This window comes from Stenella coeruleoalba (assembly GCF_951394435.1).
Source record: "Stenella coeruleoalba genome assembly, chromosome: 2".
NCBI classification, from domain to species: Eukaryota; Metazoa; Chordata; class Mammalia; order Artiodactyla; family Delphinidae; genus Stenella; species Stenella coeruleoalba.
In genome coordinates, this window is record NC_137147.1 from 133,411,240 (window position 1) to 133,547,494 (window position 136,255).

Below are 136,255 nucleotides of genomic sequence, written 5' to 3' on the forward strand. Positions count from 1 at the left end.
ACTGGGGAGCTCAAATCATTAAGAAGTTTCTTTTTTTCTTAAACTCAGGTGAGGTAGAACACCTGCATTCAGGTATCTGTGATTGCTGCTTTCTAGCTGTGGTATATTGGGCCAGTTACTTAATCTCTCCGTGCTTCAGTTTCCACATCTGTCAAACAATGATAGAAAGGAAGATTTCAAAGGTTAAATCAGGGAATAGATGTGAGGGTACCTGGCCCAATGCTGGGCACTTGGTTGGTGCCTGATAAATCTGACCTCCCTCTGGCCCTCTCTAACTTTCTAGTTTCTGACTCCTTTGCATCCCCCCAAGCCCCTGCCTGGACAAGCTGGGACTAGGACCAGGAGTTTTAGGGGATCCCCATCCTCTTGCTGCCACTGGAGACAGAGGAGGAAGAGACCTGCCCTGCACCAGGGATCTTCTCCCAGTATTGGGGTGACAGGCGACTTGTCCACGAGAGGCGGGATGTACTGCTGGAAAGGTCCCGTTGCAGATCAGGGGCTGGTGCTGCATTGGCGAGGCTTGGACTCCAGCCTAGTCACCCCTCCACCTCCTTGGAGGGCGAAAGGAGTCTACTTTGCCACTCACTAGTCCCCAACATATTAGGAAAACTGTTATTTCCAAGGCTTTGCCCATTTCTTTTCCTTTTCACCAGGTTTCTTCCTCCCCCTCCCTTTTTAAATTTTTAAAATTTATTTTAATCACAAATAATGTATGAAAAATAACATTAGTCAACATTTCCTGAGAACTTACCAGCCAAGGTTCTAATACTGGTATGTGTCTCACAACCACTTTATGAGGCAGGTTCCTGTATTAGCCCCATTTTACAGCTAAGAAAACCAAGGCATAAGGATTAAGCAAATTGCCCAAGGTCACAAAAAGGCAAAAAGAAACTAATGAAGCTCAGGCTTCAAGATCAGGACCTCACTTACACAGACTGTTCTAAAACACTGGGTTTAATTTTGTATTCATATTTAGTAGTTCTTTCCTTAGAGAGGCCCACAAAATGTGGCTTCAGAGGTTAACAGATGCAGTGTGCTGTTTTTTTGCAGATATTTTAAAATTATTTGAAAAATACATTTACATCTATAAACATGCACACATGGAAACAGACTCCCTAACTTTAAAAAACCAATACTTGTGGTCCTACTGTGTGGATAGCTGCAACCCGACTTTTTTAACAGAAAGTCTTGACTGTCCACGTTTCTAACTGTCGCGGAGCGTGCGCCACAGATGCTCCCATTTATTTACCCACGTTCCCAGATTTGAGCCCTCTACTCCCCTCCCAACCTCTTCCGCCCTGTCCTCCCGGTTCCTCCCTGCCTCCCCCAGCGCATCCTGCCTTCGCCCCTCTCCTCATCCCGGTTTCTCTGTCACAGCGCCCCCTTCCCCAGCTATCCTCACTACCTCTCCTTCGCCTCCATTCCTAACTGCCTTGTGCATTTCTCCGCTCTCCCCGCCCTGCTCCCGCACGTCACCATCGAGCACACTGGCCCCTTTCCCGCCCTCGCGTCCTCTCTGCCAACCTCGCTCCCCTCATTCACAGTTCCTCCCCCACCTCAAATCTTTCCGCTCCCCTCCTCGAGTCCCCCGCCCCCGCTCCCATCCCTCACTCGTTCCCCACCGGGCCCTGCCACTCCGCGGCCCGGCAGGAGCGCACAGCCGGCTGGCTACGACGCGCGCTGACAGTGTAATGAATGGCTTCAGCGGTAATTAGCGACCCGGCGGCTAATCACGGAGTACATTTACATTTTAAGTGCTGCAGAGGGAGCTGGGAAGGGGAGGGGAGGGGAGGGGAGGGGAGGGACGGGAGGGGATGCGGGCCTTTTCCGCGGTCTCCCTTCACTGACTGGGGAGCGAAGTGAATCGAGACTTCCACAGCTGGCGGCAGTGGAGGGGGATGGCGGTGGGGCGCTTTCCAGGGCAGTGGAGGGGGATGGCGGTGGGGCGCTTCCAGGGCCAACTCCAGGGCCATCCAGGGCGGACGCATAACGGCCTCACTCTCACCCGACGTAAACTGGGAGCTCCCAGGCCCCTTCCTCCAAACTGCAGACCCCCGCGTAATCCCCTCCAAGTGAACGTTCAGCCTAGGCTTGCATACCCGCGTGAATGGAGAGCTCGCTTCTTCCCTAACCAACCCGTTCGAACATAGATTCCAGCTGTTCGGGGACTTTTTCTCAGGCCTAGAGAAACTGATGCCCTTTAAGTCCCACAACTGCCCGAGTCTTACAAAGCTTGAGGTTCCCTGCGCCCCGCCACGCGCTGCAGACTCTTGTGTCTTCTCCGGACTGCTGTGCCTCCAACCCCTACGGCTGCTCCTTGTGGGGCCCGCGGGAGCTGGCGAGACGGAAATACAGGTTCCGAGGGGAACGCGACCTCGAGGGCCCCTGATCCCAGAATGCGAGCAGAAGATCCGAGAGGCGGTTGGTCATTCGTAAGCTGGGGCTCAAAGGTCCACCTGCTCCAGTCACTCCCAAGGGGCGGTAATGGGGTCAGCCCCGGGTTCCAAACAGGAAGGCTGGGAGATATAAGATGGGAGCTGGGAGATATAAGATGCTGAGGAGGACGCGAGGGGAGGGAGGGGGACCCCGGCAGCCCCGTCTCAAGACTGGGGCCCAGCTCCCCCGGGCACTGTCATGTCCCCAGCACTTCAAGGGCTTCCCGCCCGCCGCAGCTCTCTGCGCTCCTCCCCGCCAAGCCCCGTCGTAGTCACTCCCGCCGGATCAGGTCTGGCCCACTCTCGGTTCTGTGCGTGCGCGAGGGGTTGGAAGGATGAAGAGCGAGACGCTAGGGCAGTTCTAGGGAGGGTCCAGCTCCTTCTCAAACCCCCTCCCTCTCATCAGCAGTCCATCAGCAGCCCCAACTTCACCTCTCCCTTCACTGTTCATCTCTCCTGGCAGGAGATCCGGGGCCACTCCCTCAGTCCTGCGGAGTTCACGGGGAGGGGCACCCAGTAGCTGTGTAATGCCCCCGGGGCTTCAACTTCCCACCTACCTCCCTTCTCTCTCAAAACCTGCCCTCACCCAGTCTCCTTTCTGAAAAAGGACCATGCTGGGTCTCAGCGAGCCAGGCTAACAACAAATTCCACTTGAGAAAAAGGGGGACCCACTTTAGCAGGGAACAATGCCTGGCTTACCCTAAAGCATGCAGCCCTAATACTCGACTTTCAGGCATGGATGGAGGGAGCTTAATTCCCTTTGAGAAAAGGTCTCCTTGCTCTCTTCCCATTCATCTCAGGGAACAGCCTGGCCCAGAGCCTCAGTCCCCACACCCTAGGGGTGTGCGGGCGTCCAGGAGCCTCCAGCCCCAGTCAGGCACGGCGAGGCTGAGACCTCAGTCTCCGGCTGCCCTGCGAGGACCCCGCCGCGACGTAGTCCTCGAAGGCAGGCGCGGAGCGGAGCCGGAGACAGCGCCTCCCGCACTCTGCTGACGGTGCACAGGGCTGTCCTTGAGTGGAGAACAGCGGCTCGGGAGCCGAAGGGACGAAGGTGGGGGTGGGGGGTTCCACTGAGGAGTGGGAGAAAGAGGTGCAGCCCCCAGTAGGCCGCTTTGAAATCTCTCCTTGGGAGGGGACAAGGGGTGGCCTTCAACTGAAACGCGGAAGGGCTCGGGGACCCGGGTCGAAGCGCCGTTTGCCCTGCAGATGCAGTTTTTATTTAGGTTGCCCGTTTATCAGGGCTGGCTCTGGGAGGGCTGATGGCGATTACAGGGAAACTTCACCTGACAGGTCACCCCCTAGCGCTGCCACGGCGCACCACGGTGCGCGCAGCTCTCACGCCCGGGTAGCTGACGACCGGACTGGATCCGAGAGGCTGGTGAGGCTGGGGCCCCAGCTGGGCTGGCTGAGTTAGGGGCGGGGCCTGGCGGTAGGGGCGGGGCTCCTAGGCTCTCAGGCGGGGCCTCAGCCAAAGGCGCGGAGAGCGCGGAGTAGAGCAGCGCCCAGTGGAGAGAAGTGGAAGACGAGGATCGCACCGTCCTAGCCCTAGCCCGGCAGCGTCCACGCAGCTCCCTCACCCTTACCCCGGCCGGCCCTTGCCAGACGCGACCGGCCGCCATGCAGCCCCGGGGCTGAGGCGGCCCAATGGCGAAGCCTGCGTCCCCGCGGTCCCGGCAACGACGGCGCATGGAGAACTTCCGTAAGGTGCACTCAGAGGAGGCGCCGGTGGGGAGCGGGGACGAGGGAGGCGGCCCGGGCTCGGGCCCCTTCGCAGACCTGGCGCCGGGCGCCGTGCACATGCGGGTCAAGGAGGGCAGTAAGATCCGGAACCTGCTGGCCTTCGCCACCGCCAGCATGGCGCAGCCAGCCACGCGCACCATCGTCTTCAGCGGCTGCGGTCGGGCCACCACCAAGACCGTCACGTGCGCCGAGATCCTCAAGCGCCGCCTGGCGGGTCTGCATCAGGTCACGCGGCTGCGCTACCGGAGCGTGCGCGAAGTGTGGCAGAGCCTCCCTCCGGAGCCCACGCCTGGTCAGAAGCCTGGCGAGCCAGCCGCCAGTCTCAGTGTACTTAAGAACGTGCCCAGCCTCGCCATCCTACTTTCCAAGGATTCACTGGATCCGCGCCAACCCGGCTACCAGCCCCCGAACCCCCATCCTGGCCCCTCGTCCCAGCCAGCTGCATCGACGTCCAAGAGGAGTCTAGGGGAACCCGCAGCTGGAGAAGGCTCCGCGAAGCGGTCACAACCTGAGCCAGGTGCTGCTGAAGAGGACCAGACCGCCTGAGAGCTCCGGCCTCTGGGCCATCTAGGTGGGCTGGATCTTACCCCCAGAGCTTCGACCTTGAGATGTACCTCCAGCCTTTCATGCTTTGGTGCTCTGGAACCCACGACCTGGCAGCATGGACCCCAAGGCGACAAGAAGGGGACCCCAGGGAAGCTTCGTGGTGGGGTTGCTCCTTCACCTATGTGGACTGACGACACAGAACTGCACCTTCAGCTTTTCTGAACCATATGGGGACCTTCCTCAGGGGGGGAATGGTGGGCAGTGGGACTCTTGAGCCTTGCTCAGGACCCCCAAGGGTTAAAGGCACCTAGGATTCTTGAAGTGGGCCTGGAGGGTGGAAGCTGAGGAAGGCTCTTGGTATCACCCCACCACTGTCAGCAGAGGGCAAGGGGTTGGAAACCACGCCTGAGGGCAGCGGATTATGAGTTGTGGGGGTGCCCTGTTGTGCCCCTCACCTAGGACACAGTTTCCTTTCTAGTTTCCCTTCCCCTGCTTTTAAGGAGCATCCTGAGATCATGCTGGCAGGGGCATCTCCATAGGTTCTAGCTCTTTTAACATCCCCCTTTCCCAATGCTGGCCCAGAGGGAGAGACCCAGGACAGAACTTCCCATGCTTCCTCCCCTGAGCCCCACAGCTGGAGTCTTGCTTCCAATAAAACAAACACAAAAATGGCTCTGTCCCTGGGTTTTTTCCTAACCAGTTGTCTGTGCAGAGACTGCTCTGGTCTGCCCCCTTGTGTCTCAGTCCCCTCCAGCCTGGATCCTTAGCCTTTGGAGTCTTAGGGGTCAGGCACAGAAACTGGACAGCTTCAAAATGGTTCAGGGGGCACATTACCCAGTCCCCGGCTTCTCCCTCTTTCTCAGCCCTCCCTGGCTGGCTCTAGCTTAAGGGCTTGTGGCCAGAAGGGGACCATTTTCACCTTACACATTGCTACTAAGGGAAAGGGAGCAGCACATTGCTTTTCTGGATGGGGAAGGAAGGTGAGCATCGATGAACTCTCCTGTCACTGCCAAGGGTGGCAGATCCAACTGGGGTCCCTAAACCTGCAGCCTCCTGCCAATAGACAGCCTTATCCAGAAAGCTGGCACAGAGCCCCCCCATCCCCATGGATAGGGTCTACCCTTCACTGCTTTCTCTCTCTGAGAAAGGACAGCACACCCTTGGGAGAGGGGGAGGAGAGACGGAGCGCAAATCCACTGCTGGAAATTACTATTCAGCAGAGAAACTGGGACTTGGGTTGTGAATCACTGCAGGCTCCCTGATAAGCTGCTGCCTCCAGCCCTGCACAGCTGTCTGTTGAGAGATAATGGCCTTATAAGCCTTTCTGCCCAACTCCAAGTAAGGTGGGAGGGTGGAGAGAGTGCTGTGTGTACTGGAAGCACTCTAGCAGGTAGGGCGGCAGCGGCGGGGGGCACATAGCCCTGGGATCTCAGGGGACCTGCCCCCTTGCAACTTAACAGCATCCTTGCAAAGGAGGAGATGGGGAAGTATGTAAGTCACTTGGTAGGCAGAAACCTGAAATAAATCCTGCTGGTAACAAGAGGTAGGTTTCTGCAGTTGACAGAAGGGGCTCTTTGGGGAGTCAACCCCAGCCCCCTATCTCGCCTTCAGCTTTGGATCAGAGAGCCCTGCCATACAGATTCTGACACTGGTTGCCCTCCCCAATTTCTTGTTCTTGATAAGTCCCTAGGAGGGCCAAGGGGTTTGTGTGTGCTTGTCTGACTCTCAGTGGTGGCCCAAGAAGTGTGGAGAGAACGTAAACTATCCTGACAACTAAGGTGCCCTGGGCTGGCACTGGGCGTCTGCATCTAAAGTACATGATAAAACTTGGAAGAGGTCCTGCATGGTAGGATCTTAAGAGAGACTGGTCTTGGTTCTGGAAAATGGCCAACTTTCCAAGACCACCAGTGTCTGAAGTCCTGATTGCCGGGTCACCAGGACTATGCAAGAAGAGACTTTCTCTTTTGATGCCTTGGGTCAGGTAAGTCCCCTTCATGTTGTTTCCCAACCTTCAGAGCGTTAACCTGTTCACATGTGGGCTGTTTCTGCCCCCATGCTAGAAAGCAGGTTATGGAACTGGCTTTCTTTTGTGCACCTCTACTCTACCCCAGCAGCTTCAGTTCCCAGGATTTTGATAGGTGCTCATGGGTGCCAATGGAACCCAGCACCTGTGAGCTCCCCACCCCTGCTTTACTGGACCCTCTGGCCCTGCTGACCCGGGAGCAGGCTCCAAAGGAAGGTGACAGATATCCCTATACATCCCCACGCCCAAGGCTAAGGTGGGAACCTGAGAAGTGCTGGAGTAAGGCAAGGAGTGGCAAGGGGAGCATCTCAAGAGACGCTCACTTTGAGAACTGACTAGTGGCAGAATGGGAGGGAGTGGGAAACCCCACTACCACCACCACAACCGTGAGACCTCATCTTTCCAATAGTGCCTCTAACCAAGAGCTTCCTGGGCCCTGCCTTGGGGCACTTCCAGGCTAGGGGTGTCAGTGAAAACTCACACCCACAAAACTGTCCCGACACACAATCAAAATCCATTTGGGAACATAAATGTGTATCATCCAAGGCCAGAGCGTGTGGTCAGATGGGCCGTGGACCACCAGCTGGACCTCGGGGGACTTCATTATTATGCCAAGTCTCAGTCTAGGCCCAGGGTGGGACTGGGGTGGAAGAATCCGAATAATCCGACATTGTTTCTGCCGCAACGATGTCCCAGTCTAGGAGAGAGAAAAAAGAAAGTTACAGCACAATGCAGTGATAGTGGGAGAAGGGAGCTCTGAGAAGAGGCATTTAATTCGCCCAGAGGTGTTGATGGAGCCGGTTCCCCAATGATCAGAAGGAATTAGCCAGCTGGACAGGACTGGACAGGGAATTCCAGGCAGAAGACAGAGAGGTGATGCTTGTCTGGTGTTGAGGCAGCCACAAGTGTCTGAAGGAAGCATGGCAAGAGGCAGGTGGGACTGGAATACCAGGTGGGAGCTAGGTCACAAGGAGCCTCCCTGAATGAAGGGGAGGGGGCAGGGAGTGGAAGCCAGGGAGTGCCCTGGTCTGATTGATGTTTGAGAAGGATCCCTCTGGCACCTGTGTAGGTGGGGGGTGGATTGGAAGGGGCCTGACTGCATTCCATATACTGCAGGGAGGTAGGAGATGGGACAGTGGAAGTGGGGACAGAGATGGGGACAGATATGAGAGCTACCCAGGCTAGGTAGGATTTCACTGCCATTACAGCCAGGATAGAGAAGGGTTTCTCCTTGTGGCTTTAACCCCAGCTTGGCCAGGACTTAGCCTGCCTTCCTGGCATCAAACAATAGATGGATTTTGGTGGGGAAGGGGAGTGAGGTAGGGGGGTCCACAGCTTTAAATTGGTAAAAGCTTTAGAAGCTCTTGTCCACTGCCCATGAATGTGCCAGGGCATGTTCACTGTACAGTTGGGGGAAGACCTGGGTCAGACACTCCCACCCTGCCACACCCATCTCCCCTACCAGCTCCCTTCATGTCCCTGCCCCTACTCCATAGTTCTGCAGTTTGGATCATTGCTATACCCATACTAGCCACTAGGGACTCTCTAGTCCCCTCTATTTCACTGAGATGTTGAAATACCTACAGGTCTCCCAGAGAGAAGGGCAATTGAAGAAAAAGAAGGAGGAAATATAGTCACAGGAAGGTCTCCTTGGTGACACCAGGTTTCTTCCTGTCAGAGCACAGATCTTAGTTTATAACTGTGCCCTCATTATTGTGAACCTCTGGTTGTCAGTCACCCCAGTAAACCATAAGCCATGATTGAATGGATCCTGCCTGCCTTGCTCCCTACCCAGATCTTGGAACACAGGAAGCCCACAGAGAGCTGTTGACTGAGTGAGTAAAGACTGGCTGAACCAGATTTCTGAACTGTTCGGATGCCACATCAAAGTCCTTAACTGTCCAGCCCCATAAACAGTGACCCAATGTTCCCCTTTTCCCCACCACTGCTTATCCCCTGTCCCCACCGTCTGGGCCCTTGGGTTTTACCTTCTCTTTGAAGAAGCTAAGGGTCACCATGGTGATATCAAACTTGTGGATTCTGACATCTGCTGACTATTATAGATACTGTGAGTTGAACTGTGTCCTTCCGAAAGGTATTTTGAAGGCTTAACCCCTGATACCTGTTAATGTGACCTTATTTGGAAATAGGGTCTTTGCAGATGTAATTAGTATGTAAGGTGAGGTCATTCTGAAGTAGGACAAGTCCTTAATCCAATATATCCTTATAAGAAGAGGAGAAGAGGGGGCTTCCCTGGTGGCTCAGTGGTTGGGAGTCCGCCTGCCGACGCAGGGGACGCAGGTTCGTGCCCCGGTCCGGCAGGATTCCACATGCCGTGGAGTGGCTGGGCCCACGAGCCATGGCCGCTGAACCTGCGCGTCCAGAGCCTGTGCTCCGCAACGGGAGAGGCCACAGCAGTGAGAGGCCCGCGTACGGCAAAAAAAAAAAAAAAGAGGAGAAGAAACAGAGACAGACACGTAGAGGGAAGAATGGCATGTGAAGATGGAGGCAGAGATTGGAGTTTATGCAGCTGCAAAACAAGGAATGCCAAAGGTCGCCAGCGAACAACAGAAGGTAAGAAAAAGGTACAGAATGGAGTCTTCCCTAGAGCCTTCAGAGAGAGCATGGTCCCGCAGACATCTTGATTTTGGACTTCTAGCTTCCAGAACTATGAGAGAATACATTTCTGTTGTTTTAAGTCACCCAGCCTGTGTTACTTTGCTAAAGCAGCCCTAAGAAACGAATACGATAGGTATTCCCACCACCTTCAGTGGGAATAGGGAAAAGGAATATGGGGTGTTTGCCAAGGTCCAGTCTTGCATGGACAGAGGGTCTCTGCAGGTTTCTGCTAGCAAATATGAAGCCTGGTGTCATATTGAACAGGCTTTGCAGGAAATGAGGCTGACTCTGATCTGGAGCAAGTTAATTTTTCTCTCATCTACAAAATGGGACAGATCGCTGTGGGGACAATACCAGGCTTCCCAATCATTCATCATCAGAATCACCTAGGGCACTTGTTTAAAATATAGATTGCATGTTATATGTTAATTATACCTCAATTTTTAAAAAATACAGATTGCCGGGGTTGAACTCCAAAGCAACGGGATCAGAATATCCCAGGAAGGACCTGGAAATGGGCAGTTCAATTAGATCCTCAGGTGATTTTGATGATTAATCAAGGTTGCCTAGTCCCTGAGATAATATATAGAAGGAGCGGCACTCCCACTGGTAAGAGACCCAAAGCTAAATCCCCTTCTCTTTCCCTTCCCATTCAGCCGCGGAGAGAAACTCAACTGTTGAAGAACTGTTGAGAGCTGCCCCCTACAGCTGGTGCTGGAAAAGAGAGTCTCTTGGCTCAAGGAGCTGGAGGACACAGGAAGAAACCTTTAGGAGAGCAGCTAATGAACTCAGAACACAAAGTACCCCTGCCCTGGGCTCTGTTTCCTGATTGGAAACTGGGGGTGTGGGGCTCAGTTCAGACAGCTACAAAAACTCAGCTTTCTTTGTTTAAAAAAAAAAAATTATAAGGATGTGGAAAACATGGAACCTGCCTACATTGCTGGCAGGAATGTAAAATGATGCAGGCTGCTTTGGAGCAGCTTGGCAGTTCCTCAAAAAGTTAAACATAGACTTACCTTATAACCCATATCATACTCCTAGATATATATCCAAAATAATGGAACACGTGTCCACACAAAAACATGTCCGCAAATGTTCGCAGCAGCCTTATTCATAATAGCCAAAAAGTGGAAAGAGCTCAAATGTCCATAAACTGATGAATAGGCAAACAAAATGTGGACTATCCATATGATGGAGTATAATTCTGCCATAAAAAGGAATGAAGTACTGATTACAACATGGAGGAACCCTGAAAACATTACGCCGAGTGAAAGAAGCCAGACGAAATAACATTCATATTTATATGAAATGTACAGCATAGGCAAATCCATAGAGACAGAAAGTAGATTAGTGGTTGCCTAGGGCTGGTGGGGTAGGGGGAATGGGGAGTGACTGCCACCGGGTATGGAGTTTCTCTTTGGCGTGATGCAAATGTCCTGGAATTAGATAATGATAATGCTTATACAACATAGTGAGTATACAAAAAAACACTGAATTATACACTTTAAAAGGATGAATTTTATGGTATGTGAGTTATATCTCAATCAAAAATGATATCCTTTAATGATGTTCTGATCAGAAAAGAAATAGTTTAGGAAATTACATAAGTATTAATTAATTATGAAAAAGTACCATTAGAGCTCTCCTACCCATACTGTATGGTGGCCCCCCACAGGATCACCTTTGAAGGCTCCTGCCACCCTTTCTCCCTGATTCCCAGGTAATCTATATGGTGTGTTTGTCCCCCCCCCACCTCCATGCCTTGTCCCTCGTCTCACAACCTGCCATGCCTTGGGAAAAGAACTTTCTATAATTTACAACAGAAGAATACAACACTCATCATTTATTGAGCTCCATTTATTGAGCTATGTCCAGCCAGGACATAGTATTTTATATGCATTATCTTATATAATCTTCCCAATAACCTATTAAGTAGGTTCTATCGTGATTCTTTTTTTTAATATAAATTTATAAATTTATTGGGACTTCCCTGGTGACACAGCGGTTAAGAATCCGCCTGTCAAAGCAGGGGACACGGGTTTGAGCCCTGGTCCGGGAAGATCCCACATGCCTCAGAGCAACTAAGCCCGTGTGCCACAACTACTGAGCCTGAGCTCTAGAGCCCGTGAGCCACAACTACTGAGTCTGCATGCCACAACTACTGAAGCCCGCGCGCCTAGAGCCCGTGCTCCACAACGAGAGAAGCCACCGCAATGAGAAGCCCCCTCACAGCAACGAAGAGTAGCCCCCGCTTGCCGCAACTAGAGAAAGCACAGGCTCTAGGAACACAGGCTTCAGTAGTTGTAGCTCACGGGCTCTAGGTGCACAGGCTTCAGTAGTTGCGGCACACGGACCCAGTAATCCATTTACTTTGAATTAATCAAAAGAGAGATAATGCTGGATGTGCCTGACCTGATTAGATGAGGTCTTTAAAGGAGGGTGAAGTGTCAGAGACACTCTCCTGCTGGTTTGAAGAAATAAGTGGTGGTATTGTGAGAGGGTCTATGGAGGGTCCATGTGGTAAGGCCCTGAGGGTGGACTCTAGGAGCTGAGAGTGATCCTTGGCTGACAGCAAGAAAAAAATGGGGACTCAGTCCAACCACTGTAAGGAACTGAATTCTGCCAACAACCTAAACAAGCTTGGAAGAGGACTCTGAGCTCCAGACGAGACTACAGTCCTGGCTGACATCTTGATTTCAGTCTTGTCAGAAGACCCTGAGTAGAAAACCAGTTATGCTATGAAGGCATAACTGACCTATAGAAACTGGGAAATAATAAATGGATATTGTTTTAAGCTGCTTAGTTTGTGGTAAATTGGTATGCAGCAACAAAAAAAAACCTAAAACAGGTGATGAGGGCTTAGAACTGCCCTCAAAGTAGCAGGGGATTCAGAATTTGCTGGGAAGCCAGCAAAGCCTACCTTTATGGGTGGTGGGGAAAGAAAATTTCTGGAGTCAGACAAAACTGGCCTCAAATCTAACTAAGCACTACTGTTTATCAGCTGTGTGATTCTTGGGCAATGTCCTCTGAGTCTATTTCTTCATCCATAAAATAGGGATAAATACTTATCTCACAACAATGTTATAAGGCTTAGATGGGATAATAGTTTGTAGCATGCAGTGGCACATAATAAATTATGGTCATAATTGTTTCTGAAAACAACAACAACAAAAACACGCAACACTCCTGTAGCCAATCTAAGGTCCTGTAGGCCAAGTGGAGAGACTGACAGCAGAGACCAGTTGGGACTCAGTTGCCATATACCCCAGTGGGTTTTTGTTTTGTTTTGTTTTTTCGGCTGCGCAAGGCTTCAGGGATCTTAGTTCCCCCACCAGGGACTGAACCCAGGCCATGGCAGTGAAAGCGCCGGGTCCTAACCACTGGACTGCTACGGAACTCCCAGCCCAGTGCTTTCTTTTTTTCTTTTTCAAGTTTTTATAGTTTTTTGTTTTGTTTTTTTAATTCTTATTGGAGTACAGTTGATTTACAGTGTTGTGTTAGCTTCTGCTGCACAGCAAAGTGAATCAGTTACACATATACATATACCCAGTTCTTTCTAGATTCTTTTCCCAGTGCTTTCTTAATTATGGGAGTCCTGACCTCATCCTGAGCTTCCAGCTCTTGGAGATTTGATGAATATTAATTGAAATCAAAGAGGCAAAACCTTCCCCAGGTGTCCTTTCGTTAGGTTGGTGGGCGAAGTTGAGGACAGGTGCTTTGAAAAAAAGCTTTTTTATCATTTTCCCAGCCAGGTTCATACCCCCTAAAGCACTGCTAGGTAGGAAACAGAGAAGGGCCAATACTGACACCCTGGAGACAGGGCCTAGAGTCAGGAAGTGGAGAGTGAATGTCCGTCTTTTCTTTCCTCAGATCCAGGGATAGAGAATGAGGGATAACAAGAGATAATGAGACTTCTCATTAACTCCTTGTGGCACCGAGATAATTCAGGCCTGGAGAATGTGGTCTCACTGCCCAGGAGCTCAAGGTCAGAAGGCAGTTAGTGAAGCCAGATTAGACGTTAAGAGTCTTGGAATTTAATCAACCGCCTCCTGTAGGGACTGGGGGAGGGCCTTTCACCAGAAATATCCAGGTGAGTCCTGGGACTGGGGATTAGGTGAAAAGAGCCTCGATTGCCAGCAAGGAATCTAATTTCTGAGCCCGTTTCTTTCTCTGTAACGTCAAGTGGTTGGACTCATTTTTTGAATGCTTGCGGGTTTGTGGTATAAGAATAGTTACTAATAGGGTCCCTTATAGGTAAGCAGTCGTTCTGTCCCACTCGTTCTCTTATTTTAGGCTCAAACAGGGGGGTAAAGCAAAGAAGGTATTTTTATAATAATTTGTCGTTGTTATTGTTATTGCTCCCATGTTGAGGTGCTAGAGTCGTCTCCCGAGCCAGACTTGAACCACGCTACGGTCCACTGACGGCTCTTCGCCTTCTTCCTTCCATCCTAGCTCCACGATCGCCGCTGCAGTCCACGGGACCAGCGAGTCGGAGGAGAGCGGGGCCGAAATAAATTGTCCTGAGCGCGCCGCCGTAGCCCGCCCGAGGCCGCGTGGTGCCCCCTTCCGCCAAGGCGCGAACGCCGCAGTGGGCGGGCCCTCACGCTCCGCCCGCCGTGCGTCGGTGCGTGAGTCCGGCCCCCACGAGCTCGCGAGCGGTCTTGAGCTCACACCCGGCTTCTCCTCAGCCTTATCCTGCGCGCCGCCATCACCGTCATGCTAGGCGCCGCTGTCCGCCGCTGCTCGGTAGCAGCAGCCGCAGTCGCCCGGACCAGCCCTCGAGGCCTCCTGCACCCCACTCCGGCCCCCGGCCCCGCCGCCGGTAAGGCCCCCGCCTGCCACTGTCCGCGCCCGCGTGTCCTTGCGGTGACCTGGGCCCCCGCTGCCACGCGAGGGCAGGCTCGCCCAGAGGCCTAGCTCCTGCCCTGCGGGCCGGCGGCCGAACCTGGTGACCGCTGGCCGTTCTCTCCGCCGCCTCGAGTTTTGGAGGACTCGAGGGCGCGCCCCTGGGGCCTCCCTCGGCGTGACTTCCTGGTGCGGGCACCGCGGACGGGTCAAGTGTGGACCTGCTGTGGGCGCCAAGGAGGGGGCACAGCGCACCTCCAGCGCCCACCGAACCCCTTCGGTCCCCGGGCCGTGACCTTGCCCCGGCGCTGACCCCGCGGCCACCTGACTGGGAGTGGCCACCGCCGGCCTGCAGCGCTTCGGCGAAGGTGACATTGAGCTCAGGGTAGGGGCGGGGGGGGGTGGTCCCTCCGGGGACCCCGGCACCGCCGCCCCCAGCGTCTTCCGAGAATGCGTTATACTTCCGTGTGGAACGCAGTTTAGCCGTTTTTTCCGACATTTCTCGGTTAGCGTTTTGTGTGTCACTTTCTCAGACCATTCTGTTCTTTTTAGAGACTGCTGTGCCACGTTCTGATTCTTCCATTTTTACGATAGATCGACGTGTGTGGTTGTTTCCTGAGGTCTGGAAGAAAGCCTGACTGTTGATAGGTCTTATGATAAGAATATTACTCTTTCGAAAATTGGGTACCACAGACCCAGGAATACTGGCTTCTGCAAACATGGGGAAGCGTTATTTTTGGCTTCCGGTTAGAAGCCTGATTGTTGGAGTATGAAATGGTCTGCTGATTGCTGTCTCTTATTTTGCCTTCCCCTTATATGTGTTCCGGGAAACTTTGTGTCCAGCACGGAACTTTTAATTATTGTAACTGCACTTTGATTTTGGTCCATGATGGTAGTATATGCGACATTATGAAATTTGGCCCCTAAGCATGCATATTTAAACATGTGAACTCAAACTCTTAGTAAGTTTGGACATAGTGATTTATCTTCTAGGCACTCTAGTCACCCTCTTTAGTATAATTCATAAAAAGCTTTATTTTAGGTGTTGTCCTGTAAACCTAAATATTTGCCACAAGGAGGCAGTCTTGGTTACATTTGTGTCAGCTACTTTCTAGCTGTGTGACCAAGGACTTACTAATTAAACCTTAAGACTCAGTTGTCTCATCTGAAAATTGGGATAATATTTAGTAGTTGTGAGGTTTAACTGAGATAATGTAACTCTTAGCACCTTTCCTGGCACAAATGCTTAATACATATTTGCTTTTTTATAGTGCATTTCATTTTTGCATATTATAGGTGAGGTTTGTTATCAATATGAGATGAAGAGGTTTTATGCAATTAAAAGTCAGAAAGGACTAAGATTCTTGGATGAGGCTATCCAAGGTCAAGTGAAAGAGCTCTGGAGGGGTTACCTGAGGGGCCTCAAGTTTGCTGTAGGTAAGTAGCAACCCAAATTCCATATTTGGTCCCAGGAGAAGTCTCCAACTTGTAACAGAATTGTTTTCCAATAACTGCTGAGTTACATAATTAAATGTTTTGAATAATGGTTAGATTCTCTAGTCAACCGTTAAAAGTTACACAATCCTGGCACCTGTCCTTACCCTGATAGTTCTGAAAAGGTGGGAGGAGTTTCCGCTTTTCCTTTCTTGGTGCAGAGCTAAATTTAAGTAGCACTTTTTATTACCTTCCAACCTTTTCTGCACCACTCCCACATTTATAGATTTCCAGCCTTTGGACCCCAAGGTTCATGACTGCTCTTAAGCCTTACACCTCTGCAACCTTGCCTTTGAGCTTGTTCATGTACCCTCTACATTATTCACTTCTTTCCATTATTCCTAGAATCACCACCACCAAAATGTCCATTCTCTGAGCCTTGTCTGAGCTGATTAGTTATTGAAGGGGATTAATGAGCCCCTTAATTTTTCTAAATATATTGTTAACCCTTTTTTAAAAAAAGATTGCTTAACTGAATGCCAGAAAGCAGTGTTAGAAATAGATTTTTAGATTGTAGCCCTAGAAATGTCCCAAATTTTTACAGTTGCTTCCTTTTCCCTACTCTGGAATCTTTAGTTTATATGAAAGCACTGAGTAATTGTTTTCCAAAATAATTTACCATACAAGCCTCAAAACTAGGTGGAAATGCTGTACTTAAGTAGGGGTGGTGTGGGGGAGGGAAAAGATGCCTATATAGTTTACCTAAAAATCAAAATGTTAAGCATGTTCATAATAACTACAAGAATAGATCCTGCTCTGCCCATTACTAGAATTAAGAATATAATTTAAACCATGTGGGAGAGTATGTTTTTCCCAACCTGGAAGCTATGTGTGTTCCCAGTGCTTGCTTGGTATTTTAAATACTTGTCTCATACAGGGTTTTTGTTTTTTGTTTTTGAATACAACCAGTTTGTAATTTGGGACTCTCAGAAGGAAAGTGAACAAATTGTCGAAGGTGATGCATTGATCTCCCTGTCTAGGATTTGTAGTTGCTAGCCATCTTTTTCATAGTTAGAAAACAAAACAAAGCCACGGTCATCCAGTGAAATCCATGCCCATGCGCAGCAGTGAGCAAAAGACATTTGTTATCATGAAATGCTTTTCTGGGTGGTTGGAGAGAATTATATGCTTCATTTTTCTTGGGTAAATACTTAGAAGTGGAATTACTGGGTATGGTAGGTGTGTATTTAACTTGATAAGGAACTGGTAAACAGTTTATACTTCGATTATATATTTACACTTCATTCTGCTAGGAATAAGTTTAGTTTTTAAAAAAAGTAGTTTACAAATTTTGGTAACAGTGGGCTAAAGCGTTATTTTTGGTATGTTAAGCCTTTAAAAATAACTAGAAATTATACCAAGCTTGTCTAATTCGTATAACAAGAAATGCAATTTGAAGAATGTTTTATTTCTATAAATTAGAATTTCCATAAATAGAAGATCAATTAAGACATTTCTAGATAAGGATTAATTTAAAGCTACCATTCATTGAGTACCTACATACAAAGTACTAAACCCTGGGCAAAGTGTTAGCTTGCTTTCATTTTTAATCATCATACTCTGCTAAGGTAGTAGTATCCTCATTTTATACATAAGGAATATAAAACTTGAGTTAATTTTACCAGGGCCAAACAGTGGGAGAGTGAAGAGCCTAGAAGCATCTGACCACTAGGCTCGGCTGCCTCCTAAAACCCAAAGGTAAAAATGCCTTTTCCCACCTCCTGCTCCATTCAGAGGCTGTTTAGATAGAATTCAGATTTCTTAACTCCCAATTCACTGTCCATTTGATAGGCAGAAACTAAAAATGGGAAGGCTTTTCATATGGTACTAGAAAGGGTATATTGATTGAGAGCAGAATACTAAGTGTTTCCTATTTTCTTGATAGTGTTATATTAATAAATCTCACTTCTTAGAAATCTAGTAAAACTTTTTTCCATTGGGTGTAAGTCACTTTTTTAATTAGAATTTTCAAGGAAGGGGCTGTAGTTTGATAAAACAATTTTTAAATTACCATTGCTTTGTCAGGATGTATAATTTATTTTGGGATATAATTTAATGGAGAGCATAAGTTTTTTTTTTAATTTATCAAGAAAGTGTATCTTATAAATTTGCTTAAGAACTAGAATGGACATTGTTTTATTTTATTTTTGGCCACACCGAGTGGCTTGTGGGATCTTCGTTCCCCGACCAGGGATTGAACCCGGGCCCTCGACAGTGAAAGCGCAGAGTCCTAAGCACTGGACCGCCAGGGAATTCCCAAGAATGGACATTATTTTAAATTAAGAATTAATAATTGCTTATCATAAAACTAAGTGTATAAAGAAATAAAGTTTTTCCTTTCAAAGATAACCGCTGTTAACAATTACATGCCAGCATTACACATTAGTGGGATAAAAGCATGAACGTACACACATAGTACTTTTTGTTCTACTTGCTTTAATGTGCTTAATTTTTAAGATTTTTTTCAAATCAGTACATAAGATTTGTGTCATTTGACCTGCTGAGTGATTTTCCTACCATGACATACATAGCTGAGTCAAAACTTCATGCATTGAGTGTATTTAATACCACTGAACTGTACATTTAGAAATGGTTAAGATGGTAAATTTTATGTTATGTGTATTTTAAGACACACCAAAAAAAGAAAAAAACAAAAAAACTTTATGTATTGGCAAGATATGTCAAGTACTACTTCTATATATTGAAGTTTTTGCTCTCTCTCCCCTATAGCTATCCAGTCCATTCGCTGCTACTCCCATGGGTCACATGAGACAGATGAGGAGTTTGATGCTCGCTGGGTGACATACTTCAATAGGCCAGATATTGATGCTTGGGAATTGCGTAAAGGTAATTGGAACATAGACATATGTGTCTATTTTCGTATAGAGTTATGAACTGCTATGTAGTCTTCCACTACTTTGTTGAAAGTAACTACAGTTAACCCTTGAAAAACTTGGGGGGTTAGGGACACCAACACACACCCCCACATAGAAAATCCACATATAACTTTGCACTTGGTCCTCTTTATCCACAGTTCTGTGTCCAAGGTTCTCCATCTATGGATTCAGCCAACTTCGGATCATGTAGCACTGTAGTATTTATTGAAAAAAATCCACGTGTAAGTGGACCTGTACAGTTCAAACCCATGTTGTTCAAGGGTCAACTGTATCATGCAAACTGGGGATTGTCATGCATCTTGCAATTAGGAAAGTTTATAGTTTCCAGAGTAAGTATTTCCTGTAAAGCAGGGTTTTAAAGGAGGCACAGTTGACATTTTGGGCCAGACAGTTCTTTGTTGCAAGGGCTGTCCTTTGCATTGTAGGATATTTAGCAGCATCCTTGGTTTCTACACACTAGGTGCCAACACCCTCACACACCCCCAGTTGTGACAACTAAAAATGTCTCCTGGGGGACAAAATCATCATCACTGCTATAATGATAGGCCGGGGTGAGCAAGATTTAACAGTTGTGTAATTTTTAGATAATTTACGCAAGTAGTCATTTGGTTCTCTTCCCCTCTTGGTAATAGTTTGGGATTTTTGTTATTTTTATTCTCAGTTATGATTTGTCTTGCCCTGAATAAGAGTCCGATCTGAATAAGCTAGAACTTGTTTATCCTAAATTTGTAAGTACACATTTAACATAAGTAAGTAGCATTAATAATAACCAGGCTAGTAGACTGGTAGGTAACTAATTCTAAGTGTAAGAAGTTTATCTCAGACCAAGAGTTCATTCTCTATGACTATATTCTAGCATTGCAGTCACTGGTGTCCTTTGTTTAAATATTTTTAAAGAAATAAAAGCAAGAAACCTAAGTGCTTCATACTTTTCTGCAGGAATGTAATGACACCATTTTGCTGCAGCTGGGGAAATTCTTATTGGATAATCTTGAGTAGAAGTAATAAAAAGAACAGCAGTTCTGCATTCCCATTAAGAGAATCTTAAATTTTATGATGTATCATTTTGTGCTGAGCCAAAAGGAATCATGCCCAGTCATTTTCTGGTTGAATGTTTTTGATTGTGTGCTAATGGCTCTCTGTATCTCCTTAATGTCCTCATTTGGGCTTCATTACCTCTCCTTAAGCATTTCTGTGGTGGTTTTTAGATTATTTTCCAATCAGATCTATTTTAAAGCAATCAAAGTACATACATCATACTAAGAGTTAAAGATATAAGTTGAAAATGGCCCTCTTGTTTGAAAAGAAACCAGCTACTTTTGAAAACAGGGTTTGCATTTAAGAAAACTCTTGAGGTTTTTTTCCTTCTGTCTGCATGCTACTGCGTAGTTCTTTTCACTAACTCACTGTGGAAGATCCACTGTGATCTCATTATCTAGAATATATTTTATCTTTGGCTGCACCATGCAGCTTACAGGATCTTAGTTCCCTGACCAGGGATCGAACCCAGGACCCTGGCAGTGGACCCGCCGAGTCCTAACCAGTCCTCCCTAGCCTGGGAATTCCCAGTTATCTCATTTTAGAGATAAGAGAATAGAGGCTCAAACAGACAAGATCCCATGTCTATGGTTCAATAAAAATACAGATAACTAACTCATAGTTTAAGTGAGGATATACCAGGTTGATATGACCCCTCTTTTTAATTTGACAGGGATGAACACCCTTGTTGGCTATGATCTGGTTCCAGAACCCAAAATCATTGATGCTGCTTTGCGGGCATGCAGACGCTTAAATGATTTTGCTAGTGCAGTCCGCATCCTAGAGGTTGTTAAGGTCAGTAAAATAACAATGTTTTGGAAGTAGGTGGACTGTTGATTAGGTATTAGCATATTCTGTGTTTCTGAGTTTGTTAAAATACCTAAAATTAGTTCTTATATAGCTAGAGGGAATGTACATTGCGGTTACAGTCTTTTTGGAGGGTGGTTTGGTAGAATTTATTCAGAGACTTAAAAATTATGCTTGATACCCATTTGTTCAGCAATCCCATATGAGAATTTACCTTAAGGAAATAATTAAGAGTGTACAGTTTATCTTTGTGCTGTTTGTGATATGAAATTCAATGTTGCTAGTGGCTTCTTAAGGTGGGACTTCCCAGAAGAGGTTATTATTCATGTTGTAGAAATGTGTTTAACACTAAAGATATTCATAGTATATTAACTGAGGGAAATTATGAAATAATTTTTGCAGTGTATGACCCCATTTTATTAAAAAGTATAGAGAGAATGATCAAAATGTAAGAGGATATATACTTATTCTCCTCCCTCTTACTTGATTATAGTTTCTAATTTTTCTGTAATGAACAAGTTAATGCATGGAATTTTAAATAAGAATTTTATAATTTAGCAAACAGCTAAGGAACCTAGAGTTTGTTAAAGACAGAAGAGTAATAGCTTGGCATTGTCTTAGTTCATTTGACTTTTTTAATATTTGTCCCTGAGGAACAAATATTATGACAATATAGGTGTGATTATATGTTATGGCGAGTATTCATCAAAACTCTGTTGCCTTGGAAATAAGTATCCTCTAAGTGTGGCTCTCCGTGAAAAGACATTGTGTTCTATAAGAAAGAAATTCAAGGTCTGTAAGAGGGAAAGTATGATATTACTTTATCTAAAATGGGTAAGATAATTAAGGGTTCTGTAGGCTATCAATCCATTCAGCACCAGTAGTTAATTCAGTTAGGATCTCAAATTGAGGCAAATCAAAAAACTTTTTTCTGTGATAATTTAATTATTACTGTTGCCTGCTAGGCATGTTTAATTGCCTTCACGAAATTCTGTCATCACCACCTTCTTTTCCAGTAACTCAAGGCTTTAAAATGTTTTTTTCCCTTGGGTTTAGACCAGTTGTCTTAGTTAGTCTCCAGGTGTCTTAAAAACCTACCTTTGTTTTGTTTTTTATTTTTGGCTGCGTCGGGTCTTCGTTGCTGCACGCGGGCTTTCTCTAGTTGCAGCGAGTGGGGGCTACTCTTCATCGAGGTGCGCGGGCTTCTCGTTGCAGTGGCTTCTATTGTTGCAGAGCACAGGCTCTAGGCGCGCGGGCTTCAGTAGTTGTGGCGCGTGGGCTCAGTAGTTGTGACTCGCGGGCTCTAGAGTGCAGGCTCAGTAGTTGTGGCACACGGGCTTAGTTGCTCCGTGGCATGTGGGATCTTCCTGGACCAGGGCTCAAACCCATGTGTCCCCTGCATTAGCAGGCGGATTCTTAACCACTGCACCACCAGGGAAGTCCCAGTTGCTGTCTTTTTTGAACAGATATGTTAACTTAAAAGTAGGTGACTTGTATTCTCTGCTACCAGCCTCTGCATATGTGATTAAAAGCATTTTCAAGTTCATTTTGTTAATAGAGACAGCTTTTCAGAGCTAAATGTGACTATTTTCTTTGCCATCAGGACAAAGCAGGACCTCATAAGGAAATCTACCCCTATGTCATCCAGGAACTTAGACCAACTTTAAATGAACTGGGAATCTCCACTCCAGAGGAACTGGGCCTTGACAAAGTATAAACCCCATGGGTAAGCTACATACCTGAAAAAGGCAGGAAAGAATCCAGGGAGGGGTGAGTGAGTGGCATTTCAGTATTCTCAGAGTAAGACCTTTTCGTGGCCTTTTTAGAGGCTATGAGCTTAGAGATTGAGAGAGTACCTATGATGATTAATTTAAGGAGCTAGAATTGTTGTTTCTAGTTGTCATAATTATTCTTTTACTGGCGTAAAGGCAAGTAAAAGCCTTATTTTAAAATCTATATAAAATATTTCAAGCATAATGAATAGCATAGGGAATAAGTGTAACCACACCCAGATTTTGAGGTATTATTTTTGCCATGTGTGCTTTAGTTTTCCCCCTCCCCCAAGAAATGACATGTTTCACATAGAGTTGAAGCCCTCTCTGTACCTCTTCCCTAATTCCAGCCCTTTAACCTCCCCCAGCTAAAGGTAATCTACATAGGTGTTCATCATGCATGCTTTTATACATCTGTTTATTTTTAATAGGGTTTTATTGATTTGATGATTCTGTTTTTTGTGTGCCCATGTTGGAATATGATAGTTAAGTAATATTCATTGATAATAAAAGCTTATTTGATACCTTGTCCTCTATGGAAAGACAGATTAGGTAATAAAACGAGCCACAGGATTGCCTGGGTGGTGAGCAGTACGCAGAAAATCCTTTGTAAAACAGAAAATATATAAGTAAAAAGTCATATATTTATTTTATTTAACAAACACACATAGTGTATATAACTCTTACTATGTGTCAGGTACTGTTTTTTGAGCTTTATAAGTATTAACTCATTTAATCCTCAAACAGTTCTGTGAGGTACTTACTATTATTATAATTATTCCCATTTTACTATTTTACTGATGAGGAAACTGAGGCACATTGTCCAAGGTCATACAACTAGTAGAGGAACCCACATTTAAACCCAGGCAGTCTGGCTCCAGAGTCCATTGCTTTTACTGTGCCACACATCCTTTGCATTGCAGTGCTGAGGCATTTACTAAGGCCATACTCTTACTTCTCAGAGGTAAATGATGAGGCTTAAGTAGAGGATTTGCTTCCTAAGAGTAAGAAGAAGCTTATTTTTAAAAGATGGAACTAAACTATCTTATAAAAGTTTTAATAAAAGTGGACCCCAAATTATTTAAAGAGCTAGTATCAGACTCCTCACAAGATAAAGAGCCAGGTTAGGATACCATTAGTCAACATCTAATTTCACACCTAATAAACATTTAAAAATCAGGGCTTCCCTGGTGGCGCACTGATTAAGAATCCACCTGCCAATGCAGGGGACATGGGTTTGAGCCCTGGTTCGGGAAGATCCCACATGCCGTGGAGCAACTAAGCCCGTGCACCACAACTAATGAACCTGCGCTCTAGAGCCCGTGAGCCACAACTACTGAAGCCCGCTCACCTACAGCCCATGCTCTGCAACAAGGGAAGCCACCGCAGAGAGAAGTCTGCACCATAATGAAGAGTGGCCCCTGCTCGCTGCAGCTAGAGAAAGCCCATGCACAGCAACAAAGACCCAACGCAAATGGATGAAGATGTGGCACCTGTATACAATGAAGTATTACTCAGCCATAAAAAGAAACGAAATTGAGTTACTTGTAGTGAGGTGGATGGACCGAGAGTCTGTCATACAGAGTGAAGTAAGTCAGAAGGAGAAAAACAAATACCGTATGCTAACACACATATATGGAATCTAACAAAAAAAAACAAAGGCCCAACGCAGCCAATAAATAAATAAATTAAATTAAATTAAATTTTTAAAAAATCTTAGAACTCAAAAAGAATCCCTATATTCAATCTTCCTGCTGACAAAGTGAGCAGAAAATGCCTGAGGTTTTGTTTTTGTTTTTTTAAAGGAGCTTTTTTTTTTTTTAATTAATTAATTTTTGGCTGTGTTGGGTCTTCGTTTCTGTGCGAGGGCTTTCTCTAGCTGTAGCAAGCGGGGTCCACTCTTCATCGCGGTGCGCGGGCCTCTATCGCGGCCTCTCTTGTTGCGGAGCACAGGCTCCAGACGCGCAGGCTCAGTAGTTGTGGCTCACGGACTTAGTTGCTCCGCGGCATGTGGGATCTTCCCAGACCAGGGCTCGAACCCATGTCCCCTGCATCGGTAGGCAGACTCAACCACAGCGCCACCAGGGAAGCCCTGCCTGAGGTTTTGTAATCCAATTTTGAGGTCTCTTTTCACAGCTTGCTTTGGAGCAAGAGTCTTAATTTTATCTTTGTCCACCCCTATGCCACTACCACCTCCTCCTCCTCCCTGAAGCCAGATAGCACATCTTTGTAAAACGTGGAAAGGCTTTCATTTATCAAGTATTATTCCAAGGAGTCCAGAAGATCTTTGTTATGTAGGATATTTTGTAGCAGCAGTAACACTGTACTCTTTTACTCAAAATTTTTTTAAGAGGGCAACTCCCCAACACTCTTCTGATTGGAAAAGACTACCCCAATAATTACCAGGTGTATGACAACAAAAAACTAAGCAGTACCTGGTGTGTTGATTGCAGGCAGGATTAAGTAAGAGCAGAAGAGACTACACAGAGACAGTGATTTTCTTGGGCTGTTGCTCTAAAGGTTATTTTTAGTAAGATTTCTACCTTTTCTTTATTTCCTAGCTAATTTTTCATGTTTTCTCTTACAGATGGGCTTCCTAAGGATTTATTGATAATGCTACTTGATTGTAAACAATCACCTGGAAATACTGATGAAAACATATTACCTTATTTGAACAAGTTTTCCTTTGTTGAGTACCAAACCATGTAATGTAACTTGGACTTTAATAAAAGGGAAATGAGTTTGAACTGAAATTAGGTATTGTTTCATGTGTTTGCATTAAAAAGCAAAAAAAACGAACTATTATAGGGTCGTTGGTTTCATTGGTTTCTGTGTTATATGCTGAGAGAACTGCTTCAATTCTCTGGAAACCGCCCAACATGAAAGTCAGCTACATAAACATATTTGGGTGCACTGGCTGGTAAATTAGCTAAAAATTAAAAGTCATTTATATAGAATTTTCTTGCTGACAGGCCAGCAAGTACCCTGGACTTAGGGGATTGGATGTCCTTGGGGATAGATCAAATTGTGTACCTTCCCAAAAATGGGTGAAATAAAGTTTTAAAGTGGTCATTAAGATAGTCTTGAGGATGTGCTGATAATAGCCAGCCCCTTAGTGCCTCTTTTTTTCCCTACATGTTCTTCCCTCGCAGTACAGTATTAGCCTTGGACGTCGAAGACTTTGCTGGGGTAGATTTGGAGGCTTTCTGCTTAAAGAACTGAGTAAATGAGGTTTGTTTTTTTTTTTAAGTAATTTTATTTATTTATTTATTTTTTTGGCTGCATTGGGTCTTTGTTGCTGCGTGCAGGCTTTCTGTCTAGTTGCGGCCAGCCGGGACTACTCTTCATTGTGGTGCACAGGCTTCTTATTGCTGTGGAGCGCAGGCTCTAGGCACATGGGCTTCAGTAGTTGCAGCACGCAGGCTCAGTAGTTGTGGCTCGAGGGCTCTGGCGCACGGGCTTAGTTGCTCTGCAGCATGTGGGATCTTCCTGGACCAGGGCTCGAACCCGTGACCCCCGCGTTGGCAGGCGGATTCTTAACCACTGCGCCACCAGGGAAGTCCAAGTTTACTTGAGAGAATAAAATACACAAATCCTGTCTTACTTTAGAAGCCCCGTAATAGTAGAAACCAGCTGCTGGATAAAGAGGTTTTAGGTTTGAGTGACTTATAATACAGCCAGTTCAGACTGCAGCCTCAGGCGAATTGGATTAATAGTAGGTTGAAATTTAGATGTCTTCTCTCCTAAAGCCATGTAAGGAAATGTTAGTAAAATCAGTTATCGGGGACTTCCCTGGCGGTCCAGTGGTTTAGACTTCGTGCTTCCACTGCAGGGGGCATGGGTTCGATTCCTGGTCGGGGAAATAAGATCGTGCATGCCACGTGATGTGGCCAAAAAAAGGAAAAAAAAATCAGTTTTGGTAAGATTTAACACAAATGACCTTTTATAAAAGGCTGATTCCCTACCAAAACGTCCCCCTTTCCCCCTTTTTAAGAAGTAGAGATGTGAAACTAACAATATGGTCTACTTTTAGGTAGAGCTAGAACACAGTCATAGCTTGATGATGGGTAGGGCTTCTACCCTAACAGAATGGGGTCTCTAGCTTTTTCTTTCCCTACTCTGTTTTGAAAAATTTCAAACCGATTAATGATTTGCTACATTTGTTTCGTTCTAGTATATACACTTTTTTTCCTCAATCAGTTGAAAATGAGTTCCAGACGTGACACTTTACCCGTTAAATGCTTTTTTTTTTTTTTTTTTTGCGGTACGCGGGCCTCTCACTGTTGTGGCCTCTCTCGTTGTGGAGCACAGGCTCTGGACGCGCAGGCTCAGCGGCCATGGCTCACGGGCCCAGCCGCTCCGCGGCATGTGGGACCTCCCAGACCAGGGCACGAACCCGTGTCCCCTGCATCGGCAGGCGGACTCTCAGCCACTGTGCCACCAGGGAAGCCCCTTAAATACTTTTTTTTAAATAAATTTATTTTATTTATTTATTTTTGTCTGTGTCAGGTCTTCGTTGCTGCACTTGGGCTTTTCTGTAGTTGTGGCGAGCAGGGGCTACTCTTCGTTGGGGTGTGCAGGCTTCTCATTGTGGTGGCTTCTCTTGTTGCAGAGCACGGGCTCTAGGCATGTGGGCTTCAGTAGTTGTGGCATGTGGGCTCAGTAGTTGTGGCTCATGGGCCCTAGAGCACAGGCTCAGTAGTTGTGGCACACGAACTTAGTTGCTCCACAGCACGTGGGATCTTCCCGGACCAGGGCTCAAACCCGTGTCCCCTGCATTGGCAGGCGGATTCTTAACCATTGTGCCACCAGGGAAGCCCCTACCCCTAAATACTTAAGCAACGTTTAAGAGAGAGGCCTTTTCCTCCTAAATAACCACAGTACCATTAACATGCTTCAAGAAGTTTGGCATAAAATATATACAATTGATTTTTCTGAAGAGGCCAGGCCAGTGGTGTAGAATGTCCTACATCTGCATCTTCCTGATTGTTTCCTCATATTAAAATCCAGTTAAATGTTTCTGGCAAGGATATAGTAGTCCCTTCCCTTATCTGCAGTTTTGCTTTCTGCAATTTGTTACCCATAGTAAACTGAGGTACAAAAATATTAAATGGAAAATTCCAGAAATAAACATGTTTTAAATTGAGCACCGTTCTGAGTAGCATAATGAAATCTTTCGCTTTCCCTCTCCATCCCATCCATCCCATTAGTCACTTAGTAGCTGTCTTAGTTATCAGGTTGACTATCATGATATCACAGTGCTTGTGTTCAAATAACTTTACTTAATAATATCCCCAAAGTGCAAGAGTAGTAATGCTGGCAATTTGCATATGCTAAAGAGAACCTGGGAAGTGCTTCCTTTAAGTGAAAAGGTGAAAGTTCTTGACTTAATAAGGAAAGAAAAAAAAGTCCTATGCTGAGGGTGCTAAGGTCTAAGAACAACTCCAGTCTGTTTTATCGTGAAGAAGGAAAAATATTTGTGCTAGTTTTGCTGTTGAACCTTGAACTGCAAAAGTTATAGCCACAGTGAGATAAGCGCTTAGTTAAGATGGAAAGACATTAAATTCGTACAATAAGATATTCTGAGGGAGAGAGAGAGACCACATTCACATAACTTTTATTACACTACATTTTTATTAGTTATTGTTAATCTCTTACTGTGCCTAATTTATAAATTAAACTTTATCACAGGTATGTATAGGAAAAAACATAGTCTTTACAGGGTTCGTTCTGTACTATCCCCAGTTTCAGGCATCCACTGGGGGTCCTGGAATGTATCCTGCATGGGTAAGGGGGTACTACAGTACTACACAGATGATGTGAAATTCCAATTATATCACCTCAAGAGGGACATGATGTGAGTATGTCCAGCATTTTTTTTTTTTTTTTACATTTACCCATCAACCAACAGAAGGCAACACAATGTAGAAATAGGGTGAGAAAATGGTTTGTATTTAGACCTATGTTCAAATCCCATTCTATATAGCAGTTATATGACTATGGATAAGTTAGCCAACCTTCCTGTGCTTCTGTTTTATGATCTGAAAATGGGAGCTACTTTGCAGGCTTATAATGAGAATGAAAGATTAATAAGATTAGGTCTTATTCATTATAATCATTTTTATAATCATGGTGCTTAGGAAAATGGTTTAAGCCTAGCCATTCTTTCCTAAGCTTTGCTAGCTGCCGATGCAGTTTCTCCTGTTTGTACAGATGCCAGGGCGCTTGTCCTTAGCAGCACATGGAGTCCATCTTCCATGTTTTGCAAAGGCAAGTTCATTTGGCCCAATTTTGCATAATTTTCCTACGTTGGGGAGGTTTGTTCAAAACAAAGAAAAGTGGGAGGGAGGAGGGTAAGCTGGGACGAAATGAGAGAGTGGCATGGACTTATCTATACCAACAAATGTAAAATAGAGAGCTAGTGGGAAGCAGCCACATAGCACAGGGAGATCAGCTTGGTGCTTTGTGACCACCTAGAGGGGTGGGGTAGGGAGGGTGGGAGGGAGATGCAAGAGGGAGGAGATAATGGGGATATATGTATGTGTATAGCTGATTCACTTTGTTATACAGCAGAAACTAACACACCATTGTAAAGCAATTATACTCCAATAGAGATGTTAAAAAAAAAGTGATGTGATTCTGTAGTAGCCTTGGCTCACCACAGCTGTGGTCATGCTTTTATTTATGATTAGCTTTCTGCCCAGCATTTTAATTCTAAAAGTATCATGTTAGAGCAAGTATTAAGCTCTGGAAGTAAATTCTGAAAATTTGGAGAATGTCATTTATATTAGTGTACTAGGGCTGCCATAACAATACCACAGGCTTAAAGAACAGAAATTTAGGAGTTCCCTGATGGTCTAGTGGTTAGGATTTGGCACTTTCACTGCCGTGGCCCAGGTTCCATCCCTGGTTGGGAAACTGAGATCCCGCAAGCTGTGCGGCCAAAAAAAGAAATAAAAACACACAAAAAAATTTATTTCTCACAATTCTGGAGGCTGGAAGTCCAAGATCAAGGTGCCAGCAGGGTTGGTTTCTGATAAGACTGTCTGCTTTGCTTGCAGAGAGCTGCCTTCTCTGTGTCCTCACAAGGCCTTTTTCTCTGTGTGCACACATCTTTGGTGTCTCTTTTTTTTTTTTTTTGGCCACACTGCACGGCATGCAGGATCGTAGTTCCCCGACCAGGGATTGAACCGTGTCCCCTTCAGTGGAAGTGCAGAGTCCTAACCACTGGACTGCCAGGGAATTCCCTGGCGTCTCTTTTCTTAAAAGGACACCAATCCTATTGGATTACAGCTCCACCCTTATGACCTCATTTAACCTTAATCACCCCCTTAAAGGATTTAGCTCTGAATAAAGGCACATTGGGGATTAGGGCTTCAACATATGAATTTGGGTGGGTGGGGGCACAATTCAGTCCATAACATTAAAGACATACACCTGACTGGTATAAAAAGAGGTCAGGCCTTTGAGGCAGATAAGGATTCAACTCTTACCTATACAACTTTGTGGCCTTCGGCAAATCAATCCCTGTGACTGTCACTTTCCTTATATATATGTGAAGTAGGTATGACAGTACCATATGAGGATCGGGAAATATCTCTTCCCTAGAGGGAGATGACATGAATTAATGTGGGGATTAAGGTGGGGCTGGTGACCTGGAAACGCAGAAAGACCCGCAGATTCATAGGCTCCATTTGTCAGTTATCTGTGCTCTACCAGTAATAGGAAAAGTCAAAAGGTAAAATCTGAAACCTGGTGAGATGGGAAAAGAGAACCTCGGAAAGAAGTAGCAGGATAAAAAATTCACCCCTGATGAACACAGATGCAAAGATCCTCAACAAAATAGTAGGAAACAGAATTCAACAATATATTTAAAGTATCATACAACATTATCAAGTGGAATTTATTCCAGGAATGCAAGGATGGTTCAATATCCACAAATCAATCAACATGATACAGTAAGTCCCCTACATATGAACCTTCAAGTTGTGAACTTTCAAAGGTGCGAACGTGTGTTTGTATGTCCAATCACTTGAGTTAGTTCACGTGTCCAGCATACTTTTCAAGGTACTTACTTGTAAGATTTAAAATGTCTTCTTTATATTTGTGTTTGTTTTTTATGTATTATTTGCGTGAAAAATACTATAAACCTATTACAGTACAGTACTATATAGCCAATTGTGTTAGTTGGCTACCTAGGCTAACTTTGTTAGACTTATGAACAAATTGGACTTACAAACGCGTTCTCGGAACAGAACTTGGTTGTATGTAGGGGACTTAATGAACATCACATTAACAAAATAAAAGGATGAAAACTGTATGATCATCTCAATAGATGCAGATGTGATGAATTGGGAGATTGGGATTGACATATACACTAATATGTATAAAATGGATAATAAGAACCTGCTGTATAAAAAAAAAACATAATAAATAACAAATTCCAGGTTTACCACTTAACTGGTGAATTTGACCAAATCTAAGCCTCATTTGCTTAGTGGGAGTAACAGTGCTTCATTGGGAGGTCAGGAGGATTAAATATTAAGTTGAGCCACATGAAATTGCTGTCTGGAGGTCAAAAACAGCGGTGGAATCTACCCAAATAGTTAGCATTCCTTTGCGCTTCTGATTTTTCAAAAAATTTAGTCCTTTCCTCTTATCCTGTCTGCGGCATACTCCTGCTCAACTCTCTGGGTGGCCCTGGGGGTTCATAAGTTGCACACTGTTGACCTACCCTGTGGAAGCTAATAAATTCACCTTGGGACAGCCTTGTGAGATTTGGCAATTACTACAAGGATCTGGAGCTACTTTCCAGCCAGCCACAAGCACATCCCTTGGGGTTCAGAAACGTCAAGAGCCATGACAGCTCCATGCCCCGACGCACACAAACACAGCACACTTTCTTTCTTAATATTTAGTTATTATTTATTTGGCTGCGCCGGATCGTCGTTGCTGCCCGTGGGATCTTTAGTTGCCTGGCATGCATGGGGGATCTAGTTCCCTGACCAGGGATGGAACCCGGGTCCCTTGCATTGGGAGCGTGGAGTCTTAACCACTGCACCACTAGGGAAGTCCCAAACACAGCGCACTTTTGCTCTTCTTTCCAAGTACTATTTTGTCCTTGTTTATCACTGTACGACAGGTAGTGACGTTGGTTTCATTTTAAAATGTGGAAACTGAGTCCTAGAGAAGGTCAGGTCTCATCCAAGGTCTCGGGCACAGCGTGGTGTTGGAAATAACGAAGGTTTGGCGTTCCCAAGGCACTGCCTCTAGTTTGTGTGACCTCCACAAGGTCCTTGAACCTTTCTCTCTAGCCTGTTTCCTTTTGTAGAGACGGGAGTTAATACCTCCCTTTGTCATACCGCTCTTTTCGGTTCAATCCAGCCTCTCCCCGGTCCGCCCTTGGGGAGCTCCAGCTGTGGCGAGAGGACCTGTGCGGAAACACTGCGGGGAGCGCGTGCGCGCCACGGCCTAACGGGCTCTGAGTCTGAGGGCGCGCACCCGCAGCCCCCCGGAAATATCGATATTTAATTTCGACTAGAGACATAACTTGGCTTGACATCCCCAGGGTCAGGCCGATTACGAGCACCGCAGGGTGCTAGAAAGGAGGGACTGAAACAATCCAGCCCCCGGAAGGGCGGAACAGTTGAGCCAACCCTGCAGCAGGCGCGACCAGAAAGCTCGGGCGCTTACGGCCCACACCTGCGCGTCGCCATCTTGCTTGAGGAGGGACCGCCTCTCTCCCGGCTGACAGCTGGTTAGTCAGGAGGCGGGGCTCGGCGGGGCGGGGCCAGGCGATGGCGACCGCGGAGCCCAGCGAGCCTGCGGCGAGGGCGTCTCTCCCGGCACCCCGGCCCAGCGGGACCGGAGCTGCAGGGCCGCCCACCGAGCGAAGCGGCATTGGAGTCCCCTGGCTGGGGAAGCGGACCCCGGTGGCTGTGGAGAAGCGGGGGCCGTACATGGTGGCGCGCGCGCCTTCCAGTCAGGCCAAGCTGCGTGAGTGCGGCCCGCTGAGGGGTCTCTGCTTGGGCGGGCTGCCGCGTCCCGGGCGGGCTCCGGAGCGCCGCTGGGTCGACCCCGGAGGGGCTCCTACAGCCCGCTCCCGCACCCGGAAGTCTGTTCGGAGAGCGGGCTCCTGGCGTTTGGGAGGCACGGCGGAGTGGGGAACACTCCGCTGACCCGGTCCCTTTGACTTCCAGAGAAGCACCGGGACCTGGCTAAGGCAGTTCTGCGGAGAAAAGGCATGCTGGGGGCCGCGCCGAACCGCCCCGACTCTTCAGGGAAAAGGTCTCAGCAGGCGCCACCTCCTCTGTGCAAGCGTTTCCAGAGAAGGCCTTAGCGTAGTCTGGGAGACAGAGTACCCACGCTTAAGGCCCAGCTAGTGATGCCCCTAAGGCCAACCTGTCCGGTTCACTGTTTTAAAACGGGAAGAGGAACGACCTTGTCTTTCCCTTCCAGGATGTGATGACGTCAGGAAAGGAGCTTTGGAATAAGAGTTTTCGTCAGTGCCTAGGATCATTCACTGTCTAAATTAGGGGGGAGCATAGTGGCTGGGATCCCCAGAAGTGAGGATGGAGAGCAGTGTGGAAACAGCCAGGGCTGTATTTTCTTCTTAACAGACGGTAAACTCTGAGGGCTGGATGGGACCTTATCCAGGGCCTCTTTCACAAAGAAGAGCTAAAGCAGGTGAAGGAATTTGTCTAAGGACTTTGGATTTTATGTTCTCTGGTTAAATAAGGTGGGGAGATGGGGCTTTTCCTGATTCATGAAAGAGGTGTGCTTTTGCTCAGGAGCAGCAGGGGGAGTGGTGTGGGGAAGTGCACATTCTGAGGAGCTGTGCCCAGATACATGGCAGGCAGTGGTCGCTGTCCAGACAGAAGGCAAGTTAGGAGTAGTGCAGGTTTTTTTTTTTCCATAAGGGCGAGGACTCTGGCTTTCCCTGTGAAATGCTGGCGTTTCATCTATGCTTGGTCTGTCCCCCCATCTCCCCTCAGGTCAGTGAAGTTTAACAAGGGCTATACTGCTCTTAGTCAGAGTCCAGATGAAAACCTGGTGTCCCTCGACTCTGACAGGTGAGTGCCCTCCTTGAAAATACCCCTTGGGGAGTGACTTGGATAAAATTTCAGATCACTTGCTTCGCTTATTCCCTGTCTCTTCCAAGACCTTTTGTGCATGTTCCAGGGCTGCTGCTTCAGAGCACTATCTCTTCCCAGGATGGCTTGCTTAGAGGACTCATAGGTGATCTTGCTGCTCTTGGATTTGAAGCACCAACCTTGTCTGGGGGAATCATCCTGCCCTATTATGTCTGCACTGTTAGTGACAGTGACCCTGTCCCTGCTGGAGCCAATGGAAGGAGCCATTTATACTCATGGCAGATTATGGGTTTGAGTTCTATGGTGTGTGGTCTTTGCTTCACAAGTCCTCCAGACTCTTTTGCATGCTGTGCACCTTGCCATTTGTAGCTGTGCTCCACGGGCATCTCCCCGAACTGACTGTCTTCCTTTTCTCCTAGTGATGGGGAGCTGGAATCCAGATACTCCTCCGGGTATTCCTCTGCAGAGGCAAGTCCAGAGCACCTTTCTGTGGTGGGGCCAGGCTGCAGGCAGTGTCACTGCCGCTGCCAAATGCTTGTCTGGTTCCTGCTGTATGCATGGCACTGTGCTAGACTTCCAGTCTGTTCTCCAATCTTCTACTCTGCCCTCTTCTTCCAGCAGAAGTTTAGGTGTCTGAGGAGTGCTGTTGAAAGTCCAGGAGACCATAGACCCTTAGGGATGGAAATGACCTCACTAGTCTTCTAATCCAGGCCACCACTTAGAAAAGGAATCCTCTTGATAAATCCCAGCTAAGTGTTTACCATCCTCTGCTTGTTTGAATGCTTCTTGTAATTGGGTAGTGAGTAGTGAGTACTACCTTCAAGAAACCTTGCTGCCTGTCTTCCCCCACCGGCACACACAATTCAGGTAGCTCGTAGAGAAGTCTTCCTTGTTAATTGGAAGTGTCTCCTGCAGCCTGGACTTAGTGGTCCTAGTCCTGCCTCCAGCATCACACAGTAATTCTAGTCTCCCTTCTTTTGATTGTGTTTTATCTGAGATTAGCATTTCTGTCCCTCCCCTGGCCATCCTCCACCAAGCTTGCTTTCTTCCAGGCCGACTTCTGTTCCTTCAGTTGTTCCATCTATGGGAACTGAGACAGAGATAGATACTCCTGGGCTGGCCTTTTGGACAGTTTCCAGAGTGACTGGCCCAGACAGAAACACGGGGACGTAAAGTTCTGGCACGTGCGGCTTACTGCCTTTGACAGAGATGAAGTGCTGGGGACCTGACTGTATACCACTGGTATTTCTTCCTTATTCTCCTGGAAACCCTTGGCCGCCCCCTGAGTTTCTGCCACAGAATACAGGCAGTTTGAAAACTGTATCCTCCTTGAACCTCTGGCTGCCTAAGATTGTTAAAAAAAAAAGAAAAAAAAATTAGCCAAGAACCAGAGAAAGTCCTACACTCTGCAGTCTCATTTTCCTTCTGTTCAGTGGAATTGGTGAAGCCGGGCTGACAGATGCCACTTTGCAAGGAATGAGCTATGTTGGCATCAAAGGATGACATGGCTAACTGGCAGTGCAGAATAAGCTATTCCCCACCCCGTTCAACTCTAACCCATATTCCTCTACCCTTCTACCCGATTATTCTGTTATCATTGTTCCATATTCTTCAGCCTTCATAGGGACCAGTCTGGGTTCCCAGTGGGAATGGTCAGGTCTTGACTTTCAAACATAATCTGTAATCTGATATTTATATCAGCTTTCTCAGGATTCTTTAGTGAGGGCAGCTGCCCTGGCAGCTAGTGACAATGCAGCCTGGATAGTACTGGCTCAGGCCCCTGGATGTCCCTCCCTGCTGGGTGAGGCACTTCTTCCTGTAATCCCAGGTTGTGTGGGCTTGGCCTGAGGGTGGAGCATGCATAGTAAGGAAATGCGGGTCTGCCTTTTGGGCAGCAGTTATTTCTGCCTTGTAGCCTGGCTTATAGTTCTCTCCTCTCCTGCTCTTAGCAGGTGAACCAGGATGTGAGCCGGCAGCTGCTCCAGGATGGGTACCACCTGGATGAGATTCCAGATGATGAAGACTTGGACCTCATTCCCCCCAAGCCTATGACTTCCTCCACATGCTCCTGCTGCTGGTGCTGTCTTAGGGATGCTTCCTCCTGTACCCTCCAGTAGACATAACCCCCTAAGATGGGCCCTGCTCACCATGACTGCAGAGTCCTGTTGGCCCTTCATTGGTCACAGAGTGCAGTGGGAACTGCTGTCAACCCCCGAATCACTGGAGACACTGACCCTCTGGGAAAGTCAGTGACCGCAGTTACCCCATACCTGGTGCTTCTCAGGCCAGAGGCCCCCATCTGGGCCACAGGGGATAGGTGGGATTCTGCAGTTTTCCTCTGCTGTTGGAATGGTTGGAGAAACCACTTTAATAAGGGAAGGAACAGAGGAATTCTGGTTCTTATGGTGAGTGACAAAGTTGGCTAAGAGAAAAACTTGCAGACATCTTTGTCACCATGCCGTATGGAGGGGAAAGGAGAGCTCCTGCGCCCAGGTTGTGCTGGATATGTTGTGTGGAGGCAGAGAACAGCACTTTATGGCTTGCAGCTGGGAGTCTCTGAAAAAGAATTTAACTATTTGGGACCAATCCAGTTCAAGAAATTCCATATGCTCTCCTCCTCTTCCTAGCTCCAAGATGGGTTACCTATTTGACCTTCAAGAGAACATAAAGCAGGGCCCTTTGAAGGCCCTCTTCCAGTTGTTCCTGTTTGACTGTTCAGCAGGTTGCTTAATGGCACAACCTGATCAAGGCTTCCAGAATCCCTGGAAGCACAGCATTCCCATCTGGTCCAACTGTCTGGGTGAGCTTAGTAACTTGGTCCGTCCATCCTTAGAGAAAAACTGCTCTACTGTGTAGACAAAATTTGTCTTTCCTTGGTTGCCATTCTTCACCTTGGTCTTAGCTAGTATCTTCACCCAGTCCTTGAGCTAAGGTTGGGTGAAGGTTCTGGAGCTCGCCCCGGAAGCCTGCACTTTTTGCTTACCAGCAGAGGGAGCTGCAGGAGTAGTTAGGTGCCTTCCCATTTGTTTAACTGTATATTTTCCCCCACCCCCCCCGCACTGCGGCTTGTGTTGGTTCCCCGTCCAGGGAGGGATGAAACCCAGGCCCCTGCAGTGGAAGCGCGGAGTCCTAACCACTGGACCGCCAGGGAATTCCCCTATTTAACTTTTTACACTTGAGTAGCAGCAATGGGTGAAAAGTATACATGTGCAGATATGTGGGCTTTGACAGAGACAGAGACTCACAGACAGGATGAGGAGGAGGGACCTGGGAAAGCTCCCACGCCCCCCCCCCCCCCCCCGAGGAAATAATCTTGCCATTGCAGAGGGCCTCCCTTCACCCTAGGGAAAGCCATTCTGTTGCATCCAGATTCCTCTGACCACAGCATGGGCCTCACAGTGGATACTCAGGATTGGGCTTTACAGTAAACCTCTGGGTTCAATACAGCCTTTCAGTCCCCAGTATGAAAACACCAAAAGGCCGGCATCATCTCCTGTGACCCCCAGTAGATAGCATCTCTTGCTATACCAGACCTCTCTCTGGAATTTAATTTTTTAGTGGTTCTCTTTTTTTTTTTGGCCTTACCTACAACCAAATGGGACTGAATGGAAGTGGACAGGGTTCCCAGCCTAAGGGGTAGGGTAGTCAGGATTGAGGTGTGACCCCAACTTGGGAACTTGCCCAGTCTGTTGCTTCATTTGGTTAGGACAGAGTAGCCTGAGTGTTTGACAGCTGCTGGGGGTGAGGATGGCAGCAGGACCCCAAGAACCAGGCCCTCCGGTGGTTGCTGTCGTAAAGCCACACTGGTGTATTTGGCCACACCTCTCCCCCGGAATGTTTCAGAGCTGGTTGACCCTGTGTGGAAGGCATTACCTTCGTAGAAAAAGTTGCAAAAACATTGTACAGCAAGGAAGGGTAGAAATGGTCGATTGCTTGGGGCTAGAAGCCACGAATGTCACGAATAAAGGCACCAAGGTGTCTAGAACCAGACTGCCTTAATTAAAAGTGCTGGGTGTGTTGCAGGTGACAGCGCTCTGAGGAGACAGGGAGGTATTCAGGCTTACCTCACAGATGGGAGTGGTACTGTATGGTGTTTACTCTACAGAACTCTTGGCTTAGGCTTCTATAGCTCTGTAAGTTTGTAAGAATAAATACAATCATGCTAGTTGAGCCTGAGTCTCTGTGTTGCAATAGGATTTTTAACAAAGGCCTAGACCACAGTCATTGCCCCTTCTGAATTCTGAAATGAAGAAATAGCCTAATAGCCCCAACCGTTCTTCTGAGGACTGCCTCTCCTTTCTCCTGTTCCCAATAGGCGTAGTTTTCAGGCCTGCTCATTGGAGACCACGGATGGAATAGGCCTTTGCATATCACTTCTCATTAGAATGAATTCCCTTTGGCAGACCCTTTCTTCCCAGGTTTTGTTTTGTTTTTCAGGGTTTTTTTTTCAGCTGAAGAAAATTTACTGGAAGCCAGAAAAAGCCGAACAGATTGGCTAGAACTTTTTTGAAGGTAGTTTCCTGGAATTCCATTGTACAGGTCTAGTGTGGGCAGCAGCCCAGAAAGATTCTTTTGTGTGAGATTAATCCGTTACCTACAGGAAGGAGCTACTAGCCTGGGTCTCTGCTTAGTCTGGGGTGATAGCATCTAAGACTGCTAGTCAGAAACTTCAGTGGCAAAACACACAGCTGTGCAACCTCCTGGGTGTGTCCCACCTCTAGAGGGTAGGCACAGGGAGAGTAGATGCCCTCATAGATACTTCCTGCCATTGTAGGAAAAAAGTAGCTTGATTTCTCTTCACAACACTAATTAGATTGTCCTGTCCTTTAGTCCCTGTATCTACAGTGACTTAATGTGCTCTAGAGAAGTGATTGACAACCTTTGTGAAGGGCCAGTCAGTACATTTGGCTTTGCAGGCCATACAGTTCGGTGCACCTACTCAACTTTGCCATTGTAGCCTGAATGGAGCTGGACGGTATGTAAATGAAAGGGCGTGGCCAGATCCAGCCTGCTGGCCTTAGCCTGATGATCCCTGCCCTAAAGCCAACTAAAGCACTGGAGAGAACCTCTGCACTGACAATGCCTTTCTTTAGACCCATATTCCACTGTGTGCAGGGCTGGAGGGCCCAAGGTTTGCCTGCAAGCTCTGCAGCTGAAGCTACAGCAGGCTATCTCTCCCACACCTTCCTTTATAAGACCTCTGGAGTCTAGCCTGCCTACCTCAGGAAGCTGTCTGAAACAGGAATAAAGCAAAAACTGGACAACATCCAGGGAGGGCTCTTTCAGCCCGCTTCAGGGACTGGAATGGCAAAGGCTGAGTACTCTTTAGCCCACAGGCCTCAACACAGGTGATCTTTAATTGCTTTGACACAGCAACATTAGTCCACAGGCCTACCCTTTTCCCTCCTTCTCTGCACTGAGGAAATGGGCAGTCCTGGGGCCAGAACCCTGTTCTTCCAAATTAATTACCTATCTTGCCGTGACTGATATTGAGCTAATCATAGATTTCACCACCCTGCCTAATGCTATAGGCTGGAACAGCTGCAGCTTCGTGCATCGGGGAGAGCCTGGCTCAAGGGTGGCAAGAATACAAGGGGAGTATTAGCCCTCAGTTCTCACGTGGGCCCCTCCTACCAGGAAGAAGACGGTTCAGCCTAGGCCTGCTCAGGAGTCACTGACTTCAAGCTCTTCTACCCCAGCTCTTTCAGGGTATACCCAAAGAGCCCGGAACAGGGAAGGGATTTGGGCTGGGCCTGAGGAGGTGAGGCTGGCCAGGATGTAGGGTGACTGGCAGAGAAGAGCCAGGAAGGCTGTGGCCTCTACAGCAGGCAGCAGGCACGGAACATCAGCAGGTCCTTAGGCAGCGTGAGCTTCAGTGAGACACTCTCATTGGCCCCAATGAAGAGCACCCCGCCACGCTTCAGGGAGATTGTGGCCTGGGCTGTGCGGGTGCTGGCTGTCACTGTCCCCTGCACCATCAGGAGGATACTTGCAGAGTCCAGCGCCAAGACCCTATATTCAGTGACGGAGCCAGGCACCTGGGCAGAAAGAAACAGCAAGATGGAGCAGGGTTTGAGCTGCTGTTAGCTCACAGGGGTCCCAGGACAACCCCAAGGACAGGGAGAGGGAGAGCTCTGCCACCTTCTCCCCCACGGCTCGGGCTTTTGTCAGCACGGAGGCCCTTGTCTGGTCCCTGGTGCAGAGAGCCACAGACAGGCCCTGTGGCCATTCTCCCATCACGCGAGCTTGGCAGAAAGGAAACCCAGCCCCAGGTATACTCCACATTGTGGCCCTTGCCAGTGTTCTTCATGCCACACAAAAACACCCACCACAAAAAAAAAAAAAAAAAAAAACACCCACCACAGCCCTCACTCACCTCCATCTTCATAACGGTGAAGTCTGGCACAGGGGGATCATAGATAGAGAGGTAGGGGTCTTCCTGACTCCGTGCTGGAGGAAAAAGCCTGTCCTGGCTGGGGCTGGGGATATAGCTGAGCATTTCACACAAAGTTGGCACATCGATGAACTTGGGCGTCAGGCCAGCACGCACCGTGTTGTCCGAACATGCCATGCACTCCACGCAGTCTGGGGACAGACAGTTGTCATGTGGTAAGCTAATGAAGGATGCCTTGGAATTTGGCTCTCCAGGGCAGGGCCTTCTAACTTGAGTGCCATGAGCTCTCTGTAGAATTAGATAAAAATATGTGAATTGCGTCTTCTGTGAGAATGGGCTGAGATAACAGATACCAAAACAGGTGACACGTCACCCACCATTGTCAAGGGGAGTCATGTTTATCCCCTGGAGGAGCCCCAACCCTCTAGAGATTTTATAATTTCCCCTTCTACCACAGAATCCTGTCCACGAGTAGATAAATGGCCAACAGTCAAAATGTGACACCGTTCTGTGGCAATGTGTTTTTTTGGGTTTTTTGTTTTTTTGTTTTTTTTGCGGTACGCGGGCCTCTCCCTGTTGTGGCCTCTCCACAGGCTCTGGACGCGCAGGCTCAGCGGCCATGGCTCACGGGTTCAGCCGCTCCGCGGCATGTGGGATCTTCCCGGACCGGGGCACAAACCCGTGTCCCCTGCATCAGCAGGCGGACTCTCAACCACTGCGCCACCAGGGAAGCCCAGCAATGTGTTTTTTAACATAAAATCTCTGCAAAGACAGGACAGACATGTGAAGGCAGGGAAGAGAACAACGCCCTTGATCCAATATAGCCTGGATTCAAACTGTGGTTCCCACACATATTGACAGGTCTTAACATGAGAGCATCATGACCTCACAGGGGTGGTGTGAGGATCCAAGCAGTTGTCCAACTGAAGCTGGCATTCATCGTCCCTATTGGTCACTTCCCTGCTGACCCCAGGAACCTTGGGAGGTCAGAGCTGGATGGGACTTTAAAAGTGGTCTCCTCGACCACCCCCTCCTGTTTTGTCCAGATGGTGAAACAAGGCCTGAGGCGGATGGCAGTGGGGCTCACTGCTGAAATGCGGCTCACCTCCTTTCAGGTAGGCATGGGGCACGTTGGCCTCCAGAAACATGGCCTCCCCCGGCTTCAGGGTAAGCAGGTTCAGGAAGTAGATGGCAAAGCATCCGATATCACCTGGGTACTGCTGGTGCAGCTGCAGCAAGAGTTCCCCATAGATGTCCTCCATGTTGTTTCCAGCAGCCACTGAGGGTCACAGAGCAACCCAAGGCCACTTAGGAACCCTCAGTGGTGTTCACAGCCCCACCCTGGCCAAGGAGAGTCCTAGAGAAGATCCTACCCAAGGAATCAGAAACTGGTGGGCATATTCTCCTCGTCACATCCCCCACCCTTTGGGGGCCAGCCTTCCTTGATATTCCAGCCTACACAGATGGCCGTTTTCCCCATTTTGACTATCTATATAGTCATATGCCCACCACTCTACTAGGCACTAAAAGGGCTAGAGTGTAGTCCTTTTAGACAGTGTTTCTCAACCTCAGCATTATTGACATTTGGGGACAGGTAATTCTTTGTTGTGGGGACTGTCCTGTGCATTGCAGAATGTTCAGTAGCATCCCTGGCCTCCACCCACGAGATACCACTGGCACCCCAAACCTGGGTTTGACAACCAAAAATGTCTCCAGACTGTCAGTGTCCCCTGGTTGATAACCTCTGCTCTAGGAGTTTAAAATCTAGTTAGGAGATAACCCAAGGGTTCCATGTGGGGTGACCAACTGTCCCAGTTAGCCCAGGCCCTTCCCTTAACACTGAAAATCACTCAGTCCCAGGCAAACTGACATGGTTGGTCACCCCAGATAGCATGAGGCAGGATGCAACCAAGGGCTAAAATGTGTCCTGGAGGCTGAGCAGGGGAGATGAGCTCAGCCTGATCAAGAGTGGTGGCAGTGGGAACTGGGGGGAGGAGGGGAGGGTGGTGAGCTGGGCTTCCTTGACTGTGGAGAGAAGGGGGAGGGTGTCTCTAAGTAAAAGCAGAGTGTGTCAGTGCCACAATGAAGAGACCAGTTGGTCTGGATTGGAGGGTTGTTTCGAGTCTTCATACAGACACGTGCTGAATGCCTACTCTGTGCTAAGCACTGTGGGGACACACGAAGGTCAAGGAGACAGGTCCCTGGCCTAGAGAAAACTCCAGTTTTAACAGGTGTGCATGTGATGATATCTACACACAGGTGTTAAGGGCTATACCTGACGTATGAACAGGGTGCTATGGGAGCTCTGAGCAGAAGTAATCAGCTCTACTGTGAGTGCAAGAAGCCCTAAAGGGAGAGGCATGCAAGCAGAGAAGACAGCAAAAAACAAAACAAAACAAAACAAAACGTAGGATATGCTTGGGTAAAATAAATAGTTCCCTGTGGGTCAAAGGTAGTAGGGGAAATGGGGAGAAACAGAACCAGAAGAGCTCTGGGCTTGCCTGGAAAAGGAGCTGGGGCCTCAGCACATGTGCCATATATGCTCCCAGCAGAAGAGTCCATTCTGCCTTGTTTTTCACTGCTTGTATTGACTCTCCAACCCAAAGGTGACACAACCATACCCATCACAGTCATTTCCTGAACTCTCCTTAGTTAGCACAAGGTTGGGCACAGAGCAGGTATTTAAGGAAAGATCTACTGGTTGAGAGCTCTGGACTTTAGGCCTTTGGAGGAGAGAGAGGATCCCTTCATCTCCTTCCTGCTCTCTAGCCCCAAAGTATAAAACACTCCATGGAGAGCAGCTAGAAGCAGCACTCAACCTAGGGCCTTGTTCCACAAAGACTGCGAAAGAAATGCTAAGTCACTAACAGGCCATCTAAGTCAGGCCCGTTTTGGTGCTGTACTTGAACAAAGGGGTTGAGAACCCTATCCCCACAGCCTAGTGTCTGTGCCAGAGGCCCAGGACGGAGCGTTGCACCCAGGCCTGAGACACCTACCTTGCTGGGAGATCCGCTTCACCAACAGGTTGAGCTGCTCCACCACTACCTTCTTCTCGCTCTTCATCAGGTGGGAGAAACAGCTCTGCAGAGCAGAGGCCACAGTCTGGGAGTCACGGCTCAGGCTCTGCTTCAGCTGTGTTGCTGCATTATCTCCAATTAGAAATTGGAACTCGGGCACCTCTGCAGGAAGGTCAGGCCGGGGCCCATATCAGGAATGGTAAAGATGGAACGGGCAAAAGTGGGAAGCTGGAGGAGGCCTCCCCATCTCATCCCTAACCAAGGAGCCAGGCAATGCTATGCAAGCTTTGCAGTGAAAAGCGACTGCTCACCACCAACCCTCAGCAATCACACCTGAGCCTGGTCTCATGGGCCTGCCCTCGGAGTGTCAAGAATTCATGAGGCCAACCAGCCCCTCAGTTCCTGTGACATGCAGCCTCTGTTCTCTGCCACTGTTCCAGCTCTGCCCTGGGCTGCCCATGCATCCTAGGCCAATATGCATGCTCTCAGCATTTTGCCCAACCTTACTTGTCAGAAAGGTCACAATCTCCTCAACTGGCCGGAAGCCACATAAGCCCTGGAAGGGGGTGAGGGCAATGGCCATCTCTGGCTTATGGTTGGCATCGGGGTAGTGCTGTGGAGCCTGGAGGTGCAGCTTCTCTGCCAGCTCCTGTGGGATGGCCAGGGAAGAGGAGAATGGTTAAGGTGCAGCCATCATCTAGGAAGACACCAGTCTCACCCAGACCTTGCTCTCGACACTCCCCAGTCAGGTTCCTACCTCTGGCACTGAGCCCAGGCAAGGCATAATTCAGAAACTCAGGGCTCAGCCAACCCAAGGCAGGCATGTGGACCAAATGTGGGGGAGAGGTGGGGCAGGCTTTAAGAGGACTGCGAATCAGGAAACCCAAACACCAAGCCAAGCTCTGACACTAACAAGCTGTGTGACTTTGGGTAAATCCCTCTCTTCTCTGGGTCTTACTTTGCTCATCTAGAAATGAGGAGTTTGGACACACAAATGCTTAGGCTGTGACTCACAGGCTTGTGCAGAAAGACATGGGAGTGGAGCTGAGGCAATGACTAGGGTACTTGCCCTGCCTTGGAAGGTAAACTCTTTGAGAGAGCCAGGTGGAAAAATGGCAGATATGAATAGTCCTGGGTTAGCTGAGGGGAGCCCAGGAACAAGTGTGGAGAAGCTCTCCTGGCACAGGCTGGTCAGCTGTCCACTTAAACTTAGCTGCCACATGTGTCACCAGCAATTGGCTTGGCAGAGCTAAACTGGGAGTTGAAGGCTTGGATTTAATTTGGGGCTGGAGCCTGGCATGGGCAGGGTAAAAGCAGCAGTAAATGTTGTGGGAGGGCCTTGACATAAGTTCTTCTCTACCCTGACCTCTGTGCCCTACCCTGATCCTGTACCTTGTTAGGGTGTGCCTGGATAGACAGGGCCGTTTCGACTGAGAGCACTTTGAAGAGAAAGGGCAGCTTGCCGTTAAAGGTGTCCTTGACCTTCGAACCCAAGCAGTCCTGGTTCTCAGCAATCCACTGGCCTAGGGTCTTCTGCAAGATGCTGTTGTCAAGGATCTTGGCATCTCCCCGGGGGTGGGCCCCCATCCACAGCTGTAAAAACAGGAAACTTGGGAGGGAAAAAGGAAGAAGCTGGCACCACCCACTGGCCTGCCCCAATCCGTTACCCTGTGCTATCCACAGGGCAGCCAAGTTCTGAAATGGGACTCCCAAGACCGGGTATAAATGCTCATACCATCACAGACATACATGAGGGCAGCAGACCCAGAACACCAGGAGTCAGGAGACCCAAGCTCTAGTCCAGGCTCTGCCTCCAATCAGCTGTGGAGGCTTGGGCTAGTTATTTCCTGTCTCTGGGTATCAGTTTCTCCATCTGTCCAGTGAGGAGAATGAAACCTGCATTGTCAAGGTCACTGAAAAGCTCTGACTCTCGGGTGGCTCTGTGAGGGGTTAACATTCATTTATTCTAGTCTCAGAAGTAGAGGCTAAGCCTTCCTGTGCTTTGGCTTTTTCTCTACTAAATGGGCAGGAAAAAAATATATTTTAGGTTATTAAAAATGTCAAACTTGGGCTTCCCTGGTGGCACAGTGGTTGAGAGTCCGCCTGCCGATGCAGGGGACACGGGTTCGTGCCCAGGTCCCGGAAGATCCCACATGCCGGGGAGCGGCTGGGCCCGTGAGCCATGGCTGCTGAGCCTGCGCGTCCAGAGCCTGTGCTCTGCAACGGGAGAGGCCACAACAGTGAGAGGCCCGCGTACCACAAAAAAAAAAAAAAAAAGTCAAACTTAGTCAAAGTAAATTGTCAAGGAGGGCTGAATTAAAATTCAGTAAGTGCTGGGACTTCCCTGGTGGTGCAGTGGTTAAGAATCCGTCTCCATCCAGGGGATGTGGGTTCGATCCCTGGTCTGGGAAGATGCCACATGCCACGGAGCAACTAAGCCTGTGCGCCACAACTACTGAGCCTGTGCTCTAGAGCCCGCGAGCTACAACTACTGAAGCCCATGTGCCACAACTACTGAAGCCCGCGTGCCTAGAGCCCGTGCTCCGCAACAAGAGAAGCCACCGAAATGAGAAGCCCGTGCACCACAACGAAGAGTAGCCCCCACTCACTGCAACTAGAGAAAGCCCGCGCAGCAACGAAGACCCAATGTAGCCATAAATAAATAAATAAAATATAATAAAATAAAAGTCAGTAAGTGCTGACAGTTCTTGGGAAATTCCAGTCTATTATGACAAAACCTCACTTCTTCTAGTGCTACCATGTGGGTTCATCAACCCGCACAGATCTCAAAAGCCAAGGAGGCCTCCTCTCTCTTTCCTGTCTTCCCTTCCCAGCTGATTCACATGACTTGCCTGGGGCCCCTTGAGTGGAGGAGTACCTTGGTCCCACCTGCTGGTAAAGTAGGCTAAAATACAGCCCGGGTCTCACCTCTGCATATGGTTTGTCCTCTGAGATCTGGGCCAGTGGGTCACTGCTAGCCAGCAGCCGAGCCACTTCACTGTTGGAACCCATCTTCCCCCAGGCATACTGCTGCACCACACAGGAAAGTGGGAATACTGGGGGTACAGACAGAGCGTCAGTTTCCACTCCACTCCTGAGGCCTGACCCTCCTGTCGCGGGGAAACTACACCCTAGCTGAGGGATCTGTCTGGGGGATAGCGTCAAATGAGGGGTTTGTAGGTTGTTAGTTGAGACCCTTCTGCAGGCCTCGATGTTCCCATCTCCTAGACCGGCAGTAAAGATATTCTGCCGACGTGAGGCAGATAGTTGCGTTAAGGTGACGGGGAGAGGGTGGCAGGAATCTATTTCCACCGCACCGGGTCTCGAAGTAACCCACGCGCAGCCCCCTCCCCTCAAGACCCTCCTTCGAGGGCTGCAATTACGGCTCAATTCCCATCGCAGGTGCCCTCTCCTCTGCCCGGCGCCCATCCATCTTTCCGCAGAGCCCCGCGGGTGGGTTCTACCTGGTATATCAAGTCGGGAAGGGTCCGAGGACGCGACCCACCCCCACGCTCGCTGGCACCCCAGCCAACAGCCCACCTCTCTGAGCGGCCATCTTCGCGGCACCAGCCCTGGCTTCTAGCACGTATACTTTTCCCGGCAGCACCCTCGGCCCCTCTGCCCCCAGACCTTCATGGGAAATGTAGTTTCTCCAGAGCCTTTTCGGAGACACGTGCGCCCGTTGTGGCCACTCCCTGCACTCTGAATCCCTCTCCCACCCTCCAGCTCTCAGAACGAATACCCTCCACTCCAGAGGCTTCCAGCCCGCAATCTTAGGTCTCAGTATTCATTTATTCATTCATTCACCAGGCACACATTTATTGAGAACCTGGTAAATGCCACGGACTGTTCTGAGGGCTGGAGATACATCCGAGAACGAGATGACGATTACCTTGCCTTTGTAGAGCTTACATTCTTGTGAAGGAAAAACAAAGGCCCTAAGGTGGGAACGTGGAAATGTGCCTGTCATTTTACGGAGTAAATAGCAAAGAGGCCAGAGTGGCTGGAGCAGAGTGAGCAGGAAGGGTGGAAGTGAGGTGGTTAGAGAGGAAAGGCAATGGGCAGAACTTCGTAGGCTATTGTCACGACTTCAGGTTTTCATTAGCCGGTTTGAGCAAAGAATTGTTATGATCTAATCAGGAACTCACTAATGCTTGATGATGATGGCAAATGTCACATGCAAGGCCCTTAATCTGAGTTTCAGTTTCTTTCTCTGTAAAATAGGGATAATAATGCTGGACTGACAGGCTTGTTGGAGGGTGAGATGGGATGATGTGGGACTCCGGAAGGCAGTCAGTGCTTGGTGCTCCTCTGATTCTTCCTGCCCTAAGTACTGCAGGACTCAGAACCCTAGCTTCTCCTCCAAGCTGAGCTGTTCGCAAGTCACACAGAAGTCAAGGGAAGTCACCAGGAGTCCTGCATTGTGAAGGCTGGGCTTGGCCTTGGCTGTGGAGTAATCTTGCTATATTCTGGACAGAAAGGCTCTGACATACAGATCTCCTCAGTCAACAGCCCAGGAAGAGGGCAGCCAGCTGGAGGGGCCCAGGAGCATAGCAGCCAAAGCTCCAGGGAACCTGGAGTAAGGGCCTATAATCCTGACTCTGCCTCCTCTTTCCTCCCACACTGATTCCCATGGCCTCTACCACACATGTCCAGGGGAAAGAGGGGTACTGTTTTCTCTGCAATGTTCTGCCCAGCTATGGACATCGACCTCCCTAACGGTCCCCTGGCTCAGATAAATCAGCCTGCATTTCAAAGGAAGCTTCACCATACACTAAGGAATAAGAAAATGAACCATACAAACAGCACATCTCACATACCTCCTAACTTTGAATACCTCTCCTTCCTCTCATCCCCACTCCTCCAGCAATATGAACCTTCTGGGAGAAGAATGAGGGATCAGTCTAGGCATAGGGAGTTCTTAGAGCACCTCCCACTATCACCATCACTGAAGTCAAGTTAGAGTCCCTTCCTCACAGTACCTCTGCACAGGGAAGGAAGAACTTAGATTGTTGGGACAGAGCCCCCACCCCTTACCACCCTCCCTACACACAGAAAAATATATCTAGAAGGGAAACTAGGGTGTTTGGAGAACCTAGAACCTTTCACCCTTAACTCTTGCTTGTCTACCTCTAATAGAACTGATCACACTTTGTTATCTAGCGATGATCTGCTTTCCTCTCTCTCCTTCTAGACCATACGTCTAATTCAGCTTCTCATTTCTGCCAGTGCCCAGCTGATGCTCAAGCAATAATAGCAGCTAACATTTATTTGTTATGTACTAACGATTATGCTAGCCCTTTTCAAGAATTCTCAGGACAACCCTATGAGATAGGTACTGTCATTAGCCCCATTTTCGAGATGAGAAAAATGGGTCTTGGAGAGTTAACAGGTCCAAGAGCATAGAGTTCCAATCTGCTATACCTCCTCCCTTGTTAAACAAGTTAATGACTGAATAAATGTATGATGTCTCTCTCAGAGGGAAGTAGACAGATCCCAGGGGTCTTCAGAGATAGATGGGTGGACAAGCTTCATGTTGGTGATATCAAATTCCATTCTTTCTTCAACAGTCCAGCAATGTACGAGGCTGGGCAGACAAGGAGGAGGCAGGACAGCCTCATGTTGTGTGGACTGCTCTCCTCTCAGGCTGAAGACAGCAAAGATCTCTATGTGTTGCCTGTGATACTGTGATAGAATAACTGGCTCCTGGCGAGAGTTCCTAAAACCTTTATAATTTCCTAAGCAGTAAGAGTACTAGGGGCATCTTTTGTTCTAATACTTGGTCTTTGACCCTGGTTCCTGACACGGAGCTCCTAAATCCCTTTGAATTTCCTGGGTGATCAGAGCATCTTTTATCCTAATGAGACAACTGTTGGTGGCCTCCTGGATAGCATCAGGATGGGGGCTGGTCACTAGAAAGACTAAGCCACAATTAGAAGCTTGGAACTTTCAGCCACACCTCCCATCTTACAGAGAAGGGAGAGATCGAATTAACAGTTGATCACGCCTACATGATGATGCCTCCATAAAAATACCTGAGGGCTTCCCTGGTGGCGCAGTGGTTGAGAGTCCGCCTGCCGATGCAGGGGATATGCGTTCGTGCCCCGGTCTGAAAGATTCCACATGCCGTGGTGCGGCTAAGCCCATGAGCCATGGCCGCTGAGCCTGCGCGTCCGGAGCCTGTGCTCCACAACGAGAGAGGCCACAACAGTGAGAGGCCCGCGTACCGCAAAAAACCCCCCAAAACCCCAAAAAACCTGAACTACTGGTTTAGAGAGCTTCCCCGTTGAACACATCTCCTTACCAGAAGGGTGGCAAACCCCAGTTCTACAAGGACAGAAGCTCCTGCGCTCAGAGCCCAGACCTCACCCTATGTATCTCTTCAACTGGCCATTCATCTGAATTCTTTATCATCTCCTTTATTATATAATAAGCCAGTAAATGTGTTTCTCTGAGTTCTGGAAGCTATTCTAGCAAATTATTGAACCTAAGGAGGGGGTAGTGGGAACCCAGGTTTATAGAGGTACAGGTGATGACATGACACCCGGACTTGTAATTGGCCTCTGAAGTGGAGGCAATCTTGTGAGACTGAGTGCTTACTTAACTTGTGGGATCTGACCTTAACTCCAGGTAGATAGTGTCAGACTAAATTGAATGACACCCAGCTGGCATCAGAAAATTGATTAGTGTGGGGAAAAAAACTCTACATGTCTGGTTACAGAAATGTCCTGTGTGACCAGTAAAGGAGAAACATGAGAGGTTTTCCTTATACTGCCCTAAAAGGGGTAGCCATGGTGGGGGGGGGGGTTACGGGTAAGTAGTTTCTAAGGGGACACAAACATAGATCCCTACCATTCCCCCACTTCAGGACATTTCCTGAAAAAATCTTGAGCTGGACCCTAAGAAAAGTGGATGAGGGAAATAGTAAAATATTTACTAAATGCTTATCATCTGCTTGGTACTATGTTAGTGCCAGAAATACAACAGTGAGCAAAACAGATGCTGCTTCTGCGCTTGTGGAGATTACAATCTGGTGGGAGGGACAGACATAAATAACCACCTTTACAAGCATGTAATTACAACCTGCAATAGGTATTATGAGGGAAAAGCACGGGGTAATAGAAGAGCTTATGTTGTGGGGGAAGAGTGCTCTAATCTATGGTGGAGAGAGACCGCTCCTGAGCAAGGGGCCTGTATGCCTAGATTTGAAAGATAAGCAGGTGTTAACTAGGGGTTGAGGAGGGCATGGGCTAGGAGCATACCAGGAAGAGGGAAAGGCCAGTACAAAGGCCCTGAGGCAGGGAGGAACAAGGGAAGTTTGAGGAACTGAAAAGCCACTAGCAGAGCTAGAATGCACAGCAGTGTGGGATGTGGTGGTGGGGTAGGCACAAGAAGGAATGGGAAGGATTGATAGGTGGGGCACAGATCTTGCAAGTCCTAGAGGCCAAACGAGGAATTTGGGCCTTCATGGAAAATAACTGAAGGATTTTAAACAGAAAGTTCCGTAGTAATTTTGCCCCCTTTGAATGGATCTCTAGTTACAACATGAACAACAACAGACCAATTAGCAGCCCTGTACTTGTCCAGGGTAAGGGATGACAGTGGCTGGATTCAGAGGCAGCAGAAATATACAAAGATATGAATAAATAACATGGGTTTGCAGAGAGTGAATCAGCCCCCATGCTTGATGGTTCTACTGCTGAACTCCCTCATTCACTTAATAAATGCTTGATGCCCAGGTTAATCCCAGCTCAGGCCCTAAACCTGTCTGGGCTCAGGGATCCTCATCCCTAAAACGATAAAACTTGACATCCGGGGGCAAGGCCTAAGAGAGGCAGGGCTCAGCTAGTGTGGGGGACAGCTGCACGGTCGGTTCTTCCGAAAAGAACCTCTCTGCTCGGCCCCTACCACCAGAACCGTTTCCTAGCTTGGCGAAGTCCTCTCGAGTCAGGAACTCCATTCCCCGCTCCCGCCGTTGGCTCGAACTTCTGTCCCCTGCCTGAACCAGTGCGTGCTTCCCAAACTTGCCCTCCAAGAAAGCAAAGGGGTTAAGTTTCCAACTCCACTTAGGGAGTTCCCAATACCATGTTGGAACCTATCTGACCGAGAGGCAGTTGGGAACGGCTCCAGCCCCTCCTCAGTCTCCCAAATCCCTCGGGGCCTCCCCAACCCCTGAAGCACAGGCACAGCGAAAAAGCCGATGGAAGCGGAACGCCCTCCCGCAGCTCCACAGTGGGCTGAACAGGAGGGCGGAGCGGACTTCTGTGATGTCACATGACCACGCCCCTCTGAGAGGACGCTGCGCCTGCGCTAGAACGGCTGCCTCGCTCCCGGAAGTGGAGGGTCTACACGCAGAGCGCCGCTGGGTCTGGGTGCCCGGAGGCAGAAGTGCTCTCGGAGCTTCCCCGTCGGTCCCCGACCGCCATGTCGTCTTTCGACACCAACCCCTTCGCGGACCCAGTGGACGTAAACCCCTTCCAGGTAGAGCCCTCATCTTACAGCGCTGTCTAGTGCCGAAGGCCGCCGCCCGGGCCTCTTCGCCACAGCCGGGAGACGTGGCGTAGGAGGGACGGGCCATCTGCCCAATGGGAGAGCGGGCTTTGAGGGATGGCCTATCGTAGCATCTGGGGGGCGGGACTAGCAGCAGGTGGACTAGCGGAGGGGGCGGGGTGCTGTACTCGGGGAAGAGGTGGGACTGTCTAGCTCCCGGGACGTAGCCCCTCTAACTGGACACTGCTGGGGAAGGGGACTGGCGCAGACACGATCAGGGAGACCCCCAGCTTCAGGGAGAGAAGCGACTTCACCTGAGGGGGATGTGTGGCTACCATGTCCCGCAGTCTTGGAGAGACACCAGCCTTGAGTCACTTTAGGAGAGGGGGTGACAGCAACATAATGAGGAGGTGGAACCCTCTAGTGGGATGGAGAAATGTGAGAAAATCCCAAGAACATCACCCCCTGCAACATACACACAGCCAACTAGTCTATAAGGTATAGGAGAGCCCCTGAGATTTGTCAGGAAAGGAAGGCTGGTAACCCAAGCTGAAATACGGCCTTGATAACAATTTTACACCTTGGCCATGGATCTAGTTTGGACTGGGTTTTGGCTAGATGTGAGAGCCCAGGTTAGGGAGGGAGGAGAGGGTCTTGAAGTGCAATGAATGTTGGTCTGATGGCCCTCTGTATGGTGGCAGGGTAGTTGAGATGCACTGACCTATGAGCTGGCCTCACCTTTTGAACAATAGACCGAGGAAGAAAGAGACTTCCTATTTAAAGCCAAAACTCTTCCGCCTTTGAGCTAAGAGCACAAGGCTATTCTTCTCCATGATGAAGGATTGGGACTCCTGTTAGCTCCACAGTTCCTATGCCTCTTGTTTCATGTCTGCTCAAAACCAGTTCTCGGGAAGCTTGCTTGTGCTGACTGGTGATTTATGAGCCCTGAGCTTTCTGCTTTGTCAGGATGTCACCAGGCACATGAACTCATCCTGCTTGTACTTTATTTTGGTCACTGGCAACTGTAAGTTTCCTGCAGGTGTAGGGGAAGTTCTTGGAGGGGTCCTTCCTGCAACTCACAGCATGAGCTTTCCCACCTTGAATCCCTTCAGGAGTTAGAACAAACAAAGGAGACCAGAATGAATGTCTGAGAGTAAAAACTTTATGTCTCTTTCTTGGTCTCAAGGTGACTTAGACACTGGGAGCCCTCAAGGCAAATTTTGATAGCTTTGTAACCTCAGGGAATTCCTAACATTCCTCATGTAGCTTAATGCTTCTTTACAGAACTATTTGGAGGACTTTATCTCTTATGTAATGCAGTCATCTCTATTTCAGTAAAGAAAGAACATTTGCATTTTTTTTTCTTCTGCCAGTGTCTTCAGGTAACTGTTTTGCTTTAGTTATAAAACTGCTGTATGTTACTGGAGTTTGAGTTTTAGTAAGGATCTAGTAGCCTTTTGGTATGTGTGCTGTGTAATGATGTGCCTTTTTCTTTCTTCCTTTTTTTTTTTTTTGTCCTCTCAGAATCAGAAATAAAATGTCTGCTGCCATCTGACAGAGGCAGTCAGCTGTCCAAAGATGCAGAGAGCTTGTCTTCAGTGCTAGCAGTGAGACAAATAGTTGGCCTAAATTCTGCCCTGTATAAATAGCAGCTTGAAAGTCTTAAACCGTATCTCCAACCCCAGAAATGATTGTGCAAACTGTGGTAGAAGTAACTTCTGCATTCAAGCAAGACAGTCTGTCCATCAGGCAGCCCCAGGATATGGCAGGACAGGAAGCAGCTGTGGTCCTGTAAAGAGCAACATCTGGAGGGGAAGCCTGTGTGGGAAGAAGAGAGCTGGCTGGCTGCGATTCTGCTCCTCCTGCCCTGGGCTGGGTTTTCCCTCTTGGCGCACAGCTGTGTGGGGAGAAGGAGATTAGGGTGTGAGGCCCCAGATCTCCTTCTCCTGGAAAGCTGCCCTCCCTCTCCTTGTGATGGTAGTGTCTGCTTCCCTGACGGCCAGAGGAGGGTGTAGCCCTTGGGTGACTGGGTGTGAACCCAGCTTCATTTACCTAGGGTGTTGGCACAGAGCTCAGGAGAGAGCAGGTGGAGAGGAGATAGGCTCAGAAACTGTCACACCTAGCCGGCCCTCAGAGCAGAGCCTTTTTGTTTTCCTCCATGGTGGTTTACAAAAATGTACTTAGTGTTCGGAGTCCATGGTTGACTTTTAGAGCTGGGACATCCTCAGAAATCTCTTCTAACCCTTTAGTTTAGAGATGAGGAAACCAAGAACCCAGGGAGGATGGGACATACCAGAGTCACCAGCTAATTTGAAGCAGGAAGGGACTCAGATCCAGGTCTCATTCTCAGGACAGTGCTGTTTTAAAAGTTTTAAACTGCCTTGGTGTTACTTAGTCCAACAAATTAATATTAGGTAAGCTTTTTTGTTGTTGTTCAGTGGGTGGGGCTGGAATAATATGGATTGTATTGTGCTTTTTTAAGATGGTACTTTAATGCAGCATGTGTTCTGAGTAATACCAGTCCTGAAAGGTGCTCAGGGTTCTGTGGTCCAGTACGTTTAGGAATCATTTTTCTTGAAACTTGACCAGGCTTTTTAGTTTGTTAAAGGCTCCAAGAAATCCTACAATAAAGATATTTGCTCAACTTTGTTTGACCCAGCCTTTCTCAGAGTTATTCCGCCACGGAATCCTTTTTCTGCTAACTCTTGTAATATCCCCTGAAGCTCCTGGTGCGCCTTTAAGCTGACTTCCTTATAAATGTTCTTTAGGTATACCCTACTCTCATCCCCACCCCAAACTGTGGGCATGGGTTTTTATGATCCCCTCCTTGTGTATAGTTACAGTGGGATTATTAGAAAACTTCCTGCACAGTAACACTGTGAGTGGAAAATTGTCACAAGAGTGCAGAAGAGGTTTTACCAAACTCCTAGGAGGAAGCAGGAAACTGCAAGCCAAGTGTGGCTGATTTCCCAACCTCCACTGGCACTGCCTAATCCCTCTGTGAATTATGGCACATCTGCTTTGTACCATCTGGGTATGCAGGTCCTTCTTTCCAGCATGTCTGTTGCCAAAATTTTCTCAGAAAGTCTTGGGTGATGAAGAGGTTGAGGGCTACAGGTAGGCATTGTACTCCCCGTTTTCTTTTTCAGCAGTCCACTAACAAGCAGCTCACCCGGGCAAATGCCTGGGCTGCTTTCCTACTTGGCGTATCTGCCAGGTTACCCCAGGCAGTCGGCATTGATCTCAAGGAGGGGGAGTGGACTAGCTGGTGGTGCTGAACAGAGAAAGCCTTTCAGCGTTCATGAGTTGCCAAATCACACCATATCACTTTCACACGTTGCCTCCTTGCAGTTAAAAGATAATCTCAGTGGTGTGGCTGCTTCCAAGGATTTAAAACGTTTCTCTCCTGTGGGAGGAGAAAGTGGTGGCAGAAACGTGATTTGGGTGTGAACAGAGTTACATGAAGTTCCCTGCACAGACACTGAGGGCTTTGTCACTTCCCAGAGAGGGTGGGCTCCAGCTTGACTGTACCTTTGGGAATTCTCAAAACCACCAGTTGGACCTGGTAGAACTTTCCTGTGGAACAGGAGCGTTGTCTCGAGAAATTTGAAAATGGCAAGGTTCATATAGTTTAACTGTCCCCAGACAGCTGCCCAGATGGGGGTGGGGGGCTGAGGGCGGTGTCCCTGACTTTATGGTTGGCGCCTGGAGCCAGGCTGGGTGTTCGAAAGCACTTGGCCAGAGACACAGCTGAACTTTGACCCTACACTATTAAGTTTTCTTTGGAGCCACTTGGTGTAGGATGATGCTGGGTTCAGAGAAATGGTAATATTTAACCAGGACAGACAAGGGGTACCTGCTGCGTCTTCAAGAAAAGAGTGCCATGCACATTAATTAGCAAGGTGTGACCCGTCCAGCAGTGCTCCTTTGAGATGCTGACATGTTTTTGCACATCACTGAGCCACTGCTGCTCCAAGATCCTGTGCAGGTGACCAAGATAAATGGGCACATGGTCTGTCAGAGCTTGTAATCTGGCAGGAGAGCTAAGAAATGCTCGCTGTTCATGACAGCATGCCGTGGTGCGTAAAGGGCAGTCAAAACTTGCCAAAAGGATCTGTGAGGGATCTGAGGAGGAACGAGGCAGAGTCCCGTGGTAGGAAGGGCTTGAGCTGAGAGCAGAAAGCCTGGCATATGGCAAGAGAGGGTATCTCAGGTGAAGGAGCGCCAAGAACTTAAAGTCGCTTCCACGCACTGTCACCCCCGCAGTCCCAGGCGCCTCCTCACTCTTGGATCCTGTGGTCTCTCTGGGAGCCATGGGCCCACGATATGCCTGCTGCTTGTGATGCGCAAGCTCATTTGGCCAGTCTCTCTTGAAATTCTCTCTGTCCTTGGCCTCTTTACACTGGTAACTCTCACCTCCTTCCGCCTGTTTTCTCTTCCTGTCTTATACCTTTAAGGGTGTCCTGGAGTTCTGTCCTTGACTTTGTTCTCGCTGTATACCTTTCCAAGTAAGTCTTTCCACTTTTATGGCTTCAGAATAGCATCTGCATACCAGTGGTCCCAGATCTAGAACTCTAGCCCTCACCATTCTCCTGAGCTTCAAACCAGTACTTCCAACTCTCACCTGGACATTTTTACCCATTCCACCCAGATGCATTTTTAAAAATTAATTTATTAATTTATTTATTTTATTTATTTTTTGTCTGTGTTGGGTCTTTGTTTTTGCGTGTTGGCTTTCTCTAGTTGCGGTGAGCAGGGACTACTCTTCATTGCAGTGCGTGGGCTTCTCGTTGCGGCGGCTTCTAGGTGCGCGGGCTTCAGTATTTGTGGCACGTGGGCTCAGTAGTTGTGGCGCATGGGCTTAGTTGCTCCGCAGCATGTGGGATCTTCCTGGACCAGGGCTCAAACCCGTGTCCCCTGCATTGGCAGGTGGATTCTTAACCACTGCGCCACCAGGGAAATCCCGAGATACATTTTATACGTCTCTCCAGTGTGACACAGTACCTTCTCAGATCCTCTCCCCACTCCCACACACCTGCTCCTGAAAATCCTGTTCCTCTTCTCCCATGACCGCCTTGTTCAGTGGCCCCCTCCCCTCCCCTCCCCTCCCCTCCCCTCCCCCTCCCCTCCCCCTCCCCTCCCCCTCCCCTCCCCTCCCCTCCCCTCCCCATCTTGTCTTGTCCTGCAGTAACTCCATACCTCGACCATCCTGGGGAGTGGCCGAGCCTGTGCCACCTACCTGAGAAGGGTCTCTGGAGCCCATACCCTCTTCTCCATCTCCAGAGTCATCCCTTAGTTCAGGCCTTATTATCACCCACGTGGATTCTTGTGTCCCAGCCAGTCTTCCCACCATCCTCCTTCCCTACACATCACACTCTCCTCACTGCTGGCAGAGGTGATCACTGCTCACAATCTCTGGTTGTCCACGTTGCCCACAGGGTGAAGTCTGAACTCCTGCAGTATGGCCTGACCTCTTCTGCAGGCTGGGTCCCTGGTGCTCCTCTCTGTATATACGCACTTCGCCCCACTGCCTCCAGAACCTTCTCCCTGAACACACGCAAGCTCTTTTTAAAGATGCTGTGTCTTTGCAAATGCTGTTCTTCTCTTCCTCTTTAGTGCTTGCTAAATTTCTTTCCTCTTTCAAGATCCAGTTCAGATGCCACCTCAGTGAAGCCTTCCCTGAGTCTCCAGACAGCTTCCTCACTCCCTCCTCTGCGAGCCTATTGCACTTGCCTGCACCTTGTTCAGCACTGATAACGTGCTGTCACTTCTTGCCCTGGCTTCTGTTGTGTTCTCTGTGCTATTTGCTTCTTGGGGGCAGGAACCAAGGCTTTTTCTTTGTGCCCTTGCCCTGTGCTGGTGTGGAATGGTTTGTGTAGGGAGTAAACAGACCGAGGTGGAAGGAGATGGCGGGGGCTCCGTTTGATTGAGGACAGGCTGTGCCGAGAGGAGAGCTGGTGCCAGGTCAGGGAGGGCCTCAACGCCAGGCCGGGGACTTAGACTCACTTTTTTGGGTGCTTCTGTACATCACTGCTGTGGCAGGGAGGGAGGCCCCAAGGTGCATGTTGCTTATTTGGTGGGTTCTCAGGCTCTCTTTTTAAAAATAAGTGTGTACGTGGTGTACGTGTGTGTTTAACATAAACATAACATAATCACATTATAGAAAATTGGTAAAACAAAGTAAATCAGCCATATTTCTACCAGTCTTTTACAACCATTGTTATTTTGATGTATTTTCTATATGAGTACTTCTGACAGAATTGTCATTTGATATTCATATAACCAGGCCTTTTCTCTATTGCTGCCCTGTGTTCATAGCTGTGATTTTTAGTGTCTGTTTAGGCCATTGAGGGGATATGCACCAAAATGTACTTGTGCTCGCTGTCACTGGATATTTAAGTCGTTCCCTGCTTTTTTTCCCCTGTTGTAAATACTGGTGCAATGAATACATTTGCAGATACAGATTTTTACATATTTTCCTCATGTTTCCTTTGGATGGCTTCTCAGGCTCTGGCTCAGAGAGTACCAAGGTTAACTGTGGCTCTTTGTACACCTGGGACCCAGCCAGCCGATCTGGCGATGACTGCCCCTTCTTGTTCTATGACACACAGCCTTGGCGCTAACGCAAATAGGACTTCACAGAGGTTCCAAAGTATTGGTCACTCTCTGCCTCCCAGAGAAAGTGGCCGAGTTTCTTTTAGTCCATGAGGTATTTATTTAATGTATTTATTTGGAGCCTGAAATAAATCTCACATTGGGAGCCTGGGTGGAGTGTAGGGTGGGAAAGCAAGGAAGAGTCACAGTAAACTCGAGCACAGCCAGGACCTGGGAGATGCATGGAAAGGGGTTGCCAAACTAGTGAAAGCAAGTGTGTTCTTCAAGGCCCTTCCCCGGCAGAGTTGCAGCCTAGCTGTGCTGCGTCTTTTTCTCAGTCCCTCACACCCCAGCTCCACGGAGTGTTCCTTTGCCCCGCAGCTGTGGTGGCCTGAGCTTTCTGACTGGGCCTTTGCTCCCCTTCCTCCCCTCCTCTTGGAACTGTGCCTTTCTCCAAGCCCGCCTGGGCCTCCTCTCCCCTCCCCTCCCCTCCTGTTTTTACTCCCGTGCTGTGTGCACGTGTCTCAGCTACCAGATTTTGGTCTCCAGAAGGGCAATAGCCGCGTCCTTTTCCTCTTGGTGTGTCCCTCACACTGTTTGTGACTGCTTGCTGAGTGAAAAGAACTGAGATCAGGAGCATTCTGTTTGTTATAAATTCAGTAAAGGGCATTAACCAGTTTGAGTCCTTTGGGCACTGAGGGAGTGTCAGGTTACTTCTTTGTAGTTGAAACTTAGCTCTCACCATGCTTTTAAATAACTACTTGACCCACTTGTGAGCCAGCTGATGCTGGGTGAGGGGGAAGTAAGGTTGCTGCTGTTGACTTCTTACTTGTGACTTGGAGTAAAATCTGAGGGTCCTCATTCAGGCCAGTCAGTGTGGTCCTTACTTGCAAGATTCTCTGCCTGTGTCCCACCAGGGGTGTTCGCCAGGAAAGACTGCTCTGAAGTCTGGGAATAAAGAGCTGAGCAGAAGCAGTCGTCCCAGTCACTCACGGTGCCCTTGTCAGCATCCCTCGACCCCTCAACCCCACGTTGACTGAACACCTTCCGTTGGTCAGCCCCCAAGCCAGGCTTTGGGGACGCACTGCCCACTCAGGTTTACCACTCGTGTCTTTGGAGACAGACAGACTTGGATTCAAAATTGGGCTCAGAGACTTCCCTGGTGGCGCAGTAGTTAAGAATCCGCCTGCCAGTGCAGGGGACACGGGTTCGAGCCCTGGTCTGGGAAGATCCCGCATGCCGCGGAGCAACTAAGCCTGTGTGCCACAACTACTGAGCCTGCGCTCTAGAGCCCTTGAGTCACAACTACTGAATCGTGCACCCTAGAGCCCGTGCTCCACAACAAGGGAAGCCACTGCAATGAGAAGCCTGTGCACCACAACAAAGAGTAGCCCCCGCTTGCCACAACTAGAGAAAGCCCCAACGCGACCATAACTAACTAACTAACTAACAAAAACAAAATCTGGCTCAGCCACTACAGTCCCTGAGGTCTTGGATGAGCTACTTCCCCTCTCTGAGCTGGGAACTTCCCCTCACAACAGGATGGTTGTGAGGTTGAATGAGGAGGTGCGTTGTAGCTTTTCTCAGCCAGTGCTGCTCAGCTGGGCTGTGGAACACAGAAGCTGAGTGGAGCTAGTGTTTTCTCCATTCTCCCAAGGATGGAACATAACCAGGACTGTTCTAGATGTGCAGGAGAGAAGTCAAGTCACTGCAGACAGTGGATGCCTTGGGGCAGTGGGGCTTAATTCTGTCGAGGAACCAGGTTGAAAAAGAACCTGGTAGAACCTTCTTTTCTGGTGGCTTGACACAGTGGCCAGTTCTGGGATGACTAGAATTCCACAGTAGCATCGCTGTGCGATGAGCCTGGCACATGGTAGACACTCAGTAAATGTCTGCTCCCTTGGCTGTCCCTCTTCTTCCCTCCCTCTCTCACCAGGCCTCAGCCTCTCTTGAAGCCATATACATCTTTCAGAAAGAGCCTAGGTCTCCTCAGGTGGAAAGTACCCATGTCTCCCAGAGTGTTCCAGGCTCCTTTTCCCAGGCAAGGTGCTTCTGGGCCCCAGGGCTGCTACTGTGATGCAAGTGGCCCTCCCCTTCTGTGTGCCCTAGCATTTGGGCAGTAGCTCCTGGAGAAAGCAGAGGAGGGCCTGCAGCATCTAGCACTTATTCTCAGACATTACCTGAGCTTCTGCTTGCATCAGGCTCTCTTCACCAAGCACTGGGGTGCCAGAAATATGAACTAGATCCAGAAACACCTGGTTACAGAGTTTATAGCCTGCTAGAGGAGACAGGATTTGTTTGTGGTGAGCCTGGGTCCAGGGCCGATTTTTTTAAGATTTTAGAGAAAGGAGGAGGGGTCACTATGGATAGGGTAGTCAGTCCCCCTGCCTCCCAGAATCCTCTTCTGGCTGACCTTGGTAAAGGAAATGACGTCTCTTCATGGCTCTGGAGGCTGCCTATTAAACATGCGTACCACAGCCAGGCGTGTACGCTGGCTCCTGAAACTGCTGCCAGAGCTGCCCTGCTGTCCTTGTCCTGTAGTGACAGACTCAAGTTCCTTGGACAGTGGATCTGATTTCAGTGACTTCAGCTCACTTTCTCTGCTGTGGCTTGATGTCTGTAGAGTCTGAAAGGGGAACAGATACTGAGCCCCAGATCTTTCATGCAGGAAGGCAGCTCAGTAATTCTGGGATAAATCTGCTAGATGTTCAGCCAACAACCTCAAGGCCAGTTCGCCAACTTCAGGTGGCCTCTCAGGCCTCACCTTGTCACTTTGTCCAAGTTGCAGGAGCCACCAGGCAGGGATGGTGTCCAGCAGAAAGGACACAGCCACACTGCCTCTTTGCAGAGGAGACTGGGTGAGGTGCAGAGGACAAGGACCATCCAGAGATGGGAAGTGAGTTGGTGCTGGGCTAGGCCCTGGGGCCCTGCAGACACAGGCTCACCTTCTAGGAGCTGACGGCCTTGGTAGGAAGTTAGTGTGTGTGAAAAAGGTATGTTCGGTGCTGACCCGTGGCTCTATAAATGTTCAGAATAGCGAGCCAGCTCCCATTTTGAGACCTAGGACAAGTACTGCACTGTGGCGAATATCCGTTTCCACATCTAAAAATTGAGGGGTGGTTTTCTGAGGGTCTGTCTGTTGTTAACGTTGTGTTTAAGAATCCAATCTATGGAGGCTTCCTGCTGGAGGGGAAGCTGGGCATGAAGGACAGGAGCATCCGGACCAGTAGTGAGGGACTAGGGGTGAGGTGTACAGACAGGGGAGCCTAGGTGAGGCCTTATAACGGGGACCTTGGCAGAGTCTGGTGCCAGCTGTTTCCCTCAGAGGCATCTCTGTCCAGCTGGACCTGAGCCCCATGCTATTTTGTATGGGGAAGGGGAGGGAGTGTACAGGAGCTCTGTTGGGTGAGGGGCAGGATGAAGACAGCCCAGCCTCAGGCCAGCACGGAAGCTGCTCTGGTGGAGAGGGTGGCGGAGATCCCTGCGTGAGGCCCTCAGCAGGAAGGGTTGGCCTCGGCAGAGATCAGATGGGAAAGGGAAGATTGAAAACTCGGGAAAAGGCTGTGTTCTGAGGACATTTTTGCATTTTCTGAAAAGAATCTGGAAAAAAAAAAAAACCCAAAACAATTTCTTGGCTTTTCATCTGCGTCCTTCATATCTGTATTCCTAGCAAGTGTGCATGATTTAATAAAATTAGCACTGGCAGCCAGCAGCATGTTTTTGTTCCAGAATCTTAAACTGTCCTTTAAAAAATAAGAGGAATAAATGTTTTCTGTAAAATAATAAATAAAACAGTACAGAGAGGTTAGAAAGTGAAAAGTACATATCCATCCACACCACCTCATTTACCTGCCTCCCCCACCTGCTTCCCCTCCAAAAAAAAAAACAAACCCTCCCTGGAGGTAAATACTATAAACCATTTTAAATTTCTTTGTTTTCTTTGTTTTTTTTTTTTTTTTTGGCTGTGCTGTGTGGCTTGTGGGATCTTAGTTCCCCCATCTTAGTTCACTGGCTTGAACCCGGGCCCCGGCAGTGAAAGCGCCAAGTCCCAACCACTGGAGTGCCAGGGAATTCCCTAACCGTTTTGAATTTCTAAAGGGCACTAATAGGAACTTGTGTGGTGTCTATTCCCATGCCTCAGAGTGTAGACCTTGCTCTGGGTCTCTTCCGGGAAGTCATCTGGGCTGAACCGCTCCTTTTCCAGAAAGGGAAAAGCGATTGCAGCTGTGGTGTGGCAGAGGCTGGGCACAGGAGCCTTCGGGAGAGGCTTTCCAGGGCACTAGGAAGGGCCATCAGCAGCCTTACTTCAGCCAGGTGTCCCTGGGAGGGGCCAAGAGATGGTGATCTCCCTCTGCCTCACCAAGGTTCTCCCTTTTCCCTAGCGTCTAATGGCTCTTTTTCACCTTCTCAGGATCCCTCTGTGACCCAGCTGACCAGTGCGCCACAAGGAGGCCTGGCTGAATTCAACCCCTTCTCCGAGGTTGGTGAGCATGCCCTATTTCTGAGTCCCTGGGTCCTCTGGGTGGTGCTGGCGTCTCTGGGGTAAGGAGACTTGGCAGAGACAGAGACAGAATAGCTGCAATCCTCAAAGGGACAGTCCTAATGTGAACTCAGGGGGGTGGGGTAAGGATGAGGAACTCATCCATTCTCCCCCTGGGGTCCGTGATCTGGGCCCCTCCCAGAACAGGGCCAGGCGATGCTGGGGAGCTCTGGATCCAGCAAGGGTCTGGGTTAGGCATCACATTGTCCAGAGCCTGAGGCTCGTTGGCCAAGAAGCTGCAGAAGGAGGCCCAGGGAAGGCCCAGAGGGAGTGCCCCTCACAGGCAGGGGCATATCACTCACCCTGCTGTGGGTTTGTCCCCACATGGCCAACTAGTGGAGGCCCACTCACCTCCGTCCTCTGATCTGCCCCGTGCAGACAAATGCGGCGACAACGGTTCCTGTCACACAGCACCCCGGGCCCTCGCAGCCGGCAGTTCTCCAGCCCTCAGTGGAGCCAACACAGCCAACACCCCAGGTACTGTTGACAGGATCCCTGTGACCGCTCCTTTCCAGAAAGGGACACACCCAGACCAGTAGCTGAGCCCTGAGATTGAGGGGTGGGCAGAGGGTTTTCATCCCTGGCTTCCCTTTCAGGGCCCTTTGGATCATCTCTTGGAAGTTGGTCACTTGCAGATGGAGAGTCTGCTCTGCCAACCTATATCGTCTCCCAATATCCTCTCCCCCACCCTACTTCCACCACCCAAAATAAGCTCTACTCACCAGGCCAGGGTCCTTGGTGTCAGAGAGAGCATTTGATCCTGTTGTGCCATTCCACATCCTCCTTGGGCCTTTGGTTTGTTCTCTCTTACACAGGGCCCAGAATCTCTCTTCTCTCCCTCCCTTCCTCTCTCTCTCTCCTCCTTCTTTTTTTTCTTTTAACCTCATTTATTCCCGCCCACCTTCCTGTTTTCCTTTGTCCCTTCACCAAATACTGTGAATCTTTCTGCTTTGTGCCCGACACTCCCCTCCATGCCTCACTGCCCTACCCCACGCTCCTCACTGCCTCCGGTGAGTATGGCCCACAGTGGAGTTGTATGTTGCAGCTCCTGCTTAGACAGGCCAGCAAGTTCCTGCCTACCAGATTCCTGGCAGTGAGCGAGCTCTCAGAGAGGCAGATGCTACTAGGAGGAGATAGTATTCTCAGAGACAGCTACATGCGAAACCTTCCGAAGGTAGGCAAAGTATAGATGAGCAAGAGTGAGGGCAAGGCCCCTGGAGCCTGCCCAAGCTGGGCTGTGGACTCTAGCGGGCCCCAGGCTGCCCCTACCGTCTGACTGGACTTGCTCTGAACGTTCTGCCCTGCCTGGGCCCTTGAGCCCCACCCGTGGCCCTAGAACCCTGTGGAGGTGAGGCAAGGCTTAGGGGCAGGGGTGACTTTGCTGTTCGGCTGGGTGGTGGGCCGTAGGGACCTGGTCCTACTCAGCTGAAGTTGCAGACTTGGGAGAGGAGACTAAGCCCCTCCACGTGGTCTCGGGTGGTCAATTCTTCCGCCCCCACTGCTTGAAGTTTACCTCCTGAAGGTAGCCTTAGCTCTTTGGAGAACGCCTTTTGGAGAGAGAGCGCACGCGCGTAGCTACGTATGTACAGGTATGCCTGCCTTGTCATCCTGTGAGATGACCTGTTTGATACCTGCTCCCTAAAGAGGACTGTAGACTTCAGGAGGAACCAGGTCCCAACAGGGGGAGCAGGGCCCTGGGCTGGGACACCAGACCCAAGCCCAGCCGTATTCAGCCTCACGTGTAGTATCCTAGCTGCCTCACTCAGAGGCCCAGCTCTGCCTGGAGAGGGAGAAAGCTTGGACTCTTCATGCCATGAAAGCCAGGCGAGGCAGGGCCACACCTAAAGGGCTGTCCTGGGTTATACTGGGTAACAGTTCAGGTGGACCTCTGGGCAACTCCTAGGGGTGGGGCAGGGGGTGGTGCTTAAACATAGATCCCCAAAGCTCTGGGTACCCAAGGCTGCGCTCGAGTATCTCCCTTCCCCTCGCACTGCTGGCAGGATTGCACTGTTTCCCCTTCACACACACACACACACACACACAAACACACACACCCACACTTCAAGTGAGGTTGGGTCTCTGGGTTTCTGGCTGTAGGTTAGTTTCTTGTGAGGTCTTTTTCCCTTTGCCATTGCTCCAGAAATCACTTTAACTGAACTTTGCCTGGACTCCAATATGGGAAATAACCCTAACCCTAACTCAAGCTCAGGGATGAAGGGGAGAGAAAAGCCCTGGTAATGGCTAAGGGGCCAGAGGTGGTATAGAGGTGGTAGGGGGCAGGTCACCTTGGCCTCTCTACGGTGGTCTCAGGTACCCAAGACACCCTGGGGCTAGGACTCTGGGCTCTCCCTGCATGGGGGCAAGGCCCCTCTGACTTCTGCTCATGCTGACACTGTCTCACTGTCTCTTGTGTCTGGCCACCCGCCACCTCCTCTGTTCCCTCCAGGCTGTGGCCTCTGCAGCCCAGGCAAGCCTGCTCCGGCAGCAGGAAGAACTGGACAGGAAAGCAGCTGAGCTGGAACGCAAGGAGCGGGAGCTGCAGAGCACTGTAACCAACTTACACAGTAAGGGAGGCCACCGTGCTTGGCTTAGGGAGTTCCCCAAGCCCTCTTGTTCTGGGGCAGCCTTGGAGCTTTGCTGAACTCCTGTTCATCTTAGAGTGGCATTGGCCTTGGGGAATACCAAGTAAGGTGGAGGTTAGGAGACTTGCCATGTAGTCCTAATGGATATAGATTATTTCTACACTCCTTCCCAGCTCTAGAATTCTTAGATAGAGTGGGGGCACTGGTCCCAGGATTCCTTACTCATGATGAGGACCCTTTGCGCTTATGGTCTGGTTGTTAATGAAAATAATCACTTAGGCTGTTGAGCTCTGTGTTTCCCAGTACATTTGGGGTCCATTATCTTGGAGTGAGCTCATGGGTATTTGTGTCCCATCACCCTTTTCCCATCCCACTCCGTATCCATAGACCCCGAGCCCCGCCTGCTGGCGCCGCTCTGGGAGCCCTGGTTTGACCCATGAATGAGGCCAGTGTGTGCATTCCGCCAAGCTGCTGCTGAGGCTGGGCTCACGTCCTCACCTCTTTCCACACAGTGAGAGAGAACAACTGGCCGCCCCTGCCCGTGTGGTGCCCTGTCAAGCCCTGCTTCTATCAGGATTTCTCCACAGAGATCCCTGCCGACTACCAGCGGATATGCAAGATGCTCTACTATCTCTGGATGTGTGAGTCCCGCTCCTGCCCCTTTGAGCTCCAGGGTGAAATGGGCTGTGACTCAAGAGCCCTATCTCTGCTCTGGCGGCTCCTCCCTGGCGGGCTCCAACCTTTCTCAGTGCTGGGCTGGGGGGTGCCTTCTGCCCACATAATTGGCCTTCTACAGTCTGCTGCCTGTCCTAGGAACCTCCCCTCAAGGGCCAGTCCAGACCATGGATCGGGTAGAGTGGGACTAGCTGGAGGCTTCTGAGTTCCTGCAGAGCTCACTACACTAAAGGACCCTCCTTAGGTGAAGGCCTCCCCTCCCCACAGTCCCCTCAGCTCCTAGGAGTGAGGATAAAAGACTTCCTGTAGCTGCATTGTGGGCTGTGCAGGACCAGGGGAAAGAGTTGCTGAGAGAAAGACTTCATTCCCCAAGGGTCAGCCCTTGGGTCTGCATCTGCCCCTCCACTGCCATTCCTCATACACCTATGCTGTCCCATCGTCTCTTAGGAACTTGGTTTGGTCCCTGGTTTTAAGGTCGCAGAAAACCAGGATTTGGGAACTAACCCCGCCGGTGTACAGACTGAGGTCCTCTAGTATTTCTGCAGCTGCCCTCATAGCCTGGACTTCTTTTCCTCTGCAGGGGTGGTTTGCCTTGTTGGGGAAGCCTTCAGTCACCTTGGTACAAGCCTCTCTACCTCTCCCCTCTCCTTTCCCAGTGCATTCAGTGACCCTGTTTTTGAACCTGCTTGCCTGCCTGGCCTGGTTCTTAGTCGACACCTCCAAGGGAGTAGACTTTGGCCTCTCGATCTTGTGGTTTGTGATCTTCACCCCCTGTGCCTTCCTTTGTTGGTACCGACCCGTCTACAAGGCTTTTAGGTGAGTGGGGCTGGGGCAAGGGGTGAAGCTGGCATCCCCGGTCGCAGGCCAAGGGCCATAAGCCCTGGGGCCCCATCCCAGTCTTAAAGCAGAATGGATTGGTGGGCAAATTCACTTTCCCATTTCCACCCATAGTGAGAGCAGACAGGAAAGCTGTTTTCCTCAGTTGTACCTGAGGTCTGCTCTGGGCCCTGTCCTTGGACTAGACACAGGAGACCTAGAGAGGAAATCAGGAGCCTTACTTGCCTTCCCCCTGCTCCCAGTTTGTCTGGTTCTGTGGGATTTTAGTCACTGGGAAGAGGGTGTGCTTCTCTGATAGAAGTGGGACTTCTCTGATAGTCAGACAGAGTCTGACAGATTCGGATAAGCTCTCAATGGCTTACCCCTCCATGCTCATTTCTGCTCCTCCCCCACCTCCCCAATAACTCATGAGCATCGCTGAGTGCCAGTATTTGACCGGTTGACCTAGAGTCGATTCTGTGGACATGAATGAATCCACCTCACAACCCCCTAGGGCTTTAGAATTGTGCCTCAGAGTTGATGCTTTCAGGACAGAGAGCCCAGCAGGCCCCTGGAAGAGGGGGCGGGGCAAGTGGCTGAACCCTCCCATGCACTCAGCAGGGTTGCACTCACTGAATATGCACTCTGTATTCTTGCCCTCCAGGACACCGAGATGGAAGTACTCAAAACACCAGTTTTGTCTGATATTCCCTACTCCCCAAATACCTTTTCTTCTGCCCAGGACTACAGTTCTATTATAAAAGATTTATCATCTTTATAACAGGCTTAGATTTTCTTCCCTGTTATAATGCAAATAAGTACTCCAGGAAATGGACTGTTAGGCTGTTTACATTGTCCTTGGGGTGAGCAACTTTATTAGTTCTTTGAGGAAGCAGTCAAGCACTGACCCCTTAAATTGGAAGGCAGTGGAAGGCAAGCCCTTTTTGATTATGGTGGTGAGTGCCTGTGTCCTTAGGGACAGTGTGGCTGGCCCGCTGGAGCTCTTTCTACTAGCATCCTACCTCCTGGCTCCTAGCGAGGAAGGTGTCATAGCAAGTGAGGAAGGCTGAGGAATGAGCCCCAAACCCTCTTGTGACTTCTCGTTTCCCCCTCTCTCCACAGGTCTGACAACTCTTTCAGCTTCTTCGTGTTCTTCTTTGTATTCTTTTGTCAAATAGGGATCTACATCATCCAGTTGATCGGCATCCCTAGCTTGGGGGACAGGTGAGAGCTGGGGTAGCACAGAGGGAGTTGTGCCCTGTTTCTCTGCTCCTAGAAAGCCCCCACAGATGACCCATCTTCCACCGTGGCAGGGAGAGGGGACGGTGGGTCAGCTGGGGTCTGCCTTTGTGCCCCCGTCCACTTCTTCACTGGTAACCTACACTCACTGTCTTGCCTTGCTCACCACTTTCTGGGGCATTGTGAGTGGACTTGGCCTGAATCCTTAGGCTACCAGGGCTGTGTCCTGCCCGGGATGGCCTCCTCCTCCTTTTCTCCTGCCATGCCCTCCTAGAGGCTGGTGCTACTCTCATAGGCCCCAGACAAGCCCTGAGGTTTGGGCAGCTGCTGATGGGTGTCCTGGCCTTTGCAAACTGTGAGCTGTGACTTTTTGCAGAGGCCCTGTCATCTCAGGAGATGGAGCCCTTGCCCCTTGTGAATCGGCTCCTTCTGGCTGCTCTCCTTGAGCACAGCTGGCTTGAGTGTCCTGGCTACTGCAGTCTTCAGCTCAGAATTAGTCTCAAAAAGAAAAGCCAATGGCTGATGTTTTCCTTTCTGCTCCAGTGCACAGGGAACATTACAGAAAGGTCAGGCTGGCACTTGGCTGAAAGCCTGAGCCTGGAAGGGCTGTACTATTTTGGTCCCCTCCCTCCAGTGGAGCTGGCAAGTCCAGAGTGGTGGGGAGGGGTGACTCAGCTCGCACTCGGAGCAAGTGCACGCTGCCCTCCCCCCACCCCTCTTCCTTCTCACCTTGCTGTTTCTAATCTGGCCCCTTTTCTCTTTGACTGGTGACCCAGTTTCATTACTCATTACCCTAAGTGAGGTCCTGGTAAAAGGCTGTGATTAATAACTGCTGTTTATACCCCGGACTGGGAGCCAGAAGGCTTGAGTTCTGGTCCTGGCTCAGCCACTCACTGCCCTGCCTGGATGAGCTCTGCAGCCTCCAGCCTCCCAGTGCCTTTCTCATCTCACCTCAGAACTGCCCCCCCCCACCGACTGGGTGGATATAATCCCCCCTCCCTTTTTTGTTATTGATTGTAAAATACACATGACATAAAATTTATCATTTTATTTACCACTTAAACCATTTTAAAATGTACAATTCAGTGGCATTTAGTACATTCACAGTGTTGTGCAAACATCACCACTGTCTAGTTCCAAAACATTTGCTTCACCCCATAAGGAAACTCCATGCCCATTAAGCAATCACTCCTCATTCCCTCGTTCCCTTGTTCCCTGAGCCCCTGGCAACCACTGAGCTGCTTTCTGTCTCTCTGGATTTGCCTATTCTGAACATCTCATATAAATGGAATCATACAACATGTGGCTTTTTGTGCCTGGCTTCTTTCACTTAGCATAATGTTTTCAAGGTTCATGTTATTACTTCATTCCATTTTATGGCTAAATAATATTATATTGTTTTTGGAGATACTGAATTTTGTTTATCCACTCATCGCTTGATAAACATTTGGGTTTCCACCTTTTTGCTGTTGTGAATAGTGCTGCTGTGAACATTTGTGTACAGGTTTTTGAGTACCTGTTTTCAGTTCTTTTGGGTATGTATCCTGGGGTGAAATTGCTGGGTCATATGGTAATTCTGTGTGTAATTTATTGAGGAACTGCCAAACTGCTTCCCACAGAGGCTGAACCATTTCACGTTCCCAATAGCAATGTATGAGAGTTCCGGTCCCTCCATATCCTCACCAGCATTTGTTATTTTCCTCTTTTTTTTCCTTTTTTCTATTATAGCCAGTCGAGAAGTGTGGTAATTCATTGTGGTTTTGATTGCTGTTTCCTGAATGATTGTGATGTTGGCCATCTTTTATATGCTTGTTTGGCCATTTGTATATTTTCTTTGGAGAAATGTCTATTCATATCGTTTGCTAATTTAGTAATTGGGTTGTCTATTGTTGAGTTCTTTATATATTCAGCATTGTAGCTGCTTATCAGATATAAATTTTTTTCCTTTCCGTGTGTTGTTTTTCACTCTTGATAGTATCCTTTGATGTACAAAGGTTTTAAATTTTGATGAAATCCAACAGTTTTAGTTATTATTAGGTTTGAGTTCATTTTTGTATGTGGTCAAAGTAGGGTCCCCCGTCATTGTTTTGCATGTGGATATCCAGTTGTCCCTGCACCATTTGTTGAAGAGGCCATTCTTTCCCCATTCAGTGGTCTTGGCATACTTGTCAAAAATCAGTTGACGATTGGGATTTCCCTGGCGGTCCAGTGGTTGGGACTCCACACTTCCGGGGAACTAAGATCCCACATGCCACGTGGCCAAAAAAAAAAAAAAAAATCAGTTGACGATAATATATAGGTTTGTTTCTGGGCTCTCAATTCTATTCCGTTGATCTATACATCTGTTCTGATGCCAGTATCGTACTGTTTTGATAGCTATAGCTTTGTAGTAAGTTTTAAAATCAGAAAATGTGAGGACATCCCCTTTATAGATGAGGACACTGGGGCTCAGGAAGGAGACATGACTGGCTGGAGGCAGAGGGGCTGTCCCTGGGCCGCAGTGGCAGGAGCTGAGGTGAGAGGATGAATGTAGTGGGTTGGCCAGTGTTCCTCCTTCTCAGAGAGGGGCCCTCAGGAGTGAGTAGCCAGGCTTTCCATGTCCCCCCTAACCCCCAGAGCAGCAGGAAAAGGCTCTACCCAGGGCTATTCCTGACTGTGAAGACAGCAGCCACATCCTCCCTTCCAGACCTCACATGGCCCAAAGATTCCCAGTGGGCAGTGTGGGGCCTGATGGCCTTCACAGAGGCATGGCCTCTGCAGGGAGATGCCTGGGCGGTGTTCAGCACACAGTGGCCATTTGGAGAAGAGCCCCTCACGGGGAGCTCTGGGGCCCAATCCCACTACACTCCCTACGGCCTCTTCCTCCCTTGCAGTGGTTGGATCGCAGCCCTGTCTATACTGAAGCAAGACTTGGCTGTGTCGATCATCATGATGGTGGTGGCTGGCTTCTTCACCCTCTGTGCCGTGCTCTCACTCTTCCTCCTAAAGCGGGTGAGTGGTGGGTGCTGGGCCAGCTGCAAGCCCAAGGAAGCAGGCACCTCTCTCCTGCCTTCTCCATGGGGGTGTTCACCACTACAGCAGTTGGGCCTCCTGGGTCCTCAGAGGTCCAGCAGCTTCCTCCAAGGTTCTGGGTGGGAGGTCAGGCAGGCTGGGGTTTGTGGTGGCTCCCTTGGGAATATAACCTGGATGACTTGGTTCCTGGTGGCCCACAGGGCGGGGCTTCTCTCACCACAGCCTCTTTCCGCAGGTGCACTCCCTGTACCGCCGGACGGGGGCCAGCTTCCAGCAGGCCCAAGAGGAGTTTTCACAGGGCATCTTCAGTAACAGGACCTTCCGCAGCGCCGCCTCATCTGCTGCCCGAGGAGCCTTCCAGGGGAATTAGTTCTCCTGACTCTCTTCCTCTGCCCTGGCCTTTTCTCTCACCTGCCTTCTGAGCTGCACTTTCCGTGGGTGCCTTAAGCAGTGGCTATGCCCAGCACAGACCTGGGGAGGGTCTTGCCCGTGGCTCTTCCTCCTTCCTCAGCAACCAGCTCTCCCTTCCACCCGAGGAAAGTGGCGGGAGGGACAGGGACTGTTTTTTACACAAGAGGAAAAAAAACAGCTGTCTTTCCTTCTCTGGTGGTGGTTTGGTAGGATTCTTTTGTCTCTCTGGAAGCAGCGGGACTGAAGTTCTCTTCTCCCTACACACATACACACACATGTACTCACACACATACAGACACACATGTAAACACTTGGGGTCACTGGCAGCCCTGGGCCCACCCCAGCTGGAGTTTTATTTCTGCTGGAGTCCTGAGATTCCACTCTTTCCCCAACAGGCCTGGCCTGAATCTGATGTCACAGACCCAGCCTGTGGCTCCCACAGTCCTGCCCTTCTTTCCTGCCCAGGCTGGGGTAGCCTCCTAAGGGCTCCCCTTTAGATGAGCTGCAGTCTGAACTCTGTTCCTCAGATCACTGGAGTGGTCTCCGGGCTTCCAGAGCCTCTAACCTGGTTGCCCCAGCCTCTTTTCCTGCCTCATGTTTCTCACAAACAGTTTCATAGCCCTTTAGGCCCCCTGCACCCTCCCAGTGTGCCCTCTGGGGCCCTTCCCTCTTTAGACTTACTGAACGTGCAATGGGGTTGGTAGGGATTTGCGGATGGAGAGGGATAGAGGACGCCGACCCAAAGTTGTCTTGGCCAGCCTTTGGCTGTCTTCTAGGAAGGTGGGTTTGACTGTTTGCTTGTGGTTTATTTGGTCCTGTCTGTTTTGATTTCTTCTCTTCCGGAGAGATAGCTGCCCTTTCCCTTGGCCTCAGATTCTGCCCCCCCCCCACCCCTGCCCCCCACCATCAGCAATATCTAGCTTGTATGACTTAGAGGGAGGGCAGGGGGAATCAGTTCAGAACTGCATCCTACAGGCCACCTTTCTGAGGGTTCCAGACTAATCCTCTAGGGTTCTCCCATACTCCCAAGTAGAGTCTAGGTCACCTTCCACTAGTCCTGGGGATTCCCAAGGAGGTGTGTCACTGTGATGGGTGCTTAGGAGTTCATGGTTAAAACCTGTACCCTGTCCTCCAGAGGCGGTAGGAGTCGGTGGGTGGATTGAGGGGACTTCTCAAAAAGCTGGCCAACCTGCTACCCAGAGACAGCCCTCAAGCTGCCAGCTTACACAGCCCCAGAGCCACTGAATGATAATGGCAGTGACCAAGGTTTTGTAAACTCCTTTCTGGTATTTTTTTCTCCATGTATAAATGTATATGTTATGTCTCAATTTTGTCCTTAAATAAAAACAAGACATTTTCAGACAATACTGGTCCTCTTGTCTGCTGGACTTGGGAGGATGGGAGTGGCCCATAGGGTAGGGGGCTGAGGCACGCCAGCCATAGGCGAGAGGAGACAGTGAAGACTCTGCGTCTGGCTGCTCTACTCCCTGGCTGGCCCCGTACTGAGATTGCTTGTTGTCTTCCATGGTACTTTCTCGTCCCAGTACTTCCACTTTCAGAGCTGCTGGTCTTGGGGGCTGGGGACCTCTTTGAACCCCCCCTCCCCGTCTTACACACCTGCTTACACAGGTGTCTTACACAGCCGGGCTTCTCTCTTATCGCCCCTTCACGTGGGCGATCTCTAGGATGCTGTCTGAGCCTGGATGGGATTCCCTAGGTGACCTCGTCTGCCGGCCTCCACTAACTCCCGTTAGGCCCGCGAGCTCCTCAGTATCCCCAAACGGATCTTGCGGGTACTGGCGGGTCATGTGATTTCCAGTGCGGGTGGAGGCGGTGGAGGCGCCCAGGAGCAGCCACTGGAGCCCCTGGAGGGGGCGGGGCTCGGGGGCGGTGGGGAGCCGGCGCCCCGCCCCGCCCGCCGCGCTGCACTTTCGGCGGGCTCCGCTGGGGGCAGCGTGGAGTTCGGTCCTACAGCCGCGCGCTGTCCGTTCTGGGCTCCTGGCCGGAACCTGGCGCCGGAAATCAGGAAGCGCCCGGCAGCGGGCGTGCGGCGGTCGGGATGGCGGGCCCTGGCTGGGGACCCCCGCGGCTGGACGGTTTCATTCTCACCGAGCGCCTGGGCAGTGGCACGTACGCCACGGTGTACAAGGCCTACGCCAAGGTGGGTGCGGGGCGCCCCGGGGCTTCTGTGCGAGGCAGGAATCGGGGGCACGAGAACTTTTGAGGGCCTGGCCCCGGTGCCCGCCAGACCCTGAGCAAGCCCAGGCGGGTGCCGGGCCGGGAAACTAGAAAGGGTTAGAGAGGGTGTGAGAGCCGTTAGCGGCCCACGGCCTGCCCCGTCCCAGGCCGACCTTCCGTGGAGGAGGTGGGTGGTGACCGCCACCAATAGGTTTTCAAAACAAACACACATACACACACCCCGGTTGTGTGAAGAGACGGGTGGAGACCTCGATGGAGCCTCGGTGTCAGTGGCTGAAGAACAGGCTCAAAACAGGGAGGATACCTATGGTCTGGGAGGAGTATGGGGCAGGGTTCTAGAAGGCTGGACCCACTTAGGAAGCAGAGTGGGCAGTTTAGAACAGTGAATAACATGCTTTAACAGGGGCACTCTAGAATACAATGAAAGGGATTGTGGAGCAGAGAACACCAGGCTGGTGGGGAAGCCGGGATTCCAGAATCCGGGTGCCTCATTGGCCTGAGAAGGGGCAGCTGGGAAGCCTGGATGCTAGTGTGAGTGGGTAGGCCCTGTGAGGGGGAGAGGGGCGGAGGGAACCAGAGCCCTTCTGGCCACACATAGTCCCTGGTACCCTCAAGGCAGAGCCGTCAAATCTCCTTTCCCCACAGAAGGATACTCGTGAGGTGGTAGCCATAAAGTGCGTGGCCAAGAAGAGTCTGAACAAGGCATCTGTGGAAAACCTCCTGACAGAGATTGAGATCCTCAAGGGCATTCGACACCGCCACATCGTACAGCTGAAAGACTTCCAGGTGTGGGCCTGGGATGGGGCCACCCCTAAAGGGGGCTGGAGAAGAGACACTCTCCTCAAGCCTCCTCTCTGCCTTTAACCACAGTGGGACAGTGACAACATCTACCTCATCATGGAGTTCTGTGCAGGAGGTGACCTGTCTCGCTTCATCCATACCCGCAGGATTCTGCCTGAGAAGGTGGCTCGGGTCTTCATGCAGCAGTTGGGTAAAAGCCTCTGACCCCAGCCTGACACCCCTTCCCATGATCTCTGCCCTCTCACACTACCCCTGCCCCAGGCTTAGTGCTCTGACACTCTTAGCAGTCGTCTCCCAGCCCAGCTTGGATTTTTAGGGCCCATCCTTCCTATGTGCCCATCCCTGGCTTAAGGATGCTGTGAGAGAGACGGGGAGGAGCCCGATCTGTGGGGAGTGCAGGCTTCCACACGTGGAATGTAATGCAAAGACCTTATAGAACATACCAAAGACCCAAGTGCATTGCTAAGGAAGAGAGCAAGGACCTAAAGGGCTGGGGCATCTAGGGAAGCTTCTAGGAGGATGGGAGACTTGTGAAGGGGTACAAGGGAGGAAGGAGGTCACTTGAGGTGGGGGTGGGGAAAATTCTTAGCAGAAGGGGGAGCCTGGTGCTTGTATGTAAAGCATTTGGTAGACCACCCAGGTCAGAACTGGGGTTGTGCAGGCTTGAAGGGGCAGATATAAGGCTGGGGAGGTGAGAGGGTGTGGGAGATGGGCTTCTCTGACCTGTCTCTCTGCATGGGTCCTACTCCCCAGCTAGTGCCCTGCAGTTCCTGCATGAACGGAACATCTCTCACCTGGACCTGAAGCCACAGAACATTCTGCTGAGCTCCTTGGAGAAGCCCCACCTTAAATTGGCAGGTATGAGTCTGGAACAAAAGGCATGGAGGTTTGGAGGGTGGCTCTCATGGAGCCCTCTACTGAGTCATCAAACAGTGACAGACTGGGGAGGTCCAGGGATGGGCCCCATCACCAAAAGGTAGGGCCTTTCTCAGGCTGCCCAGGCTCGACTCCAGCAGTGTCATGGGCGGGCTCAGGGCTCAGTGTGTGACCAGAGTCAGGTTTCAGAGTGTGACCAGGGTTAGTACTTTATCTGTCACCAAGATTGGGGCTCAAAGTATGACTCAATCTGTGGTGGCGGTGTTGGAGAGTGTGAGGTGGGAAAGCAGTGGTTGTGGCCCCTGATAAAATTTGGAGGAGAACTGACTTGAAACTGGAGGCCAGAGAGGCACCTTAACCTGAAACTGGAGGTCAGAGAGGCCCATTAACCTGAAACTGCACTGGAGCCCAGGGTGAGGCTGTAAAGGCCAGGAGCAGAAGCAGCTGGAATCTGAGCCCTGCTGCCTGGCCTCTTGCCTGCAGACTTTGGCTTTGCACAGCACATGTCCCCCTGGGATGAGAAGCATGTGCTCCGTGGCTCTCCCCTCTACATGGCTCCCGAGATGGTGTGTCAGCGGCAGTACGATGCCCGTGTGGACCTCTGGTCCGTGGGGGTCATCCTGTATGGTGAGAGCGCTGTCCCCTGCCCCCACCTGGAGGCCTGCACTGCAAGGCCTCTCTGGGCCACTCCTGAAGCGTTTTAATGAGAACACTGACTCTCCTGGTCTGGGGCTGCTCCCCAGGAGTGGGCCAGGCCAGGCTTGACCCTATCCCCTCCCAGCCTCCCCTCTGCCTCCCTTCCACAGAAGCCCTCTTCGGGCAGCCCCCCTTTGCCTCCAGGTCGTTCTCGGAGCTGGAAGAGAAGATCCGGAGCAACCGGGTTATTGAGGTAGGTCTAGCAGGGCCTCGGCACCTGCTGCGGGGCGGAGAGAGTCAGGGCCCTGAGGTAGGAGACCTCACTGCCACCTGCACAGACTGGGGTGTGGTCTCCAGGCCACCTTCGTGGAGCTGGGGCACACTCTAGCCTGGAAGTCGGCTGCATTCAGTTCCAGGGACCCAGATCAGCCACAACAGGGAGCAAAGCCCGCTGCAGGGCCCCCATGGGGAGAAGGCCAAAGCAGACCTAGGCCCAGCCTTCCCCGAAACATATTCCAGAGAGGGGAAAAGGATCTGGAAACAGGCTTCCATGACAGCTACGGGTTCCAGTGAGGGCGTGGACAGGAGCCTGGGGGAGGAGGCTTGGCTCTCACTGGCTGCGACACTTTGACCCATCACTGTTCTTCCTGGTCTCACTTTCTCTATCTGTCAAATGTGTATCTCTGGGGCGTCCCAGGACAGGGTGGTCCTGACGGGCGCCTGGGGCTGGGGGCCTAGGTGCCGGAGCCCAGTGTGATCTGTACCTCCCCCACTCCCGCAGCTCCCCCTGCGTCCCGCCCTCTCCCAAGACTGCCGGGACCTGCTGCAGCGGCTTCTGGAGCGGGACCCCAGCCGCCGCATCTCCTTCCAGGACTTCTTTGCCCACCCTTGGGTGGACCTGGAGCACATGCCGAGTGGGGAGAGCCTGGCACAAGCAGTGAGCAACCAATGGAGATGGGTGGGCTGAGGGCAGGTTGGGGTTTCATCTACCCCTTTCAGTGGTGACCAGGTGACTTGCCCAGCAGGAGGCAGAGGGTGGGCTCAGGGCATCGCCCCTTGTGGTGAGTATGGGGGGTGGGCATGACTTCTCACTTGTCTGTCCCCCAGACCGCCTTGGTGGTGCAGGCTGTGAAGAAGGACCAGGAGGGGGACGCCGCGGCCGCCTTATCTCTCTACTGCAAGGCTCTGGACTTCTTCGTGCCTGCCCTGCACTGTGAGTGCCAGGCCGGGTGCAGCAGGGGTGGGGTCAGCCATAGCTGCAGTGCCTGGATTCCAGAAGCAGCTCCCCTTCCAGAATTTTGTGGGAGACAAGGCAGAGGGTAAATCTGGAACTTAGTGCTTTGGGGGATTCTGGAGTGTTTGGTGTGGGGCAGCCGTCTCCTCGCTCTAGACTCGTATAAACCCGCACTTTCTGCAGATGAAGTGGACACCCAGCGGAAGGAGGCAATTAAGGCAAAGGTGAATGAGAGTCCCCTGAGGAAATGGGTGAGGGATCCCAGGGCCTCTGGGGATTGGCTCTTAGAGGAACCTCTCTCCCTGGGAAGGGGGTCAGGCCAGCCTCAGTTGACCGCTGACGTTACAGTTTGGGGCGGTCCCTGAGGGAGAACCTGGAGGTGGGTGCTGGCGAGGCAGGCAAGGTGAGAGAGCCCTTCCTCGGCCCCTTGCCCTCCTGCAGGTGGGACAGTACGTGTCCCGGGCTGAGGAGCTCAAGGCCATCGTCTCCTCCTCCAATCGGGCCCTGTTGAGGCAGGGGACCTCTGCCCGAGACCTGCTCAGAGGTAGGCCCCAATCCTGGCTGACCACCAGTTCCCAGCAACTTCCCTCCAGCCTGAGGGGGAGGCAGGTTGGGGTCGGCATCCTGAGATGAGAAAGCAGGCTGCTCCCCTCACCCTGAGCCTTTGCGCCTCGTCCCAGAGATGGCCCGGGACAAGCCGCGCCTCCTAGCTGCCCTGGAAGTGGCTTCAGCTGCCATGGCTAAGGTTTGTAGCCAGGGGGAGGGGTCTGGGCAGGGCAGGGAGGAATCCAAGTCATGCCCCTAAATGACCTGGTGTCCCTGTGGCTGCAGGAGGACGAGGCTGGTGGGGAGCAGGATGCTCTGGCCCTGTACCAGCACGGCCTGGGGGAGCTGCTTCTACTGCTGGCAGGTGAGACCCCATCACCGTACTCCCCTAAGCCTCTGGCTGCCCTGCCCTCACCACGTGCCCTCCCTCTCTCTGCAGCGGAGCCCCCAGGCCGGAGGCGGGAGCTGCTTCACACTGAGGTGCCCACTGGGGTCTGGAGGCTTGGGGGGCTTCCTCTTCCCCATTTGCCCCTCTCCCATTTGTGGGGACCTCCTTGGGTTCCCTCAGGGTGCTCCAAGTCTGGGAGTTAGACCACACAGACTTGCTAAGTTGGTGGCCCCTCGCACTCTGTCAGGGCTTGGGTGCTCAGGTCAGGGCAAGGGGACAGGCAGGATCTGGGAACTCAGCAGCAATCGGGAGGCTTCCTGGAGGAAGGAGCAGATAAGGACTCAGCGGCACGTTGTTCTAATGAGGCAGAGGGTTCTGGAGAGCATCGGGAGTGAGGAGGAGCTCAGTTTGGAGGCCTCTCCTCGCCCCACGTCCATGGACATGTCTTCCCTTGGCAGGTTCAGAATCTCATGGCTCGAGCTGAATACCTGAAGGAGCAGGTCAAGGTGGGCACATGGGGGCCCACACTGGGATGAAGCTGTATGTGTTCTGTTCCTCTCTGCCTGTGGCTGTCTGTCCCCTGCTCCCCGCTGTGTATGTCTTCCTCTCGTCTCTGTCTGAAGGCCTCTCCATCACTGTCTCTGCCCTTTATGTTCTGCAGATGAGGGAGTCTCATTGGGAAGCTGAGGCCCTGGATAAAGAGGGGCTGTCGGAGTCTGTTCGTAGCTGTGAGTCCTGCCCTGGGGTCTGACCCTCCCCACAAGGAGGGGTGAGAGCTGGGGCAGCCCTGGATTCTGCCTCTTTTTCCAGAGACCTGAGATTGACGCTCCCCACTTTCCCCTCCACAGCTTGTACTCTGCAGTGACGCTGCAGGATGATTGGACAGGTCACTGGGAATTGGGGACACTCTCACCCCAGCTGACCCTCAGAATTCTGTGGCCCTCTGCCACCCTGCGGAGCAGGCTTCCTGGATGGGCAACTCTGGGACACCCCACATCCCAGCATCCCCAGCACCACTTGAAAGACTCTTAACCCCCTACCCACTGTGTGTACTGGGAGCACCGGGGTGGGGAGGACTCTGGGAGAAGAGTGTTTCTTTCACGTGACTTCTGTTATTTGGTGGTTGCTGAGCCCTGAGCCTGTTGATTTCTGGTTTTGCTCTGAGACGATCAGGGAGCCCTCTGCAGGGCACTTGTTCTCTTTCCCGTCCTTGCCAGGAGGCAGCTGTGCCCACCCCTTTCCTTCCTGGGAGCCTTTATTGCAACTTACCTCCCTCCTTGCAGTGGAGCAGGGCACTCCAAGACCCCTCAGGGAGCACCCATCCCACCATATGCACTCAGCCCCACAGAACTCACCAGTCTTCCTGGGAGCTGACCCCAGCCCACCCTCTCAATATTTTAAGATAATCCTTCATGCATGAAAATAATATCTTTTGTAGAGGTGAGGCAAATTTGAGAAATCCCATGCCTTGTTCTTGCCCTGGCCTGGGGGGTACAAGGGGAGGGGTCCTCAGTCATTCCTCCCACCTTCATCCCTCTGTGGGGAATGCCCCTACTGGCCTCGGAGCTGGTCCTGGCCTGGGATGGGGAGGCATGGGGGCTGCCTGGCCTTTCAGGCTCCAGGGGACCCAGTGATCCAGGAGACCTGATTCTAGGTCTGACACTGCTGCTACTCCAGTGTGTGACCTCGGGCAAGCTCCTTCCCCTTTCTGGGCCTGGGTCTCCCCATCTCTCCAATGGGACTGCTACTATCTCCTCAACCCCCTACATGGGCTTTCAGGAGAAAAAAGTGACTTTAATCTGGAAAGAATATATACACCTAGAGTTATTTAGGGGTTTCTTTTCTAAAAAGTCAGAGAGGGTGTTAGTGATTTCTAACCCTTCTGCCCTGAAATGCCTCCTTGGGGCAGGAGTTGTCTGCCTTCCCTATAGGAGGCTGGGTGTAAAGAATGTAATTCATTGTTTTTCTATTAAATTATTTTCTAAACTTGTTCTTCTCTTCTTGACCTGGGAAAAGCTGGAGGTAGCCCCTGTTCACAGGCTGGGACTAGAGGAGCCCCAGGAAAAGCTGGGTGACATGAGGGAGGGCTGGGGAGGCCCCAGGGTGGGCGAGTGAGAGCCACATCTGCCTCCTGCCCTTAGCCCCTGGGAGATCTGGGAGAGTCAGGTGGACCAGCCACCAGTCCTCCCACCACCCAGGAGACCAGCACAGGCCTGGGAGCCCAGGCAAGGCCCTTCCTCTCTGCACGTGGAGGAGGGCTCAATGGCAAGAGTGCAGTCCTGTTACCCTCTGTGCTCTGCACTGCACAATTCCTCACCCCAGTCGCTACCCGCTCTTACCCTGGGCCAGTGAGTGGGCAGTGAGCTAGATCGGGGAAAGGGCATCCTCTAGGGTGTCCTGTGTTCATGCTCAGCTCCCCAGACCCCCCAAGTTGGGGTGGTTTCCAGCAGCCCTCACCCCAGCCACTGATGGGGTCTTGGCCTGAATGGCACTCAGGAGCATCTTTGGGGACTTAGGGGAAGGGGAGCTCACCCCCTGGACAGCCACCAAGGCTGCTCAGCCTTCTGTGCAGACCTTAAAGGGCTGCTGTACAGGGAAAGAAAGGTTAGGAGGGACCTAATTTCCCTGAAGCCTGGCTGTTGGGAGGCAGTGTAGAGCAGTGGCCCAGAGGGCAGGAGGCATAGCTAAAATTCTGGCCTTGCCATTTGGCCCTGAAGCTTGGGACCCACTGATTAGCCTGTTTCTCAGTAAAATGAGGATGAAGATAAGTGCCCCGTGGGAATGTTAAGGATTAAATGAGTCACCGTACGTGAGCCCGGCACACAGAATTCAATAAATGTTATTTTCAGATGGGGAACGGGCTGGACGAAAAAGCCTCAGTGAGTAAAATGAGGGGAAGGAAGGAGGAGAATGAATGGACCCAGCTGGGTGGGTGAGTGGAGAAGAATGGGTGGGAGGGAGAGTGGGAGTGAGGAGGACAGGGTTTGTGAAAGACTAATTGAATAGAAGGATGATGGGATGAAAGGTTGGCCCCTCAGACCCCAGTTGTTTGTTTGTGATGTCTGCATTGGCTGGCTGAGAACAGGGGCCTGGTATTATGATACATGTGGATGTGGAGAGGAGTGGGCCCCCATGGGGGCACTGGGTACAGGAAAGGCCTGGGAGGCTGAGGCAGGTGGAGGAGGCCCTGGGGAAGGGCCCTTCCTGGGCAAGACATTTAGATGTGTCTAAGCCACCTGCCAAGGAGGGAGGCAGCCCAGCCAGAGGAGGTGGGGCTCCCTAGGGCTTTCTTTGAATGACAGAGGCCTATGGGAAATATGCTAATCTGCTTTTTTAATAATACGGTTTTTCTCCTAGGAGTGAGAGTTGTTTCTGTCTCTCACCTTTAAAACCTTGAAAGTGCCCAAGTAATGTTTGTGATGTATCTATGGTTCTTGACTACCAGTTAGAACTAGGTCTGTAAAAAAAAAAAAAAAAAGTGCCCAAGGCAGGGCAGGCCTCCTCCACCCCCTGCTGCCCACCGCCCCCTCCAGCATCTGGGCGCTTACTCTGCCCTGTCCTCCTACCTCCACTAAGTCCCCCAAGCCCAGCCAGCATTGGGCCCTTCTCCCAAAGGACCAACCCCGGGAGAAGAGCAGGGGAAGGAAGCGGGAGGCGGGGGAGGCCAGCAGAGTCTGGGGACCCCTCAGCCTGCCCTCCGTGCCCATCTCTGCCTGAGCCCCAGAGCCAGCTCCTGCCCCAGAGCCTCCACTACCCACCCCCCACCCCGATTCCAGGGGCGTGCAGACAGGTCAGAGCTGCTCAGGGTTCTCAGGCTGTGAGGAAGGAACCTGCCGCTCCCTAACCCCAGGCCCCAGCCAGCCCACTGTGTGAGGGTTCAGTGAGTGCTCACCCCCCAGCCTCCCCATGGCCCACATTCCTGCCTCTTTTGCTCTTGGTCCTGAAAACCACTGAGGGGAAAGGGGTCTGTCCAATCCCATTAGGCAGAAGGCCCCGGAGGGTGGAGTGCTGACGTGAGCCTTGCTGCTGACGCTGCCAAGGATGCCCATGCCCGCCCCCCACACACAGCCTGGGGCCGGGACTTGGTCTCCTCCAGCTCCAGGAAGATCAGGAGGGGTTTTTGTCCAGTGACTACCCCGGGGGGCAGCCTAGGAGCAGCTCAGAGGCCCAGACCCCTTCCCCTGGGATGCTCAAGAGAGAAGGCCCAGCGTGACAGCCTGAGCAGCAGTGCCCAGCTCCTGGGCCTGCGTCCTTCCCTGCCTCCACCCTCCTAACTCCTCATCCTCTCTCCTCCACCTGTCCCTCCCCACATTACCTATTGCACAGGTTTTATGTTCCTTGTTCTTATTTTACAAAGGAGGCCTAACAGAAGCTTTGCCCTTGAAACCAAACCCTCAGCTCTTCCACCTGTAAATCTTGGCTGGCTTCTCCACAGGCTGGTGTCAAGTGGGGGCACCAGGGTCAGCCTGTAGCACCTTGCTCCTCTCAGGCCCCTGGATGGCATGCTTGCGGACCCTCCTGGTTGGTCTCCTGGATACCCCCCCCCACCACACACACACACACCAGTGAGCAGGATGAGATTTGGACTCTTCACTTTTTTTTAAAGAATGGGTCACCATTTATTGATATGGTCCATCATGTGCCAAGGGCTTTACAAATGGTCACCTTTTGAAAGGTATTATTATTGGGTGGGGTGGGGCTCTTAATTTCACAGGGGGGAAAACAGGTTCAGAGAAGGAAAGGGACCTGCTCAAAGTCACACAGCAGTGCCTGGGCTGGAACACAGTTGCCCTGCCTTCTTTTTGTTACACCTTCCATTTCCAAGGTGTGGACGGGGATATAGGCACAGGTGCCAGAGACAGCTGTGGTTGAGCCTCAGCCCCTCCTACAGTCTCAGGTAGTGACCCAGCCTTCCTGAGGTGCCGCCCATCCAGATGGCTGCCACAGCCTCCTCAAAGCCCAGAGTTATTTCATCGGGCCACAGGCTGAACCTGGTGCTCAGTCAGTGCGGGGACCCCGCCCCAGCCCAGGGCCCTGAGAGGGCAGAGCTTGAATATCCTATAGGAGCTGGCACTCCTGTGAAGCTGTGGGTGGGAGGGAGAGGACACCCCTCCAAGGGCAGGGTTAGGGGCCTGTGAAACCCAAGACTCCTGGAGGTCAGTAAGAAGTGGGAGAATAGGCAGGTCATCTGGAATTTTTATTTTTCACTGAGCTGAGAGAGGAAATCCAGCTATGGAATCCAGAGAGAGTTCTACAGGAACAGAACAGAAATTGGCTGGGCCCTGGGCCCAGAGAAGGCCCGGAGCCACCTGGGCTGCTGTTCAGTGCCAGCTTCATCCTTGGCACAAGGCCCCTCACAGCATCACTCAGCTTCCGAGAGCCAGAGCCCACGGTGGCAGCTGCTTAAGGCTGTGGCTGCAGCTGCTGCCCTACCCAACGAGGGCTGTGGGGTTGACTCTTAGGGGCCGGGGAGGCCAAGCTAGAAAGTCTTAGAAATCACCCAGTCCATTCCCATGTTACAGATGATGAAATAAGGCCCAGAAAGGACACTGGGTTTTAAGGAGAATAAATGTGGAGACTTGAACTCAGGCCTCCTGACTGCTGAGGGTGTCTGCCTCAAGCCCCTCTCTAAGCGCATCTGAATGTCGGTGTCTAGAGGAGCTAGGCACCCAGGGGAGCTGGCCTGTGTTTGTGTTTGCGTGGGCCAGGATGCATCTGCGGCATATCCCTCTGCACATGCTAGGGTCTCTGTGTCCCTCTATGTGTCCCTCTATGTGTGCTTCCATGTTCAGGAACTTGGGGCCATGGCCAGAGAGGGTCGGGCCTATTCTTACAATCTTGGGAGGTCTTCCCAGGCTGAGTAGGGAGGGTGGGTCCTGAGGGGTAGGGTGAGGAATGGAGACTTGGGTCCCATGGGAGAGGGAGAAAGCAGAAGGCAGATTGGAGCCATGGATGAGAAGGGTCCTGGGGCTGGCCTGGGGCAGGGAAACAAAGCCAAGATGGGCTATGGGTCCCTGGAATTTGAGGCATGCTGTTAGCACTTATGTGGGGCCAGCCCTCTGGTCACCCCCGTGGGCAACCCCAGAGGAAGTAGTCACATGATGCGGCACTTCTCAGCTGATTGCTTGAGGCCCCCCAGTGTGGTCTGGGCCTTGTCCTTAAGTGAGCCAAGGTCCAAGCCAGGGAGACTGGGCAGCTGCCCAAGGACCGAGGCCCTTTCCTCCTCCTCCTCTGTGTCCTCCTCAATCATCTTGGCCAGCTCCCGGGGCAGCTCCACGTCTCCACCTGCCATCTGGATCTGGCTCTCATCTGTCTCATTCTGAAGGGAAGAGGAAAAGGGGTGGGGTGGGGTTGGAGCTCTGTGAGAACCCAGAGTTGAGTGGCAGGGAGGAGGCCTGGGCTGGGTTCCAGGCCCCAAGATTCTGGAGCTCCATGTTCCAGTGAGCTCAGTCCCCCTCCCCCATCCCAGGATCAAGCTTTTGACGCTGGGATATGGAGACCTTGCACTTTTACACCACCTCACTTCACTCTGAGATGCTGAAGGTAAGACACTAGCATAGTGAGTAATGACAGCATGAAAATCCTTCAGAGGCAGACTGAGTCAGCTAAGTCGTGTGTTGACTATCATTAACTACACTGAAGGATGTTACCAATCACAGTGAGGGGTTCCATTCACCAAACACCTATCCTGTGGCTGACACTGAGCTGAGTGCTTTTAATTCTCACAACAACCCTGTGAGGTAGGTATTGTTTTTCCCATTTTACAAAAAAGGAAATTGAGGCTCAGATAACTTAAGTAACTTGCCCAAGGTCACACCACTAGGAAGTGAGGGAGCTAGATTTAAACCTATGTCCCTGATTCCAACATCTGTGCTCTCCTTACACAGCACCTGCCTACTGATTGTCATTGCACTTCCCTGTCCCTTTGGGGGCCCCGGGGCTTTCCACTTTATGTCCTACTGAGTTACAGCCAAGTCTGCTCTCTCCTACTGGACTCAGTGTTCCCCGATGGCAGAGTTGTGTCTCTTATACGCTTAGTGCGAGCATTGGAGGAATGACTCCATTCCTAGCTGAGTTTAACTCTCCCTTTGAGAGATTTTCAAAAGACTAGTGTGCTCTGGGGAGTCAGAGGCAGCCACGGGCTCAGTGAACATTTGTTGAGTGAGTGAATGTGACATTCACATATCTGATCTTCCAATTCAAGTGGAAGATCAAGGTCAGGTGTACCGCAGCCTGTGCTTCTGTATCTCTTCAGAGTCTAGCACAATTCTGGGCACGGGGAGTGGCTTGTGCCTCAGTTCCCTCCTTAGGCAACAGGAGTAGAACACTTACATGGTCCTCTGATGCTGCAGTACCTAGGGGAGACATCCTCCTGGCTGCTTGGCCAACCAAAGGGGTTCCTTTGCTCTCTGCAGACAGACTTCATACTCTGGAAGGCAGCAAGGGGTCCGGGAGCAAGTGCAGGCTCAGCATGCAGGGGCTTGATCTCTGATCCCGGTTCCATCACTCGCTGGCTGTATGGCCTTAGCCAAGTCCCTTAATTTCTCTGAGCCTCAGTTTCCTTATTTGTAGGTGTGGGTAGTAGCTACCTGGCAGAGTCACTGAGGGGTTAGGTAAGGGTGTGAGGGTCAAGTGCCTGGCCCACAGACGGTGCTGCCTTCTTTCCACCCACCTCCCTCCCTGGGTGTTCAGAAGCCCCAAGAGATTTCACCTGTGGTAAAATCTACTGCCTTCCAACCCTCCATCTGCCTAGGCCTGACTCTGGGTTGGGTGAGTGGGGGTTGGAGGAGAGAAGGGCCTGGAATGGCTCCAGAAACACAAACCTATCAGTCCCCCGAGGGCTGGACTACCCCTCAGCGCCAAGCCCTGGCTTGGCGGGCTCCAGTTAACAGTGAATGAATGAACGAGTGAGAGAACCCATGATTTAATCAAACACTCCCTGAGAGCTGCGGCGCCGGGAGCGGGGCAAAGGAGTTCGGGGCCCAGAGCTCAGGGGTCCCGGTGGTGCCTTACAGCCCGGGCTCCTAAGCTTACCTTGGGCAGCCGGTATTTGTCTCGGAAGTGGCTCCGCAGCGTGGCCCGCTCTGCCTTCCTCTGAGTGAACTGCGCGTCCCGCTCCATCCTGTGGGGGCACCGGGGGCGGAATCACTGCCCGGGCTGTGAAAATGGGCGGGGTCTGCGAGGAAGGGGCGGGAAGGGTCTCTGGGTCCTGGCGGCAGTTTGCATCCCTCCTGCCCGAGGGCCTGTATTTTGGGTGCTCGGTGCTCTGACCAGCCGGGATTAGTCTTTACTGCCTCTCCCAGCTATCACAGAGCCCTTTATCGCCTCCGTACCCGTCGTTGGACGGGAGCTATCGGGGCGGGGGTGTCTGTCTGTCTGTCTCTGCAGACCCTAACATATGTCCCTCGCGGTCTCCGACTCGGTCTTTTCCTTTCCTGACAGGTTGTGTCGTGTGGGGCGAAGTATTCAGGACAGACATGGGTTCGCGTCCTGAATCCACTACCACTTTATGTCTTTGAGTAAGTCACTTACCTTCCTCTTTTGTAAAATGGGGATAAGACTTTGCAACTCACAAAACTGTTATCACGATTAAGTGAAATAATAGCTAACATTTAATGATTTGCCATGTTCCAGGCGCTCCGCTAAGCAGTTTATGTGCATTAAGTAATTTAACCCTCATAAATACATAAGGCACGTTTTATCACCATTGCCATTTTACAGAAGAAGAAACCGAGGCACAGAAAGGTTAAGTAACTTGCCTAGGGTCACCCAGATAAAAAGAAACGAAGCCAGGATCTGACCCAAACAGCTTAGCTGTGGAGTTCAACCCCTAACGCCACCCCAGCTCCCTCTCTGTCCCAGCGTCGTCCTCACACAAGTAGCCTCAATTATCTATGAGTGCCCCCATCTCAGGATCTGTCTCCATGACTGATTCCGCCTCAGCTGCACCGCTTTTCTCAGAGCCTCAGGCTCAGAGGGGCTCCAGCTGGAAGACACAGACGGCTGGGACCAGATCGGATTAAGGGATTACTTGTTCCGTCAGAAACAAGTAATGCACGTGCCCTCACCTTGTCCCAGGCCCCTATCTCCCCGTCCCCCACTCCTTCTGGGCCCGAGTGTGGAGCGGGGTTCTGGGTTTGAGATGGGATGGCTCTGGGGGCAGCCTAGAGGGCGCATCCCAGCCTCTCACCTCGTCTAGAAAAGTAGGGGAGGGGCTCGGGGTCTGAGACTGCCCTAAGGGTGGGCCGCGCGGCCCTTGGGGGGTGGGGAGGGCTGCTGGAGCCAGGAAGGGATCCCACTCACTTCTCTTCCACCAGTTGCTTCTGGTACTCCTCATACTCCTCTCGGCTCATGCCCTGCGCTTCGGCGGCCGACTTGTCCCCGTCCCCCTTGTCCTCGCCGCCCCCCAGGCTCCCAGTAAGGTTCTTCAGCTGGCCGCCCACCATGGTCTTCACCATGAACGCCATGGTCTTCGCTGGCCCGGGCACCGGGCGCCGGGTACCACGCGGCGGACACCCAAGCACGTCCGCGCCTACTTCAGCACTAGGGCTTACGGACAGCTCCTGCCGCAGGCAGGAGCCCCACGCTCTGCACCGCCCACCGCCCGCCCCTGTCCGGGCCCGCCTCCACCTCCCCAAACCCCTCCTCACAGGGGGCGGGGGGCATGCACGGGGCTGAGGAGGCGGGACCACGTGCTCGCTCCTCACACCCGCCTCCCCCACGTGCCTCCTTCAATGCCAAGCTCCTCTGGGCACTGCTGCCAACGGATTGGGGCCGGCCGCGAGGGGTTCGGGGAGGGGGTCGCTCCCCAGGGGAACGAGCTGTGCTGTTATACACCCAGCACACAGCTCCCTATTCTCCCGCCCACTTCCTCCTCCCCGGGTAGCCAGGATTTCAGCTGGGAATGCGAGTAGCCGTGGTCCCTCCCCAACCTTCTTTCCAACCCACTGCCCCAGCAGCTGCCCAGAGAGCTTGACACTGGGAAAGGCAGGGAGATCAGAGAGCAGGGAATACCAATTATGGCTCCATGGGTTGCCTCTCAGAGTTCTGGGTCACACGCCTGCCCTGCTGACCCCTGGAGCTACAGGGAGCATCGAGAGAGAGTTGTTCGTGGTGATGCTGCCTGGGCTGGACCAGGAGGCACCACTCCTTGTTCTGGCTGAATTTGGGCACAGAATTATACACAGCTGTGACTCCATCTCCCACCATAGCCCAGGGTTCAAGGCCTGTGGGGTAACTGGTCTTTTGTCAGTCAAGCCAGTCCTTGGCCTCCTTGCCTGCTTGGAGCCCACGCTCAGCTACCATCTAGAAGAGGTTGCCTTCAGAGAGATTAAGGTGAAGCTGGAAGGTAAATGACCATATCAAAGCTTGAGGAGAGGGAAATCACCTTTAATAAGGTTGGAGCTCCCCAAAAGCTAAGGTGTGGGTAAGAGCTGGGTACCCAGAGGCAGAGGACACTGGCCAAGCTCTCCACCTCCCAGACATAGAGTGACTTCCTAATAATGAGAAGTGGACATTTCTTCAGGGCATTGAGGTAGGTCACCCATGTATGCTGAGGGAGAGGGGCTGCCTCCTCAGAGCCCCCAGGGTCCTAGGGACTTGTGGTGCAGGACTCAAAGGAAGGCTGCCTGTGGACAAATAGTCCTGAAGGTTCTTGTCCAGCCCCTGCTTGCTGCCAGGGAGAGAAGAAGTTTACTTGGGCTTCTCCCTTCTGGGCTCTTGAGACCAGGCTCCTTATATCTACTACACCCACCTCCCTGCACTCACTGCACCATAGCACCCCCTGCTCTGGGGCCTTCTATGGCTCCCTTGGCCTGCTCCATCAGTACCACACTGTCCTCCTGGCATTCAAGGTCTGTCCAGGTCGTTCCAGCCTTATGGCCACCATTGCACTCATATATAACACATAAGCCTGTCATCATTTCCACCTCATACCTTTGCTGTTCTCCACATCTGCCGGCCGGCCCCTCTCCCACTGTGCTTTTAAAACAGCACACTTCACTCCTCCGCCAGGACCACCCCAGCGCGCACTGATTCTTCTTGTCTTGAGATACCACCAACAAGGACTGTCCGGTTTCTAAGCTCCTTAGCACACCTTACATCTCTAAGTGTTTCATTCATTTACGAACACTCATTAAGCAGAAACGGTGACCTCCCCCCAACCTTTTAAATTCTCTTTGCCCAGTTTCACAAACTGGTCCCACCCTTTGCTCTACAGTATTGAACTTGCCACTTTTTCTCCAAAAGATATATTTTTTCATGCTTCCATGCCTTTTCTCATGCTTTTTCCTCTATATCAATGCCTTTACTTATCTTGTCAGGCTGGAGATCTCCTAGTGGCCTTGAGGACCCATATCAAATGTCCCTTCCAGGTGATTCCCTGATCTCCCCAAGCTGGCTCAAGTACTTTTTCCTGCACTCTTATAGCCCCTGAGCTTCCTGCCATCATGGCATTGACCACAAAGGACACGACTGTCAGTTACTTGTCAGTTTCTCACATTAGAGAGTGAGTTCTGTGAGGGTAGGACCTAGATGGGACCAGGAGATGAGCAGTCAGTCAGTAGTCTCTATTGAAAAAAATGGGTCCTAACTTGGGCGCTGCTTCTTGCCAGCTGGGGGACCATGCAGGTCCCCCGCTGGGCCTCAGTATCCCCTCTCTCAAATTGAATGGCTATGGCCCAGACCCAAGAGATGCTAGGTAGGTGTGGGAAGTCCTGCCATGGGAAGGCCCACCTGAAGTGTACATAGCAGAAGAAGCCTGCAGTCTGGATGAGGAGGAAGAACAGGAAGATTCCAGGCTGCAGACACGAGGAAACCCCTGGGGGCCGACCAGGTGGGCAGGAGTCCTTGGCTGCCGCTTTCTGAAAGGAGATGTTCTAAGATCCTGGATCAGCTTCTTACCCAGAAGGAGGGAGGGGACCTAGAATCTGGGCCACTGTTGGCTTTGTTTCCCTCTCCCAGTGTTGGGATACCCTGACTCTCATCCAGGGAACTTGGAGAGAGGGCAGAGTACAAAGCTGCCTCCCCACCCCAGATCCCATTGCTCCATCTATGGGAACAGCTGGGAGGGCCTGGGGCCTGGGATCTCCAGGGGGCCGAAGTCTCTAGAGATAAACAAGAGAGAGAAGTAGAGAGCAAAAGACAGAGTGATGGAGAGGGCAAGGAAAAGAGCAAGATGGGGCGGGGCGCAAGGAAGAGTGGACTTCACCACGAAGCTTTGAATGATCTTGGGCACAGCCCATTCCCGTTTATCTTCTGGTCATTGTGGAAGCTGGGCCAAGTGGTCTCCAGGGCCCTGCTGGTACTGAGAGTCTGTGGGACTCTCCAGAGAGCAGAGAAGGCAGAGAGAAGATGATATCTGTGGGCCCGCATGCCTGTGTGCATGCACACACAGACACAGACACAGGTGTGCCTGACAGGAGTCCCAGGAGGGGAGGGCAAAGGCAGGAGGGGCCTGGGGCTGCAGAAGTGCTGGAAGAAGGGGGCTGAGCCCCACGGCCCCCCCTTCCTTGCCCCTCACCACTGGACCCCGCAGGTCCTTCTGCAGAAGGCTCAGGATCTGGGCCAGCTCTAAGAAATGATGCTTGGTGCCCACAGGTAGATAGAAGACCTGGGCTCTTGAGGCCACGTGAGCAGCTGCATTCCTGGTGCAGGGTGGAAACCAAGGGAAAGAGCTCATTATCCCCTCTGATTGCGCCCAAACTGCCTAACCATTTCTCATAATCCCCAAAGGCAGCACCTGGGTGAGAAACAGACGCCATCCATATGGCTCCTTTTGGGGACTGGTCTTTTGAACCCCAGAGCTTCTCCTCAAGACAGCTTTAGCTCAGAGAAGCATCTCCCTAACGCTGTCTGTCTCCACCCCAGGCTCCCTGGGCTCTGCCTTCAGTCTCTGGCCCCCAGGGATTTAGATCCTTTTCCTCATCCCATCTTCCCTCCCCCAGGCATCTAGATGTAGGGAGGAGGGCTGGGGTTGGGGTGCAGCCACAGCATACAACCTGAAGCCATCCTCCTCCCATGGCATCAAGGTGACCCCCTGCCCCCAGGGCTCTATGGGTAACTCCAGAGGCCTGGCCTAGAGAGGGCTGCTGGGAGGCCGGAGGAGGGTAAAATGAAGTCATGGACTGCCCACCCCCCAGCTGGGCCTGATTTTGGTTGTGCTCCCTCCAAGAACCCCATCAAAATGTTCCCTGCTGGGACTTCCCTGGCAGTCCAGTGGTTAAGACTCTGTGCTGCCAGTGCAAGGGCCGCGGGTTCGATCCCGCATGCCGCATGCAGCGGCCAAAAAAAAGTTCCCTCCTTCCAGAAGCTATCACTGAAGGAAGGCTCAAATTTACTAACCCTCCTGGGGTGAGAATGTCTCAGGGAGTTGTGCTTAAACTAGGAGTTTCAAAATTTTCACTTGATTCAGTTAATTTCAGGTCAGTTCAACAAACCTAACTCAGCCCCTAGCCCCTCGCTATGCTGCAGACTTTGTGCTGGGTGCTCGGGAAATGATGAAAGGAATAAAGGATTAATGGGGGTGGCGGTCTTCAGGCAGAGAAGCCAAGTTGGTGGATGGAGACTTCTCCTTCCTCTCCCCCAGGATCCTCATCTCCCTGTGCCCTTACCTCATCTCTTGCAGGTCTTGGAGCAGAGTCCGCTGTCCACGGAGTAGGGCACTGACCTTAGCTGAGTCCTGCAGGAGTGCCAGCCTCTTCTCTAGGGCCCAGGGCACAGCCCCTCTCTTCGCAGAGTTCACCTTCCCCAGGGATTTGCAGCCCTCTTCCTTCTAGAGGCCTTACGCCATTACCTGGGCCCTCCTCATTTGGGATACATTAAGTTTCTCTAACCCTCTCCACCTGGGCTTCTGACTCCCGCCTCCTCTCAAAGCCTCTCCTTGAGGATGGTGGTTTCCCCCTTGACAGTGGCCAATTGGGAGCTTTCTCAAAGTCCCTCCCCTTTCCAGTAGTGGTTCTGCCCCAAAGGAGGCCAGTCCTCTCCTCCCCACTTCCCCCAGGGCACAGTCAACTCCCGGTGCTTGGGTCGTTGCCCACGTCTCTCAGGGGTGGGTAGAACCTGGCAGGGGGAGTCCTGGGCCTGGCCTTGCAGTGTGGCCTCCCTCCCCTCTGCCCCACTCCAGCAGCCCAGCCTCAGCTGCTCTGTCCTGAGGACATGATTCAAACCTAGAGCTGCCAGAGCCCAGCAAAGCTCACAGGAGCCGCTGGCCTCTTCTGACCAGCATCTAACATCTTGACTGAGCTCAGCTCTCAGGCCCCAGGCTGGGTCTGCCATGGGACATGACTCCCCAGGGGAGAAGCCAGGATGGCAGTGGAGGGGAAATGAGGATTCTGAGCATTAAGCAAGCGTATGTGAATCAAATCACACGTGGAGCTACATGCAAATAAACACCCGGTCTATTTCTGTCCCTTGTCTGGAGACCCACATCTAAATACGTGGCAACTCGTTTCCCCAGCCCCAGCCGTGGGGCTCTGTGAGCCTTCGCTTGTGCAGAGCCGCCCTCCTGCCCATTCCCCTGCCTGGCAGGTCCACCCCATCGTGCGACCTGCAGCATTTCACCCCTGCCCTCGGTTCCCTCCAGACCCTGGGGGAGACTAGTTCCCCAGTACGGTGCTTGCTCCTCTTTCTGGACAGAGGGAGCGCACTGGTGCCATCAGACCCAGTGCCCGTGGGGCTCGGCTTCTCCAGGCCTGCAGGCAGCCCCTTGGATGCCTGAGGGGCCACTCACCCAGGCTTCCTCCGGCCTGGCTTGGCCTGGGGACACCAGCTGCTTCTTCCGTTGCCTCTCAGCCTGTGCCAAGTGCTTGGAGAGACCCTGGAGAGCCTGCAGAACCTGGCTGTGTCTGTGCAGTGTCTCCTCCAGGGCAAAGCTTCTTCCCCCTGGGGATAGGGGCAGAGCTGGGACAGGCAGCCGGCAGCTGGGGTGGGGCAACAGATCCTATCTTTCGAAGGCTTCTTGGAGGGCCAGAAAGGTGTGGCTTCTGCCTCCAAGACTCTCCCCTGGAAAGAGGTGTTTGGGTGGTGGGGCAGGGACAGGACACATCACCTGGGCCCCAGAGCCTGCTTACATATGGCCTCCTCGGGCCTCTGTGTCCCCACTGGTTAAAGGACTCCTGGTTCGAAGGGAAGAGGATCCTGTGACCCTCAATCGAGCCCTTGCCCCACCTGCCCGTTCCCTGGGTCCCTACCCTCTTCCTGGACTTCACAGTTCGGCTTTGGAATCATGTCCTCCTTGGTGCCCAGGGCCAACCTTGCCCGCAGCCCTTCCAGCTGCCTTGCCAGGCGGAGCTGCTCTGTCTCCAGGAAGGGCTGTGGGGGAGGCTGGAGGAAGAAGATGAAAACTTAGGCCTCAAACCCGTGGGAGATCTGGGGGCCGGGGAGTCTCCTCACAGGGTCTCCCACAAACCCAGTCCCCCTCCCTGACCAAACATTCACCCCAGGATGGGAAGACACCCCCACCCCGCTGGTTTCCCATACAGCTGGTTCTCCTTCTGCTACCAGCCCCAGAACTTTCCAGTCCTCCCAGCCCCACTGCACTGCCGACCCTCACACCCTTCTCTCCTGCTGCAGCCCAGACCCCAGCAGCTCTCTCAGGCCTCAGGCCTTGGTCCATGCCACTCCCTGTGTTCTTCCAAGCTCATCTTTGCCATGCGGTCTTCCCTGCTCTCCTGGCTGGTTAGGACCTCTCTGTGCTCCCATAGCTCCTAGTCAGGCTGGGAGGTCCTTGAGGACAGACAGGGCCTGGCTCTGGGTCACCTCTGGTCCCCAGCACTGCCTAGCACAAGACTTGGCCTGAGCAGAGCTCCATGAGCCGGTAGAGATAAGGGTTGGAATGACAGGTCTGGTAGCTGGACATGAGAAGAGCATCTGGGGAGGGGAGGGATCCCTGGGCTGCCTCTCCCCCAGCCCTACCCCCAGGGAAGGCCCAGGGCCAGCGCTACCTCTGCACCCGGCTCACGCAGACTGAAGGTCAGGAAGGACATCATGGTCATCTGGAAAGGGGGGTAGAGAGGGAAGGTAGCTCCCACCCGGCAACTCACTCACTCAGCCCTCTCTCCCCCCGCCTCCATTATGTTCCTGGCAGGCAAGAGATCTGGGTGACTTTGGGCAGCTCTGACCCTTGTCTTGTTCACTTCATGGGAAAGGTGTGAGGATCAGACCAGCAGGTGGGTGGGCTGTGAGGGTTGACCCCCACACAGAGCCAGAGGGGGACCGCCAGTGAGTGAGAAAACTGGACCGTCCTGACCTAGAGCCATGACCACAGGCCGAGCAGCACCCTCAGGCCACCACACAGAGGCCACCTCCTCCGCGTGGCTCTGACCATGGTCACTGTCCTCCTCAGCAACCTTCCATGGCTCCCCAGTACCCAGAGTGTAAAGACCAAAGCCCTGTCATTCCAGGACTCCCACCTCTGGCTGCTCCCTGCTCCCCAGCTGAGTTCCTCCACGGGTTCTCTGTTATATCACATCCTTTTGCTCCATTTCTCTAAATGTCCCTTGCGGCTGTCCCTTTTCCTCTTGCCACACAGCTCCCAGCTAGGGGCCCTCACCTGTCAGGGTGCTGGTGGCTGCCGAGACCCCAAAGAAACCTCCAGGGGCCAAAAGCAGTGGCCCCACATCGACACAGACCTCATCCGGGTCACTGGGAGTGAGGTCACTGTTCAAGGACACCTGAGGGGCACAGAGGGCGCGGGCCCCTTGCAGAGGGAGCCCACTCCTCTCCCCTGACCCCGGCAAGGGGATCGCTCCCACCTGACTCACTGGCTCCCCTGGCCTGGAAGGCGGGCAGCAGCTTGGTGTCAGAGTGGTGCAGAGGGGCTCGCACACCCGGTCTCACGCCAGCCCCCCCAAGCATGTGCTCAGGGCCAGTTGGGAGTCTGTGTAGGGAGGAGGATCCCTGGGGTGCTGCCTGCATGGACCAGGGACAGTGTGTGGTGTCACAGGTATATCTGTGGGGTCATGGGCATTCATAAAGCTCGAGCCCTGTCATCTGCACTCCCTGCCTGGTGGACCCACAAAAGCAGGAGGGGAGACTCCCACGCAGCCTCTGCCCCCAGGAGGTGATCTGTGCTCTGAAGGGGTAAGGCCGGTTCCGGAAGTCCTGGTGGCAGGAGCCCAGCACCCGGCTGGCTCCATCCCTGTGGGCACTTGGAATCCAGCCAGGCCACACAGGACCCAAGGCCTAACCAGCAGGTGTGGTCCCAGAGGCCGTTCTTCCCAGGCCTGCAGTGCCAGCCACCTCCACTGGTGCAGGACCTGTCCTTGCTGTCTAGCTCGAGCCTCCCTTGCTCTCTTCTGCTCCTGTAGCAGAAGAGAGGGGAGCGGGGAAGCAGGCCTTGCCTGGCAGAATGCTGGGACTCGGCCCTCCCTGGGACTCCTCCCTAGGGGGCAGAGCCTGGACCAACAGTGGGGTTTCCACCCCCAGTCCCCCGGCCTCGTCCCACGGGCTTCCCTCTGGGTACGGCTTCTCTTTCCTCTCCCTTCTGCCAAGCTTGGCCTGCAGCAGGACAGACAACACGAGACTCATCCTAGCAGCCAGGGACAGTGTGACCAGCCTGCCTCCCCCGCAGGGGCGGTGCCGCTAGCTCTGGGTGTTTGTTAGGAGTGTTGAGCCTGAGACGTCCTGAGTCTCTCTGGGCTCATGGACACACAGAAGCTCTCACACCAGAGAGCCTGTCACCACTGCCTTCAGCCACGAGGGAGGCAGCGCGGGGCAGGGGAAGGGCCGTGTGACCTGGGGCAAGTTACCTCAGCTTTCCAAACACTAGTTTCCCCACCTTTAAAATGAAGATAATAATTGAGATTCGCTCATAACATTGTTATGAGGGTCAACCAAGTAATGAATGTGAAGTACTTGGCGCTGTGCCTGGCGTACAGTAAGCTCAGGTCATAAACGTTAGCAATTACTCTAATTGTTACGAGCTAGGGGATGCCTGCCGAGAGACACTGACGAGCTGGCCCAGCTACTGAGGAGGCAGCCTGGCTCAGGAGGGATGGGCAGCCACGTCATCTGAGAGAAAGAGACGGTGCAGGCAGGCAGCTGGTGTGGGAAAGGCGTGGACACTCCATGGGCAAATCTGCCCTCGTATCTCAGCTCTGTGCACAACGGTGTGACCTGGGGCAAATCACTTCCCCTCTCTGGGCCTCAGTGTCCTCACCTGTAACTGGGCACTAATGATCCCCACTTCTCAAGAGTGTCAATATGAGATGATCTGAGTGAAAACACTGAGCATGGGCCCCACCTCGCATCATTTCTCTGCTCCCGCTGCCTGGGGCTGTTGGGTTGAATGAGTTGAGGACTCAGTGGGGGCTTCCCAGGAACAGCAAGCAAACTCTGGTCCCAGGCCCCAGAGGAGGAGGCACCTCTGGGACCGAGTGGCAGGGAGTCCCAGGGCAGTGCCATCAGCTTAGATGAGAGACCAGAAAGGAGGGCACCGCCCTAGGAGTGGGGCTCCTCGCCAGAGGCCAGGGCAGGGGCATGGTGGGCAGAGCGGGTAACCGCCAAGCCCCTGGCAGCGCAGGAATGGGGTGCGGGGCAGGCCAGGCGGGGTCTTACCCAAGCGCCCCGTAGGGGTTGTGCCCATCACTGGCCAGCACACGGATGGCAGGGCTGTTCTGTGTGGGAGGTGACAGCAGCCTGGGCCACGGGCACAGGGAGGAGGGGGAGGGTGTGGGCGGGACGGCGGGCAGGAGACCATGACTCACCTGGGTGTCCTCAGCTGAGGAGTCGAAGAGGGTCCCAATGCCGTCCCCCGAGTCCAGCGCCCCCAGGACAGAGCCTACTTGGCCCCTGCCCTGGGTGTACCACACGGCCTGCGGGTCCCCAGCTGCTCAGCTCAAGGGTCCCTGCAGGACACTGGAACCCTGGGCTCACCACCAGCCCCGCTGACTCACCCCCTCTACTGGACCTCGGTGGGGCCACTCACCATGCCCTGGGCTCCCCGGCGCCCCTGCCCAGTCACCCTCATCTGCATTTCCACCTCCCAGGCAGAGAAGAGGACGGGGGTCCTGCTCCACACGGCACCATTCCAGTTCCGCATGGCTGGGGCCAGCCGTACCTCCTCCGGGCCTGGGATGGCATCTGCGGACCAGGGCAGCTCAGGGCCTGGGCCCCTCCAGCCCCTGCTCCCCCATCATTCTCTCTCATTGGTCAAGGCTGGGCTCCAGGAGGAGGAAGGAGGTAACATCACAGCCGTTAGACAACAGGCTGGCTAGTCCGACACAGGAATCCACCGAAGAAGTGAGACCCCAGCGCGGCTGGATGGGCCTTTGCCAGGGGAGGGCAATGGAGGCCAAACCCACACAGAGCACTTGCCCCGCATTCTCATGTAAGCCTCACCACAGGTCTGTGTGGCCTGCTTTTATAAGACCCCCTTTTATAGATGAGGAAGCTGAGGCTCAGAAAAGTTAAGGAGCTAAGTGAATTGGAACTCAGCTCCGTCTGACTCCAAAGTACAAGTTTTTTCCGCCATGAGACAGATTTGTGTCCAACCCTTTGTGTTTCTCAGATGAGGAAACAGAGGCCCTATGAGGGAAAGGACATGCCTGAGACCACAGAACACAGGGGATCACCTGGAGAGAATAACCACGTGGACGGTCAGAACTCTAGACCCTGAACAGACACTTGGGTGTGTCCAGACGCGGCTGGGCCTTCCTAATGGGGGCACCTAGGGGACATCTCAAGGTGGGGAAAGTATGAAAGCGAAGGTGGGAACTGGTCTGCGGGACTGAGGAAAGGGTGAGGGATGGAGTGAGTGTGAGAATTACCACTGGTGTGGGCGGGGTGGGGGAGGAGGGAAGAAAGGGGTGAGAAACTGAGGCAGGCTTGGCAGGAAAAGGAGAAGGGTGATCAGAGGCCCCGCCCCTGCTGGCTCCCCTCCTCTGCGGCCTGCCAGCCTGGAACGTGGCCCAGGGCCCAGTCCCTGCCGGCCGTTCTAGAGACTGATAATCCAGCCTGTTTGCTTGGCAAAGGCCAGAGCTGGGGGCAGGGAGGCTCAGAGGCTGCAAGGCCAGGAGTGCCTCTGGAGTGGCGGGCGGGAGGCAGAGATTGCCCACACCTGCCACCCTTCTGTGCTCTGCCTCATGTGGATTGTTCATGGGACCTCCCCCTAGACTGTGGGCTCCTTGAACCAGACTCAGCCCCGTGGCTCTGGGCTGGGCACACAGGGCATGGGGTGAGTCTGATACAAGGAGGAATGAATGAATGGACAGTGAGCATATCACTGGGTGGCCTTGAAGAATATACCTCTGCTCCCCTATATGGCCTGGGACATCCCAGACTTGGCATGGCCCACAGTGTGAGTGTGGAATGGGCCTTGCCATCTCGGCCCTCAGGCATCCTGGCCCCGAGGCAGGGCCTGGCTCCGGGCTATGAGGAACAGCCCCCTCCTTGGCTTACCTCCTGTGTCTCTGCGAGGGAGGACTGGGCCTAAACCCTGCCGAGAGGGCCGGTCTTCTTAAAGGGATGTTTGTTCTGGTCTCAGTTAGGAATCATGCTGTTTTTCAGAAATTTCATCTCGCAGACACGGAAATACACAATGGATCTGCTCTCCCTCTTTGGTTTGTCTGCTAGGAGGCTCTGAACCAGATCCACGGCCCAACTCTGAAGGGTGGGCAGACTTCACAGCTTATGTTTTGGCAACAAGCCACATTCTTGGACTCATTTCAGGACTCAACCCTAAGTCTTATTCTTCTTGCTCACCCCTAATTTAAACTCCTCTGTATTGCATAGGTCCTTATAAGTCCTCCAGAATCTTTTTAGAACAAGACCAAGCAGAAGAGAGATTCTTCGTAGGTCTGGATTTCGAAGGCCCTGGATACAAAGTATGGGCTAAGATGCTCTCATGCTTGCTTCCACCCAACAAACATACAGGGCAGGGCTGGGGCCCTCTCTGGCAAAACAGCTGGCCATGGGGATGCCTCCCTCCAAGCAGCCCCCTAGCTCTCTTGGACAGCCACAGACCCAACAGCGTGGAGCCAAAGTGTAGGTTGCTGCTGGTCCAAGTTGCCTGGTGTCTGTGTGTCTGGGACTCATCCTATGAACGTGTGTGTGTGTGTTCACAGGTCCAAGAGGCAGGGTGAGGGGTCCTCCAAGGAGGGGTAAAAAGAGAAGAGAGGGCTTCCCTGGTGGTGCAGTGGCTGAGAGTCTGCCTGCCGATGCAGGGGACACGGTTCGTGCCCCGGTCTGGGAAGATCCCACATGCTGCGGAGCGGCTGGGCCCGTGAGCCATGGCCGCTGAGCCTGCGCGTCCGGAGCCTGTGCTCCGTGATGGGAGAGGCCACAGCAGTGAGAGGCCCGCGTACCGAAAAAAAATAAATAAATAAAATAAAGAGAGAAGAGAGAAGCCCCAGGGCAAAGAAGAGGAGAAGCAGAGAGGAGAAACTGAGGCTGCTGGGTGGGGGTGGGGCTGTCGTGGAGCAGCAGACAGGTCTGGGAGGGGTCCTGGGCCCCTGGCACTGGCTGCCCAGGCCTGGCCCCATCTTGGGCAGTGGCTGGTACTGGCAGGCCTGCTCCCCACCAAGTCACAGCCACACAGAGCTGGTCAGCCCCTCCAGTGTTCCACCCTGGGCATGGCTGGCCCCCTTACCTCCGTGATGGCTCCAGAAGGGTATTCCAGCCCCAGGCAATGCCAGCCTTGGTCCTTTGAAGCTGAGCTTGTACTCAAATCTTCGCTGAGGAGGGTGGCCCCACTCAGGGCTGTGAGGGTCCAGGAGTAAGAGGAGGAGGAGAGGCAGAGCAAGGGATCCAGGCCACGGACCACCAGCATTGTGAAAGGATCTGGTATCTGGGCCCAAGGGTGGATTTGCAGCTGGGAGGCCAGGGAGGGCCTCCTGGGATGGGGCCAGGTGGGGAGGAGCTGGGATGGGCCAGGAGCTGGGTTTTGGCACTGTCCTCTCCCCACCTGCCAAGCACAGACATCCTGTTCCTTCTAGGCCTGACCTCAGGCCCCGCCCGTCACTTCACCTCCAGCCTGACGGGCAGCCCGACCTCTTGCCAACCTGAGCTCTGCCCCTGCTCCTCGTCTCAGGCCATCCTTCTACCTCCCTTCTGCCCCAGCGGCTGCAGGGCCTCAGGGGTCACTGGGATGGGCCACCCTCCGCAGCTCTGACTTTCTTCCCTGCCTGGGATGGGCCCCTACATCCTGCCTCCTTCCCACAGACGGATGTCCCCACTGTCTGCCCATTACCTACCCACCCCATCCTTCCCTATCCTGCTCTCCCTGCCGCAATACTCCGCTCTCTGCCATATTCCCAAACGCTCATGCCTCCAAGCAACCTGGTTTCCTCAACAAATAAAGAATATGAAAATAGAAAGAGAGTCTTAAGAGACAGTAAATAAACGCAATGCATAGACCTTGTTTGGAGCCTAATTTTAACCAACTAAATGTGGGAAAAATGAGACAATTGGGGAAATGTGAACAATGGATATTTGATTAAATTAAGGAATTCTTGTTAGAATTTTTAGGAGTAATAATGGTATTGTGGTAGTTTTTTTTTTTTTCCTTATGTCTTCTGGAGAAACATACTAAAGCTTTACGGATGAATTGACGTAACATCTAGGATTTGCTTCCAAATATCCCAGAGCTTGAGGGGAACAGGGTGCGCATGGCACAGGACTGACCTTGAGCTGATGACCGATGAAGTTGGGTCGTGGGGACGTGAGGCTTGCTTATGTTCTTCTCTCTACTTTTATCTGTTTGATAATTTCCATAATAAAAAAAGTTTTTAAAAAGTAAGAAATCCTATATTTCAAATATTTTCATCCAAGTACATTTTGGTTTTCCAGAGTAGCTCGTTTGCCAAGATTTCTGGGTAGCTGAAGTTTTACTGTACTTTGTAAACCCCCAGTAGGATTACGATTCTGGAGCTCCACAAAGTAATTAAAACCAAGGCTGTAAATGGAAAATTTGAGGACACACCAAAAGAACTTCATTTCTCTACACTAAGCCCTCAGCTACCTCCACCTGCTCTCCCGCTTCACCTTCACAGCCAAGCTGTGGAAAGGTGGGCTCCCCTCCAGCCCTGCTTCCTTACCTCCCCCTAAGCCCTTCCAGCTCCTGCCCTCCCCACCTCCGCCTCCCAGGAAAACTGCTCCAGCAAGGCCTGACGATGCCCGTTCTCTGTGCTTAGCAGACAATTCTCAACACGGTCTCTGCAACGTGAAATGCTGTGGACACCCCCTCTCTTCCCCCTGCTCTGAGAACCCCTGCCCCAGGGCTCACCTGCCTCTCTGCTGCCCTGGGCCATCCCAGGAGCTGCTTCTTGGTCACTGTTCTCCCTCCCTGGCCCCTTACGGGTCACGTCTCTCCTCAGGCTCCACGTGCTACCTGGCCAAGCTCGTCCACGTCCATGGCTTCAAGCACCATTGCTGGGCCCATGATCCCCAAATCTCTGCTTTCAGCCTGGCTTCTCCTGCAGCCACAGCCCCGAATGAATGTCTAACCCTGGAGTAGACCTCTCTGCTTGGATGTCTCAAAGGCCCCCAGACAACACGTCCAAACCAAACTCCTCTTCTCCAACCCCCAGCACATCCTCCTCCAGGGCTGAGGGGAAATGGGTGGCACCACCCACCTTATCAAGCTGGAGACTGGAATCCCCCCAGATCCCTTCCTCTGCCTCATCCTCGCATCAGCCATCAGCAAGCTCTTCAATTTGCTCCTGCCACTCATACTGTTGCTTAAACCTGATGCTTCAATCTCCCCAAGCCTCACTTTCCTTATCTGTAAAATGGAGATAATAATAGCGTATATCTCCAAGAGTTGTTTGGAGGGTTACGTGAGGTACTACATCCATTAGAACAGAACTCAGCTCCGTAAAACACCAACTGTGTTCATCTTCCCCTCCACTTCCTACCAGCTTCCCTAGTCCAGGCCACCATCAGTCACCTCCTGTCTGGCCTCTCAGCCTCCCCACCATCTCCCTGTCTCCACTCCGGACACCACCACCCTGTTGCCAAAATCTTGGCTCTCTGTGCACCGATGCCGAACAGAAATACGGAGACAGAGTTATGGAGGAGAAAGAGCGAGCGGCTCATAGTTCTTGAGGCGCTAGACGACTGTGTTGCCTCTTTGCCTGGCAAAGAAATAAAGCCACTCTTTCTTTCTCCTCTATAACTCTGTCTCCGTATTTCCGTTCCGCAGCGGTGCACAGAGAGCCAAGATCTTGGCAACAACCTCCTCTAGCCAGACTGCAGCCAGAATGATCTTTCTGAAGTGCAGCTCCATGTCACTCTGCCCTAAATCCTTCAATTGCTCTTGGTTATCTTTGCATAAAGTTAAACTCCTTGAGGGGCCTGCAAAGCCAGGTGGGGTCTGGGCCCCGATTTCTCTTCAGCCTCACTTGCTCCCAAACTACACCCCATGGCACCTTATCCCGGCCACACTTAAGCACCTCACCGCCTTTGCCCAGTCAGTGCCCTTCCCTTGCCAGGATCGCCCCACCCCGTACCTGACTGCTCTCCACACGTCTGAGAAGCCGCCCCACGCCTCCATCCCCTGCCTCACAGGCTCGGTGCTGGTGGTGGGCAACATCCACCAGATTTCTGGGCACCGAGCTGAGCCCTGAGCGGATTCCCCCAGGTCTGTAAGCTCCTTGGGTGAGAACTCTGTCTCGCTCATCTATGACATGCCAGTTGCCAGTAGTTGCCAGTAGAGCACAAGGGGAGGATGAGAGAGAAGAAAGAGGGGGGAAATAAAAAACCATAAACCAAGGGAGAGAGGGGAGAAGTAATGAAGGAATGGGAGCAGGAGGGGGGCTCACATGCCACCAGGTAGAAGGAACATCCCGTTACCTGCGCCTGCATTGCCGCAGCGCCCCATCACCCGGAACTTGCCCCTTTATTCTTTTTTTTTTTTTTTTTTTTTTTTGGTATGCGGGCCTCTCCCTGTTGTGGCCTCTCCCGTCGCGGAGCACAGGCTCCGGACGCGCAGGCTCAGCGGCCATGGCTCACGGGCCCAGCCGCTCCGCGGCATGTGGGATCTTCCCAGACCGGGGCACGAACCTGCGTCCCCTGCATCGGCAGGCGGACTCTCAACCACTGTGCCACCAGGGAAGCCCGCCCCTTTATTCTTGCCCGTCACACTTGGTGCAATTCTCCATTATGACGCCTGCCTGGCCCTTCTTGTGGCCTCATGGCCACAGGCAGCTTTGCATGTTTCTGAACCTGAACTGGCTTCCAGACCAGCTAGTGAGAGCCTATTGTCAAAGTCCACCCTGATCCCTGCTTTCAGTGAAGTCAGGTTGGTAGCATGAAATCTACCCTGGCAGAGGGTACACCATGGACACCGGCACACTATACATCAGAGCTCCCTTCCCCCACACCTGCCCTAGACCTGAGTGTCAGACATTTACCACTGCGTGATTCCCTCTCCTTGGCAGTCTCACCAGGACAGTCCCTCTCCCATCGCAGACCCACTGCCCCTTACGGTCTGGATTGCAGCTGCCCAACCTTGCTCTAGGGAAGGTTCCACCTTCAATCACTACCATGACCTCCCCTCTCTATTTTCCGCCTCCCTCTCAGTATGTGGACGCTATCCCAAGGTAAACGTCCTTCCCTTTGGCAGTCAGATTTGCTCAAGCCTCTGCTGCCTTAAATATCCTCTCACCCCCTCTCCTCTTCATTACCGCTAGGCTCCTCCAAAGATTGTCTACCTTCCTGCATTCCTCGCACCTCCTCTAGCCATTGTGATCTGGAATCCACCCCCAGCAAACTCAGGTCTTGCTAAAGTCACCAGCAACCTCCTTGTGGCTAACACCTATGGCAGGATCAGTTCCCCTCTCCAGTGATTTCTGGGAAGGAGGGACCAGCTGGCTCCTCCCTCTTGGTATGCTGCTACCCACTCCCTTACCCTCCCGTTCATCCTTCTGACGCTGCCTCTTCTGGGAAGCCCTCCCTGATCTACAGTCAAGGCCCGATTCCCATGATGTATGTTTCTTTCACAGCACTTATCAGTTTGTAATTGTCTACGTGATTGTCTTCCCACTGTGAACTCCACGGGGTCTGTTTTGCTCACTGCTGACCCCCAGTCCTACACACAGCAGGTATCCAAATATTTGTTGTTGAATGAAGTCTAGTTTTAGAAAAATGAGTCTGGCTGTGTGCAGAGAGAACGGACTCGGGGAGGTGAGGAGTGGCAACACTGGGCTGTGGGAGGTGATGGTGCTGGACCACGGCGGGCCGAGGAGCTGCAGACGCGAGGCGTACTGCCAAGTCAGAACTGCCTGGATTTCAGGGCTTGCTGGCTAGGAAAGGCGGGCACAGAGTGCCAACGACAAGGGGAACCCCACCCCTGCTGCCTGTCTCAGTGAATGAGGTGAGCCTCCCCACAGCCCTCAGAGGTTCCACACTGACCACTGGCCCTGGGGAACCCGAGGGGAGAAAATCCCATGGCTGGTCCGCGTTCTCAATCTGTGCCCCACAAGGTGCGGTGGGGAAGACCCCCCCACCTTTGCGTCCTCAGGCACGGGGCTGGGCACACACAGGGCTGGGGACAGGGTGGCAGTGCTACACCTTAGGCGGACTGTGAGAACCACCAGCGTATCAGAGTCTCCCCTTCCCCCTCCCACTCCAGGTCACCATCTCCTCTGAAGCACCAGACGTTTATCCTGCCTCCTACCAAGGGGAGCCCATCTCCAGCTGGTCAGGCTTGGCTTTCTCCCCGGTCCGTGGCTCCAGCCCTCCTCGTGCTGAGGGCCTGAACAACACGGCAGGAGAGGCGGCCGGGATGCCCAGGCATCACCCTGTGGACGGGACCCAAGCCCGGGGCGGCCTCAGGGCCAAACCTGCCTGGCAGCGGGACACTGGGAGAGGCGGGTAGTGAGAGCTCTCCCACGGCAGACACAGGACACTCGCTCGTGCAGCTGACATAAGGCGGCGGCTACATCTGCCCGCGGTGCTCCCCACCCCGCCCCACTCACAGGGCAAGCACAGCCTCACTCACAGAGACAGGGGGATGGACAAGATGGCACGGGGATGGGAGGCCGGGTGGGACAGGCAGGCTCGGCGGAGGAAGCGCCGAGACTGGGCGGCGGGGTCCTCATGGAGTGGTTTATTACGATTCCATCTCACAAGGCAGGTGGGTGGGCGGGCGGCAGCGGCACACGGACTCCAAGCCCCTGACAGACGTCTGCCTCGGGCGCATGCAAACAGTGCAACACGGTCAAGCGCAGACACGGGGCGACCGAGGCAACACGGACAAGGAACACGGGGTGGGGAACGAGGCTGGGGCGATGGGTCCCTAGAGAGGGGCCTGGTCTCCCCAACCCTTGTGGGCAGGACAGGAAAAATAAGATTCGTACTTCTTGTAAAATGCCCATTTGCTGGGTACTTTCTTTCTCCTTATCTTGAAAAATAATAAAAAATAAACACACGGAAAAAAATCTCAAAAAAGGAAAGGGATAAAACTCTAAGAAGGCGAGATATGGGAGGCCAGGGGGAGCCTGACCCCAGTAGGGCTCCTCAGCCTCCTCCCTTCTTGGCCCTTGGGCGGGGTTCCCAAAGCCCCACAGGTGGGTCCATGAGAGAAGGTGCCAGGCCTAGGCGGGGTCTCCGGGGGCCAGAAGGGGCGCAGGCGGCGACAGAGAAAAGAGGCCCACGGTCCTGCTGGGCTCAGTTCGGGTTTGGGCCCAGCGAGTGGGGCACCAGGTCCGCAATCTCTCTGGGTTCAGTCCCCACAGGCCCCCGACCTGGGCGGAGGCCGGCAGTCACAGGTGCAGCTCGTGGGTTTTGATGTGCTCCAGCTGCTCACGGAGCTGCAGGAAGGAGGGCCGCATGGCGGCGTCCAGGTGCCAGCAGTTCTTCATGACCTCGTAGACTGCAGGTGGGCAGCCATCGGGGGCGTCCATCTTGTAGCCCTTCTCCACCCGTGGGACAACGTCCTTCAGGGGCTGCGGGCAGGTGGGTGGTATGCATCGGTGTAAGGCCTGACCCCGAGGGGACCCCCACTCCCCCCTAGTTCCGCCTCAGCCCCGGCCAGGGGAGTGCCTGGAAGGTCCCGAGGGCAGGTCTGCAGCTTCTAGGCCTCAGGCCGGGGAGGTGGGGCTCAGCCGGTCCCCCTCCCTGTCACCCCCTCCCTTGCTCCAAGCCCCACCCAGCCCCAGCGCCCACACTCACAATTCTCGGATAAGGCACTCGCCCGAAAGAGTAGATTTCCCAGAGGAGGATCCCAAAACTCCACACGTCAGACTTGGTGGAGAATTTCTGCCAGTTGGATGGGAGAGGCAGTGTCAGGTCCTGGGAACTGGGGGGTGCGGGTGACCCGGGAACCCCACCCACCACAGCTCAGGCCCTGAGGAGAGGCGCACCCACCTTCTCTCTCAGGGCCTCGGGGGCTGTCCACTTGACTGGCAGCTTGCCCGTGTCCTGGGTGCTGGAAGCTTCCTTGGTGAGGCCGAAGTCGCTGACCTTGGCCACGTTGTCCTCGGACACCAGCACGTTGCGGGCTGCCAGGTCCCGGTGCACGAAGTTGTTGCCCTCCAGGTATTCCATGGCCTCGCAGACATCTCTAGGGGCGAGCCAGCCACATGTCCCCTCAGACAGGGATCCCATAGCAGCCACCCCCCCCCGCAATCAGGCATTGCTTCACTCACAGTGAGAACTTGAGGAGACAGTCTCCGCCCAGCACCGACCGACCCCGAGACCGCAGGTAGTCCACCAGACTCCCCTGGGGGCAGGACAGACAGACCAACAGGCCCTATAAGTCAGACTTGCCCTCTAGACCCTGGGAACAGTGGGCCTGGGGCTGGGTAAATGGCGACACTCAAGGGAGGTGTCAGGAGAGGGGAGGGGCAGGGGAGAGGTCAGGACGTCACTACTGAAGGAGTATCAGAGTCTGGACACTGGACGCTGTGCTCAGCAATTATCATGCATTATCTCTTAATCTTCATGAATCTCTGAGGGAAACTTCGTTACTACCTCCATTCACAGATGAGGACCTGAGGCTTGGAGGGGTGACACAACTTTTCCAAGGTCGTAGTGAATAAATGATGAGCCAAGACAAAAGCCAAGCCCTGGTGACTTCAAAGACCAGTTGGAGAGAAGGGACTGAGGGAGCAGGGGCCCAAGGGTATGGTGGGGGGCTTGGGGCAGCTGGAAGGCTCGACCCCAGTGTTTAGCTCCAGGCTGGCAACTGGATCGCGGGGCAGGCACACACCTTGGCCATGTACTCGGTGACGATGTAGAGCCCACCTTTCTCCTCTACGATCACGCCCAGAAGCTGTACCAGGTTGCTATGCCGAAGTTGCCTGGGGCAGGACGGGGTGGTCAGAGCCTGCCAAGCCTCCCCATCACCTCTTGGCCCCGGGTGACCTCCCCACCCCCTGCCCCAACTCACGTCATGACCGAGGCTTCAGCCAGGAAGGCCTGGGCAGTGGCGTCGTTCTTAATGCACTTGACGGCGACTTTGTTCCCTCGGTAGTCACCTAGCATCACGTCTGGGGCAAGAGAGTTGGGGGTCGTTTCCTGGACTCCCCCCAGTCATCAGCCTCTCCTAGGGCTCCCACCCTCTCTGGCTCACCTCCAAACTCCCCCTTCCCAATGGTCTGCAGCAGCTTCAGGTCCTTCATGTTCAGCGCCCAGCCGCCTGTGGGGGGAGTGGGTGGTGAGTGAGGGGTGCTGAAGCCAGAGCGGGGGTCACAGCAGAAGCAGACTGGACTGTGACTTATGTGGGGTCCCCTGGACGTCTCCAGAGCCTCCAGGAGGGGGTAGTGCCAGGAAGCCCGGGTGGGAGGAGGCGGGTGGGCAAGTGAGGAGTGGGCGTGGGGGGATGGCACTCACTGCGGAAAAACTCATCCTGGGCCGCCACGGTGCCCTCCATGACCTTTGGCTTGATGAGGCGAGTACAGAGTCCATCTGCGTCTGAGGTGTAGTGCTGTAGAGGGCAGGGCAGGCGATCAGGGCCAGCCCCCTGTGTACCACCCGCGGCTCCCGTGCACTGCCCTGGTCTGACCACCAGATGGCAGCAGAGGCCGGTCCCACCCAGCCCAGAGATGCTTTGGGTCAGGAGGGCTCTCCATTTCTAGCAGGGGTTAGGGAGGCCCCAGACACATGGTCCATCTCCCATGCTACCCCACATCCAGGTGCTGGACGGATACCGGGTTGTTGTGATCACTCTGGGCCTCACCAGCATCCCAAAGCAGAGGACAAGCCCTGGCTCAGTCTAATACCAGCCTCTAGCCAGGTGTGCACAGGACCCTCCCCTGTCATAGGCCAACCCAGGCCAACAGGGGGAAGGTGCTGAGAGTGAGTACAGGAGGCATCTGGAGGCTGCCTGGGGTAGAGATGGCCTTGGGAGCTGCAGGGACATGTGGGCCGTCAAGGTGAAGCTCATGAGGACATGTTTACGTTCACACAGCTGGGCATACAGCTCTATGAGTGGCTGGAAGGAAGCTAGTTCTGGGATCAGAATACTCAGATTCTAGTCCTGGCGCCTCCAAGTCACAGCTGTGTGACCAGAGGCAGGTCTCTTAACCGCTCTGAACCTCTGTTTCCTGGCCTATGAACTGGGGTACCACCTCCCTGTGCAGGCATTGTGGGGTCAGAGCTCAACGCTGGCACACAGCATGGGCTCTATCGAGGCATGAGGAAACGTGGGCTTGCAGAGGCTGCAGGACGTGCCCAAGGTCATCCAGCTAGAGTGGTGGGACTGCAGCTGGAATCAGGGCCGGCGCACTCTGCTCACCTCCACCAGCTGCATGAGGTTCTCGAAGTACACCTCCTCGTCGATGCTAAGCTTGCTGGCGTGGTATATGATGCGGTAGTGCTCCACCTTGCCGTCGCAGCTCACGCACAGAGTGTAGTCCCCGGGGTAGTTGGTGCTCTCCCGCACCAGGAACAGGCCTGTCTCTGGTGGGCACAGGAGCCGCTCTGCCTGCTCCCGCGTGATCTTGCCATGGAACCAGCTGCGGGGAGGCCAGGCCTGGGGTCATGGTGGCCCAAGGGCACTGCCAGGCTCCACTTCCCGAAGGCCCTCCCTCTGGCTGGCACCTCTCAACAGTTCAGGGCTCAGACAGGCTCTGGAGGCCCTCATCCTCTGCCTCCTGCCCTTCTTTCTTCAGCCCTCCTAGCTCCGTCCTCCCCTTTGAGGTCCGGCACCCATGCCCTTGCCCTCGTCTCGAGAGGCCCTCACGGACATCCCAGCCCCTCACTCTCGCCTCCCTGCTCTCCGGACTCTCTTCTAGGGGTAACAGGGCTCCCCGTCCTCCTTCCTCCCAGACTGGGAATTCCCAACCGTACCCAGAGGTACTCACGGCATGAGGCTGAGCTTGGTGCCTGCCTTCACGCCCTCCCGCTTCTGGACATAGTTGGCTGGGATGATGCCCTCACGGCCCACCTTGTTCTTGGCTTTGTACCAGTTGGGGTCCTGGGGAGAGGGGAGCCCAGACACGCTCTCAGGCTCACCCTCCCATGCAGGGGAGACAAAACCCACCCTCCCGTGCAGGGGAGACAAAACCCAGTGGGTAGGGGTGTGAAGTCCCTGGTTACCTTGGTGACAGCTACAATGGTGAGCACGTCTCCTTTGCAGAAGGGAAGGTCCTGCTCAGCAGTGCCGTGAAAGTTGTACTTGGCAATACATTCTGTACCGGATGGCCAGGCAGCCTGCAGGGCAGGCGACACGTGGGCGGAGAAGCCTGGGGCCCCACCCACCTGCAAGCCCTCAAGGTCACAGCCTCTTGGCTGGCCTCCCTGAGCCTGGGTGAGGTGCCCTTCCCCTGGAGAGCTCTGGGTGTCTTCTAGCTGAGACTTCCCCACGGCCCCCAGACCTGTGCTCCCATCTTGAGGGCCGTGCATCTGACAGTGGGCCCTGGAATTCCATTTTGCTGAAAGCCAGGACTGGGGAAAAGGGGAATGAATCGACCTGAATCCTCATTCTCACTCTTCTGAGCACCCCCGTGGTGGTGGTGGGGATACTCCACTGCCCTAGACCCCTGCCCCTGCAGTACCTGAATTGCCGACATCTTCTCAGAAGATCTGGTATCCCCGTGTCACAGGAAGGCCAACCTGTCACTTGGTACCATGAGAGCTGTGGGGAGAGGGGAAGATTGAGGGAAGGCTGTGAGAGGAGATGGTTCCCTCCATCACTGAGACCCTACTCCTTCCCCATAGCAATACGAACAGATGCCAGAGGCTTCCGGAGCTGGGACCTGGGGCAAGGGCTGTCCTTTCCAGTCTCAGCAGGCTGAGGGCACGGGGCAGGGGAGGAGGCAGGGGATGAGGGCTGAGGACCACCAAGGACAGAGGGCCGTCAACCCTGAGCCCATTGTGGCCTTACAGCCCTTGGAATGACCAACAGAGGCTACAAAGCGTAGTGGGTAAGTAGTGTCTGCCCCACCAGCCCCCCATGGCTGGATATCAGCTAAGTGGTCTGTGGGGGACCACAGGGCAGCTGTGAACCTGGGGAAGGTGCTTGGGACCTTGGGAAAGTCCCTTGTCCTCTGTGGGCCTCTTAGTTCTGTCACCTATAAAAACTCACCCAGGCAGTATCTCTGAAGCCAAACGTATGCCAACCCCATGGCCTGGCAACCCTACTTCCCAGCACACACCCAAGAGAAAACAGGGCAGGCACTGCTGACACAGGCACAGGAGCACACGCAGTAGCACGGTCTGTAACGAACCTCACACTGGGAACTGCCCAGACGCCCGTGAGGAGTGAGATGGATAAACTGTGTACATTCACAGAGTACTGGCCAGCGGTAAACATGAATAAACTACAGCTACGAAACAACACTGATGCATCCAAACATGCTAACCAAGACGCCAGACAGAAAGCACACATGCCTTGTGATTCCATTCGTATAAACTCCACAGTCAGGGGATTTTCCAGTGCAGGATGGCGACTCCCCTTGGAGGAGGCAGTGACTGGAAGGGGGCAAGTTCAACTCTGTAGCGCTTCACTGAGCTGTACCCTTGTGGCTGGTATACATTCTGGTGTATGTGTTTACTTCAGTAAAACTGACTACCCCGAGATAGCTACCTCAGCCAACCCCACGCCCCAAGAGCAGCTAGTCAACCCCGTCTTGCACACATACTCTTTGTGGCCCCAGCTCAGCACTCCCTCTATGACCAGCATCTTCCCAAACACAGCCCAGAGCCCCCGAGTACCTGTCCTAGGAAGCAGAGGGATGGGGCTACTGTTCTCTTCTGACAGATGAGGAAACTGAGGCTCAGACAGGGCCAGTGACTACTCCGTGCTCACAGTATGTTAGAAGAAAAACTCCTCCATGTGCCTTGTTCCCAGGCTCATTTGCAGGACACACAAGGCCTGGGGCCTGGTGGACACTCACAAACTTTACCACCTACCCCAGGCCAGGCGGTGGAAGAAGACATTTGAGTGCAAGTGCCTAGGGGTGTGAGGTGAGTGAGGACTGCAGAGCTTAGGTGGGCTTCCTGGAGGAGGGAGCGCTGGAGCTGAGCCCTGAAGGTTAGAGGGCTAAAAAAGGCAGGGGCACCCCAGGCTGGAAGCCCATGGTGAGGAGGGCGGGAAACAGACCCTGATGGTCTGAGCACCCCGTCAGTCTGCGGCAGGGGACCGTGTGTACTGGGTCCGCCTGGCACAAAACTTGCAGGGATGCGGGGGCTTCAAATGCTGACGTGAGGAAACAGGGTTTGCTTCTGAGGGCCATGGGGTCTGTGGGCCTCAGCAGGGGAGTGTGTGGTCTTGGAGACCAGAAGGAGCCGGGGAGAACACAGGTGGGGAGAAGCACCACTGCGTCCAGGCCCCATTTCCAGGCTTCCCTTCCTCCCGGCATACATAGTGCTTCCTGTCCCAAGGCCAGCCCGTCAACCTCTGCCATCTGGGCAGGGAGCCTGGGGCACAAGAAGGATGAGCCTGGACACCCCTACACACACACATACATTGACACGACTGAGCCACCATGAGTATAGGAAGCACCTCCAGGCCCCCAAGAACCACATGTGGGAGCCGTGAGCTCCTCTTGCCCCCATTTTATAGAAATGGAAACTGAGGCTCATGAGGTTTGAACAACTTGCCCTACGTCGCACAGCTAGTTAGGGGCGATGGTCCGGAACTTGAACGGGGGTCCCTCTGTGGCTGGCTGGGTCCCCAATCTTCAAGACCTTCTGAATAGGGGCTCTGCCAGCTCTCCACATCCCCTTGCCTCCCCCTCCCTCGCAAGATTCACCACCACCAAGGGAGAGAGGGCGAGGAGGCTGAGGCACCATTAGTCACCCTCCCAGCTGTCAGTTTGCAAACACTCCCTCCCCTGCAGGCCTGCAGCTGCTGCTGCCGCCTCCCCACTGACTAGATGATAATAACAAAAATAATAATAGGCCCTGTTTGCTGAGCACTTATTCTGTGCTGCGCCCTGTCCTTGGCACATTATGGCTCATCAAATCCTCTAACAACTGAGAGGGAGAGGCTATTATTATCCCCATTTTACAGATGAGCCAGGCTGAGAGGCAAGTGGCCTTACCTGAGGCTACACCTCCAGTGAGCGTCCTGCCCCACGCAGATGTCATATGCCTGAGCCAGCAGGCCAGTTCGACCCCCACCCCTGGTGCCTCCTGCCTTATGTGCACGCACCATGCGGGGGCGGCCAGGAGGCTGGGACCACACTGGCCTCAAAAAGAGAGTGCAAGGGAAGAGGGAGAATCAAGCGGTGCTCAGAGGAAGGGGCAAGGCCAGGAGGGTCAGGGTGGCCTGCCTTGAGGGTCTGGGTTTTGACAGATATGGAAACGAGAGGGAGGAGCTAGCCTCTCCCCTTTGCTCTACTGGCTATGACTTCAGGACTCAGTTTCCCCATCTGTACAATGGGCTGGTGACAACCCTACAGCTCCCAGGGCTGTTCTGAAGCCTGCTTTCTTCCCACAGAAATCCTGCCAGCAGGAGCTGCAGACCCTCTCTGATGGCTCCTCCCTGGCGAAGTCATGAGGCCAGGAAGGTCCCGTCCTTAGGGCTCTGAGGGTCCAGTCGGGCTATCCCCTTCCAGGTCAGAGGCCAAGAGTCAGAGTGGCTGGGAGGGGCTACTGCGAACCTAGGCCTCTAGTCAGGCCTTGATCAGGCACAGAGGGGCCCTTCCAGGGTTATGTGAACCTTGTTTCAGGCCACTTTGTGGAAGAAGTGCAGGAACTTTGTCCAGGGAGTCAAGGGCTCCGAGTCCTGTTCCTGGCTCTGCCACCAACTTGTTGTGTGACCTTGGGAAAGTCCCTTGACCCTTCTGGGACTCACTGGCTCTCCAGCACCTGAACCAGATCCCTTTCTCACCCGCTGCTCCTAGGACCCTGGTACCCCACCCACCTTCCCACCTTGGCATTCCCTCTCCACTCCTTCCCCCTTCTCTACCCAAGGAACTTCCATTCAACCTTCAGGGGTTGCACGTGTGCCTAAGAAAATGTAGTAGGACAGTCCCTGCAGTACTGTTTGTTGTAGCAAGAGATTGGGAGAAACCTTTATGTCCGTTAATAAAGAACCAAGTAAATATATGACCAGATAGCCTGAAAAGGCAACAACACAACTCCAGCTGTTATGGGGCCAGGATGGATCTCTGGGTGCTGATACAGAAACCTCCCCACGATAGAGTAAGTAGAAATGGCAAAAAGCCAGCTCAAGTCACGGAGGAAACGTTGCTGGGGGAATAGGACAGTGACATGGCATCTCAGTACCACCCTCCAGATTAATCAGAGAGAGGAAAAAGCACCTCCACCACAGGGAGATGTGGCAGATACCTCGTTAACCGAGTGATCAAATTAAGCATCACCAATAATGAGAGGCGCACACTGAGTGCCTCCTGCACTAAGGAGGGCACAGCATCCTCTGTGCGATGGGCCCGCAGAGCTGCTTAACCTGACTCCAATCAGGAAGACGTAGGCAGACAGAGACCAAATAACCGGCCTGGACTCTTAGAGTCAATGTCATAAAAGACAAAACAAACAAAGAAAGGCTGGGGAATGTTCTGGATTAAACAAGACACAAAAGAAACATGAAACAACAACAAAATGGTAATTATGTGAGGTGAATGATGTGTTAAGTAACCTCATTGTGGTAATCGTTTCACAATATGCACATATATCAAATCATCACACTGTGTACTTTAAACTTACACAACATTAAATCGCAATTATCTCAACAAAGCTGCAAAAGAAAAAAAGAAAAGAAAAGACACATGATAGCAAGATTCAATGAGTGATTCTGAATAAGATTCTGGATCAGAGGGAAAAAATAGCTATAAAGATCATTTGGGGACAACTGGGAAAATGAAAATGTTAGATAATGTTATGGAATTAATGTTAATTTTCTTAGGTGTGATCATGGTACTGTGATTATGTAAGAGATACACGATAAAGTACTCAGGAGAGAAAGGTACGATGCCTGCAACTAACACTCAAATAAATCAGCAAAAAAAAAATACGTATACACATATGTCCATGTATATAAAAGAAGAGGTAAAGCGAATGTGGCAAAATGTTAAGAACTGGTGAAACTGGGTAAAGTATACATGGGTATTCATTATACCATTATTTCAGCTTTTTGGTGGGTCTGAAATACTCAAAGACCAAAAAAAAAGCAGGGTGCAGGACATCACCCATGGTATATTACAAATTATTGTTTTTTTAAAGGACATACCATTCACCCCTAACCTTAGATATGAAAGATAGATATCTCTGAAAGATAGAAGAAACTGATAACAGAGGCTGTCTCTGGGAATGGGAAGGAGTAGTGAGTATCAAGTTCAAGGGAAACTTACTGTTCGTTGTATATTTGCTATTTTGTTCTTTTAACTTTTGTTTTTTTAACCACATGCATCTATTGCCTTCCCCCTAAAAATAAGATTAGTAAGAAAATCAATAACTTTTTGAAAACCACTTGTGCCAGGAGCCTTCCGGGGCTCCCCAGCTGTGGTGGCTGCTGGGGCCTCCAGAGCCTCTCACGCCCCATGCTCCAGTGAGAAGCTCACTGACCCTGTGGGAGCCCCTGCAGGAGGGGAGCCGGGCCCAGGGCGGCCGCTCAGCACGTGAGTGCTGAATGAATGAATGAACCAACAAACAACAGGGGGAAGCTAGGCTGGCTGCACCACACTGCGGTCCCATAACCGACAGGACTATACTTAACCCCTAAGGGACAGCAGCTGCCACCCCACCCCCACAGGGCTGGGGGACAGGGGGCTTTCACTCCGACTTCCTGCCCCAAACCCTGCTCCCAGGAGTTCTTGTGCTGGGGTCCTGGGAACAGGCTGGGCATTGTGCCCAAGCGCTGAGGTCAGTGACCACAGCCTCAGGCAGGCCTTTCTTGGGAGCCCAGGCTGGCAGGCAGGGGGGAAGCCCAGCAACTGCCCTTTGCCTGCCTTGGGGAAGCTGTAGACCCTCACAGCCTAGCACGTGCTGAGGGCCAGTGTAGGTTAAGGGGCTCCTGCCCTGCCCCCCTTACCAAAACTCCACTGCCTAATGGGGCGTGGGAGCCTTCAGTAACTGTTTACACCCAGCTAAAAATAGCCACTGAAAAGGGAAGTGCACAAGAGACCTGGGGCAACTCTGGGGGCCATGGCCCCCAGAGACTCTGGTCCTGCCACAGGACCCAGCTGGAGCCTCTGCGGGGCAGGGCAGCCCCCAGAGGCAACAAGCAGGTCCACCTTGCCCTCTTATTCTTTGAGCCACTGTTTCAAGAGGCTCCCTGTGAGCCCAGCTCCATGTGTGGCAGTCAGGATGGACAGGAGGGGGGAAGGGCCCCGGAGGTCCTGCCCTTGGGACCCCAAGAATGCTACTCAGCATCTCTGCTCTGTGCGCAGCCCTGCTCCACCCCTCCTGGCTACCAGCTGATCAGTCCCGGCCAGGTGTGCTTGGGGCCTCAGCAGAGACGGACAAAGGCCACTGGGGAAGGCTTCCAGGAAGAGGGGGCGGGGAGGGGAGGATCTCAGGTAGAAGCGACTGTGCTAGCTCCGGCCAGGATTAGGATTTCAAACCGTGGTACAGAGAGAGTTAATGAAGGCGGGAGGAGGCTCAGGGTGAGGCGGGTGAGGGTCAACAGAGGCTCTGAACCCAGGCAGCCTGGCACACAGCTCTGCGTTTCTGATTGGGCACGCCCCTCCGAAAGACACCTGAGGAGGGCGGGGCACCAACAGCAGCTGGGCTGGTTTGGCAGCAGTAAAATCAGCCCCACCTCTGGTTCTAGAAGCACAGGGCACCCAGGCTGACGGCACTGTGATGCCCCTGGTGACACACCAGGCCACGGGCTGGAGGCTGGTTCCCACTGAGCCAGATGGGTGGTCCCAGAGCCCTCAGCTGGGCAGCTGCAGAATTGGGCACAAGACCCTTGGAGAGGCCTGAACCTCCCCGGGGGTCAGAAGAGGGCTGGAAGGATGGACGGTCCCACTTTGTCTCCAGTGTGAGCTGCCCCACCCTCACCCCCAGGGTTCCCTCAGCATCCAGCACCCCTGCCCTAAGGGGAGGGGTGAGCTTAATGGCTGCAAAGTGTTAAAGACCAAATTACAGCAACTCACTGGCTTTTTTCCTGCCCCGCAATGGCTCAGTGGGGGCTGGAGCTAGAGGAGGCTAGTAAGGGGAGCCGCCTTCCCCAGGCGCTGCTGCAGCCTGAGGCTGACACTCCTGGCCCAGAAAGGTTTCTAATTACCGCTCAGGAGCCTAATTACCTACATGTACTGGGCAGTGGGGACTCCAGGCCTCTGTTCCGCCACCCACCTCAGCACAGGCTGTGGTCTTTGCATCTTCATTTGCCTACATTTACATACAGCCTCTCAGCACTGACCTCCAATGAACCCTTAAAAACCACCTCCAACGAACCCTTAAAAACCAGAGCGTCCTTGTCCCTCACCCCAAAGTCCCCTAGGCACGTTACAGGTGGGGAGATTGCGGCCCAGAGGCCGGTGAGCTGGCCACCAGATTCCTGGTCTCCCCATCTCAGAACTGGGACCCCGAGAACACATGGCTCAGAAGGTAAAGCTGAGGGGGCCCAACTCAAAGGACGTACAGTCTTGCTACCCAGTGTAGGGAGAAGGGTTACCAACACCCTCGCCCCACGGGATGGACTGTAAAAATGAAAGCACGAACAGTGAGAGCCTACTGACCCAATCCTGCCTTAGTTATTTAATCCTCCAAAAAACCCTATGAAGTTTTACTGCTGATCTGTTTGACAGAGGAGGAGCCAGGCTGAGGAGGATCACCCAGCTTCCAAGGGGTAGAGCAAGGATTTCAGCTCAGAGTTGTCTGAACCTGGTCGGGAGAAAACCCCTCCACCCTTCCCTTGGGCAGGACAGATGACACCCTGGACAGAGAGGTGCGAGTGGGCAGCTGAGGGGAGGTCCACCCAGAGATCAGCCCTCCTGCTCTGGGAAGGACGGGTTACATCTGTACCATGCCGTGCCTCGCACAGCAACTGGAGAAGCCAGCAGCCCTAGAGAGTGGAGGAGCTCCAAGCAAGGACCTCTGCCCCTACCCTGTCTCTTTCTCAAACGCTTCTTGATTTTCATGGCCCTTCCTCTCCAGGAAGCCCTCCTGGCTGCTCCAGCCTACGCAGATCCCCTGCTTCTGAGCTCCCCGGAGCCCTGCCAGGAAGTTGGAACCACAGGCCTCTCCCTACTGACTGACTCCTCTCTGACTCTGGCCTCTTCTATTGGTCGGCAGGGGGGCCTCAGGGTCCCTTCTCTCCTCTCCTCTCCAGTCTCCCTGACAGCATGGGCCACAGACGTCCGGCCGGTTGGGGAGCAGCGGCTGGGCTGGGCAGGGCTGAGAAGCAGCAGCCTGGGTGTGCAGGCGTCAGATGACACCCAGGTTTTCACCCACCCACAAGGCTTCCAACTGTGCAGAGAGGAGGACCCGCGGGGAGGAGGAGGGCACCAGGCAGCCTCTCCTGCTTCTAGGGGCCTAGACCACGGAAGGGGAGGGGAGGCGGAGGGAAGCTGCGGTTGGAGGCCCAGTCCCACTGAGGCGTACAGCGCTGGTGTGTGATGAGAAGCTACCCTCATCACAGTACCTCAAAACCAGGAAGAGAAACTGAGCTGGCAGAAGGGCGAGCTGGGCTGCGTGGGGCCCTCAGGTCCCTGGGGGCCTGCCAAGGGGAGCTCTTTGGACAGTCGCTGGACAAACCACTTGTCCCTCCCAGGCCTCAGTTTCCCCACGGGAAAAATGGGATTCTCTCCCTGGTCCTGCCAGTCTGACCCTGATTGGTATGGGCTGCATCATGCCTGACACAAGAGACGCCCCCCAGTTAGTGGAGTACTCCTGGTCCCCCAACAGGCTCTGGCCTCTCCCGGGTAGCAGGGCTTGGCCCCCCGACGTGAGCCTCGCCCTGCCTGCTTCTCCCCTCAGCCACGCAGGGAGCACACTAGCTCTTCCTCACCAGCTCTTTATTTTTAGGTCTGAATTTGACTTTAATCATTACTTAGCGGATTCTATTTCCAGCCCTTGGATGAAGGGACCCAGAGGAGAGGAGGAGGGGAGGCAGTGCTCCCTGCCTGGTGTGGAGGGTGGCCTGCCTCCTCCACCCATCCTGTCCCCAACCAAGGAGGGGGGGCACTGAGAAACTCCCAAAGTGCTCACCCCAGCCAGGCCAGCATCTTGGAGAGGACCGCACCCTGTGACCTCATCCCAGCCCGAGCTGTGGGACAGGAGGGCAGTTGTAATGCCCGCCTCCCCTGCGCCAAGACCAGGGACGAGGGGGACACTCCAAAGGCAAAAGTCTGGTGGCCGGAGTCCGAGGTCATGTGCCTGGGAGCCCTCTGCAATGAATGGGCCACCTTGGGGAGGACCCTCTACCTAGGTTAGTCCTGAGCCATACCAGGGTCAGCTGGGGCTATGGTCTCCTAGGCCCTGGGAGTGCCAAGCTGAGACTGCTTTCCTCCTACTGTCCATGGGCTGACCCTAGCAGGGCACTCCCAGTTCTCTGATCTCCACAGACGTGGAACAAGAGGAAGTAAGCGATGTCACAGCAGTACACGCTCAGATTACACCTGGGGAGCACCTGCTGAAGAGAAGGACACTAACACACAAGACTTCCCTAGTGATTTGTGGACCATCTATGTTCCCCTTCAACTCCCAGCTGGGAGGCTCTCGAATCTCTGCCTCTGACCCCAACTTTCTTCCCTTCCCCAGCCACTGGGCGGGAGGATGAGGCTGGCATGGCTGTCCCTGGCTTGGGGCTCCGGATGCCGGGGTTCCTTGCTAAGACTCAGTTTTCCCAGGGAAAGTAGGCCTCTATCTCCACTGGGGAAATGTGGGGCTGGCCTAGGAAGTAGCTGAAGCTGGGGGACAGGAGGCAGCCAGGCTCTCAGAGAAAAAGCCTTGTCCATTCAGCTCTGATGCTGAAAGAACAGAGGGAGAATGGGTAGGGCCAGGCCCCAGAAACCAACCAGTAGCCCACCTTCCACATGGTGATGGGGACGGGGGAAGGCAGAGAGGGGGGACAGGATACTGGCCAGAGCAGTCTCTGAACACAGGGTTTCCGAAGGGCTCCCTGGGCAGAGACCACCCTTGGCTGGGTGAGCCATCAGCCAGCCCTGGCCCGGGTGTCTTCTGCACACGCTGAAGCAGCCTGCAGTGGGCATTCCTTCAGCAAAGCCTACCCCTTCTCACAGAGTGCCTAGTGGATGCCAGGGGGTGTGCCAGGCACCTTCTAGTACCTTGGTTAGTTAGTTCCGTGTCCGCACACTCCCCTCTGACGTAGGTATCACCGTCCCTGTTGTGTATATAAAGGAACTCTGGCTCAAAGGATGACCTGTCCAAGGTCCCTCCTCCCTGGCCTAAATGGCACAGCTGGGCCTGGAATCACGTTGGTTGGGTGCCAAGCTGCCCACTCTCTCCAATACTCTCAGCTGCTTTGGGGGCCTGCAGTAACAACAATTACAACAGCAACAGACGGGAAACAACGATGCACAAGCTTGGTAAGAGGGTTGGGGTAAGGCTGCTGCGGCAGAGCTTTCGGGAATATTTTGTAGCTTTTTAGGAGCAAAGTTGCACAGATTGTGTAGCAACATGAGAAAATGCCCAGATATGGTATTAAATGAAAAAAGGTGTGATGGCACGCATACCCAAATGAAAACAGCGACAAAGGCAAAAAAGATCAGGAAAAGACTGGCTGGGAGCTCGAAGATACTAACAGTCACTGTGCCGGTGAAGAAACAGTGGGTGAATTTTCTGTGTTCTAAATTTTCTGTAGTGCTGTTTTGTTACTTTCTAAATTCAGAACCCTAATACTATTTACCTACATACGTAGTTTTCTGAGCTCAGATTTGCTTCCTGGGGACCCACCTGCCACCCAGCTCTGGTCCTGGTGTCTGGGACATCAAGGGATGGCCTTTCTGATTTGGGACAGCCCCTCAGACACATGAGGGTGCTTCCCTACCTTCTCGTTCCCAGACCAAACACCTTTGGGGACAATGAGGTTCAAAACCTCCCAAAGAACAAGCTCAGAACTGGACCCAAGCCGTCCTGCCAGATCAGGCTTGTTGGGGCGGCCACGTCACACTGTGAGCCCTGGGCCTCTGTCTCTGCCTGTACTCTGGTCTGCTCTGTGATGGCTCAACCCCTTGGGGCCTGGTGCCCTCTGCAGCAGTGCTGGGGACCGTCTTCTGGTCCTTCTCTGTCCCAGACCCAAGGCAGAGAGAAGAGCAGGGAGGAAGACACCAAGCTCGCCACATAAAAAGTGAAGCCCTGCACACGTGCTTGCCTGAAGCCAGACCCCTTTCTACAAGGGTCTTGGGACCCCGGCCTGCACCCAACAGTTCACAGGCGTCCAACCATGTCAGGCTTCAGCCCCAGGCCCTCAGGCTGGCAAGGAAGTTAGGGCTGGGTGAGGGGAGCCTCACAGGCCCAACACATCTGTATCCCCTCCACTGTGCATGTCAGGGCAACCGGAAACAACTCTAAATCAAGGGCAGAGGCCTGAGCGGGACGAAACTGCCAGCAGCCCCAAGGGGCCCCAGACACGGCTAAGTATCCCCCAGGGAGCCTCCCACACTTCCAGCAGCAAAAGGATCCTGCCACAGTCCCAGTCTCCTTCCTGCTGCCTTCACCCTGTTCCTGCTGGGGCCCCACCAAGAAAGACACTGGGAACACCAGGGTGTAGGGAGCTTGGAAGAGACACCCTGGGTGTCCCCACTCTGACAATGTTCCCATGCCAAGGCTGAAGGGTGCTCCTTGTGGAAACAGGGCTCTCGCCTTCCCCATCCAGATCCCATTCACCAGCTGGGCCAAAGGTGTATAGGAGGGAGAGGTCAGGAATGACCACCAGGCTGCTTCAGTTCAGCACCAGGGCTGCACCCCGTGGGTGCCCCACACACTCACCGCATCCCTCAGTGGGACCCAGCCTCAGGCACCAGGGGGAAATCCCACGGGCAGTGCCAATGCTGCCCGAGCCCAGAGCCGGGGCCGGAAGCCCTCTCCCTTCTCTCTAGCCCTCTGTAGGGGAGCACGTGCTCACCCCACAAGGACCCATGGGCCAAGCTGGGGGCTTATGTCCCTGGTGGGTAAAGGCACCTGGCTGGTTTCTCTCTGCCCACAGCAGTCCAGCTCTGCAGAGCCGGGGGGATGAAAGGACAGACAGCCTAACTCTGCCAGAGGCCTGGGATAGCAACTCCCCCTTTAAGCCTCAGTCCCCTGGTCTACAAAACAGGAGGGAAGATAAACCCCTAGTTAAGCTCCAAGAATCTAGTGGCTGGACACGCCCCTTCCTGACACCTGGCTGGGCCCTGAGGAGCCTGGGAAAAGGGGCTGACAAGGCTGCCAGGAGGTGGGGCATGGTCCTAATGCCCAGTGTCACCTCCACCAGGACAGAGGCCCAGCCCAGTTTCCCCACCCTAGGGTCAGAGGTCCCTTGGCTTAGGCCTGGTCTTCTGGGAGGCCGAGGGTGACAGGCTCAACCTCTGGCAGGCTCAAGGGAGGTGGCTGGGCCCTGGGCTTCCTGGAGACGGCAGGGCCTCCGCAGGGGAATGCGGGAGGGGTCAGAACCAGGCAGGCCAAGGAACCCGCAGGGAGGCCCTGGGCCGGGAATGGCAAACCGCCCATCCTCCTGGGCCCTGGCCCATGCCGACCCCCTCCCTCCAGGCTCCAGCCAGCCCCCACAAGAGGGGGAGGACAGACTCGGGGTGGCCAGAGACAAGTCTGTGGGGCTCGAAAGGTAGTACCTCCCTCGTGCGCTCCCCTCCCAGTCGGGCTGGGCTGACAGTGACTCCCGGGAGATTTCGAACCCGGGAAGGAGGGTGTAAGGGAGGTGGGGGATGGGTGTGGACGCCACGGCAGCTGCAACAGAAGCAACAGAAGCGGGACGAGCGACCTCCACCCACCTCCCGCCGGGAAGCACTCGGACGCCCACCTCCTCCAGGTCTGTCAGGCACTCACCTCTCTCGGGGCACTGCGGTCCGGGCCACCTCGCTGCGGGCAGCATCAGCGGCCTGCGGGGCAGTCCATGCGGCCAGGGGGGAGGGGAGGGGCGCAGGGGTCCCCGGGTGGTGCGGTACAAAGAGGTCTGGGTGCGAAAGGAGGGGGAGGAGGGACGGCCAGACAGAGGCAGGGGGACGGCCTCGCGGCCCGGGTCGGGGAGGGAAGAAAGGCGGGGGAAGGGGGGCGGGAGGGAGTCGGGGGGAGGAAACAATGTAGCCGGCGCGGCCCCGGTAGAGTTCCGCTTCCGAAAGCCGCCACAGAGGTTCGATTTTGGGACGTCGCGCCGGCTGCCCCGGACCCTGGATCGGGGCCGCAGGGGGTCCCCGCGTTCCACGTCCCGGAGGCTCCGGCGGCCACAGGCTGGCTGGGGCGGGAGGGACCGCTGTCCGGGGGATGGCCCCGACGGCGGCGCGGCCGGGCGATCGCCCCGCTCGGACCCCACCCCGGCAAGACCTCCGGGCAGGGTGCGGGGTGGGGCGAGAGCTAGAGAGCGACGGTGGTCTCAGTGGCGGCGGCCAAGCTCGGCTCGCCCTGGGCTCCGCTGGGAGGAAGCTCGCAGGCCTGGCGAGAGGAAGCGCGGCCCGGATCCTCCGCCCGCGGCAGCGCGCCTGCGCGAGGGAGCCGGCCCGGCGCGCCGCGGGGCGTGGGCCGGCGGGGCGGCGCCCCCTGCCGGGCTCCGGGGGCACTGCGGGGGGGTGTGTCCGCGCCCACGCCCTGCCCCCACCTGCCCACTGGCGCTGAAGGATCCTGAAGGCCCCTCACCGAGGGCCGACCAGCCCGCCTTGGAGCAACCTCCAAGCCTTCCTCGGGCGCAGCTCCCCCGATGTAGAAGCGATTGAGGCCAGGCCTGGTCCCCTCTCCTCGGATCTGTTTGTGGAGAGTGGGCCTCACTCACAGCAGCATTTATAGATTCACAAGCATTTCCTGGCGCTGAGAATGTGACAATTCAGGAGTCTACTAGTAGGACCACTTCGTTACCGTCAAGGAGTTCCCAGTACTGACAGGCCAACAGACAAGCGCCAAGAGATAACTGATAAAAGTGAAGAAGTGGTGTACAAGGTCCACAGGAAGCAGAAAAGAGGGAAGGCCTAATGAGACTTCACAGAGCTGGGACCTTAGGCAGAAGGAACAGCATGGACAAAGGTAGGGAGAGGTGAGAGCACTTGATGGCTCTGGGAACTGTAAATAGCTCAGTACGGCTGCAGTTTGCAGTGTGGGTCCAGGAAAGTAGTGGGAGATGGGCTCCCTGCAAGCCCCAGAGACAAGAGAGATCCAAAGGGCCTTATGGAACTTTCCTGGACTTTGTTTTCAGCTTGGCAGCAGTGAGGAAGTTGTCAGTAGCTATGTGATTTTGGGAAAGTTACTTAACCTCTCTGTGCTCTAGTTTACCAAATGGGGGAAGTTATAACACCAACTTCTTAAGGTTTTGTGGGGAGGAAATGAGTTAATACGCTTAAAGTGCTTAGCGTGCAGTGGGCGGCACGTGGTCAGCCCTTAGCTAAGTATCGCCTGTTATTATATATTACTGTTAACGAGGAGCAGGGCGTGATCTGCTCTGAGCTCAGGAGCAGACTGTGTGTGTGTGTGAGTGTGAGGGGGGAGCAGAGAGTTGGGGGCAGGGGCAATGATGGAGGAGAGACCGGAGACTCCAGTGTGGGTACAAGGAGGCAGACTACTCCCTAGGGACTGGGCCCTGAAGGAAGGGTCAGGATTGGTGGGGCAGAGGGGAGGGGCATTCTGTGGTGGGGAAAATGAGGTGTACAGGCAAAGTCTTGAAATTCAAAATAAGTGAGGGACTAGGGTCCTGGAGGAGAGTGAGTTGAGAAGGCAGTGTGGCTGTACATTGCAAAGAGCAGAAGTTGGGTGTGCCTCCCCAGACAAACTGCAGGATGGCCCTCTGACCCAATGCACCCCTTGGCCAGTTTCCAGAAAGGAGCCAGCCCTTCAAGGAGGGAAGTGGTAGTCACACCACAGCCCTTTGAGGAGACATCCAGTCTCAGAGATAGCTATGGTGTGACAGGAAAAAGCATGGATTTGGGGTTCAAAGTGTAAAGTTAAATTTCAGCTGGGCCACTTCCTAGTTGTGTGATCTTGGGCTAGTTACTTAACGTCCCTGAGCTCAGTTTCCTCTTCTGTAAGATCAAGCTTAAAATGCAACTGTCTCACAAGAGATGGTGCAGATGCAGCAAGATAATGGCCTAGGGGTGGGGGAGGTGGGGAGGGTGTTCAGCTTGGCTGGTTTCCCTTTCTTTCCTCTGAGGTCAAGATAGAATGATAAAGTGGGACCGGATGGGGCCACCTCTCAGCCTGAAGGAAAGCACTTCAGCAGCTCTGCGAAGGCTTCTCGAAGGGCCAAGTTGATATCTCCCCTCTCCTGACTGGTCAGCTGGCAAAATGGGAAAGGGCTGTGGGGATATGTGGAAAATGCTCTAATCCTTGTCCCAGTTTTTCACCAATGCATTTTCCTTTACCCCCCAAACATGTTTGACATTATTCCCTGGGTTTGCTGTGGCCTAAGTGTGAACTTTGGAGTCAAATAGACTTGTATTTGCATCCTGGTTCCACCTCTTCACAGTAGAATGCAATAAATTTGTTAACTTCCCCAGGCACAGGGGACAAATCAATAAAGGGTCCTGCCCCACAGAGCTATCCTCCAGTGGAAGAGCCAATGAACTTCCAACCTCACCACCATTCATTCATTCATTCATTCCCTCACTCAAATACTTACTGAGCACCTACTAAGTGCCTGGCACTATCCTGGATGCAGGAGTTGAAAGGGCGAGAAAGACCATTGTGGATAACCATGTGGTTATCCCCTCATGGGATAAATAAATAAGCAGGGCAATCAGACACTGTGGCATGAGGGCAATGAATGCTTGATGGAGGAGAGCACGGGGCGGGGAAACAGACACAGAGGGCCCAGCAGCTTAAGGGACAGCCAGAAGGCCAAGGTGACAAGACCAGCAAGCGAGGGGGAGTAGTATGAGAGGAAGGGGCTGGATCTGGTGGGGTGTTATGGGGCGGGGGGTTTATTACGTGAGTTTGGATTTTATTACATGAGCGCTGGGGAGCCGCTGAAGGATTTTTAAGCAGGGGAGTGACACGATTGAGCAGAAGTCAAGAGACCAGTGAGGAGACTTTGCATATTATGGCCAGTGATGATGGGCATGGACCCCAGTGGACAAAAGGGAGCCACATGGCAGCTCTGGGTGATGGGCTGTTCGGGGAGTGAGGCCCCAGGAGAAAGGGGGCCTGATCCTTAGGTACAGCTGGAACATGGGGAAATGCTGGTGCTTTTTGCTGAGGTAGGGAGGACCTGGGAGAGGCGCAGGCTGGGGGTAGCGCTCAGGAGCTGTACTTTGGACAAGCTAAGGTTAAGACACCTGTGAGACAGGGAGATGTCAAGATGGCGTTTGGAGCCACGTTTTACGGACAAGGCCACTGAGGCTTGAAGCACTCAGAACTTTCCCAGAGTCCCACTCCCAGAATTGGGGTTCCAATCTGAGGACCTCCAAAGCCTGGGGCACCAAACAGCCTCCCCTCTCAGCAGACCCTAGGAAAGGAACTCATCAGAGAAGGGTCTTCTGGTTCTAGGATAGGGGAGGAAATTTAAGAGGAGCCCCTCCCTGCCAGGTAGGCTCAAGTGCTAGCTTTCCCAGGCTGAGCTGTTGTCCCCACCTTGGGGGAATGGAGAAAAGAGGGGAGGCTTGAGACCCCTGGATGTGGGAACAGGGCTTAGGACTTCTGGCTGCCTTTGATGACACAATGCCACCGCAGTAGCTCGATGCAAAGTTGGGTTGGTAGCCAGAAATCCAGAGCTTAAGCACCTTTATGGGTGGACTGAGCTCTGATCCCAGGGTCCCCTGGGAAGGAAAGGACTTCCCGCCACGCTGCCTCCTCCTCTCCCCCAGCCTCTTTGCTCTGAAATGACAGTTTAGAGAAACTGGTGTGAAATAGTTTGAAACTCAGACGTCTGGGCAGTCCCTCGGGGCAGAAAACAGGAAGCCAAGATTAAAGGCAGATTTCCAGCAAAGTCCCCTTCTACTTCCTGCAGAGCAGGTGCTCAGGCTGAGCTGACTGTGGGCAGCTTCCCTCGCTGACAGCACCTCTGGGTGACTCTGCACAGGCCGGCTCTCCTGCTTTAGGAGCTGTTCTTCAACCTCGTCATCACCATCCGCACAGGAAGCTCCTGCCAGGCCCTTGGGGGAATGAGCCTCCTGCAGAAAGAGGCTGTGGAAGGTGGAAGGAGGCACCAACAGGAAACAGCACCTGGGGACACCTAGGAGGCAGTGAGGCCAGGCGGAGAGGGCATGGGCTTTGGGATCGTTCAGCCCTGGTGTGAATGCCACTTCTTGCTGTAGGGTCTCACTGACCTGTGGGAGTGGGTCGAGGGGTAGGAGCAATGCAAAGGGGGGCTTCAGGGAAGGTAGCCGGGGAGACTGGACCAGTGCTGGGGCCTGGGAGGCCTAGGGGAGGGCAGAAGCAGGAGAAAGCAAGTGGCCACAGTGGCCATCTCAACATCAGGGACCACTCGGCGGGGTGGCCAAGCTGATATCCACAGCTGCTAAAGTCTCAGGGAACCAGGGGCCAGCATGGGCCTCCCCCGTGACCGCTTTCCCTTCCTGACCCGCAGGAGAGCTGGCTTCCGTGGGCTCCGTCAAGGCAAGAAGCTACGCCTGCCTCATGCAGAGGCAAAGCCGTGACCTTCCAGATAAGCCCTGTGTTCTCCTCAAGGGGCCTGAGACCCCACCCACCCAAAGCTGTCCTTGGGAGGACACCTGCATCAGAGGCATCACGCGTTGGAAACCTCCCTTCTTGGATGGCTGAGTTTATCACGAGGACAAGGCATTGCCCTGGGAGACCCAGGTTCTAGGGACAGACTGGCCTCTGATTTGGGGCAAGTCCTCCCCATCCAGGCCTCAGTTTCCCCTCCTGTGTACCGAAGGGTTGCATCTGGTGATCTCCTGCAGCTCTGACTTCGTGTGCACAGGTGGAGGCCCTGGGCATGGGGAGGGTGGGCAGCTGCCAACGGACTCCAACTTCTGTCCCCCTGGGACCAGGGAGCTTCCATTTACTGAGCACCTACTATGTGCCCGATACTTTATTATTGTTATTGGTGATGATACTGATATTTACTGGACACTTACTATGCACAAACATTTTTAATGTCAGATTAAAGTCTCTTCTCTTTACTGCAACAGTTTGCTCTAAGGGGATTTCTAAGGAAGCTTGTTTGTTTGTTTCCACCATGATGGTGGCAGAAGTCTTGGTGCTGATGGTTTGGTGGCTTTTTGGCTTTTGTGGTTTTAGCGGTGGTGGTGACCCAACTGAGAGACCATTGAGAGCTGGAGGACCTCACTCTTGTGGCTTGAGGCAGCCGGTACATAGGGCTTCCTCGACCACACCACAGGGGTTAATTGGCTGGTCTCTTGACCTTGAAGGTCATGGGTCTGGGCTTCGCAATTCAGAATCTCTCTGGAGCAGGCAGATGCAAAACCAAGTTCATGACATGAATTGGTCAAGGAACCTGGGATCCCTGCAAACTATCTGGTGCCTTCCTCCAGGAAGGCATATTTCCTCCAGAAATGTGGCACATATTTCTTTCCTCCTTGGTCCTTGGTCTTGCAATGTTCTGTCTGGTGGGGCACAGATGTTAAACAGCGTGATGAGAGTTACTAGGAGGGATGTGCAGGTGTGATGCAGGTGCACAGCAGAGGAGCCCTCCTCACCTGAGTGCTCAGACCCTGCAGGAGGAGAGATGCCTGGGATAGTAGGAGCAGAGGCCCTGGAGCTGGAAGGGGTTGAGCTTTGGGAGAAGCAGAAAGAGGCTAGGATGGGCTGAGGGGCAGGGCATGCGGGGCAGTCTTGGGAGCAGAGGTCAGTGACCAGAGCCTGCAGGGCCTCCTGTGTCCACCTCAGGGCAGAGGGACCCTGCTCTTTGAGGGTTTCACCAACCCCTCAGCTGTGTGTTTGCATTTTTAAAAAAATATTTATTTTTTGGCTGCGTTGGGTCTTCGCTGCTGCACACAGGGCTTCTCTAGTTGCGGCGAGCAGGGGCTACTCTTCATTGCGGTGTGCGGGCTTTGCGTTGCAGTGGCTTCTCTTGTTGTGGAGCACAGGATCAAGGTGCACAGGCATCAGTAGTTGTGGCGCACAGGCTCAGTAGTTGCGGCTTGCGGGCTCTAGAGCACAGGCTCAGTAGTTGTGGCGCACGGGTTTAGTTGCTCTGTGCATGTGTGATCTTCCCGGACCAGGGATCAAACCTGTGTCCCCTGCGTTGGCAGGCAGATTCTTAACCACTGTAACACCAGGGAAGTCCCTGTGTTTGCTTTTCTTTTTTTTTGTGGTACGCGGGCCTCTCACTGTTGTGGCCTCTCCTGTTGCGCTCCGGACGCGCAGGCCCAGCGGCCATGGCTCATGGGCCTAGCCGTCCCGCCGCGGCATGTGGGATCTTCCTGGACCAGGGCACGAACCCGTGTCCCCTGCATCGGCAGGCGGACTCTCAACCACTGTGCCGCCAGGGAAGCCCTGTGTTTGCATTTTTAAAAGATCACTTCTTCCTGTTGATGGAGAATTGACTGGCTTTTTGTCCTCCAGGAAGCTGCAATGGCCTTTCCCAAATCCCCAGGCTAGATCACTGCCCTCTGCAGTGCCCCTCAGTGGGCCCTCTTCTCAGCTTTGTAGCATTGACTACCTGCTTTGTGCAAGTTTCCTGGTCTGCCACTGGAGGCTGAACCATGGTGTTCAGATGTTGGTTGAATGACTGAGTGATGTGAATTTTAATAAATAATAATAATAATAATAGTTAACACCGATATAGGCTTTACCATATGCCAGACACTGTCCTAAGCACTTTACATGTCTTAAGTGTCATTTAATCCTTGTAATATATTTCCAAGGTATGTATCATTATTCTCTCCATTTTGCAGAAAAGGAACTGAAGGGGATTCCATGAGGGAACTCAGCCACCAGACCCTGCGTAGGAGAGGAAGGATTCAGGATGCCATTGTATCATTCTCACCCAATTTATTTTAACAGCTTCTGGGTTAGAGTCCTGGCCTCACTCCTGCCCAGCTGTGTGACCTTAAGTAAAGGTCATATAGCTTTCTGAGCCTCAGTTTCCTGATCTCTAAAATGAGAGGCTCACCTCACTTGTGATGCTAAACAGAGAAGAAGAAAAGCTAATCACTTAGCACAGCGCTTTGGCCCCAGGCACACTTGCACTCACTGGCAGTGAGATGAATATTTTTTTCTCTGACTCCTGAAACAGGCTGTGTAGTACTGGCTCTCCCCTGCTGTCCTCTAAGTCCAGCTTCCTGAGGCTTTTGTCTGTTCCTGAGCCTACAGTTTCACAATGGCTTGTGAACAGTAACCCTCCTCCATCCATTCCCCAAATATTGAGGGCATGTGTACTACTTCCCAGGCACCAGAGCCCCTGGGGTTAGGCAGAGCCAGAGCTTCCTTGGTTCTTGGTACCCGGAGTCCTGGGCTCGGAAAGCTTCTGAAAGTTTGATGCTTCCCTCTCAAGGCTGCCTGGAGACCTTCTCCTGCCGCGTGTCATCTTTGAGCTGGACCAGCCTCCACCCAGAAGTCCCCGGGCTCAACTGTACAGATTGGAAACCCAGTTGGTGTTGTTCTGCCTTTCTCATGGGAACTGTTTGGGGGAAAGCCGAAAAGGGGTTCTGGGTTCTTCACGGTACAAAAGTTGGAAACTTGGCCTAGGATGGGGGTGGGCAAGGAGAAGCAGCAGGAGGTTTGCCTGGCTTGGGCTGCAAAGGGAGAACAGCTGGGTGCTGCTACTGCCTCAGGCCAAGCTTTTGCAAATCACATGCAAATCCTCTTGCCCAGGTGTTGTACCTGTGAATAAACTTGTGTGTCTGTGTCTGAGATCAGGGGAGCTTTTGGAAGAGTGGGGTGAAACTGCGCAGGGAGGAGATCCTCCGTGAGCTGGGGAGCTTTTAGAAGCTGCCTGAGACAGGGATGGGCACCTGGAGGGACATGTCCCTTCCCTTTGATTTTTAAGGCCCTCAGAGTTTAGTTCTGAAGAGCGGGTGCCTGGGTGGAGAGGAGAGGGATTGTCTCTCCATGGGGCAAACAGTAAATGTGTATTGAGTGAATAAGTGAGCAACCGAATTCTCCTTGGGGTCTCTGGCTGCCATTCTTGCCATAGGTCTCAGGGCTCCCGTCCCAAGGAAAAGGGCCTTGCCTGCCTCCCTGTTGTCCTTCCCCCCAGCCCATCTTCTTAGACCCCTGCTCTTAACCACTGGGTCTCCAGGAGCGCTCTCCTGACATAGAGGTCCAGGTCACATCTCTCTCCAGCCAAAGCCAGTTCTGGTTGTAGAGGTGGCCCTCTTATCTCCAAAGACCCGCCCCCCCCATCCCTGGGGCCAAGCAACTCCAGTTTCAGGTACACCTAGTACAGCCAGCCTTCCCCCCTCCCACTGGCCCTCAACCGTGTGGCCAGTCAGCAGTGAGGGTGGCAGCCTCAGAGGAAAGGCGGGCCTGCCTGAGTCTGGGAGACTGGGTCCTAGGTGCCTGCTGTTGATATGAGTGAAGGATGAAGGTTGGGGTGATAGGACCAAAACTTGGGAGGAGCTGGTTGCTTCCCCGAGCTCGTGGTGCAAGGGAACATGAAGCTTCAAGTCAGCGAGGGTGAGGGTGTGTCACGGAGGAAAGCAGTGCCACGAACTCTAGGGACCCTTGATTATTTTCAGTTGCAGCTGGGAGCAGCATCCTGTTCAAACCGCACTGGAGGCCTGATGTTGGCTGTCTTCTTTGAGTGACTATCTTTTCTGTTGTTTTGGTGAACAGCACATTTATTTTTTGCTTGTTAGCCAGAGGTCGGTTTCTGTTGTTTGTGACTCAGAACCCCACCCCGTGTCCCCGACCCCACCCCCACTGTGGCGGCTGGAGGATGAGGTACGGTCCTGCGTGGGAAGTGCCAGACTCATAGCAGCGATCAGACAAAGGCCATTGTCTTCCCCTTGCAGTCTCCGCTGTGACTTGCCTTTTGCTGTCTCTTAGAATTTGGTCTCATTTAACGATGAGGCTTGTGGTCTCATCGGGTCTGAGGGGGAACAGCGCCTCCTGGTGGCCAGAGTGCAGATCCCAAGGGGAAGGGAACGTGATGGGGCTGGAGGCAAGGCAGTCTCAAGGTCCTGGCCAGCAGTCCCAGGGCCTCACCTGTAGAGCCGGTGTCTGCTCTGAAAAAGTTGGCTTCTAGAAGCCTGGGCAGGACCCTGTCCAGGGCTCAACGAGGGCCAGAGCCAGAGCTGACCCTCACCAACTGAGAGTGCCACAGGGCGGGTTCTGAGCAGGGCTGGCCAGGGTAGATGAGGACAGAGAACCCAGGGCAGCTAGAAGGGGAGAAGATAAGACCACTTCTGGAAAGCATGGGTGGATTGGTCATCCCTTTACAGAGGGGCAGAATCCAGCTGTTCCAGAAACCACTCCCAGTGGCTGTTGTCTGCCTCTGGAAGGGCTTTTCCACATGGGATGCTGGTGGGGGACAGCCAGATCTGCCCTGGCTGCCAGAATTCCCCAGGGTCCCCCATCTTGGACTGTTCTCTGATTCCAAGGCCATTACCACACTGGTCCCAGGTGCCTGACTGGCCTGAGCATTGCTGATTCTCCTGGTATTCTTCCGAATAACAAGGCAAGGTCGAGAAGGAAGGCATGCTTTGTTGAGCACCTATTGTGTGCTGGGTGTTTGTACATTGGATTTCATTTGATCACTGTCCATCAAGGAAAACAGTAGCATCTAGATCTTATCTGTATGGCCAGGGAGGCCCACAGAAGGTGATTTGCAGAACCATCTCGAAGCCTGGGCTCTCTCTCCTGCCCCATCAGGTTGGTCTCAGACGGCAGTTCCAGAGTCCCCAGGCCATAGGTTTGCTTGGCAGTGAAAGGGCAGTGAGCTGTGGGGAGGATGTTTACATCCCGCCTGCCAGTCCTCCCTCGAGGTATAGAGGAGCTGCTGGTGCAGGGCAGGAGGGTCTGGTTGGAATGGCCCTGGGCCTCAAGGTGGGGGCACTGGTGGAGGCAGAGCTGGAAGGGAGGGGCATGAGGGGGCAGGCTGGGATCAAACTTCTGGCTTCAGAGTCCACCCTGAACCTTCTCAGCAGGTCTGACTTGGGCCCAGACGTCATGCGTTGGGGCGGGGTAGTCTGCACGAGATGCAGGAGCCACCAGCAAGGCTGAGGTCAAGTCCAACTCTGCAAATGACTAGCCATGACATCCTGGCTGGGTGACCTCCCGCTCTGCACCCCATCCCCATCTGCCCAGCAGACACGAGTGCACTGCCCTTACAGTGCTGGGAGGACTAAGTGGGGCAAAGTGCCGGGAGGGACCTGGCAGAGAGCAAGTGCTCAGGGGACTCTGGCTGATTCTCAAGCAGAATTAAGGGGGCAGTCAGCCTCCAGATATCTTCAAGATTCCAGGGCTAAATTCCTGACTCCAAGACCCCTGAGAAGGGCTTCCCTGGTGGCGCAGTGGTTGAGAGTCCGCCTGCCAATGCAGGGGACATGGGTTCGAGCCCTGGTCCGGGAGGATCCCACATGGCAGGGAGCGGCTAGGCCCCCGTGCGCCACAACTACTGAGCCTGCGCGCCACGACTGCTGAAGCCTGCGCGCCTGGAGCCCGTGCTCCGCTGCAAGAGAAGCCACTGCAATGAGAAGCCCGAGCACCACAACGAAGAGTAGCCCCAGCTCGCTGCAACTAGAGAAAGCCCGCGTGCAGCAACGCAGACCCAACGCAGCCAAAAAAACCACAAAAAGACCCCTGAGAAGAGGTAGGTGAATGTGTAGGTCCTTGTAGCACTGGCCACGCCCATCTCTGTGCTGATCAGTGCACCCGAGGCCCTTGTTTGCTTACCTGAGCAGTGTGAGTCCTAGGAGATCAGGGGTGGGTCTACATTGTCAGTGTTCTTGGTGCCCCAGAACAGAAAAGATAATGGGACACACTTGGGCGAGTTCCCTGTCTCTGGAAGTAAGAGAATGGAAGTGAACGCCTATCAGGAAGCTGGACAGGGAATTTCTACTTTAGGTGTGTCTCTGAAGACCAGGCCAGGGAATGATGGGGAAGGGTTGGGAGGAGAGTCCTCTGGCCATTCTTAGTGGCTTCTCCGCAATTTCTGGGAAGGAAGGACTTGAGAGTTGTCTTGAAGCTGCATTTGCGAAATAAACTCACTTTTCCTTAGATTGTCTATTTATTTGGCATGGGGTTCCCGGGCTGCAGGTGATGGGTCAGTGGCTTCGGGAAGCATGTGCTTCTCTGAGTGGTCACGAGGGGGCAGCCCAGACTGCATCAGAGCTGCTCCAGCTCCAAGCAGGAGGAAGGAGGATGGGGGCAGATCCTGATCTGAGGTCTGGGGGCAGGAAGAGGGGCACAGAATTGAACAGCTGCAGGGGCGGGGCACTCTAGGGACAGATTCCCCCTCCTCTGGGGCAAGGAGAATGTAAGCATATGGCTGCTGGGAGGAGGGAGGAGGGGGCCTAGAGCACAGGAGGAGAGGAGCCCCGAGGGCAGTGCTGACCCCAGGTGGGAGGCATGGCCGGTGGCGAGCTGTGGGCTGTAGCCCTTCCTGGAGTACCTCTCATCATCCCCTGGGAGGGCAGACTGTGGTGCAGGCTTTCCAGTATCCTGGGCTTGCACATCCCTCTAGTGAAACAGACCTTGCAGGGAAAGGAGGCTAAAGGGGGGCTCTGGTGTGGGAGGGAGCAGGCCTGTGTGTAATGAGTACGCTCATTTCAGAGCTCCTGGCCTCCTCCCAGGTCAGCTGCTCCCCTGGGCTCTGCACGGGCTTAGCACAGGCACAGCTGTGGGTAAGCAAAGGACTTCCACCTGCCCTCAGAGTGGGGCCTGGGGCCCTCTCTGGGTGAGAAGATAGGGTGAGGGAGTAGCCTAGGGAGAAGGCAGCCCCTTGTCACACTCACTCATCATCCGGTGCATCCCTGGGGGTGCAGGGCAGAGAAGGCCAGGACTCCCTCGGGCTGCAAGTTGGGGGTACAGGGCAGGGGCCAGAGAGTTCAGCTACATCCCAGGATGACAAAGAGGATATCCTGCCCGTTCCCATCTACTGCCTGCCTGCCCAGCTGTGTGGGAGCCCGGCAGGAGGAGGACAGGATCTTGCAGTCCTGAGGAGGGCGGCTTCTGGGAGGGGGCCCGCCTGGGAAGAATGAAGGCTAGGGTTTTAGCCTTGCCTACATCAGCTTGCTAGGTTCCTATCTAGATCTCAGTTTCCCCATCTATGCCATGAGGCTCACTTATTCATTTATTCATTGCATGTTTATCTAGTGTTGAGCTAAGGGCAGGGGCTTTGCCATCCCACACTCCTGGGTCTGAGTCTTTGCCACTTACTTGCTGGACAACTTATGTGATGATCTGGGCCTCAGTTTCCTCATCTGTAAAAAGGGGTGAATAATAGTGTATGCCCCATAGGATTGTTGATTAAATTATTATTACACAACGAGGAAAATGGGAACTGGATGCTGTTCTTGGGAAACGCTCAGTGTAAACACTGAGAATACTCACACATAAGCTTGCAGATACACAAGGACACACATACTTGCGTACCCTGAGGTTTGTACACAAAAGAAGCAGCATTCTAAAAGAGGCACCTTTCGAGACTTCCCTGGTGGTCCAGTGGCTAAGACTCCATGCTCCCAATGCAGGGGGCCCGGGTTTGATCTCTGGTCAGGGAACTAGATCCCACATGCTGCAACTAAGAGTTTGCATGCTGCAGCTAAAGATCCTGCATGCCGCAACTAAAAAAGATCCCATGTGCTGCAACTAAGACCCAGCGTAGCCAAATAAACAAATAAATATTTAAAAAAAACTTTTTAAAAAGAGTCACATTTCAAAGTCTCAGGCAAAGTAGAGGGCGTATCTGACTTGAGGCCTGAGATGACCATGGTAGGTTAGCAGCTCAGCTGTCCGGGGTGTGGTTGGTGCTCAATGGTGTGTGTGTGTACACACTTGCACATGCACGAAGCCTCTGATTTCCCCCTCCCTCAGGCCCTGAGATGGTGGAAAGAGCCAGGGGAATGGCCAACTTTTCCCCTCTTTACCTCCTGCTCCTGGTCTCTGTGATCCTGCAAAAAAGTCCCCAAATGAACTGAGAATAGCTCTGAGTTCATGGACTCAAAAGATACAGGTGTTGGTCCTGCCTCGTCAACTTTCCTGGGGAAGCCGTCTTCCCTGTCTGAGGCTCTGTCTCTCCTTCTCTTAAATGGAGTTATTTCACTTGTGAGGCTGTGCTTCCCTGAGAAGGGTGATGATTTGCCCTGGGCACACAGTAAGCCCCTTCCTGCCTCAGGACCTTTGCACATATTGCTCCCTCTGCCCAGAACTCTTTTTTCCTCTTCCCTTCCTATTTAATTCTTCCTCCTGGGAGAAGCCTGCCTTGATCCAACCATCTAAAGCCATCATCCTTGTCTCTTTATTACACTTTTGCTTCTTCTTCAGAAATCTCATTACAATTTGTAATTGGGTATTTACTTGTATGTTTACCTTTTTTAGTCTGTTTCTTCACTAGACTTTAAGCTCTATGGGAGCAGAAATAACCATATGCTGATCTTGTTCACAGCTATGTCTCCACCAGCCAGCACAGAACCTAGTACGTAGTAGATATTCAATCAATATGATGTAAATTCCTTTTTTTTTTTTTGGCGATACGCGGGCCTCTCACTGTTGTGGCCTCTCCCGTTGCGGAGCACAGGCTCCAGATGCGCAGGCTCAGCGGCCATGGCTCACGGGCCCAGCCGCTCCACGGCATGTAGGATCTTCCCAGACCGGGGCACGAACCCGTGTCCCCTGCATCGGCAGGTGGACTCTCAACCACTGCGCCACCAGGGAAGCCCGTAAATTCCTTTTTTGGCATAGGAAATCTATACACATGATACAAAATTCAAAAGTTACAAAAGGATGAAATCTCTCTCAAACATGTGTCCTCTGGACATCCGTTACTTTCTTTAGAGAAGAGACTTACTTTTTCTTATACATCCTTGCAGGATCTTCTCTGCATGTATTAGTATAGTGTGTTTAAAAACATAAATGGTAACAAAACTAGATAATTTGTTCTGGAGAATCTTCCATATCATACATATTATTTTGTATGGATCTATCATAATTTACTTAGTCATTTCCAGATTATTGGA

At 52.7% G+C, this 136,255-nt stretch overlaps 9 protein-coding genes across 24 annotated transcripts; 5 read left to right on the forward strand and 4 right to left on the reverse strand.

Moving 5' to 3' along the window:
• The first annotated feature begins 3,719 nt into the window (after positions 1-3,719).
• RPP25 (ribonuclease P/MRP subunit p25) lies at positions 3,720-5,494 on the forward strand. Its single transcript, XM_079912775.1, has one exon. It carries the CDS (start codon positions 4,080-4,082, stop codon positions 4,719-4,721), a length of 642 nt encoding a protein of 213 aa, XP_079768901.1. The 5' UTR covers positions 3,720-4,079; the 3' UTR covers positions 4,722-5,494.
• Positions 5,495-13,967: 8,473 nt separating this feature from the next.
• On the forward strand, positions 13,968-24,969 carry COX5A (cytochrome c oxidase subunit 5A). 3 transcript variants are annotated; one of them, XM_079912461.1, is made up of 6 exons: positions 13,968-14,185; positions 15,505-15,645; positions 18,433-18,549; positions 20,311-20,432; positions 22,048-22,170; positions 24,804-24,969. In XM_079912461.1, exons 1-5 carry the CDS (start codon positions 14,080-14,082, stop codon positions 22,159-22,161), a joined length of 600 nt encoding a protein of 199 aa, XP_079768587.1. In that variant the 5' UTR covers positions 13,968-14,079; the 3' UTR covers positions 22,162-22,170; positions 24,804-24,969. The 3 variants fall into 3 exon arrangements, with proteins under 3 accessions (XP_079768587.1, XP_079768589.1, XP_079768588.1); XM_079912462.1 differs by lacking the exon at positions 13,968-14,185 and adding an exon at positions 14,196-14,576; XM_079912463.1 differs by lacking the exon at positions 15,505-15,645 and having other exon boundaries at positions 13,987-14,185.
• Positions 24,970-31,802: 6,833 nt separating this feature from the next.
• On the forward strand, positions 31,803-35,431 carry FAM219B (family with sequence similarity 219 member B). 2 transcript variants are annotated; one of them, XM_079914555.1, is made up of 5 exons: positions 31,803-32,212; positions 32,416-32,503; positions 33,211-33,288; positions 33,729-33,777; positions 35,259-35,431. In XM_079914555.1, exons 1-5 carry the CDS (start codon positions 32,014-32,016, stop codon positions 35,424-35,426), a joined length of 582 nt encoding a protein of 193 aa, XP_079770681.1. In that variant the 5' UTR covers positions 31,803-32,013; the 3' UTR covers positions 35,427-35,431. The 2 variants fall into 2 exon arrangements, with proteins under 2 accessions (XP_079770681.1, XP_079770682.1); XM_079914556.1 differs by having other exon boundaries at positions 35,262-35,431.
• A 3,678-nt stretch (positions 35,432-39,109) lies between these two features.
• Positions 39,110-46,322, reverse strand: MPI (mannose phosphate isomerase). Of its 8 annotated transcripts, none has more exons than XM_079914547.1 (8): positions 46,261-46,290; positions 45,649-45,776; positions 44,113-44,313; positions 43,228-43,369; positions 42,700-42,882; positions 40,809-40,982; positions 39,686-39,894; positions 39,110-39,347 (listed from the first exon to the last, which is right to left on the reverse strand). In XM_079914547.1, the coding sequence occupies exons 1-8, from the start codon at positions 46,274-46,276 to the stop codon at positions 39,129-39,131; spliced, it is 1,272 nt and encodes a 423-aa protein (XP_079770673.1). In that variant the 5' UTR covers positions 46,277-46,290; the 3' UTR covers positions 39,110-39,128. The 8 variants fall into 8 exon arrangements, with proteins under 8 accessions (XP_079770673.1, XP_079770674.1, XP_079770676.1 ...); XM_079914548.1 differs by having other exon boundaries at positions 44,113-44,329; XM_079914550.1 differs by having other exon boundaries at positions 46,185-46,267.
• Positions 46,323-51,023: 4,701 nt separating this feature from the next.
• Positions 51,024-72,434, forward strand: SCAMP2 (secretory carrier membrane protein 2). Of its 2 annotated transcripts, XM_079914172.1 has the most exons (10): positions 51,024-51,201; positions 62,216-62,284; positions 62,723-62,821; positions 63,390-63,518; positions 64,791-64,908; positions 65,439-65,567; positions 66,258-66,417; positions 67,540-67,641; positions 70,530-70,647; positions 70,904-72,434. In XM_079914172.1, the coding sequence occupies exons 1-10, from the start codon at positions 51,145-51,147 to the stop codon at positions 71,036-71,038; spliced, it is 1,116 nt and encodes a 371-aa protein (XP_079770298.1). In that variant the 5' UTR covers positions 51,024-51,144; the 3' UTR covers positions 71,039-72,434. The 2 variants fall into 2 exon arrangements, with proteins under 2 accessions (XP_079770298.1, XP_079770297.1); XM_079914171.1 differs by lacking the exon at positions 63,390-63,518 and having other exon boundaries at positions 51,026-51,201.
• A 535-nt stretch (positions 72,435-72,969) lies between these two features.
• On the forward strand, positions 72,970-79,808 carry ULK3 (unc-51 like kinase 3). 4 transcript variants are annotated; one of them, XR_013827214.1, is made up of 16 exons: positions 72,970-73,240; positions 73,924-74,064; positions 74,149-74,269; positions 74,833-74,937; positions 75,439-75,582; positions 75,762-75,844; positions 76,373-76,528; positions 76,699-76,804; positions 77,009-77,049; positions 77,267-77,369; positions 77,506-77,570; positions 77,657-77,735; positions 77,811-77,851; positions 78,218-78,299; positions 78,421-78,487; positions 78,608-79,808. XR_013827214.1 is itself a non-coding variant. In XM_079913950.1 (16 exons), exons 1-16 carry the CDS (start codon positions 73,139-73,141, stop codon positions 78,622-78,624), a joined length of 1,419 nt encoding a protein of 472 aa, XP_079770076.1. In that variant the 5' UTR covers positions 72,970-73,138; the 3' UTR covers positions 78,625-79,808. The 4 variants fall into 4 exon arrangements, 3 of the variants coding, with proteins under 3 accessions (XP_079770076.1, XP_079770075.1, XP_079770077.1); XM_079913950.1 differs by having other exon boundaries at positions 78,218-78,265; XM_079913949.1 differs by having other exon boundaries at positions 77,657-77,851; positions 78,218-78,265.
• Positions 79,809-83,853: 4,045 nt separating this feature from the next.
• Positions 83,854-87,226, reverse strand: CPLX3 (complexin 3; the record flags this gene model as incomplete). The annotated part of the gene is made up of 3 exons (XM_079912776.1): positions 83,854-84,078; positions 85,794-85,881; positions 87,063-87,226. The coding sequence occupies 3 exons, from the start codon at positions 87,224-87,226 to the stop codon at positions 83,854-83,856; spliced, it is 477 nt and encodes a 158-aa protein (XP_079768902.1).
• A 985-nt stretch (positions 87,227-88,211) lies between these two features.
• LMAN1L (lectin, mannose binding 1 like) lies at positions 88,212-99,645 on the reverse strand. The gene is given in 15 exon segments (XM_079913173.1): positions 88,212-88,431; positions 89,493-89,620; positions 90,280-90,403; positions 91,370-91,437; positions 92,488-92,639; positions 92,948-93,080; positions 93,701-93,740; positions 93,742-93,751; positions 94,309-94,429; positions 94,797-94,896; positions 96,315-96,373; positions 96,464-96,571; positions 96,685-96,839; positions 99,346-99,487; positions 99,490-99,645. Coding segments are annotated over 15 exon segments (1,509 nt in total). The 5' UTR covers positions 99,526-99,645; the 3' UTR covers positions 88,212-88,298.
• A 5,144-nt stretch (positions 99,646-104,789) lies between these two features.
• CSK (C-terminal Src kinase) lies at positions 104,790-122,694 on the reverse strand. 2 transcript variants are annotated; one of them, XM_079913876.1, is made up of 13 exons: positions 122,058-122,694; positions 109,697-109,776; positions 109,239-109,352; positions 109,004-109,116; positions 108,436-108,655; positions 107,532-107,625; positions 107,272-107,337; positions 107,089-107,188; positions 106,909-106,999; positions 106,346-106,419; positions 106,065-106,260; positions 105,870-105,956; positions 104,790-105,643 (listed from the first exon to the last, which is right to left on the reverse strand). In XM_079913876.1, the coding sequence occupies exons 2-13, from the start codon at positions 109,709-109,711 to the stop codon at positions 105,461-105,463; spliced, it is 1,353 nt and encodes a 450-aa protein (XP_079770002.1). In that variant the 5' UTR covers positions 109,712-109,776; positions 122,058-122,694; the 3' UTR covers positions 104,790-105,460. The 2 variants fall into 2 exon arrangements, with proteins under 2 accessions (XP_079770002.1, XP_079770001.1); XM_079913875.1 differs by lacking the exons at positions 109,697-109,776; positions 122,058-122,694 and having other exon boundaries at positions 109,239-109,591.
• Between the last annotated feature and the right edge of the window lie 13,561 nt (positions 122,695-136,255).

What these genes read in the sequence shown, in the direction of transcription:
- CSK (XM_079913875.1), bottom strand. Translation starts at nt 109,544, where the DNA reads ATGCACGGCCCTCAAGATGGGAGCACAGGTCTGGGGGCCGTGGGGAAG. An exon ending in TCACCGAGTACATGGCCAAG is followed by an intron (nt 106,420 to 106,908) that starts GTGTGTGCCTGC and finishes TCCTGCCCCCAG; the next exon opens with GGGAGTCTGGTGGACTACCT. An exon ending in TGTCTCCTCAAGTTCTCACT is followed by an intron (nt 106,261 to 106,345) that starts GTGAGTGAAGCA and finishes GCTCGCCCCTAG; the next exon opens with AGATGTCTGCGAGGCCATGG.
- COX5A (XM_079912461.1), top strand. Translation starts at nt 14,080, where the DNA reads ATGCTAGGCGCCGCTGTCCGCCGCTGCTCGGTAGCAGCAGCCGCAGTC. An exon ending in GGGCCTCAAGTTTGCTGTAG is followed by an intron (nt 15,646 to 18,432) that starts GTAAGTAGCAAC and finishes TCTCCCCTATAG; the next exon opens with CTATCCAGTCCATTCGCTGC. An exon ending in TGCTTGGGAATTGCGTAAAG is followed by an intron (nt 18,550 to 20,310) that starts GTAATTGGAACA and finishes TTAATTTGACAG; the next exon opens with GGATGAACACCCTTGTTGGC.
- ULK3 (XM_079913949.1), top strand. Translation starts at nt 73,139, where the DNA reads ATGGCGGGCCCTGGCTGGGGACCCCCGCGGCTGGACGGTTTCATTCTC. An exon ending in TACAGCTGAAAGACTTCCAG is followed by an intron (nt 74,065 to 74,148) that starts GTGTGGGCCTGG and finishes CTTTAACCACAG; the next exon opens with TGGGACAGTGACAACATCTA. An exon ending in GGGAGCTGCTTCACACTGAG is followed by an intron (nt 77,852 to 78,217) that starts GTGCCCACTGGG and finishes TTCCCTTGGCAG; the next exon opens with GTTCAGAATCTCATGGCTCG.
- MPI (XM_079914547.1), bottom strand. An exon ending in TCCAGGCACACCCTAACAAG is followed by an intron (nt 43,370 to 44,112) that starts GTACAGGATCAG and finishes GCCATCCCACAG; the next exon opens with GAGCTGGCAGAGAAGCTGCA. An exon ending in GATTGTGACCTTTCTGACAA is followed by an intron (nt 42,883 to 43,227) that starts GTAAGGTTGGGC and finishes ACCTTCCTGCAG; the next exon opens with AGGTGCCCGAGTTCCAATTT.
- SCAMP2 (XM_079914172.1), top strand. Translation starts at nt 51,145, where the DNA reads ATGTCGTCTTTCGACACCAACCCCTTCGCGGACCCAGTGGACGTAAAC. An exon ending in ACATGCGAAACCTTCCGAAG is followed by an intron (nt 63,519 to 64,790) that starts GTAGGCAAAGTA and finishes TGTTCCCTCCAG; the next exon opens with GCTGTGGCCTCTGCAGCCCA. An exon ending in CACTGTAACCAACTTACACA is followed by an intron (nt 64,909 to 65,438) that starts GTAAGGGAGGCC and finishes CTTTCCACACAG; the next exon opens with TGAGAGAGAACAACTGGCCG.
- RPP25 (XM_079912775.1), top strand. Translation starts at nt 4,080, where the DNA reads ATGGCGAAGCCTGCGTCCCCGCGGTCCCGGCAACGACGGCGCATGGAG.
- FAM219B (XM_079914555.1), top strand. Translation starts at nt 32,014, where the DNA reads ATGGCGACCGCGGAGCCCAGCGAGCCTGCGGCGAGGGCGTCTCTCCCG. An exon ending in CCCGACTCTTCAGGGAAAAG is followed by an intron (nt 32,504 to 33,210) that starts GTCTCAGCAGGC and finishes ATCTCCCCTCAG; the next exon opens with GTCAGTGAAGTTTAACAAGG. An exon ending in CCGGGTATTCCTCTGCAGAG is followed by an intron (nt 33,778 to 35,258) that starts GCAAGTCCAGAG and finishes TCCTGCTCTTAG; the next exon opens with CAGGTGAACCAGGATGTGAG.